Source organism: Leptosomus discolor, chromosome 6 (assembly GCF_034619465.1).
Source record: "Leptosomus discolor isolate bLepDis1 chromosome 6, bLepDis1.hap2, whole genome shotgun sequence".
In the NCBI taxonomy this organism is placed as follows: domain Eukaryota; kingdom Metazoa; phylum Chordata; class Aves; order Leptosomiformes; family Leptosomidae; genus Leptosomus; species Leptosomus discolor.
Window position 1 is genome coordinate 23,500,997 of NC_141396.1, and position 144,179 is coordinate 23,645,175.

The window sequence follows — 144,179 nt, forward strand, 5'->3', positions numbered from 1 at the left end:
CTCACACAGCATCAAGGCCATCTCTCCAACATTTCCCCAGTAGGCTGGGGGTGGGCAAAAAACTTGGGAGGGGATATAGCCAGGACAGCTGACCCAAACTGACCAAAGGGATATTCCATACCATAAGATGTCTGCTCAGCAATATAAGCTAGAGGAAAAGAGGAGGAATGGGGGGGCATTCGTTTTACATTTGTCATCCGGAGCAATCTCTACGTGGCTGGACATCGCCTGCTGATGGGAAGCAGAGAATAAAATCTTTTGTTTTCCTTTGCTTCTGTGCACAGCCTTTGCTTTTGCTTTATTAAACTGTCCTTACCTTGACCCATGTGCCTGTTGTTATATTTTCTCTCCCCTGTCCAGCTGGGGTGGGGGGCAGTGATAGAGTGGCTTTGGGGGGCACCTGGCATCCAGCCACGGTCAACCCACCACACACACTAAGACCAAATTCGCATTTCTTAGCTGTGTCAAGGATTCTTGCATAACTCCATCTTGTAGTTTTGTATGTTTCCTTCTTCACAGATTCATCTTCTTGCTGTTAAAACATTCCCAACAGCAATGGAAACTGGATCTTGCTATTCATCCAGAATCTGACACAAGCAATCTTGGTTACAAGTTTTCATCTCTTTTCTTACTCTTTTGCTTTTTGCTCAGCACCTGGATCTCCACTGAAACCAATAAGAAAGCTTTCTCACTAGATATATTCAGATCTTTCACAGACAAATCCCCAGAATACTCCATTTTGATGTTTTTAACACTAGCACCACCACTGCTACCTCAGTTATCCATTAGACTGGACACACATCTTCCAGTTCCTGGCTTACTCCTAGCCCCCAGCTCTCCAGGAAGGCCTTTTGTCCTTTCTCCATCCTAAGGAGACAAATGGCCTTCTTGGAAGCAAAATTACAGTACACATCTTCAAATCAATGGCATTGTACATACAAAGTTCACAGACTGCAACATCCTACCTTTCTACTGTCATAGCTGTGTTCTCTGCTGTACATGCCCTCATGTATTGATTGATGATTTTTATTAGTATCAAATACTGTCTCAAAAAAACTGAGGCCCACTGAGCTGACTGTTGGTCTCAAACATCTAGTGATGCTTTGAAGATCTCTCTAAATATTTCTAACACTGCCAGCTCTAGATAAAAACAAGCCCCACAAAATGTGGATAAACAGCTTAGCCTTACACACATAAAGCACAACTTACAAGGTTCTTCATGTGCTGCAGATAGAATTTCCCAGTGCCTCTGGCTCATTATTACACCTGCCAGCTCTGACTTGCTACTGTTTGCTGCAAGTATCCCTTCTTGTGGGACCTTAACAGTGCCACACACTATGATGTTCCACAGTGCTTTGCAGAAGAGATTAGAAGCCACTCCCATTGCCCTTCCTGACATGTAAAGAAGGCAGCCAGAGTTCATCAAAGTGGAGGCAAAAAGTTGTGCCTCTTTAGGGAGTTGAAAACATTAAGACCACCTATTGGAAATGCTTTGAATGCCTGCATGCTCGGGTTGCATAACAGATTGGGGATTGTGCTCCTGGAATTGGTTCCTTCCCTCTGAGCACAGGAGAACCACCCAGAGATGTTTGGACTGAGGGTGGATCTATCAATTTTTCAGATGTTCACGGAGCCAGTCCTCAAGCTGCATCCCTCAGTTTGAAAAGGCAACAGATGACATACCGAGGAACTTGTTATTTCCTGTTAGGTTTGCTGCTTTAGATAGTATTTTTTTAATTCCTTTGGGAAGACAGCTTCATGGTGCAGAATATCTTCCCATTCCTTGCAATAGCCAAGAAGGAATTGCAAGTATGTATTACGGGAGACAAGAGTGCTGGTCTGTAAACCCAAACCAACCAAACGTGGTGGTTCCTATTCACTTCCTTGCTCTGCATACAGTTGTCACATTCAAGCATCCCAACAAAGCAGGTCACTTGCCCAAATAAAGTTCTCAAAATTACTATAATACAAAGTCATCAAGTTTCATCTAATCGAGTCACATGGACAGACAGTTAGTTAGAAAGCTGATATATAACCCTCATTATTTTCCTGCTACAACTAATAGTGACTGAAAGTCCCACCACGTGAGGCTATTTAGTTACAACATACAGGAAAGCAAACTCCTTAACTGATCCCTGTAGGACAGGAAATGTCAGCTAAAACAGGGGATGCAACCCAAATAATGCCATTTAAAAAAAAAAGTGACAAAACCATCAAGATAAGTTCCTGCTAAGTAAGAAACCGCTTTTTTTATTCAATGCAATGGCACCAGCTGACTTACCCTGATGTATTCACATAGCCAGGTGGAGGTATGACAGCTTTTCATGGAAACACATTTGCAATTTTACATAAACACTTAGACAACACTTTGGCTAAGCTATTGCTCAAGGAATGTGTTGAAGAGCCTGACCAACGCTTTAGAAGATTCAGCTAAGTAAACCCAGGCCTTCAAAAATCCTTATACTGAAACAGGATACTTCAGCAGTAAGGTTTTGGAGACTTCCAAGCACATCAGTTTTCATACAAGGGCCAAGTCTTAGATTAACCAAAAGCACTTGAAACTCTCTTACTGGTTGGACTAAGATCAGCTAGTAGTGCACTAAGGACTTCACCATCCTAAAACACGTTGTCCTATTCACAACACAATAGCTAACCTTATGTAGGTATCTCCCACTTATAGCCATAAATTGCATGAAAATAAGCAGCAAAAGCACATTTGTTATTAGCTTCTTTTTAACTGAGAAACAAATTGGTCTAATTTGTGTCATACTAGACTTTGTAAGCACACCCTGCCTTGCTAAGAGCTGAAGTAGCAAAGCAACCCTTGTATTTGTTTATGCATCAGTGTCCTCACCTTCCTCATTCCCAACCCACACACCAAAAACAGGGAGTAGAACAGGATTGCATATCCTCGATACAAGCATGCATCCCACATCGGGGCATTGCTGTATTTAATTCTTCTCTAGTTGCCAGTGCACTTGTCTGTGCTAAATTTCAACCCAATCTCAGGACTGAGAAACCCAAGCAGCTCAAGCAAAAACACATACAGGATATAGAAAGCATCAGTAGAGCTGAAGTACAGATTTTATTTTATTTAAAAAAGGAGCCTCAAATGGCTGAAATCCCCAAATTTGGCAGGAAAAAAAAAAAAAAAAACACAGCAGATTTTTGTTACCTTTTCAGACAACACAAAGCGTCCTGTTACAGTTCTATATACACACAATACTTCTGTTTTGCTAGTTGCTAGAGGACCATGCAGCAGGTAGGACCTCACTGGTAGATCTGGTCAAAAATTAAAAAGAAATCAAATTTGTTCAAGCCCTATCTACTCTGATTTCTAATCTAGTCTAACTAGTTTAGTAATCTAGTGCACTAACCAGGACTACAGACAGTAAGAGCTTTTAGGCTTCTTTTCCAAGGTAACCTAGAACCTAAAGAACTCAAGGCAAAGCACATGCTTTCTGGGCTTCCAGTACTTCTTCTCCCAACACAGAAGCTCTGGGCTGGAAATGCCAAAGCTTCCAGATTCTAATCAGCTGTTCTGCCTTGCTCAACAGTTCATTGTGTAATAAAGCCAACAGGTGATTTTAATCAGCAACTGCCATGCCCAATGGGGTATGTAAAAATTTCCGATTTGCAGATTACTGCAAGCACTGTTTTTATTCTGAGTTGGGATAAACTGGAGCTAAGATTTCCTATGAACCAGAAATACTGCAAGTTAATGATGCTTAAGAAAAAACACTGCTTGTAATTTCACTTTGTAGAGCATCAGTGAGTGTTTGGGGCATCACAAATGGCTTCTTAAGGGTGGCACTCAAAAACCCCACAAACACACCAAAGAAGTTAACCTCAGCAATTTAAGTTTTGTTGAAGTGTTTCACAAGGTCAGAAATGAACTGGAGAGGAAAACTGTGATAAATGATACAGGCATCATTTAAAAGACGGTGTGCTGGGCTTACAGATCACCAATTCTTATAGCAGAATGAACAATATAATCTGAGGTCAAACCAGACTGGAAAAAAAAAAAAAAATTCCTCCCATTTCAGAGAATAACATGTCTGCTCCTTGAGCCACCAAATTTTTTCATGACATTTTCTAGCCAATGCTCAGCATGTCTTTCTTGCTGTGACTTTTTTTATGCTTATAGAGAGACAACTTGTTCCAGATTATGCTTAGTCCCTCTGTGAAGATACAGCTCCTTAGAGTTACATTAAAGCAAGCACATCTAGCTTCTGCTAGATGGAACCTGAATAGCTTATTTATGTCCTAGACCCCTCAATGTTAAATGCAGAGTCTTGGCCAAACTTGTAGGAGTTCTTTAAAATCAGGTATTGGAGGTTTATTCCCACTTTCACAGAGACTGAACAATTCTTGATATATAGCCTGTCAACTGCTGCATCCCACAGCATGTTGCTATGGTTTCATTAACTTGAAGCTGAAGCCAATACCCCAGTTCTTTAGAGCAACCCACTAAGGCTTATTTAAATATAGGATGGAGAAAGCATCTTCTTCTACCAGACCTCACAAGGTCTGAACCAGTGAGCAAATCAAAGCTCAAATGTCCTGCAAATCAGCTCTAGCCAAGCCATACAAGCCGAGCAGCTTGCAGTGCAGCCATCTTGCTCAAGATGTGGCCAAACTGACTCCTAGGAAATACTGGGAAAGAGATTTTTCTGGCAATGCCCTTTCCTGTGATGCACTCTTGGTAACACGGTGCTGCCACATATTTAGTACAAAGACTTCTGGGAGACTCAGATGCTGTTAGTCAAGTTGAGATTTTCAGTGGCTTCCCCTGGGTGCTAACTTCCCAAGAGCTTTGCCTGCTATCACCATGTTCATACCACCTCATTAGAGTAATATCAGGATAATAATTTACCAGGATTGTGACAAGCCTGTCAGTGCTTTTGGAATCCCCTTTGTCCAATAAAAGATATTGAAATCAGTGTGAAACAACATCTTCCAAAGGACATCTCCTGTTCGTGCTGAGTATTTTTTGGCCGCTAATGTTATCTTTGTTTGTTATATATCACAGCACAGCATGTTTCTGAGAAAGCATATGCTGGCTATATTAGGGTTTTTTTAAGCAATCTATCTCTCCCACCACTATTCTCCACTATTATCCTGGATTTCAGATGTTAGGAGTTACAGTTATGTATCAGATTACCTGTTCCTTGGATTCAGCCATACTGAAGTTTATGCAAAGACACATCAGTCATATTGTGTTACTTCATAGAATAGAATCCTAGAATCATTAGGTTGGAAAAGACCTTTAAGATCATCAAGTCCAACCGTTAACGTAGCACTGCCAAGTCCACCACTAAACCATGCCCCTAACTGCCACATCTACGCATCTTTTAAATACCTTCAGGGACGGTGACTCCACCACTTCCCTGGGCAGCCTATTCCAATGCTTAACAGCCCTTTTGGTGAAGAAATTTTTCCTAATATCCAACCTAAATCTCCCCTGGTGCAACTTGGGGCCATTTTCTCTTGTCCTATTGCTTGTTGCTTGGGAAAAGAGACCAACCCCCACCTCACTACAACCTCCTTTGTTCTTCTCTGGACACGCTCCAGCACCTCAATGTCTTTCTTGTAGTGAGGAGCCCAAAACTGCACATAGTATTCGAGGTGCAGCCTCACCAGTGCCAAGTACAGGGGCATGATCACCTCCCTGCTCCTGCTGGCCACACTATTTCTGATACAGGCCAGGATGCTGTTGGCCTTCTTGGCCACCTGGGCACACTGCTGGCTCATGTTCAGCCAGCTGCTGACCAACACCCCCAGGTCCTTTTCCGCTGGGCACTTTTCCAGCCACTCACCCCCAAGCCTATAGCGCTGCATGGGGTTGCTGTGACCCAAGTGCAGGACCCGGCACTTGGCCTTGCTGAACCTCATACAACTGGCCTCGGCCCATCGATCCAGCCTGTCCAGAACCCTCTGCAGAGCCTCTCTACCCTCAAGCAGACTAACACTCCTGCCCAGCATGGTGATGTCTGCAAACTTACTGAGGGTGCACTCAATACCCTCATCCAGATCACTGATAAACAAACAGAACTGGACCAAATACTGAGCCCTGGGGAACAGCACTTGTGACTGGCCACCAACTGGACTGAACTCCATTCACCACCAGTCTTCAGGCTCAGCCATCCAGACGGGCTTTTACCCAGTGGAGATTACACCTGTCCAAGCCATGAGCAGCCAGTTTCTCCAGGAGAATGCTGTGGGAAACAGTGTCAAAGGCTTTACTAAAGTCTAGGAAGAAATCATCCACAGCTTTTCCCTCATTTCCATGGGCACAGGTTTCACAGGAGCAGTTAAGACAAAGCTCCTTCTGAATTTTGCCTAGGGAAGAAAGCTAGTGACAAATCCAGTCTAAATAAAGCCATGTAAACAAACACCTGCTTCTTTGAATTTAGAGGTTTATGAACAGGGTTGGTATCCTTGCCACTTGCTCTCCTCTCCACCTCAAGCTCTAGAAAATTTTAATTTCACAAAAGTCCCTGGTATCAATTACACCAGATAGAAGGCCTACTCCAGGCATGTATCAAAGTCAATGAGGTAAGAATCTGTCCTAACCTCTACTGCAGCACAATCAGCATTTATTTAGCTTTTCCCTTGAGCACTGATGCTCAGTATTTCTTAACTTGAACAAAGCCATCTAAACTGACTGACTGTTTCCAGAAGAGCAGCAATTAGCTGCTTATATCCTTGTGATGTCTGTGACTACAGTCTGACTTAAGAACCCAGGACTTCATTCTGGTTATGGATCAGGCATCTCTGTACCCCAGGAAAGCTGTTCAGTTTGTTTGTTCTCACCTCCTCTCACTGCCAGGATCTGGAGAATGACCAAGTACTGTGAACCGCAGTTTCACAGAAACTGTCATAGGACAGCATCATCAGGCTATACTTTTACAACAACCTGAACCAATCCGACAGCTGGCCCCCACAGTTCTGCTCTGTCCTTGCCTCAGAGCCCCACATCCCTTCTTTGCATTAATAGAAAAGACACCAAGAAAGTTATTAACCTTCTCACCAGATCTGAGAGCAAAGGCAGCATTATATGAGGACAAATAAAGGCCAGAACCAGCAAATGGGAAGGAAAGAAGGACTATGTGGCCAATTAGATCAACTTCAGTCATCATACAAGCACAGCTTTTGCAATTCTCAAATCTCACTAGGGTATGAAACTTTTGTTTTTGCAAGCTCAAGCGTTAGATGCGGTATGAAAAGTGTGAACGGAAGGCCACAGTAGAGCCTCCTGATCCAAAGAGTTTTTGCTATTCAAGCTAAACAGAGTCCATTAGCAAAGGACAAGATTAGACTCCTCAGCTATTACGAACAGACTGCAGCAGCACTCACAGCAAGAAATGGATTAAGCCCCAGAAGCTGAAGTGAGGTGGCAGACAGATGAGACAGGTCCTTTAGTTGGCAGAGTGCTAGGACAGAAGGGATGCAGCTTGCCCACACAGCAAGTCAGAAGCAGAACTAGCTAGCTGCCCTTCCCTTTTCCTGTATGCTCTTTCAACAATTTTAGCCATTCAGTCTAGTGCTTTCTAGGCTAAGCATCTGTTAGAGCTTATTTTGGCTCAGCTTCAGGTCTCAGTCTTGTTCACAGGAAGGTATTTTGCCAAATGAAATAGCAACCTTTTGGCTCCAGTGCTTGTGAGCAGATATTTAAAATATTCTTTTTGTCAAGGACAACTTCTTTTGATGGGCTGCAAAAGAGCCAAATTAAACTTGAGACATTATTACAATCCCTGGAAGCTCTGGTTTGCATTCGATTAAAGTGCAATGGAAACCAAAGATTTCATTTTAATGGAGCAGTCCTGAGCCTTTGCAAAAGTTCTACCCAAAACCCAGAAGAACTTCTGTGGTGACACAGACTGGATATATCACTTAAAACATTAAGTACCATGTTCTATTTGTATAGCATGTGTCCAGTAATTTAACTTCAGCTGATAAAACAAATGCATTTAGCAACAATTAAGCTACGTTAAAATCAGTACTGTTATGAACTCGTGGTCAGAATTAGGTCTTAGGAAAGGCTTGCTATTACAGAGGAAATACAATTCTAATTTCCATGCTGAAGAAAGATAATAAAAGACTGAACACTACCTTATGTAAGCCCTGATAAATACTGGACTATGCTACAAGTCACTATCTATGCAGGCAGTTGTATTTGCTTTGAGTACCTCAGTTGCAACAGAAAACTGAACTGCAGCTTTCGGTTGAAGGGATACTCTTCCAATGCTATTGGCATGCAACACAACAGCATAGAGAGCGTCCATGAGAAAGCAGACTGAAAAAAACATACAAAAGTTTTCAAGGAAAAGGAATAAAGAGAGAAGCAGAAAGTGTTCCAGCCTAAAAAAGGCTACCATGCAGTCTCATCACCTTTGGAGAGTTCTGTTACAAGATTCACAGTCACCCAAGGGTAACAAGCACATCAAGATGAAGCTTTGCTAGCTTGCTGTAGCCAACCATCAGCAGCTCTACAATTCTTAACCAACAACTTACATATTTCTGTGAGCCTTTGTATACCTGTAAAAAAGTACAAGGCTACCACAGAAATGAGAAGTTCCCCACATTACCTTTTTCCCCATAGCCCTCAGACTTGCTGTAGATGGTGGCATGACTGATCATTTGACTACCATCTGTCCAACATCTGCTTTTTAGGGAAATCACCCTGCAAATATAATTAGCTGGCTCTAGGCTACCATTATTCATAATGAATACTCTGTTGTATATTGAAGCTATCACTAATACTATTCCCTTAAAAAGATTTAGCATACTGACTCAGAGCCTGGGATCTCTGCTGGGGACGCTGTTTGTTCCCATGTGCTTGTCCTGTGAAGTTATATGCCTGCATTACAAACAGCATAGCCATACAGTGATAGCTGTGGTACCTGAGCAAGTTAGCTTGGGTATGGGAAATAATACAGCTGACTGAGCACAGAAAATAAGTAGCCCCACTGTGAAGGGTGTATTAGTCCAGGGAGGCTGCTGTACTAACATGGCCTCAGAGCTTCTTGTACCTAAACTATTTTGAGTGTGTCTGCATTGCAATGTATTTGCCAATGTATTTGTTCTAACATATATAACACAAACATATGTACGTTTGTGTTTTAATTATTATTTTCTTCTTGACAGTGATGCTATATTGCCATCAGCTTTCAACACTCAAATATTCTATCTAATGATCCCCAAAACTGGGAAAGTGTGTGAAAGTTTTTGCATCTTGACAAAACAATAGATTTCTATAGTCATAATTTTCTTCTGTAACACTGAGAATTAAAAACATAATACAAAACTCTAAAAGCTGATATTATCACTTACTTTAGGAATACAGTAGCTTGTCTTAAAAAAAAAAAAAAAAAAAAAGAAAGAAAGAAACAGAACTCAAAGCCAAAACCAGCAATTATTCAATTATTGCAGAACTTGCAACTAAACGATGTGTTTGGTGTCACACTTCTGGTGGCAATACAGTAGTATGACACCTTACACAAGAAAAAGAGTTCAGGGCTCAGAACAGCCATGGACAGAACTGCAGGTGCTTCAGTCATTTTAATGCCCAGAAGTTGCTACAAACTACATTTAGGATTCCCCTCCTGTCCCCTAAAGGCATAAGTAAGCTCAGCCAAACCGCTCCTGATTTCTATCTGAATGGCAAACTTTTTGGAGCTATATATCCTTTTATGCCTGTATAGCTCCATCTGAACAGAAAGAATAATCCAGGCTGCCACAAATCCAGATCCCAGACTCAAGAAAGCTACTGAAGCTTTAAGGTGTCATGACCCAAATTCTGCTTGCAAAGAGAATTTCTGGCAAACTCCCTCTAGGCTCATAAATATAGTTCTGTTTCCAATAACATGTTTCTATTTAAACATGTTTTCTGCATTTAAAACCATAATCCTCTGATAACTTTGGGAATATTTGGAAGCTATTTAAAAAAATATTTTAAAATCCCAGAAAGCAGTTGGGCATCCCTTAAGTTGATTGTCTATATAAATAAGCCATAGAACAAATAAAAGGCCAGACTGACCACAGTAGTAACTCCCAATGCTGATTTGAAGAAATTAAAAGCAGGCCAGGAAGCTTAAATCTAAATGTGTTTTCAATTGATCTTTGTTCCTGACTGTGTTTAATGGTCAGCTGTTTGAGAAACCCTCTGGGGTTCTACTAGTTGATTTCAAACTGGGAAACAGCAAAGAGAACCACAGAGAGCGAGATGCTTTTCTTTTCAGTAGAGTGAATTTAAGCAGTGCTGAAAAGTTGCAGACTGCAAGTCTCAGAAATGTTTTACAGAAGAAATACAGTGAAGCTTTTTTCACCCCTGTTTATCTACAGTATTTGTACGTTTCCCAGGATAGACTATCCAAGCTTCTAACAAACTAAAATAATTGTCTCCATAAAGTTCTCCTTTATGGAGGTGGTGTTATTATCCATATCTTACTCTGATGCAGAAAGACTCTAGGCTGTATTCAGACAACCAATATTTCATCCATACCTGTAAGTTTAGTGTTTCCTACAGACTAGGTATCTTTGAAGGCCACATCAGCCAATACAGGACTCAATGCAGGGACTGAGGTAAAATTTGACTCAGTTCCACTGGGCACAATGTACATCTACCCCCTACCACTCTGAAAGCATAAGTCTCCAAGTCCAATGCTCTAGACTTTCATTTTGCTGGAGAGATGCTCTGCTACCCCCAAAATGGACATTTAGCTTCTGTTCTTCTGTTTTTAATCACTTCAGTTCTTAAAGATAAAAAAATATTTTTAAAAGTAAAAAAAATACAGAAACAAATAAAACTCTTCTCTAAAAATTAGATCCTTGACAGAGATAAAACTTTTTTTCTTTGAGCTATACAGACAAGAGATGTTTGAAGCCATAGAGGCAGGCATGCTCAGAATGAGATAGAATGCATTAATGAACTAGAGTACGGTGATTAGAGTGCAGAAGCAAGAACAGAAAAGCAAGCTGCTAGCCCAGCCTCCCTTTCATTCCCAAATACTCAGAATTCAGTTACCCCACTGCTGGCCAGCACTATCACAAGCTTGATGCCACCTCAGTTCTTTGTTTCATGCTGTCATTCTGTTTTCACAGGTTAGGGCTGTGTTCAGACGGTTTGCATTAAGCAGGTAAATTAGATGCTTACATTAGACATCTAGGCTCTGTAGACTCCCTGTACAATCAATACTCAGAATGACAATTGTCTTAAGAGGGCAACTACAAGCATCTATGTTACACTTTAGCAAGGTGACTGAATTGCCTCCTGGAGGTACTTCTCTCACTATTAACCACAGAGAGAACATACAGAATCCAGGCTCCAAAACATGGGCAATCACCCAAGACAGAAGATAGACTACGGAAATACTATCCATGCTTCTGTCCCTTGGCCAGAAGTTATCAGAAAAGTATCATACAGTAATTTTTTTGTTTCCTAGTTTTTAAAACACCAAATGAGGTATAAGAGGAATGAAAACTGAACAGTAAGGCTGCAATACCTACATATTCTTATCTTTTAAAGCCATTGGGCAACTTCTTACTAGGAAATCAAATCAATGTCTTTTTCTGGGTAGGTTTCTCCTACCATTCAAAAATCTTTTCCTTCAGTAATGAGGAAGTGATTTGCTTCTCATATTTGCTAAACTGGGACAAGACATAAAAATGCAAAAGGTCGTAACTTCCGCTGTCTTTAAGATAATATGTACTTACTGAACCTGACCATTCTGTTAATGAACTCTACAGAATATCCCAAGGTGTATACAGATGAAGTGTAAGATCCTGGCACATTTAAAAATGAGGCAATTTATTCGTATTTGGCAAGGAAAATGCCTAATAAGAAAAGGACCTGGGAGAGAAGTTTTACAGTATTTTCAGAGAGACACAGAACTCACTGTAGACTTTACAGGGCAGAGAATGAAAAAGTAAGATTTCTAGACAGTACTAGCTAAGGGAAGATGACTGGGCATGGTGAGGGAAATCTCCCATACATTTTGCCAGCGGCAGAAGGCAGCCTTGCTGGCAGCTATGGAAACAAATGACTGGGATGATATTTCAATGATGGATCAGCACTTGCTATTTATTCTAATGCGAAAAAAAGACATGCAAAGGGATGTCATTCATAGTCAGTGGCAAATCCCAAATGTTCATGAGAATTAGAACAGAAAACCCCCAGAATATCTAAAAACAACTCTGGAAATTCTGAACTTTTCCAGTCAAATTACACTGGGTAAAAGAAATTAGCTGTGAAGTTGTACTTATGTGCTATCAGTGACATTACACATCATTTTATTTGGATGTCAGTAGGCATTCAAGGACACAGCACTGCTCTATAACAAATGCTTTTAAGTCAAGCACAGTAGCAGCAAATTACCAGACAAAGGGACACTGTGTTAAAGGCTGCCTGCGAGAGATTACTTATTCAAGTTGATGACACGGAAAGGACAGTAGCGCTGCCACACTTCTGCCCCATACTCCTGAGAAAAAAGGAAAAAAAAAAAAAAAAAAAAGCCAGGAGTCATATCTGTGTTTTCTTCAGTTCTAACTGCATGGGGTAGGCAGGAAGAATGGAATATAGTATAATGACACAAGGCTTGATCTTGCAAGGTAGCGCACCTAACTGCTTTGCTAGGTCAGTGCAAGCACATTCTACCTTAGTTTGAAGCAGAAGTAGTATATAAAATGACTCTCACTTGAAAGCTCACTCTGAACATTATTTGAGGCAAAAGCAGAAAACAATCACAATCATAGATCATCAAGAAGCAGGAACATTGAGGTTGGAGAGTTCATGCTTTCATCAAAGACCCAAACCACCTTTGATTACCATATATTTCAGTAAAATTTGGGGTTGTACAGCACATCTTAGGATTGCACCACCATAACATCCATAAGTAAATCTCTCTGTGACATTCTTACATGAAATGGCACAGAAGAATTAAGGTAGAATTAAGGTAAAATTAATGAATTCCACCTCATTGATTCTACCTTAACTTGATTAACTGAAGAAACTGGCAAGTCAAATACATATAATAAACATTGGTGGAAAAAGTACTATGCACAAATTCTCACTTACACTACTTACTTCAAAGCAGACAGTGTTACATCACTAATTAATTAGCATTAAGTGATTACAAAGGATGTGGTTTGTATTTATTACTGTGTAATTGCTTTAGTACCAGAGGAAAATAAAGTCGCACCTCTTGGCAATAACCAGTAAATCCAATTAATCACGAAACTCACGCAAAGGCCATGATCTCAGACGGCGGGACAGAGGGCTGGAACCCACGATCCGGTCCGGGGCGGCGCTGGCGGGTGCCTGCCGCCCTCTCGCGGGGAGCCGCCCGCTGCGGGCCCGGCACGCGCGGGGCCAGGCCCTCCGCAAGGCGGCCCGCGGCGGCGGCGGGAGCCCCGCACAGCGCGGCCCCGCCTGCGAACGCCCGCGCAAACAGGGGGCCGGGGAGAGACTCCCGCCCCTGGAGGGCCGGGCCGACAAGACCCTTCACCACGCACCCGGAGGAGTTACCTTCCCTCCGGCTGGCGGGAGAGGCGGTACCTTTTATTGGATCGGTCGAGCTTGCTGGAGAGAAAAGCAGGCTGCCTTCCAGCCACGGAGCACTTACTGCGGGTCTGCCTTTGGGAGTTGCCCCATCTCCTGCAATTCATTGGCCAGAAATCTCACATGCCAAGGAGTTTCACATTTCCCAAACAATCCTATTTCTAGTTATCCAGTTTCTTCTTCTCCATAGCCTATATACATACATTATTCATATTGCATCCTTTTATTTCCTTTCTTGCATTTTTGTTACATTTTCAAAGCCAAAACATAGACAACAGCACACTTCGGGTAAGGTTCTGTTTCTCACGTCTTTCTAGCCATGTGCCTGAAGCACTCATGATGATCTGCACATTGTAAGTGGTTTTTCATTAAATGTATAAAATGACAAACATGCCTCATACACAATTAGTGCAAAAAGCAGGAGTCTGCTCCAGTACTGCCTGGCAACATCTCTCTTTACACAAATGTTTGCAATGTGTGTGTGTAAGCTGGGGCACACTATCAAATACTTCTGATTTGTGGTATGGCAGTTGTACTAGGCAGCAATGCCTGCACAGGGATTACGCTTTGTAGGCTTTTCCACTATTATTTGAGCAACCTTAGTCCCTGCCCTGGCATGAACATCCTACAGCCAGTACAAAGAAATAGGTAATACTGGATGTGGTACTATCTTTTTACACACCTTGACTTAATAATCAAAGAATTGTATGATCTTGACCCGGCCCTGAGAACAGCTGAAACTAACTGTTACAAAAATAATCTAGCCAAGGGTGCATCCTCACAGCATAAATTCCGTAAGGGCTTTTACGAGGTCAGTCACCGTTTTCTATATACAAATGTGATCTAGATCTTCGTAATAAAATACACTTGCTTTTATATAGAACACTAGCATTTTCAGTCAGTTAAACTCATCTGGGAAAAGGGGGTGAACACATGATTGTACGTACTGGCAGAGAGGCATTGTATGAGGCAACAGAAGACCAAATAGCCTGTCAGCATTTGGAATAAAAGCAGTTAGCCATTGATCCCAACAGTATGAATCAAATTAAAAAAAAAAAAAAAAGGCACAAACCCCACTTTATCTTCGGGAAAAGCCATTTCAAGTTCTTACCGATACCTTCCCACTGAAGACTGAGGGGTTACCGGTATTACAACAGAAATCTGCCTTTCATGGCAGCTTTTAAATGTAGTTCATCTTCTCTCTTTTTTGACAGATCTCCCACTGGTCATTGGAAGCGATGGAACTGGTATATACAAGAACCATGAACAGCTAAATAAATAGTTTTGGGACATATTTTGAGAATTTAAAATTTTCAACACTTGTCCGAGTCAATTACTTTGTACCATTTGGGGTTTGCCTGGGTTTGGGAGTATGTTTTTATTTCCATCAGTGCATGTCTCTTTTTCCCTTCTTCAGTGAGTGTAAAACTCTGACCATGTACCTGCTGCCCTAAGTATGCCAGCCTGCGTACATTTCTCTGTTACTCTTCACTGCAAGTTATTCTGTGAAGTTACTTTTCCTTTATCTTGGATCTCTATATTTCCACACAGTGACATTTCCAAAAAGCACATAGCAGTCCCCAATGTGCTATTTTTGAACACCTAATGACAACTTCCATTGCCACTCTAACTTTAGAGAAGGTATATTCTTTTATCAGTGTGGTATACAATATAACACTACGCCTCGTTATTTTTAGGTAGTATTTGCATTTTCACTCCAAGCATTACCTCAGTAGTTCCATGTGTCAGTGTTATTTCTGTGATAATTAAGGTAGCCCCATAAAACATCATACAAAAGCAGGGAAGGGCTTGAATCCCTCTTGTTGAAGGGATTAAGCTGAATCAGCTGACATTACATTGGGAACTGGCTGCTGCCAATAACTGTCTTTCATCTACTGGCAATGCTAAATGCACAAGAAGCAGATGAGTATCTAAGACATTCTATTAAGACTAAATAAGGTAACTATTACTTTTTTAATAGGTAGAGAAGAGAAAAAAAAGCAAACAACAAAACAACTGAAATCATTGCCCATGACTACATCATATAAAAGCCCTGGATAGAAGGCAGAATATATGGATCCTGAAAAACACAGATAACCAGTAGACAACAAAGGTGCCAATAACTCAACAGTGAGAGAAGGTGAAGGGGAAGCTCTGTGAGCACAATGAAGGCTGGAGACAAAGACTTGAAATTCCAGGCAGGGAAACGGGCTTCTGTCCTTTGATCTCAAAATTATTTGGAAAATGAGACCTGATACTAATTTTTTCCAAAATAAGCATGATTATATAAAATAAACATTAAGTTCAGTGACAGATATTTCTCTTGGCAGAAACAACTGAAAGACTCTACTAACTTCTTAAGAGAGAATGCACAATAGAAAATTATTCTTATAATAATGGAATAAAAATGACAGATTTGTCCTCATTTGGCTGGGACAGAGTCACAGCTCAGCCATGCCAGGCAGGCCGTTAGCAGGTTTGAGTCAGCCAGGGCAGCTGACCTGAGTTAGCTGCAGGAGTAGCCCACACCACAATGTCATGGTCATTGTAAAGGGGGGAGGTTTGCTGAGGAAGGGGAGCTGCTGTGGGGTTCCGCCTGCTTCTCCTAAGCACTGCTCTCCTGTTGATTGTGACCACTGCACATTCATTTGGCCGAGTATAACTTTGAATACCTTTGTTGGTATTGGTGCTGTTTCATTAAATCTGGTTTTATTTCAACCCATGAGTCTTCTCTTCTTTTCCTGATTCCCCTTCCTGGCTGGTGAGGGGTTGTCGGGTGAAAGAGCAACTGTTACAGTTTAGCCCGATGTATGCGCTGAACATATTCAATCCCATGGAACTAACCAGACAAAGCTACATCCTGAAATGATGAATTCAATACAGGGTAAATATTTTATTTTACCTGTAATGCAATGTAAGAAATATTTTTCCTTGGAGCAAGAGATGATGTTGCTTCTAGTAATACAAGCAGGATGAGAAGATACCTACTGATAAAGAAATTATACGTCATCTGTGAAAACGCAGCTGATGTGACGGCAAATGCAATAATGACTCGGGACTATAAAGAGAAACTGTACAAGAACAGAGCTAGAAGGTTAATCATATTCACCACTAAAATCAGATGCAGGGAAACAAAGCAAGGAAAAATGCAAAATCAGAAGGTCCTGAGTTACTTCACTGATCCATGTTCATGTACAAATGTGTCTTCTGTTTCTCCTCTAGGCAGATAGATTTTGCTGTAATGTGGCAATATCTAAACATCTTAATCATCTCACTAGGTGGACACTTAAGTTTTCAACAACAGGCACCATTAATACATGTCACTAGTAACTACCTCACTCTAAAGGTAAACTGATACTTTGGGAAACAATATTAATTACGAAGGCCTCTAATTTTCAGTAATTCAAAGAAAGTTTTGTAGCTTGGACACACCTGCTCCAAGCACTATCACATGATTGATTTTCTTATCATTAGGTTTATACAATCTTTATATTAAGTGGGCTTTGTGTGAGCCAACCACTGATCTTTGACTTTTGAGATATAGGCTATCCATCTTTACTCACTACACATACTCTCTGGCATTCTGTCCAGCAGCTTGATATCAACATATTAAGAGAAGGTTATCACAGTTGTCAGTTTTGAGGCACAACTGCAGCTCCATATTAAGCTGCCCAGGTTTTAAGGTGGCAACATAGAAGCGTAATGGGCAGGTCTTAAAGAGCCTTGCTTGCTTCACCTGAGCTTGCAGCTGGCTATGTCAAATTAAACACGAAGGACAGCTTGAAGCAACCAAGAATGAGATCAAACAGTTGCTCTCTAACAAGAACACCTCACACTATTAGACTTCTCAATGACACATCAAAGCTCCAGGAACATTTTAAAGCTTTATGCAATTTGACCCAGGCACACCTACAAGAAATGAAGGATAAATGGTGAAAGAACAGGAGATCCAGTTTTTACTGGTACACAGACTAGGAAGTGCTTTTAGGAAGAGAAAATCTGTTCATGTTCCCATGCGCTAGTTCTCCTTTGTAGCTTTGACAGATGTTCTCCATTTACATAAGAGAAGCAAATTGCTAGCACATGGGCAGAATCTATTTTTTATTGAGCTGCTCCTTTTATACTCAGGAGCCTGTCTTCAATGACCAAGTTGAAACTGATCATCAATGGATTATGTTCACCCCTCAGCTAATGAATCAGAGAAAACTCCAAAAGCCACCAGTCATGATAACATTGGTTTTTATGTTAAAATTACTTTAACTAGTAACCCAAATATGGGAAAGAGTGTGTCAGGAGCCCAAAGTGAATCCATAAAAAGAGTAAAGATGGTTGTACCTGAGGTAGTAACCGCCACTGCACTTTTCTCTCTGCTATACCTGGGAAAAAACTACCTGGAAGCGTTCTCAGTTATTCAAACAGCTACCTGATAGACAAAAGTGGTGCCAGAGAACTGACGCAGTTTTTGACTGGCATAGTTTCTCTGGACTAAGCATTTTATCAGGTGGTGAGACTTCTGGATCTTACAGTGTTTATATATGTTTATACACACACATACAGTTTATTTGTGGGAGAAGAACAGCTTGAGACCAAAAAAATCCCAAACATTCCAATGATACCTGAAGTTCTCCTTATAAGTTTGTCAAACTAGTATTATAAAAATATGTTAAAAGTTTTGAACTAGGAGAATTAAATCTGTTACAATGTTGCTACAACTGTTAAGCTAACAGCTGCAAGCATATAGCCAAGAAAGCAAAAAGGAAGCTCTGAAAAAATCCAGTCTCCTTACCAGTTATCAAAGCTATCCATGCTTCATTCTACAGCCATACCTGCCCTACCCACACAGGTTTGTTGCTCGAGAGAGAACACACAGGGTGCTACAAGTAATAGGCAATTATATCCAGGAAGTCCATTTGTTTGATAACCATTAAACCTTGGATAGAAGTAACCAGCATTTGCTCTCTACACTACACTGAGCAACAACTTACACTTCTGTGCGCCATTGGCAAAGACCTGGAAAACAGGGCTAACAGCACTTCCCTGCCTCGTAGGGCCAACACCCTAAGGGCTGCAAAACCTGCACGTACAGTACTCCTGGTTAGCCTTCTCTGCTGCGGCAGCAGCTCGGTGCCGCGCCTGCAGGCTGCTGCGTTTGCTACATCACCATATGGCTGTTAAGGCAGCAGGAGCTGTTGCCTCTACCCGCACTGCAAGCAGGCCAAGGCAGCAGCAGCGGCCCTGCCACCACGACCGCAGCCACGCTGCCACCGCCCAAACACCTCGGCAGCCACCCGCAGCTGACGGCAACACGGGCCTGAGGCACGACCAAGAACGTGCCAAAGAAACAGCCAGCCGAGGCAGGCCCAGGGACACAGCAACAGCCTCAAGGCCACTGAGGCGGCGGGGCCCGGAAAGCCATGGGGAGCGCTGGGACAGCGGCCCTGCTCAGCCTACCTCCAGCAGCGCCCTCAGCCACCGCCAGGGCCCCGCCGCTGCCGGACCGGCCAGGAAAGCGCCGGGCACTGCGCTGGCAGACAACCAGCAAGCTGAACGACAGCGCCACAGCCAATAAATAGGCCTTCCCGCCCTGACAGGCAGCAGTTGAGGGCGGTACCAGCCAGTGAGAGAGCAGATAGGCACGGAGGCGGGGGGATGAGAGAATCCAATTGAGAAACAATCCGGCCCCGACAGGGTGGGAACAGGAGTAAGCTTCACTCACAGACGGTATGCTCTTCTTCCAATCAGAGCGTCGTCCCTCATCGCTCTCCCCAGATTGGTTAGCAGATGGCAGGAGGGTCTTAGCACACCACCTTCCCCAATAGAAAGGTAGCACTGCGTGACAGGCGTTCAGAGCAGCCAACTATTGCCGGCACGGATCCCCCCATCTCTCTCTGTCTTGCAAAATGGCGGCGACTGCTCCCGCTCCGACTCCTCCCGCGGCCACCCCGGTACAGAGCCCGACGGCAGCGCCCACCACACCGGCGGGAAACGCTCCCCCTACGGCCGCGCCGCCCCCGCCCACCGCCCCGGCACCACCGCCACCGGCCGCGCCGCTGTCGGCCGCGCTTTCGGGCCCCTTCCCCGGCGGCCGCGTGGTGCGGCTGCACCCGGTCGTGCTCGCCTCCATCGTGGACAGCTTCGAGCGGCGCAATGAGGGTGCGGCTCGGGTCATCGGGACGCTGCTGGGTAAGAGCTGCCGCCGTTCCCCTCCCTCCGCCAGCCGGCGGGCGAGCAGTCCGCCGCCCCCATGGCCTCCCCTAACCGCGCTGCCCTCCCGCAGGGACCGTGGACAAGCACTCGGTGGAGGTCACCAACTGCTTCTCCGTCCCTCACAACGAGTCCGAGGATGAGGTACGGAGCGCGGGAGCGCCTGCTGGCCCCCGGAGGCGGCCGGCCTCGCAGGGGCTTCGCGCCGGCTCCGGCCAAGCCCACCCGGGCTGTGCCGTAAAGCGGGGCCGTGGGTCCCTCGGCGGGGCGGCGACTGCCGAGGGGTGCGGCCCCGTGCTTCCCTGCGGCCCCTCTGATGGCGGCGCTAGCGCTTGTGCCCGTGTTGTCCTCCGCTAAGGGCCGAGCATCCCTGTAACCAGCTGAGTTGGTCCTGTCCCATTTCTCAGGTGGCAGTCGATATGGAATTTGCCAAAAACATGTATGAGTTGCACAAGAAGGTGTCTCCCAGCGAGATCATCTTGGGCTGGTAAGTCCTCATTCTGCAAGAACATGCAAGCAGTTGTGTTGGTCCCTTAAACGACTTGAGATACATAATTCTTGTCACAGGTTGAGTAGAGGAAGCACTAAGGCTCGTGACAGTAGGATCTTGCAGCTCTTATTATAGAGTCAGTTGTAAAGCTCCTGCAGTTCCTAATAGGAAGAGACAGTGTTGAAGATTTAGAGGGTTTGTTTTTGTTTATATCTAGCAAAGGTATCACAGAGGAGGGATGAGTTAGAGAATGCTTGCATGGCTTTGTCAGAAGACCTTGCCACCTGTAATACCACCTGCACCATGGAAGGTAACTGGATAGAAAGAAAGGAGAACACAAAAGAGTAGCTTCAAGTACCAAAAACCTTGGGAGGAATCAGTGATACCAGCTTGAGCATGCAGAAGTTCTCTGCTGAGAAAAGGTGGAGGTACTTGTGCGGGGGATGTCAAGCCAAATCAGTAGGGTGTCAGTGGGAACAGAGCCTGTGTCTGAGTGTGTGGATAGCTTTAGTAGTCTTTTCATGCTTCTCTGATCCTACAAAATAGCTTAGTTCTGTTTCTGTGGAGCAAGCTTCCTCAACGACCTTCTAATGGCACAGCAAAGTGCTGTTCTAATGACAGGAGTTTTCCTGCGTACATGAGAAGCTAATTGCAGAGCAGTTAAAGGAGCTAGATTAACGAGTTATACCTCCTGCAGAGAGATGTTTGATTTGTGGCAGATCTACTTGGTTGGTCCAAATTTGTTTGGCATGCTTTGACTTACACAGAAATAAAGAGTTGGTCCAGAACATGGTGATAGATAACAGTCTTCGGCATCTGATATCAACTGTGGCAACTCTTCATGGCTGGTACTACAGCACCGGCCCTGTGCATGTTTTGGGCATGGGTGTGCTCAGCCTGTGATTCCTACAATTCTAGGACAGCCGGCCATAAACCTACAAATTCCATAGTTAAAACACTTGTATTTAGTGTGCTTCTGCAGCTCAGCATTTGGAAATCAGTATTTTGGGATACAAACATGTTAAATACCAACAATACCAACCACTGGCCATTTGATGTTGGAAGAATGGCTCCTCAACCTGTGCTCTTTTGAAGGTATGCAACAGGTCATGACATCACGGAACACTCTGTCCTGATCCACGAGTATTACAGCCGGGAAGCGCACAATCCCATCCACCTCACTGTGGACACGAGTCTCCAGAATTCACGCATGAGCATTAAAGCCTATGTCAGGTACTCTGGGAGGCTGCCTTTCTGGGAGGGAAGCTATCTGAATTACTGCAGGAGACCACATCACAGTGACAAGAAATGTAGTCAGCTGGAGTGTCCCATTTTGGACAATATTGTGCAGTAGCTAAAACACAGCAGTGAGCCAGGGATCATGGCTTAATTCTCATTGGAATGTCTTGACCATTGTATGTAAGTTGAAAGACCTAACCTTTCATAAGCTGGTACCTTCTTGGGGTGGGGAATTGTGACATAATTCAGTGTCTTGAACATCTTTGTGACATTTCACAGAATTCATATAGCTAGCATTAATGTCACTAAATTCCACCACACTGTCTGAGTGCCAGCCTGTAGTCATTGGGATCTATTGCTCAGCAGTTTGTTTATTAGGATTAGTGCCATTAAAACATAATTGAAACAGCATCTTCTTGATGAATCTTTCTTTCCCTTACTCACTTCCATTTTTATCAATTAATAATGGAGATTAAATATTGAGAAATGAAACTATTCCACCTCACTGTTCTTCCCAGTACTGGCTGAAGGGCTCTCCTCTTTAAGGAAAAACCCCAGCCTTTCTTTGTAGCTTCTTGACTCTGCATCTTCAAAAAGGAAGCTGTTCCATGACATCTTACTTAAAGCATAAGCAGACATTGAATAATAGGAATAATAAAAGTGTTGAGAGTGCTTTGTACTTGAATTTCTGTCACATTTATGTTTGTTCCTTAAGTGATTTCGCAAAGTATAGAGTATTTCAGGATAGAACACCTGCTCTATAACGAAGAAGGAACTGTGGCTAAGAAGATAGTACTTAGCTCTTCATGCATTCACGGTGACAAATGACAGACCAGCTAGGAATAAACTTGGATGAAAATGAGCAATTAATAGTATGCCAGGATTGGTTTCCTGTCCTCAGTTATCCATGGTCTTAATACTGCTGATTTTGGTGAGAATGAGTGACCTACTCATGTTCACACTTCAGCGCTAACAGAGATCATTGAGATGGAAATCTATTACTTCCTACCTTAAATATGTCCATGCTGAAAACGTTTTGGTGTTGTTCTTTTTTTTTTTTTTTTTTTTTTTTTTTTAGTGCCCCAATGGGAGTCCCTGGTAAAACTATGGGCGTGATGTTCACACCTCTAACAGTGAAATATGTATATTATGATACAGAGCGGATAGGAGGTGAATGTTTTCTTCCTATTTTGGTTGTAACCATTGTTGTGACACTGTTCGATTGTTTTTTTTACCCTGGTAAAATTGCCGTTCTGGGAATTCTACTGGGAATTAGACTGCTTTGCTGAAGCTATCCTAAAATTCTTTAACAAGTTAAAGATTTAAACTGTTTGCTGTGGTAGTTGTTTTTTTTCACTGATCCTCCTTTTACTTTCAGTGGACCTTATCATGAAGACTTGTTTTAGCCCTAATCGAGTAATTGGCTTGTCCAGTGACTTACAGCAGGTGGGGTCAGCGTCAGCCAGGATTCAGGATACCCTGACGATGGTGCTGCAGTATGCAGAGGATGTATTGGTAAGGCCAGCTTTTTATGAGCCAGCAAATAAGTTTGATGTAAGCTTGTGCATCTTGTTTTTCTTTTTACATATTCTTTTTCTGGTCCATAAACTTACTGAGCTTTACTAATGATGAAGTGTGTTTCTTATGCTTAGTCTGGCAAAGTGGCTGCTGACAACACTGTCGGGCGTTTCCTGATGGATCTTATTAACCAGGTGCCAAAGATTTCACCAGAGGACTTTGAGACAATGTTGAACAGCAATATCAATGTAAGTTCATCATCTAATTTTTTCAGTGTATTGACAGCAATTTTGAAAATTTGTCATACAGACACAAATTTGTCTGTGATCAAAACAATCTATTTTCATACAAACATGTTACTAGAAAATACAGCCCTTTTTCATTAGTAAGTTGACATTTTAAGAGCTGAAGGTGGATAAAGGAGCTCACCATAATAATCTTGCAAGCAACTGCAAATGAGAGAATAAGTTTTAAAGTACTTAGGCATTATGCAAGTCATCTGAAAGCCAGCACCAATTCTTCCAGAGCGATTGGACAATGTGAATTACCATGCGTAAAGCAGTACGGATTTCAAGGATGACTGGTGACTTGCCAGCTTCCTTTGCCTGAGCTGAAGTTCTGTCTCCTTGCGTAACACTTAGCACATGAACAAGGTTTTAGTGTACTACCTTATTTCTGTAACAGATTTTTAGAAAGCGAAAGCGAAGTTACTGAATGTGGTGTTCACCCGCAGTCTGCAAGACCAGAACTAATTTTTAATTTTGCTTATACCCTTTGACATGCCTGGTTAACATGGGTGAACTCAGAGTTAAAATTTCACAAGCTGTGTTTCATATTCTGGGAATACCAAAACCTTCTTCCTGCAAGGGAAGCATTCCTCAGGGTAAGACTTTCAGGAATAACAACGTTTCTAGTAGCTGACTGTAAACTGCTTTATAGGTCTTAAAAAATTCAACTTCCTAATAGGCTACCATCTCTTAATATTTCTGATCACTGGGTTTTTCCCCCCTCTCAGGACCTACTGATGGTAACCTACTTGGCAAACCTCACACAGTCACAGATTGCTCTCAACGAAAAGCTTCTGAGTTTATAAAGAACCTTCTGCCACCCTACACTTCAAAGAGCCTGAAGAATGAGAAGATACATTTTTTTATGGTGTTGTAACAAATTTCCTTGGACCATAATTTAATTACTTAGATTATGTGGATTACATCTTTATTTCCATTGCCCTGAAAAATCCCTAACAGGGTTTAGGAAGTGAATGGGAACGGCTGCCGTTTAGCTGAGCCCAGTATTTTAAAGTGAATATGTGACACTTGTCTCCTGGGTTTATCTACTTGTGTAACAAAATACAGCTTTATTGTAAGAATGTATTTGAAATAAAAGTTCAGTGCTATGGCAAGAACGGCCTCTGTCCAGAAAAAAAACTGCTCTCATTTATTGTATAATGAATCCACTTTTGAAAGAAAGGGGGAATAACATGGCATCAGGAAAGAAAACTAGAGTGAATGCAAGTCAGCTCCAGTTCTGCAGACTTCTTTGCAGGTTTTTTTCTCCAGCTGTTAAAGCATGCTGAAAGTGTGGCTTCTTGTGTTGCACATAGTAGACTTTTCCATGGAAGACTCCAGAATGGTCACTGGTTTATTTGTGGTGTTGTGTATATGCCCTGCTTCAGTAGGGTACTGGCAGAGTATGAGACAGCAAATTCAGTTTACATTATGGTATCATTTCTACGCATATCTGATCCTTTGGGAAAGGAAACCAAGGCCAATAAGCATTATCCCCTCATAAAGTGGGGGTTCAGAGAATTAACTAGCAACTGAGTTCATGGTTAAAAGGGCTTGAAAAGCGCTTGTGGCTGAACAAGTGTGGCTACTGGAGTTTTCATCTTTGCAAAAGAGGAAAAGCACAGCAAAACTACACTTCATGAAGCTTTGAGTTTAAAAGTTCGGTGTCATCAAATAGGAATTCTGCTCCATGACCCTGTACTGCTGCTAAAATTACATGAATGGAGACTTCCCGTTTTCTCCACAAAACCTTGTTCCATGTTAAATGAGTTCTAGCTGAAAGACGGCCAATACCAATCCGAGCTGTAACTTTTTACAGTCTTGGCCAGTTACATTACCTTTAGAAGTCTCTTCAACTGTAATGAAGAGGGTTTGCCTGATAGAGTAAAAGTCCCTCTTCTACAGCAACTGTTTCCACCTAATGACTAGTTGTGATGCCTCGCACCTGTTTCAGTAAATGGATTTGAAATGTTAGAGAAGCCTGCAAAGCCAGTGCTCCCCAAAATAATTTTGTGCTCATTTGCCAGATAAATCCAAGAATGGGACTCAGCTTACAGATCTGTACATCCTGTACTGGTTGTTCCAATCTGGAGAATTCCCCCAGTGACTCAATGCTAAATTCTAATTGCAAGGACAAGGTACGTGAGACCGATTCCCATGTCTTTGAAAATGTTACTCGTGGGCATTAAGTGTTAAAACTTGGCTCGTATTTTTTATTAGGCTGAATCTGTGTTGTTTTCCCTTCTCTTCATAACCAGCCATTTACCATTTCACAAATTTTAAGGTCAAGGTGTATTTTAAAGTAAGCCTTGAAATAGGTGGAGGGAAAGAGCAAGCAGCAATGCTGGGCAAGTCTCTCAATTACTGCAAAAAAAGTTGCGGGGGGGTTGGGGAGCATAATATTCTTTCTCTGCAGTAAACTCTTGCCATTCCCTGTTAGGAAATCATAAAATGAAAGAAGAAAGATTGTAAACACTCTACAAGTTGAATAGTTACGCTGTTTAATAAGCTGCTGTGCACAAAATGCAAAGTTTTGAGAAGATCAATTGGTGATCATTGATACAGAAAAGGTATTGTGGAATTTGCCAGCCCTTGCAAGTACCTGAAGAGTAATGATGGTAGGTCATAAGGGACTGAGGTTATGTATTCCGAGGCAGAAAAAGTCACTGTAAAGTAGAGGTGTCAGAAGAGGCCACAATCCATAGGTTAGGTTGTGTCAGACAGCACAGTGACAAATGCTCAGAATTGGAAAAAATAAATAGTTGCCCTTTTAAAAACTCCCATTCATTCTGTCCCTTTTTACTGGGTGAATGGCACATTGTGAACCTTACTTTGACTCTGGAATTTTGCATGCCTGATTTCAAATTTCAGTGTCCACTCTTAGGAAGGACAATATTGCAAACAAATGTAATGCGTCCTTCTGCTTAATTGTAAAGCCTAGGCTGTATTATTGCCTAGGAGGCATTCTTTCTCTGCAGTTTGAACATGTAGACAGGAATTCCCTAAAGGTATTTTATTCAAACTGTTCCACTTTATGGAAATGTATCTAAAAACTTGAAGTTCAACAGAAAATCTGATAGGAAAAGCTTGGGAGTCAAGAAACATCACCAAGGATTTTAAGCTTTAACTTGCTATTGATTTGTAAACCACCTATTTCTCAGATTAATTAGGGGACTTTTTCCTTTTTGTTTGTTTGTATAGGATCCATTGCTCCAAATTACTTTGACAAAGTCTAGCTTTAAATAGTCAAGACAGTTCTCTGTGTATGCTTCTATCTACACCACATATTATATTTAGTTATATTAGTGCCCTCACTAATCTAATAAACTTTTCAATCCTCTGTGACATGTTCAGCCTTTTTCTTTCCTTACATGGCTTCTCTGAATGAGTACAACTTTACTGGACATTACTGTATTACATATTTATTTCTGGCAATGTGCATGTTTTTCTGGTAAGTATTAGGCTTTAAAATACCTTGCTTAAATATCTGATACCAGCTCTTAGCACTCAAGTATTTAATTGCTCAAATGATGCTAAGATCTTGTTTTGTATCCTGGCTTAGTTGAGTTGATCTTGGGTTTTTACCTCAGCATGAAGTTCTCATTGAAAAGTTACTTTCTTCAATATACATAATATTCAGAACAGAGTTTATTGTTACAGTTGATTCCCTTATTCCTGTTCAGTATACTGTGTACTTAGAAAAGTTCGAGGAATGTCTAAAATCAGTCCACCTTGCTGCCCTGGACACTTCTCAGACACATAACCTTAGTCAGCCTTAACAAAGGAATGGAGTTTCAGTAAAGCATCACTCAGCAGTACAAAGAGGCAACGAAACCTTGGGTTTTTATCAGTGAGCATGGTGACCTCTGTCAGCCTGCAGTTTAATTAGCATGCAGACATTATGCTTAGTTCTGACATCTTCCTAGCGTAGTAAGACTGTGCATCCTGGAGCAAATGCATGTAAAACCTATCAAAATCAATACTTGCAGGATGAACTATCTTTAACAGAAATGCCTTCCTAAAATTGCAGGAGGGAGCTGGTACTGCTCCAGTATTTCTTAACTGATGACAGTCTCAGCAGTAGAAGGAAAGTGGTGTACCACAATGGAAACTGCAGATACCTGATGGTAATTAGCTTCCCTGTGCTCCGTTGTGCTGTAAGGCTTTCAGATGACATTTAGATCATTCTTCCACAGATATTAGTGTATAGGCAGTATGCCAGAGTCAGGTTTCCCATGACTGCTAGCAGGATCGATGCTGCATAGGAGAGTTCTGGTGGTGACTAGGATTAGAGTAAGATCTAAAGTGAGTCCTTGCAGGCTGTATTGTGGTACTGTTAGTTTGCTGCTTAAGCTAAAAAGCAAATGAAATTTGACATTCTAAATTAATGTGACAGAAGAAAAGGGTTAATACCATGTGTTTCTCTGGGTAGGAAAAGAAGTTTGTGCTGCTAATTTGGTGCGTTTAACAGACACTTTACTGTTGCCATCTTCTCTGGTTCCCTGTGTCCACTAACTTTACCTTAAAAGGGGTTTCCTGAATCACAAATTCAGTTCTTTCCCATCTTGACTAACCGTATCTTAAATTCTATTTTAAATATACCTAAATATAACTCCTTTGTCCTCGCTGAAGTTCTTAGTTCATGCTCTTCCTGGTATTTATACATAATCTGTTATAGGTAGCCATCATACTGTAGCCTTCATTTTATGTAACATATTAAGCTTTATCTCCTTTCTTCTGATGCTTTGTCTATGCTTTGATCACTTAGCTGCCCACTTAAAACTTAGTTTCAGTCTTTCTTGAACTTCCATTGATAAAGACCATACCCCTATCGGCATATAAATCAATGAATGTTACAAAATTCCTTGTTTGCCTCTTGGTGCCTGTCACGTAGTGTGACTGAGCACCCCAAACTCTTGCCCCTGCTGTCATTTGCAGCTGAACTCCAATTTCCCAAGAAAATTATTAATGTAAATGCATGACCTGGCATCATGACACTTTTTTAGTCAAAAAAAAAAAATCTAGATCCACATATTTCTCCTGGTTTGGATTATTCTCTGTATCAGTGACACCTCACAGTTTTGTCAGCAGTATCATTAGCTTATTCCTAACTTTTGTGCAGCTAAGAAAAAACTTGGAATTGATCCCACACCAACTTCACAGAATTCTACAAATTCCCTTTTCAACACAGCCTTTGTTCTCTCTTACAAGTTCTTTATCCTTGCTTATGCTAATTCCTGTCTTCTGTAGTTTAACTACTTACAGCTTTTTGTCAAGCTTTCTGTGGACACCCAAGTGGTTTAAACTGAATTCCTCATTTAGAATGTACATTGTGTCAAGCTGACCCAATACATCCAGTGATTGACCTTTGATAAACCATGTGTTTGGGTGCAAGCCTTGGAAAGAGGAAATAAGAGTAATTGTTCTATATTGCTGAGAATAACAAACTTTCTGTTTTGCTATCTACAATTTGATACTTAAAAAATAATAAAAATCCTTGCCACCAGAAGTACAATTTCATTTGGTGATTATTTCCATATACTGGGATGAAGGTCACTAAGTTGGCCTTGTTAGTTGAGTCATTTTAAGTTTCTTGGCAGAATACTCAAGTCTGCTGCAAAGAGGAAGTAGTGTTTTGGTGTGTGACTTTGTGAACCTGTGGACATACACCATCTACATCTGAAATGCACGGTTTTAATCCTAAGGATTAAAGAGTTGATGGTGAAAGACACTGGACATGCTGCTCTTTTAAGTGTCTGACAGAACAACCTGCTGTTCTTCTGTGCTTCGAGGAAGGGTGAAGTTTCTATTTTTAGTGTGGTACCACACAACAGAACTAGAGACCCTGGTGGCAATTCAGTTGTAAGGTTTGTGTGAAATCTTGATGCTTGGTCTACAGTGGGTGGAGTCCTAACATGTCTCACTGGGTAGTGACTCACTTGAGCAGTTTCCAAACACACAGCTCTTCCTGAAGTGAGCTGAACGTGCTCTGCTCCCTGTGCACATGGAAGGTTAACTCAACAGCTAACTTTGACTATCTGCATTTTAATTACTGTGGTCACAAGGTAGTGTAACAGGAAAAGTATTTTTAGGACATAATTTAGACTTGGATCACTGCGGTATCCTGTTGGTTTGTTATACTTTGACCTATGGTTCAGAGCTGACCAGATCTTGTTCCTTACGACAAACTGTGGGAAAGTTTTTTTGCTTTTGGGGTTTTTTTTTCCAACTGTATTGGCTAAAACAGTAATGCTTCTTATTTAAGTGGGAAATAATGGTCCAACCAGGATACATAGCACAGAGAAGCAGCAATGCTTTAGTGACCTATGTCACCAACAATAAATTACTCTGGAAAAAAAAAAAGTTTGTTTTGTCTCTATTGATAGCACTCAGTCAGCACGGCTATGTGTTGACAGCCAAGTCCCTCCAGACCAGAATTCTGTCCCATATCATCTCTTAGCAAAGATGCAAGGATATTACAAAAATGAGGAGCAAGAGTTTGTCTCCCAACTTCACTAAAGCTGAATTTTCTGATAGTGAGAAGTTACCTTGACTCTGCATGGGGTTATAGAAGCTTTCCTAAATGTGCTGGCTCTAGCTCTAGTAACAGGCCAAGGGATTTCCTTAGAGGGAGTGAAATCAAGTGACCACGATGGTTCCATTCCATGCTTTAAAAAAGCCATTCCAGATATTGTTGTTAATATATAAACATGCAACACATTTAACAGATTCTTCAGACATATCCCATTTTGTTAAAATGTTTATTCTTGGTTTTTCCACTTGTTTGTGAAAACAGGTTGTTCCTGCCTGAATAGCTCGCATCCAAACAGTCCACCAAATGGAAGAGATAAAGAATTGTCTGTTTCATAAAAATACTTGGTTTCCATGGGAACAGGGATTTAAATATATACCTGTCTTGAAAGCAATGTACGTAACAGAGGTGAAAGAAAGACATACACTGGGAGTGTCAGCTGCAGAATACTGCTAGGATTATGTTCTCAAAGCCACTCCTGATATGTTCCAGGAGAACAAGGGACAACAAGCCCAATTTTGCTGAAGACAGATAGGTCATTTATTAGATTCTTTATGTGGCATTAGGTGCTTTTCATTCGAAGCTGGCAAGCATGGTAAATTATTACCCACCTGTTTTCTGCTGCCTGCACTTAATGCTGTTTTACAGACAAATAGAAGTGGCTGTTTCATCTAGATCAAGTGCTGCAACAGTTTACACAAAAAAAAGTTGTTTGCATTTTAATGGTTTCTGAACTGCTAATGTGTATAATAAAAAAGTAGGAAGTTATTTTCAATAATCTCAGGTAACTGGTGCATAATATCATAGGTGGATCCTTCAGAAATTGCACCTTGCTGGTCAGAATCTCTTATGAATAATTAACCACCAGGTAAAAGGAAGGACTATGTGTATGTAGTGTCTGTTCCAAGTACAATATGAATAAACATTACGATAGACAGAAACAAAACACTTAAGTGCGCTTCCCACAATTGCATACAAGTAACTATAATTAAGATTGCTTTCTAGAGAAAAGTATGTAGTAGTCAGGACAATCTTACCTTTATGCCCTCTTGCGGCCTAGATCCTGATCTTGAGTAACTACATAAAAAGGAGCAACTCCTCCAGCTCCACTTAACATCTTTTATATATTCTGCCTGTTACGGGATGTTCTGGTGGCCTAGATGACTACTTGCCAGCTATTGAATGATGATCTTGATCTAAAGATTCATGTGTTACTGGATAACAGGCTTGATTTAGAGCTACATGCATTAGGGCAGGACTCCACTGCAGTGGTGCTGTAGGGAAACGGCAGTGGGGACTTCTCCGTTTCCTAGGCGAGTGGCTAAGGACTCTCCTGGATGGCAGCTAAGGACTCCCATGGGATGGCATCGCCTGGCTTTTCCCCTGTTGAATGCTTCCTCTGACACAGTTCCACTGGCACGTCGCTCTGCATTTCTGCGGCACTTGCGTCTTTGAACTTACCTCTCAGCCGTTTTGAAGGAGAACTGGGCATACTGCAGCTTTCCCTCAGCAAGATGGGGCAAACCTGCACAGATAGGAAAGGGGTCCTGGGTTAACAGGTCGACCATCACCGCGAGCCGCTGCCGGCCCACCTCGGCCCTGCCGGGACGCGGCGCCCCTGCCCGCGGGGAGCGGGGCCCGTGGGCCGGGCCGGGGCGGGCTTGGTGCCGGGGGCGGGGCGGGTGCCGCCCGGCCCCACAGCCTCCATTTTGCGGTGTAGCTGCGGGAGAGAGCCCGGAGGCTCCGCAGGTTTCCCCTCAGGTGAGGCAGCTGCGGGGGGCGGGGAGGAGTCGGCCGGCCGTGACTCGGGCGCCCCTCGCCTCAGGCCCCCGGCCCGGCCCCGCTGCCTCCGGGGGGGGGAGCTCGGCCCCAACCCCTCTGCACCCTGCGGCACGGGCGTGCTGGGGCCCGGGGCGAGCCGAGCAGCAGCTCGGGGCAGGGCTCCTGCCCGCCCGCCCGGGGCTCGGCAGATGTCCGGCCGAAGGAGGCGCAGGCCCGGCCCAGAGCGCCGCACCCCCCTGGCCGGGGGCCTGCCCTCCCGGTGCGGAGCGGGGACGAGGTCCCGGTCACCTCGGGAGAAGTGAGTAGAGTAATACCTGCCTCCGCCTGCAGCCGTGCCTCGCCGGATGGCTCCCCGCGCCGGCCCGGGGCTGGCGGCTGAGGGAGCGGGGAGAGACCAGGGAGATACGTGACCGCCCTTCTCGCCCCGAAACAGAGCGGGGCGGTGGCTCGCCCGGCGGGCAGGGCCGGCGCCGGGCGGCGCGGTAGTGGCCCCACCGGGGCCCTTTAAAGGCTGCGGGGGCGGGTGTGGCGCTGGCGGGGGCGTCCTGGGTTGGGGGCGCAGGTGTGCGCGGGGCGGGGCCGGCCTGGGCCCGGGCGGTGCCTCCTGCTGCGCCCCGTCGTGTGCGGACCTCTGGTTTTACCTGCTGAACTCCTACCCGAACGCCGAGTTCAGCGTGTCCCCTGATGCTACACCGCCAGCGCTACCTCTGCCCCCCAGGCAAGAGACGCCCCCGCCTCAGGTGTCGCCCGCAGCCGGCAGAGGCGGGCCGGGGGATGGCGGCCGGCGCCGCCGCTGACTCACCCCGGGCGGGCGGTGACAGCGTCCGGCCGCGGCGTCGCCCGGCACCGGCCGGGCGAACCGGGGCGGGGGGAAATTAAACTCCGATGGGAAAATCATTTTGTTTGTAAAAGTAGTAATATCGGAGCCTCTGTTCCGCTTGAGATAAGTGAGTCCATGCGCTGTGGCAGCGGCAGCCCAGTGTTTACTTAACGTTGTGTAAGTGGCTTAATTTATCTCCTGGAAAACATATTTACGGACTGAAAGAGTTTTCGGTAAATATTGCTCTCCGGTCATAGTAACTTTTGAAGAGACTCTTGTTGGTGTCAGAGGGAAGTCTGAAATCCTAATCTAGCATCATGTCCATCTGGTTATAAAAGGCCTGAAGTAATTAATTGAAGCAGCAGTCCTTACTTGACCCTTTTATTACTCTGTAATTTTTTTTTCAAATGAAAAAGAAAAAAATCAGCTAGATTAAGCAAATACAAAGAAAACATTTTTATTTTGTTTTTGTAATTCAGAAGAATGACAAATAGGAACCAAGGTCCTGTTAAGAGGGGTATGATTACATGAAATGCCGCAATTCGCAGTACCTGGCACAAAAGAACTCGTATCACAAATTCAATCCTAGAAGAGGAATCAATGTAACAAAAGTAAGGAAAACGTTAAGCAATTTACTGGTGCACCGCAAGTCACAGGTTTACACGAGTGGTTAATTTGCTAATCAAAAATACTCGTAGAGGCTTGTTTGCTTGACAGTGACATGCTGCAAAGTCACGCCATAAAGAGCTTTTTGCTAGAGTGTGTCTGCTAGTAAATCAGAGACATAGCTGAACATGTAAATTAATTTTGAATTGAGTATCTTACCGATAAGTCTAAAATTTTGCATATTTTAATATGGATAAAAGATTGTTGGGTCCCATGTATTGTACAAATTAAACTTTTTACAGCTGTTGAAACAGCTGAGTGGCTGTCACCAGCTGTTGATTTTGCATCATGAAAAACATAGTAAGTTGCACAGTGGAAATGATACAGTGCACCTCAACAAGTTTTACAGGCTTTACAATCCTGGCTGCTTACTGGTGTAACTTTAGTTGAATTACATGAAGCTGAAAAGCTGAAGGTTTTGGTTGTTTTTTAATACTCAGTTTTGCTGACACAATATTTTCCTGTAAGCAGGAAGAGTGAAACTGAAATGAGAAGGAAGTGTTGCCGGTCATCTTGTTCCTGAAGGGAGTTACAATTAGTGTTCAAGTTAGAAATACCAAAAGAACTGTGCTGTTGAAAGCCACATTTAAAGTTCATTCAAGTAGCTGTCACTAGTAAATACTGTACAGGTACTGGCTTAAGGTGTTTCTTCTTAGGGCAATAAATAGGCTTTAGCAGTGTTTATGATTAAAGCATAGATTTACAAATACACCTCATGTTGTTCTTCTCCCTTTATTTATTTGGAAGTGATGATCCAAATCTATGCACATTTCAAATCAGGGTTTCTTTTTAGGCTTGTAATGTGTTGTACATCACATGTCGTGATGTCATTCTCGAGTTTCTTGAGGCAAGAAAGACAAGAAGAACAAGAGGAAATGGCCTCAGGTTGCACCAGGGGAGGTTTAGATTGGGCATTAGGAAAAATTTCTTCACTGAAAGGGTTGTCAAGCATTGGAACAGGCTGCCCAGGGAAATGGTGCAGTCACCAGCCCTGGAGGTATCTAAAAGACATGTAGATGTGGTGCTTAGGGCCATGGTTTAGTGGTGGACTTGGCAGTGCTGCGTTAATGGTTCGATTCAATGATCTTAAAGGTTTTTTCCAACCTAAATTATCAGTGTGGGACTGCATAGCTGTGCTTCTCTGCAAGTTGGTTTTGTCTCTTAGTTGAACTAACCTACACAAAGTTTTAATGTTTTCCACATTAAGTCTCAGGTGTTTAATTCTATGACCACCTATTGCCTTAATGGTCCAATGCAGTAAGAATTCTGCTTTCAAATCCATTTGGTTTGGCCAGTGAATACCTAGAAATGTGACTAATCATTCGCTGTATTGCATCCATTTTTGTATTTCCCATGTCCTTTGATTTGTGCTGCTAAGGTGCATGCTGTCTTAGAAACATGCCGTGAGTAACTCCCAGGCCCTGATCAGGGAATCTGGCTGGTCAGCATTCACATTATTTTTTTTTTTCCTGCCATTAAGTGTTTTGTAATCTGGCTAATGGCCAGGTTGGCAATGTCGGGGATGATCTCTGTCCTGTTCTGTTCCTACTCCCCAAGCCCCTCTATTAAAAATGGGACCAGAATAAACAGTTCCTGTTGGGGAAACAGACATCTTCTACACAAAGGGATTAATGCTGGGGGATGACCCGCTTCTATCACATGATCATTTTATGTGGGATAGATAGGGTACTGCTCTTCTCACAGGAATTACCCCTGTGAGCAGAGGACTGCAGGTCGATGGGAGACAGGTGCTTGGTGCAGTGCAGGACTGGGGCCCTGCTCTGGCCTGTGGCCCTGCTCTAGCCTGACCCTTCTGTTTCTGTTTTGGCAATGGGCTCAGCCCCCTCCTGCTGGCACCTCTAAGTGTATTCTGTATTTCAGAGTTCTTTTTGGAGGCAAGCCTCCTGCCATGCTTCAGTGTCTATCTGACCCTCAATAACAGTGGTAGTTAATTACAAAGTTGAAGATGCTTCTCTTCTGAATCCTGCTTGCTGTGGTCATGAGTATGAAAAAAAAGGAAAGGTTTTGTGGGTTTAACAGCTGCCAAGTACTCCTGAGCAATTCTAAACCTTCTAAAGATACTGTTCAAGTGATTTAACAGGTAATTAGCAAGCAAATAACTACTACAAACTCCTGTATAGTGCCTTGACAATGAAATTTTTTTTTTTTTTCCCAGAATGTCGTACCCGGGTTATCCCCCCTCTGGCGGTTACCCTGCTTTCCCTGGTTACCCTGTAAGTATGGCTCTTGAATGTGTTGTATTCCTAACGTATTTATATTCTGTAAATACCCCTTCTTACTGTGCTCTGTGTGTGTAAACGGTAGTACAGTATTCTCTAGAGATTATGGTCTTTGTTTTCATCTGTGTATCCCTGAGGTGACTTTACAGTTGTCTTATAAGAATTCCAAAAAGGAGGTTTAAGTTTTTTTTTTTTAATGTTGCCTCTTGTTCCAGAAAGGTTTTTGATTGTTTGGCCTTGTTTTAGTTTATCTTTGCCTTGTGAGTTTGTGGGGTTTTTTTTGTATAGCTAACTATCTCAGCAAATTGGTTTTTTAAAGTATCAGTAGTTCTTACATAAATATGAGGGTCTTTACGTACAGGGTCAGAGGTAATCTCTGAATCAGTCTCTACCAAATATTCCGTGTACCTGTATCCCAGCATTTACAGAGATGCTGAACAAACTTCAGTGGCTGTGACCCTCAGGAAGAGCCGGGAATGCTTTACTGAAGTAGCCCAGCTTTCGTATGACACTAAGTAAATATTTTTCTGAGGATAAAGGACACCGTATCTTGACTTTGACCCCCTATCCTTCAGCTGCAGGACTTTGTTCCACCTTCAGCTCATGACTGAATGAACTAAAAATTCCAATGAAACGTAGTGGAAGGCTGGAATGTATCAGGTGTGGCTCATATGCCTGCATCATTTTTCAAAGCTAGGCACAACCGTGCGCTTTTATTAGTATGGCACTGATCGTACTGTAATTGTGGGAATTTTATATGGTCTGTGTCTTACGTGGTACAGAACTAGACTTAAGCATGGAGCTTAGCTTGGATCCCATTAAGATACGTCCCATATATATAAACATATGCATATAACCAAATGCAATAAATTCTCAGATTATTTTGCTTTACTATTTACCCTTCCTCCCTCTGAAACACCAAATTCAGTCAAACCGAAGACAAACGTGTTAGAAACCAGACTTTTCCTAACTCCCAGGATTTATTTTCCCCTGCTCAAGGTTCTGCTGAACCCTCATGATTGTAGTTATAATTTATTTTTAACTACATCTGCAAATATTTGTTTTCTTAGCTAGCATCTAAAATATAGCCAGCTTCAATGGATTAATGTAAAAGACCCCTTAGATTTGATATCAATGATTCTAGGTTTCCTAGTCTCATTGATGATGCCCAAAGAGATAACCAGTGCAAAAAAAGAAGTGTGAAATTGTTTTCTTTTGCAATGGTGATAGTTATCTTAGCAGGGCTTTGGAGGATCCTGATTTTGGATTTGTGAATCTAAATTCCATTAAAATGTTTTTGTTAGATCTGGCAGAGAAAGTTTAGACTGCACCGCTGGGGAAGAGAATATTACATAGCCTGGGCACAGTAATCTGGGGGTAGAAATCTTGAGGCAGTCAAACCTGAGGAGAACGTTTGAGCTAGACTTTACTGCTTTGCAGTTTATTTCTGTTTTCTGGGCTCAAGAATGAGTGTGTACTCTACGTCATGTGTGACCCATATTTCTAAGGCTAGTCAGTAAAGATGATTCCCAGCAAGTAAGGAGTCCATACATTATGCTTTGTTACAAAGATGATTTTAAACACCTGATTTTTAAGATCAAGTATGTGACTTCTAACTTACAGGTTTTCCCTGAAGACATCTTGGTCATTCAAGTAAATATTTCTAATGTATGTTAATGCTAACAACAGCAACCTTTGTGGTATGACTGGTGAGTCATACACATAGCAAAACAAAGGCATATAGACGTTTGACTTGTTCTTCTTATTTAAAACCTGTAGCAGGTGTTGAGTCTGACTCAGTGGTCCAAATTTAGTCACTGAATGTCCGTGCTTTATAACCTGGATTTTACAGGAAATGGGAAAAAAAACCCCAAACACCTCCTCTAAGTTCTCACCATGTAACATTTGAAAATACTGGTTGTGCGAGAGAGGCAGAAGTTGCAAAGATACTAAGCTCTTAACAGTCCTATAAAAACAGGAGGTGAGCTCCTAATGATTCAGAGAGCAAGCCTAGCTGAGCTCACCCGTTACTTATGCAGGACAGAAGTAGCAGCTTTCCAGTGAAGGACCAGGGGTCCTGGTGGTTGACAAGTCGAATGTAGCTCAGGGAGGAAGGCTAAGGGCAAACCAGGCTTTAGCAGGAGTGAAGCCAGCAGGTCAAAGGAAATGATTGCTCCTCTCTGCTCAGTGCTCGTGAGGCCACATCTGGAATGCCATGTCTAGTTGCGGCCTCCCAGTACGACAAACAGGAGTGTGTCCAGGGAGGGCTGCTCGCCTGGAGAAAAGAAAGCTGAGCAGAGACCTATACAGTCTTCCACTATGGAAGAAGGAGCAATAGAGACATTGGAGCCAGACTCTTGTCAGAGGTACACAGTGAAAGGGCAGCTGGCAACAACCACAGGTTGTAATTGTAATTTGAGTTGAGGAAAACATTTTTCACATGGGAGTAGTCAAACACTGGAACAGGGGCCCAGAGAGGCTCCAGATTCGCTGTTCCTTGGAGGTCACGAAAACTTGACAAGGCCTTGCATGACCTCATCTAACTCTGAAGCTGGCCCTGCTTTGAAGGTGGATGGGATCAGAGGCTGTCTAGAGGTGCCTGCCACCCTGCAGCACTCTCTGATTCTGTGTCAACATGGGAGACGCATCAGAATACCCAACCAGGAGGCCCCCTTCCAGTCTTCAGGGATTCTGCTGCTGCCACGTCAAGTGCTGAATCTAATTACAGAATTCACATTATTAAACATGGATGTCTCGGTAGCTTAGAACTTTTTCTCTAATGTCCTGTTAGCAGGTGTACAGACATCCCGGTTTTGTGTTTCAGCCAACAGGACAAGAGACTGTTTATCCACCAGCTGGTCAGTACTCCTACCCCGCTGTTCCTGGAGGATACCCTCTGGCAGGAGGGACCTATCCTGCAGCACCACCAAGTGCTGGGTATCCAGGGGCAGCAGGATATCCTGCCCCAGGGGGCTACCCTGCCCCAGGGGGCTACGCCAGAGCTCCCCAGGCTGGAGGAATGCCACCTTATCCCGGAGGTAAGATCCTTTGTCAGCGTGCCCCTCGGGAGTGATTTCTGGTGTAACCAGTCCCTGGGCTTGGCAGAGCAGTAATAAAGAAAAGCAGCTTTGTTCAGCGATCGATTTAGGCAGCAGCAGGTAGGCAGCCAGCCAGCTGCCAGCCAGCAGTGAACACCTACGTGCTCATGGCAGCGCCTGGGGGGTTCTGGGCCACTGTGCAGACACAGAGAAGTTAGTCTCTCGCATAGCTCTGCTCAATAACCTGGCTCACGTTGTCTCAGAAATCAAATACAAAACTTCAGGTGTGCTTAATCTTTCTTCTTCTCCTAGCTCCTGCAGGCCCTGGGTTTGGTGTGCCTCCCGCTGGCCCTGGCTTTGGTGGCTATCAGCAGCCTCCTGCCCAAAACTATGCTGGAAGTGGACCAGCACAAATTCCAGGTATGTCATAGATATGAGACTTCAGGCATCCAAGATTAAACCAAGAGATCCCAGGATAGGTAGTAACAAACGAGGCCTTTTCCTTTGTTACTTTTAGCTGCTGAGGTTTGTATGCTGTACATCTCCTATCACCTTTCTTGACAAGACCACTGAAGGGCTGCTGAGAACCCTCTCTATAGGTACTACATCCAAAAGGGATGGCTGTCACTGATTAATGGTCATCAGGTAGTGGCTTAGGTACTTATCCTTCTTCAAACTGCAGGTACCTCATCTGGGAAATCCAGAGTCCTTGTTCAATGAGTATCTGTCTGTTCTGTTAATCTCAAAGAAATGGACGCATTTTTCAGATCTGTGTGTTCACGGTGATCCCTGGCATAGTGGGGGAAGTGGAAAGGAGAGTGCACACTGCTTAAAAACAGTGCAGTGTTTTTAATTTTTTGAGTGGTCACTTACCATCACAATGATTTTTGTCCTGGAATGTGTCAGTTGTGTTTGCAAGAAATTCAGAGCAGCAGAACCTTTTTAATAATGATTGCTTTGTTGACTCTAATAATAACTAAGCTACTGTTAAAATGGTAACAATAGTACATACGTATTACAGATAAAAATAAAATTCCAGTACTAAAAAACGTAGCTTTTGTATTCACAGTGCTTTTGATCACAAAATGAGATTCCTTCAATTTCTTTTGCACTCATGAATTCTTAATGTTTATTGTTTACATGCTAGACATTTTAAAGCGTACAGTATGGCTTTAAAAGAGAGCTCGGGACAGACTTCTCCATTTGCATGGGTTATCTTGGCTTTTGTCAAAGATAACGATATTTAATAAGGAGAGATCCTTCCATTTCCCACAGCACCAGTAAATTTCATATTTTTAGAATTGCCTTGCTAGTGTATGTACCAGAATGTGTCTGTGATTGCTTCTTCCCATCATTCCCAAGGGCAAGAAGTTCAGTTACTGATCACAAAAGGCACCATTACTTAAGAAAGAGGTTTTGTGCAGTGGTAGGTCTGTAAATGAATTAATTTTCATATTAGATAGCATTTACATAATAAGAGGAGACGTAATTAATTCCTTTTATCTTGTTCTTCAATTTCTTTTCAGTAGGATATCCTAGTGGACAAGCACCATCACCAATGCCTGGTCCGGTATGTGCTGTGTTCCTATTCTATAACCAATCCTATGTGGCTTCTGTAGTTTTAATGTCTGTACAACTGGTTTCCAACAATTTATAGAGTTCCCAGCTACAGTCAGAGTACAACCTGAACAAAATCATAACCCTGTATCCGTGTATGCTCAATGAGCTTGTCGAGTAGATCTTCATCCATACAATGGGTAAAAGCATCGCTTTGGCACTGGTGGGCCAAAGCTGTTCAGCACAACTAAATGTTGCCCTGATTCTGTGTTAGAGAAAAAATTGGGAACTAATGGACAATTCCTCCTGAAGTACTGGTTCTAAAGTTGTGATTTTAATTCTAATTTATATCGTGCGGGACAGCTAGTTACACGTGACTCTCATTTTCAGCCTGCAGCAATGGTTCAGTGTACTCAGGGCACAATTCAATCTGCTCCAAACTTTGATGCTGGAAGGGATGCAGAAATTCTACGCAAAGCTATGAAGGGGTTTGGTGAGTAACCAACAGAAGCTTAAACTCCTGTTGAGCTAACTTCTTAATGCCATTTTGTCCTTTTCTTCAATTTTTATTTAACCACCCATTTTTTCTCCCCAAGCTTTTTCAAAAGTCACACTTTCAAAATGACTTTGGCAATTTAGTAAGACAAAGTTACACAGAAAATTTGGTAGACTGCAGTGGTAGTCATTTATTATGTAACTCTGCCCAAATGCAAGATTATAAAATGCATAGTCTCGGAGGGATTACTGTGAGTTCTTACACGAAATTGTCCTTCTGTTTCCAAGGAACCGATGAGCAGGCTATCATAAATGTTGTTGCGAACCGCTCCAATGATCAAAGGCAAAAAATCAAGGCAGCTTTCAAGACTATGTACGGCAAGGTATGCTCACTAGCTCTTTGAGTCAGTAAGCAAAACCAGAGTTTCAGCTTCTGCTTTAACTGCCTGATTGCGTTTTAGTCCTGGGGAGTGGTTTGGGCATTTTTTAAATGCACTTCTTTTGGTTATATTCCTTGGGTACCGGGGGACATCTGGCATTTAACACGGTGTTGTCCTGACACCTGGCAGAAGCAGAGATGGGGGAAGGTTGGGGGCTGGCTCTGTCCTTGACCAAACAAGAAGCTTCTCTGTAATGCCCAAGACAGAAAATAATCAAGCTTAAACTGTCCTTGTATTAGCATCTGAAACAACTGAGGTTTTTTTGCACACAAACCAGCACAAAAATCCGGGATTTTTGTAAGAAACTGGTTAAGGATTGGTTAGTCAATAAAAGGCTGAGATAACTTAATTTCTTCCCTCTGTCATTTTTGCAACTTAAAAGTGAAATCCTACAGTTGTGGCATTTTTCAGGACCTGACTAGGTCCTAATTAGTGAGGAGATAATGGAGGAGAGCTGAGCTGTCAAAGTTTTGGACAGAGGGAAGTTCTTTATAAGAAATAAAACAAAGTTTTACAGGAAAAGCAGCACAAAGGTAGGAATCAGTCACCAAAGTTCTGGTTTGATCTTTTTTCAGTATATAATCTACATGGCTTACACTCTCCAAAGCCCTTTTTGTGTTTATAATTGAACAGGATTTAATTAAAGACCTGAAGTCTGAGTTAAGTGGAAATGTGGAAGAATTGATTCTAGCACTCTTCATGCCTAGCACCTACTACGATGCCTGGAGTTTACGTCATGCAATGAAGGTATGGTTCTCCTGTGAACAAAATAGTTTAAAACCATCTTAAAATGCTCATCTAAGAAAAGAGACTTTCTGATCCCTGCATTGTTGAAAAATCCTGTACTGGCAAACTAATTTCAGGACTGTGGGGCTTAAAATTCTTTTCTGTTGCATCCCAGTTCCAGCCAATTTCTGCAGGATTAGCCAATTCAGAGCAGCTGCCCATCCAGCAGAGGACGAAACGCTGCAGGACAGAACTTTGTTCTCTGCCACTTGGTCATAATTTTTGCTAGAACCTAGAAAAGGCCAGGGTGCTGTTAAAACCGTAACCACTGTTTAAATTGAAGGTACATACCTCTCCTTACTAGGAACAAAGGAGTAACAAATTGTTACTGAAAGATATTTTTGGATTATCCCATTTTTTTTCCAAAAGGACAACAATGAAAAAATATTTTCTTAAGGTCAGATGATGGATGTATCTGTTCAAGTATTACGACTGCATCAGAGATTAGGTGAGCTAGTTGGTTTAAACTTCCAACTCAGGTAAACTGGCACTTTCCCATAAAGTGGTACCATTTTCCACTTAACTTTGGCTGATGTCTCTGTTGTGGGTGTATAGTTTTGGGGTTTTTTTTGAACTGGTGCAGAATTGAATGTTTGAAGAATCTTCATTCCATTTTAAGCATACAGAAGACTTGGTGTGTTCACGCTGCAAGGATACTGTTCTTACAATGTAAAAGGCATGAAGTTTTGAAACGACAGATGACTGCTTAATTTCACAGTTGAAGAAAAGCGAATAGGTAGTGCGTTGTGGTTATGCCCTCTTTTCCTCTGCCTACAGGGACCAGGCACTCAGGAGAGAGTGCTGATTGAGATCCTTTGCACACGGACAAACCAGGAAATACGAGAAATAGTGAACTGCTATAAATCAGAATTTGGAAGGGACATCGAACAAGACATCAGAGCAGACACTTCAGGACACTTTGAACGATTACTTATATCTATGTGCCAAGTGAGCTTTAATTTATTTTTTTTGGGTAAGATAACGGTGTACAGTCTGACTTTGATGCACATAGTCATAATGGCTCCATAAATAGCCTGTGTGTGCTTAGCAAGAGTGAGGTTTTTAAGAAATTAGCCCTGGGCCATTAATGTCCCTCATGACAAGATACACTACTTCAGTCCCTCCCCAAGGAAGACATACTTCCCGTCTACACATCTATGATGAATTGCATGACCTAATTTAGCACCCTGTGTTCATCTCTGAGAACTTACATGTAAATAGTTGATCATGCAGATGCGATCAACTGGTACTAAAGCAGTGCTCCACACTGCTGTTAAAGCAAGATGCTTTTTTTTTTTTTTCATACGTTAACAAAATAATTTAGGTGACACTGATAGAGTAACCTTTATGGTATGTAGGTTACCTGGGAGAATCCCCACGAACAAGGTAAGAGGTACCACAGGGCAAAACTTACCTCCCAAGTCACACCACAGCTTTCCTTCACTTCATATCACCCCAACTGTGGAGGTGCTACTATTGAACTCCAGTGACCACTGGAGTTTGCTTATCCTGTATCATTTACTAGGGCTCTTTTTGTGTTCGAGAACAGTAACCTGCAGTTACCCATGTTTAGGAAGCAGTACGTACTGATGCAGCTTCCCATGTTTCGCTGATCAATTAGAATTTCTATGACACTTCACTATCTTGTTTGCCTCTACCTTTGTGAGAGTTCAGCTACCACTTAGGTATTTGGATTAAAAAATCAAAATCCACAAGAAAGAAAACCTTGAGAAGCTCATGCTGCTAACTTTTATTTTGTTAAATCCAGTAGTTTACAATAACTGACAACTACATCATTTAAATATTATTTTAACCACTACAGATACAACAGTATTTGGGAGCATGTATTCAGCCTACACAGCCCATATATTCAGCAGTATCCATCCATGCACAGGGCAGCAAAAATAACCCCCAAGCAACAAAGCACATAAAATGCCATATAAGCCCTACCGACATATTACAACTATAGTAAAGTGCTTTTTGGAGACATTCTTACTTGAAATTAGCAAAGTCTAAACAAAATAGAAGACCTGAGATATTTCAGGTGTGCATATTCAGTAAGGTAATTCATTAATTCGTTTGGGAAGATTCTTTGCAACTTGAAGCCTAGGAACAAATCAAGAAAAAGCTTACGTTATTAAGTAAAATCGATAATTAAGTACAGTACTTCATTAGAACTATGAGATGGTATGTAGGGGTGAAATTATCTGAGGCAGTGTATCTACAGTTCAAAGCATGCCCTACAGATAGGGTTCTGGGCCACTTTTGTATTGGTTGCCTATAGGAAACCCTAAACCAAAGAGCAATTTTAAAGCAGTGTAACGCGTTTCAAACTGGTATTTCTGTTTCTGCTTCACGCTTTGAAGATATGTGCTTGGGTCTGCACTGCAAGCAGCTACAGCATAGCCTTCTCTGTGTCATTTCATTTGACATCTGTTGTCTTTGCTTTTAGGGTAATCGGGATGAGAATCAAACTGTGGATTATCAAAAAGCTCAAGAAGATGCTCAGCGTCTGTACCAAGCAGGTGAAGGAAAACTTGGGACTGATGAATCTTGCTTTAACATGGTTCTGGCAAGCAGAAGTTTTCCCCAGCTGAAAGCAACAGTTGAGGCATACTCCAGGGTAGGAGTTCTTCACTGATTTCAAATGAGCTTGGTCACTGTGTTTTAAATTACGGTTCCAGTTGTTACTGCATTTCATTATCCACACATTAATCTCATTTATTTGTAGATTGCTAATCGTGATCTATTAAGCAGCATTGACCGAGAATTTTCTGGAAATGTGGAACGTGGTTTGAAGACTATTTGTAAGTGATGTGTTCTTCCCTTCCCTTATCCCTCAGGAATTAAAACCTTCTGAACATAACTGAAGAAGAATCCAGTTCAACACTGGCCATATGGCAGATGAACACACAATCCGAGACTCTGCTAGCACAAAAGTAACTTCAATTATTCACTTTACACTTAATTGGAGAAAATAAGCATCCGTATCAAGAAGTCAGGCAGCTACCCAGAAACAAGGGTCACGGCTTAGTGCTGGTAGCTGTATTTTGCAGAACTCTGCAAAAGGATGCAAGTACCAGGGTAACAGACCCGTGACTCTGGTTTTGTGGCAGCTCAGCAGAGATAGCTGAGCCACTCACACACAATCTCAGAACCAACGTGAACCTACTTGAGGCACGGTTCCCTTTCCACTCCTCTTCCTCACCACCACCTACCCCCAAAAGCTCAGCATTTGCTAACCAAAACTTCAGCAAAATAGAAGACCTGTTTTGAGTTGACTTTTTCCTGCTGGCTTATTGTAGTAAAGCAGTTCAAATTTAGCACAACTTGCTGATAGTGAGAATCAGTATGACGTACTAGTAATGGTAAATCTGCAGACACCAGTCCTACCAGTGCTTACCAAAATGACAGCATTTCTGTAGCCATAATGGATAAGCAAAAACTTCCCAGGTGGTATTCTGCTAAAGGGTTTTATGGGAAAAATTCAGCTCTCAGGATCATGTAACAGAATAAAGGCTCTTCTCTGAGAGTGAACAATCTAACTGAAACAAGATCCATTCTGTAGCTCCAGAGTGAGAACTCCTCACAGTTGTATTCTTGTTAGTGAGATTCTAGCAATGGAACATGAGTAAAATACCTTGTATCATTGTACCAGCTACCCAAGGAGAAGAACGGTTTTTAAATGACCTATGTGAAAATTCAGGTTTCAGCCAGCTTTGAAGAGCACTTCCAGAGAAGTTTAACTGTTAATAATCGTTAACTTTCCTTGGGAAGGAATAACTCATTTAGTTAAACTCAGCTCTATAAAACAGTTCCTGTAATCCACAGGAAGTGGATCTTCACCAATACCTACCTCTAGCTGTCTACAGCAAAAACCCTGAATTGATCCTGTCAGGGACCTCTATACAGCTTACAATACTGCAGCTAATCCTAAAAATATACTTTATTGCAGTGCAATGTGCTTTAAATCGCCCAGCCTTTTTTGCAGAAAGACTTTATTATTCTATGAAAGGAGCTGGCACAGATGATTCTACCCTCATCAGAATTATAGTCACTCGCAGTGAGGTAAGAAACTTTCTCCTCTGTAAATGTCGCATGTAGCGGAATGCTGTCTACCCTGACCAGCTTTCCATCACGGACCACAGAATGGTTGGGGTTGGAAGGGACCTTAAGGATCACCTAGTTCCAACCCCCTGCCATGGGCAGGGACACCTTCCACTAGAAGGTGGAAGAAGTTTCACTTAGTCCTTCTCCCATAGCTGTAGAAATCACGTATCACAGTGAAGCTTTTATGGGGTTCAGATTTAGATGAACCTGTTTGTTTGTTTTAAAGCCAGCTTTGGTATAGTAACTTAATTATCTCTGGCTAGATAGTGAGACTGCTTGGCTTCCTTCTTAACTGTGGCTGCCTGTCCATGTAGCAGATAAGCACCTCAAGTTCAAAGGTTCAGCTGTTAAGAGTTAGGATAGTACAGTCCTAACAAGCAAGGACCAGCCGCTAGACTCTGCTTTGGGAGCTGCTCCTCTGTCCTTCGAGGGACCACCTGGCTTTAAGACACGCAGACTTTATCAGCTGCACGTTTCACCCCCAGCACGTGTTCTGTAGTCTGTGAGGGAGGAGATGCGGGGTGAATGCCTAGGAGTTAAAATTATATGCTGTGTTTAAGTTTCATGCCTTTTTCTTTTCTTTGCATAGATTGACCTTGTGCAAATTAAACAGATGTTCACACAAATGTATCAGAAGACTTTGCCTACAATGATAGCAAGTGATACAAGCGGTGATTACCGGCGTTTGCTGCTGGCAATTGTTGGTCAATAGAAGAGGATTATCTGGTTTTTTTTTTGTTTTCTTTTTTAAAAGAAACTGAAGGACATGTAACATCCCTTACGCAGGCATGACTATCCTTGTGTGTAAAAGAGTAATTTTAAACTTTGTGTAATCAAATATGCCTTCTTGACGATTCAATAAGCTTGTTGCACTTACAACTGCCTTAATTTACAGCACATAATATTCTTTATTGTATAATAAAGATATATCTTGTCTATTAGCTCCAAGCCTTAGTCCTTTTGACACAGACAAAACCACCTCCCCTCTGCCAGACTCCTCCATGATTAATCTGTTTGTCTCTGCCAATTCTCCAGCACTCAGCAACTTTCTTGAACTACATAAACTTAACTGCTGTGATGTAAAGCATTTTACACCCCCCCTCCCTTTAATGTCTTTCCATCGTAATGTTGAAAAACATGCCAGTGCTCTGTTGAAGTCACGTTACACTGACAGTTTAAGGACCTTGGCAGAACCTAACTGTACCCCCCTTTTTAATGTCTTAAATTGGTTAGTTACCATTACATTTAAGGCAGCAAAGGAAAGGAGAAATCTTCCTGGATCCAATTCTGAAGTATCTCCTTTGGGTTATACAGGAAATGGCTGAGCAATGAAAAAAGCCAGTACCTAAACGCTAACACTACAGAACGTGTGTAAATCCCGACTGAAAGCGATTGTGACCTAGACAATATAAATGATTATGTGGATGTTTTCAAAGGATTTAAAAAGAACAGCTGTGAATAGCACATTTGTTTTTTTAGAAAGCCACAGTGAATCTGCCCCCAGCCATAAATGTAACAGAAGCTTCAAGTCCAGCAGCTAGCAATGGGTTTCTGAGCAACGCTGTATCAGATAATGCCTGCGGTAAAGGACACCCTCACACAAACAGCAAACCCCTATTTCTAGCGTATCTCACACAAAAATAGCTAGGGCTGGTAGAATTGATTTCGATACAGCAAACCTTTCACTCTTGCACAGCATGTACATAAAGGTTTGCAAAATAATACCAAGTTTGCCATACCAAAAATGCTTAAGTATTTCACTTACATCAATGTCCTGCAGCCTAAATCTTACTTTAGACTATAAATGTTTTCCGACATTAAACTCGGAAATACAGATCCGTGTAAAATTCCTGGGTGAGATTAAAACTAAACATTCCAAATGCAAACAGTAGACGGAATTTGTTTTGGGGAGACTAAAAGACATTCCACCCTGCATTACTTTGGTCATCCCTGGTGCAAGTATCACTGTGACATGTACAGCTGTCAACAGCACTCCAAGCTTGACCAAGATTCTCGTAAGCTTTGGTTCTCGTTTCTTTGCTCTTCAGCAAACCTCCTTACAAGTGAAGCAGCTTAGCATTTAATAATTAAAGCATATTAGTGCATCTGCATCTTTTCACGTGACCATAAAATCCCTACCATGACACTTGTAATTCAAAGCAGAATGTTGTTTAAGTCTGGCTCTACAGCCTACTACTATGAGAAAATGACAGATGAAGGGGGTTCTATGTCCTAATGATATTCACCTGTTTTATGGCAACAGGTTATTTCATTACATGCTGGTAACAAAGAACTGGGGTAACAAGAATTGAATAATGAATTGTAGCAAAAAGTAGGTAAGGAAAGAATGAACGGATACTGTCCTGTGCCTGAAAAAGCCTAGTTTTTATATGTAACTAACAAGATTAAATGTTAGAAAAAAGAAAACTGTTTACGAGACTGTTCCTCTCAAAAAGTGTTCAGACTCAAACCAGAAAAGACCTACTTCTTTCTAAGAGAAAACAGCCCCAATCCCAACCACTTGTCTTTTTGCTAAAGAAGCCGATCTTCTTCTTCACAATTCAATAGATACAACTACAGCAAATTTTCCATTTCATAACTGGACCTGAATAACCTTCGAAAGGAAAGCTGCTGTTTAGCAGTGGAAATAATTGTGGGTGAAGCTGTGTGCCATTAAACTAAACGGAGGTAGGCTCTGTGAACGAGGCTGGTCTTCCCTGTTTGGTTCACCAGGTGGCAGCAAGTTTCTCAACACAAGTCCCTGCTTTAAAATACCGCCCCCCACCCCTTCCTCAAGCACACGTTCTGTACTTCTGCTTCTCAGTTTCACCAAAATGCATCTGCACTTCCCAAAACAGCCAGAAACCCCAGCCCACCCCCGAGTACTCCCCCTCCCTGCCGGCGCACCACAGGCGGTGGTTTCATCCAGCAGCTCAAGGGAGGAAGCGGCCTGTTCCCTGCGACAGCCGAGCCCAGGGCAGGGCAGCGCTGACAGCTCCAGCCCAAAGCAGGAACCACCGCGCCTCTCACGGCTTTTGCTACCGGTGCCCTTTGGCTGACAGCTATTTCCAAGCCTTTTCCCTTCCCTGACCAAGAACACACCAAAGACACATGGGCTTTTTTCCCCCCTTAGAACACCGAAAGCAGAAAAGGAGCAATGCGAACTACTTACAATTTTCTGGGAGGGAGGATATAATTTCTTCTCCCCAACAATACAAGAATTAGAGGCAGCTCCAGACTCCACCTTTCAGAAACACAGTAGCAAAAAATGAGTACCTGCTTTCCAGAGAAAACCCACAGACATAACTCTGTTACCTGGCCACTTGCTTAAAGGGTGACAGGAGACACATAGCACGAGAAGAGAAATCAGGTCAACATCTGCCTGAGAAATTTTCTTTTACTGCAGACCTGCCTTTCTATCTGCCAAAAGCTACTACAGGCAAGGGAATTCTCAAGGCAGCAGGCATCACTGCAGCCAGGCACGTAGCGCCATACAAGTATCGGAAGCAGTCCTCTCCAGTTACAAGGAGGTCCTTCCAGACAAAGACCGAATCTGTTTTATTTTCTAGTCAGCTAGTCACAATACTAATCACAACTAAGACCTGAGTATCAAATCATGAAAAACACCGTCTTGGGAGGTTGACAAATTTTCCACTAGTGCTTACAAGGAGGAAGGTACCATCATAATGTTCATCATGTAAAATTTTAGTTGTACTTAGTAACATGCGTCTATTCTGCTCTAATACAACATCATATGCAGAGAGTTCGCACGTATGGGGGCTGCTTCATAGAACAACCCAAACACTTACCATTTTTTAACTCTATCTTCTGCACTCAAACTTTGAGAAGAATTTCCAATTAGAATGCATCTGCAATAAATTAAAATCAATCATTAAAACTCCATTAGCACAGTGTGTCATTTACTACTTTTACCTTTTATCTTAATTCTCATCCTGTTCAGCAGCTTGTCCTTACTTTAAAAAATAATACACCAAAAAGATTAAATCACGCGTGTGTATTGACTGTCAAAACAGCCTCTGCCCAACACACTTCACCAGCCTGGAATATTCAGTTCAAATCAACACACAAAACGAAGCTTTATATACTTAACAGACTTTCTAGAATCAACTAAAGCTGCTCTTACAAGCTTGTACAAACCAACAACGGGTGTCCAGTTTAGCAGACAGAAAATATCAAGGTATTTTATTTACGAGAGAGAACTCAAAAGCAAAAAAAAAAGCAGCAGAAATAACATTTAAATTAAATAGCATTTACATTAAACTAGTTCTCTGCAAGCTAAATCTGACCTTTTAGGCTATTTCATCAATAGCTTAAATTTTGAAGACTATTTCTAAACAATTTTCAAGGTCAGATTAGATCTACGTATGCCAAATAAAACCAATACACAATGATAGGAGCCGCAGCCCATGCACAAAATTTATTGTGTGCTACTGTTTATAAAATACTTGAATAGTTCAGAACATGCATAAAATTTCCAACTTAGGGGTATGCACAGATTGTACTTGATGGCAAAAAAAAAAAAAAAAAAAAGAAAAAAAAAGAAAAAAAAAAGGAGATGAACTCTAGTGACGTAAGTTTCAAGTTGTGTTCCAGGGGATGAGCAGGACAGGTAGCAAATGTCAAAATATATAACAAAGTACAGTGGCAACCAGTACAGTCCATTATTTGTGAACAAATTAGCACAGGGCTTCAATTTTTATTTTAACCAAGCAGTCCTGTAGATACCAAAATACATGCAGTCTCAAGTTTACACTTTCACTAATGCCTTAGCAGTTGAGCAGAGCAATTGCTTACGCGTTGCTTTGCCTAAACAAAAAGTATGTTTGATACAGTTTCAGTTTCCTTTACAGATTTAAAAATAATAAAAAGCTTGCAGCTATTCAGCCCAGTGATTATTAACTATTTATGCAACCGTAATACAATAAACTAAAAGTACCCATAACATCTAGGTAACCTATAGATACACATCATAGGTCTATATATTAAATATCTGCAAAATGAAAACATGCATACACAAAATACAATGCCAAGCTTTACAGACTTGATATGAATCAAAATTTACTTAAACAATGTACAAAGTTCAATTAAAAGTACCTTAAAATTAACACTTCCATATTTTTATTACTTTTAAAATTCGTATATATAATAATTTTTTTTTAAAATTCAAGGTGGGGAAGAGTCTTGAAAAAGCTGGACAAAAAAGTTTCTAAATTAAATATTTTTTTAAAATCTGTGTTCAAGTAATAAACATTCCTACATAGAAATCTTCTGATAAGCTGTAACTAAAAAATACAGTGAATACAATATAGAATTAGCAACATCTAAGGAGTAAACCTGAGGTCAGCATTTTACAGAATGACCAACTTAGATTTTTTTTTGGGGCATTTTTTCTGTCCATTTAAAATACATTTTTTGCAGCCTCAGATATTTTAAGACCATTCTAACCTATCATTTTAAAGACATTTCATGAAACCGATGTCCATTAATAAATAGTTAGCTCTTAGGGTTGTATTTGAAAGTCTGATTTAAAACAAACAAACAAACAAAAAAAACCCAAAAAACCCCCAAACTACCTCTATTGAAAGAAAAATTCCCATTTGTAAACTTAAAAAGTGTTGACAACGATAAGCGTTAAGATGCTAGTCTAGATGTGCTTTAGTGATAACAGCCCGATTCTTTCCCCAGATCTCTTCTGAAGCTTCAGCAGCCAGTGATGGACTTTGTGTAAATAGGTGAGGCACGGTCCCAGGAGGTCGGGCCACCACGTACAGAGTGGGGCTGTTGTCTCAAAAGCATGATGGTCCTTCTTCAGCGGGATCATGCCAGGCGGTTTTCCACCTCATATTAAGTAGTCACTTCAAGCGATCCCCCTGGCTATTTCATCTGTTGTCACATCAAAAAGCAGTAATCTAGGAATTCTCAGGCAAGACATGAGTGAGTAAACCAGAAGCTGTCGTGGTCACTGTGCATTGTTGTTGCCAGTTCCATTGTTTCCATTGGCATTTGTTGTGTTTATAGTATTAATACCATCTTGCTGAAGAGCATCTTTTCTTGGTGGCATTCTCTCATTGATCCTATCCAAACCTTTTGCTTCTTCAAAACTGCAGATTTTATGTTGCGGAGAGAATCCTCGTATTGCTTAACAAAATGCAAATTTGATATGTCAGTAATGGAAAAGTAAGTTGAAAGTATATATTTTTTCTAACAAATGATGTTTAAAAACAGGTATGAAATCAGCCAAAGAAACTTATGGCTCTGCATCTGTATTAGTAAAAGCTTCTCTAACCTGCTTTCCTGAAACGTTCAACGGCAATCACGATTTCGGTTTGTAACAAAAAGAACAAAGTATGGCAAATATTCTGCAAGTAGGAATCAAGGGGTTTAAGCCCACTTGATTGCTTCTGCGTGTCCCTGGCGTGGCCAGCTATCACACCAACTGCTTTTGCTGCCCAGTGTGTCAGGCTTATCTTAACATCCCCCTTCTCTCCAGTGGAATGTCAGTAAGATCGAAGTAGCACAGCAAGTGCAGTGGAGGCAAAGCAGCAAAGGGCTACAAAAGTAACAGCAGATTTATGCCCTGCATACGCGCACCCATGGCCTGATCCTGCAGTTTTCATGCAGGCAAAACTGCGGGATGTGGTTCACATTCTGTGCTAATCATGTGAATGATGGAAATGGACACAACCACAATCACTGAGTCAGCACTGTGGTTAAACAATGGTATCACTTAAATACAAATGTATTTAAAATAAGATAGAAAATAGGTATTATTTTGCTACTGATTATTTTAATGAATGAGGTCTGTAGTTGAATTTACACCTGGAAATAGCTGACCACATAGTAAGACTGAAGTCTTTGGGATGAAATAATTCTTTGCAGATTTAAGTACAGCTTTCCACTCACAACAACGGGACCTCTTGCACGTGTTTGTGAGAACAGAATATGGCACCTGTTTATATTTTTGGAGATCTGACTTCCTTAATTAAAAAACAAAGAATACAGTCATTAAATGGTGCTTTGTGACCAAATCTGAAAAACCCCAAAGGCAGCTCTCTCAACTGCTGTGCTGTTTGTCATTCACTTCATTGAATATTGAGCAAGAGGAAATTAAAGTCTTTCTGAAAAGACAACAATCTGAAGTTGAATACTCTGAACACCAAATACGTTGATGGCATTTTGCTCAATACTAGTAACAAAGGACATATATACATTTAGCACAGAAGCACTGATAATCCATGGAATTTAATATGCCTTATATTGGCAGGCTGATGTATATACTGGAAATAAACGGGGTCAACGAATTACATTCAAAATCTGTAAGAAAAAACATTATATTTATACGTCCTACACTACCAGATGTTTTACAGAAAGTTTTCAAAAAGTATGTTCAAAGCCATTAAAATAGATTTTACGAGAAAAAGCATGCATACCCCCCCAATCAAACAAAACCTTGCAGTTGAATGCAGAAAAAAACCCCACTAAACGCTACCATTTTTAAGGACTTCAAGACAACATCACATATCACAACATGCTATTATACAAAAACCTAGTCCGTATTTTCTAAAACAAACAAAAAAGATCAACCCCCCCCCCCAAGAACTTCCCTAAAACATTAAGGATAATCAATAATCATCCTAAAGCCAGAAATGAATGTTACATGTAAAAGGGATGAATCAGTGCAGTTGATTCATCCCTGCTTGTGCAAGTTGAAAGTAAAACACACCCACACAGAGTACTTTTGAATTCCCTCCCAGACACCACAGATCTCTGCCAATGGCAAAGACTCTGATCATACCTTTTTCAGCCTCAATTGCCTCTACAGTGGCTGTACAGAAGTGAGCAGATGCATGCAAAATGAATGAGAAAGATGAAGAGTGTAATATCGCATAGCAGAAAAGGCAATGATCAATTTAATATAGTATGCTACGCCAGATTAGATTACAATTAATTAAAATGATAAAATTAAGGTTTTGGGGGGTTGTTTTTAAGTTTAAGTGGAACTTCTCCTGAATTTTAACTAATACAACTTATCATCTAAAAGTATATCAAAGCAACACTAATTAACTGATGTTACTAACTGCACATTTCTGTAAGTTTGGGGTTTTTAAGACAGCAACAGAAAATTTCAACTAATGTTAAAATTGCGGTATGGTTTAAAAAAATCTGGTTTGAGACTACTATTTCTGAAGATTAAAATGCATTAGTGAGCATCATTAAATTAGCAGGAAGGACGCTAAAAATAACACTAGCAGTGTCCTAATAATAAGAAATAATTTTTCTCTTTATGTTTAGCTCCCTGAAGTTTAACTAGTACTTTATTTCTCACCATATTCTAAGCTAAAACAGGTATCTCTGAGAACTGAACCATGAAATTTAAACCCTAAAAGACAAATCTAGCAAGTCATATTTACAAAGTCTCATAAATTGTTTAGTTGAATCAACAACAAAGTCTACAGCAGGAAGAGGTCTGGATTTAACATAGTCTTGGTGGGTGAATTAATGTGAACATGAAAAAAAGTCTAGCTTACTAGTTGTTTTTTGAGCTAAATAACCACGACATCAGCTGTAATTTCTAGGTGTAATATCTTTCCCAGTTGTTTTAGCTCTAGAAGTCAAAGCTTTAACCTGAGGTTATTAGGATATGAAAATCAAAAGAACTTTTTATTAGGGCAGACTTGCTAAAGAAACCACTTTGTAACTACAACCTAAACTGTAGCTAAGTCTCAATAATGTAACAACTTTTTACCTCCCCTACTATGTACCATAATTTAAGAAAAATTAACAAAAAATAGCACACATAGTGGTAAACTTACTTGTGTAGTGCTCGATACATATTGTTAACAACAAAAATCGTAACAGAGTTGAATATTCAAGCAAACGTTGGGGAAAGTAGCTATATAAGAAAATATGGCTTTAGATCAGAATAGAATTCTTTAAAGCGAGTAAGTTTGTAACTTCTCATTTCCTGCCCCAGAAAAAAGACACAACATTTTAGTTGCCTACACTATGCCAACACTATGTTGTTATGTATCAATTGCCTACACTATGCCTTAACCTCAGTGTTGCACAAAATTATAATTTCCACTAAGATACTCTAAAAAAAAAAAAAAAAAAAAAAAAAAAAATCAATAAAATCAGATACTTGTATTAAGTTATTAAATGCTACTAAAATACTTAAGGGTAATGCAGCATTTTAACATTTATGTGCTGCATATTCGATAGTACCAAAAGAAGAATAAAGATCTCCTGCACTTAAATCTACAGACAAGGGCAGTCCCAGAATTAAATCAAAAAGCCACTTGAATGGATGGTTATTTATGTTTACATTAAGGGAAAGAAACCTTCTTGAAGTGTAAAAATAAATTATTTTAAGAATTATTTTAGAAAGTCACCAAATACATACTTTCATACTATAATCAATTTGCCATACAAATACAAAACTATGTAAAAAAACCACCTCTTTCCACCATCTCCTGTTACCTGTGCAGTCTTTGTTTTCAATCTTTTCCTGAAAAGATCACGAATACTGATTTATCTCTGTAAATTATGTAGCTTGGTCATAAATACAAATTTCAAAATTTACTCCTAGTTCATTCTACTTGTAGTACTATTATTCCAAAAAGATCTTGGAATATACATCACAGTTAAGAAAAACACAATTTTCAACTTGATATAAAAGAACAAACTGACTGGAAAATACAAACACTTTAAAAAACCCACACTGTAAAGACTCAATTTGGAAAATAAATTTGTTGGATTCTCTTTTGCAGGTACATCTGAATTAAAACTATATTCTTTGTAAACCCTGATAAACCTAAAATAAATACTGTATCATACTAACGTAACAGGTAATCCTGAAGTCTTTGCCTAGAAAATCCTCGACTTGAGAGCAAATGTTAAGCAACAAGGTCCAATGGCATTTCCATCCTCAATTCCAGCTCTCCCCCTGCTCTACTTAGGGGACAGACCTGAGACAAAATCCTTGCCAACTTTCTTGCCAACTTTCAACATAAAACCAAAAGACTATCTTACTGCCCCTCTGACTAACAGCAAGGGCAGCAATGAAAGATTAGCAGTAGGTGGCACTGATTTCCATGAAGTACGTACAATTTTTAATTTAGGCTTGTGTTTAGTATGATGCTGAATAAGGCTTTAGGTATTTTGGTATTTTTTAACAGACGTTGACTCAATTTGGAAAATAATTTTGTTGGATTCAGTTCACAGAGTAAGTCACTGGGAAATGCTACTTTAAAGAACAGTAGCTATTTCAGCTACTATAATGCAAGTAACATAAATAATAAAACTGAAAAAATCTACGTTAAAAAAAATTTAGAAACACATATAGGTCATGATTTCCCAAAGTCTGTTTTTATTCTAGTACATTAAAGCTATCTAAAAATAACCTATGACTCGTTTCTCAAAAATATAATAACGTATTTCTGGGGAAAAAAAATCATGTATTGACTTCTTCCATAAGATTTAGTTTTGCACTTTTTTCCAAAATGATCTTTATTAACTGACTTGCATTTGTTTAACCCTTTCACTACAGTTAGAATTTGTGTATCACCCTCAGATTGCTGTTTTGCAGTAAGAATCTATTCAAGCATGGCCCATGAAGGAGTTGCATTAGACTGAATAACATGTTTGGTGCCCTACTCTGCATTATGTCAATGCCAACAAGCTTCTCTCCTCTGAGAACACCCAGTATCGATATCACAGAAGATAGTAGGTGTGGCCGAGCAAATTCCCGAGACGGCAGTGGCATTTGCTAAGACCTAGTACAGAATATGTGACTGACATTAAGAATTATAATAGGCATATATGCAAAAATTGCATATGCATTGTGTTAATGGTGACTTGCACATATATATTTGTGGTGTGTATATCTGCCCTGATAAAAAACTCTCTAAAGAAATGTAGACAGACACATTTCTTACAGCTTTCAAAGCTTCTTATAGATCTAACAGCAATAAGCACAACTAGACCTTTTCTCAATGTGCCATCGAAAAATGAGCACTTGTAAGACTGAAACCTGGAAAACCCAGGACACACCGGTCAATTTTCTGAATTTTCAAGCAAATAAAAGAATAGAATAAAACATTATTACAATTAATATTATGTTATTTTATTTTCTCAAATCTAGACTAGTTTAAATTATTGACAGTACACTGACCAACATAGTACAATATACTTCAAAAAGTAATTGAATATTTGCAGTAAGAAATCCTACTATACTATCAGTGACCATATTATCATCAAGAATAGAATTCACTGATACTATGATGGTTTAGAAAAGTGTCAATTAATGAAGTTTTATTTTTTTTTTGGTTTACTTCTAGGCTTTGCAGTTGAGAATAATTTGAAAACTTCTTTTTGAAGACTGAATAAAATTCTTATCAGTAAAAGAAGTTACTGCAACTTAAGGAGAACTAACAGTTGGCATGAGTTATTCTGAACAATCAACATGACTAAATCAAATGAGGTACATTCATGTAGTGCATCAAGGAATATTGCCATCAAAAGTTCTAGTCAAGAAAAAAAACACACCCACAAAAATCCAAAATGCATTTTGCATACTTTCCAAATGTCCCACATGATAGAAAGTCATATGTCTTACGTTAAAAAAATTTTCTAGTCAGTTTGATCCTCTCTGATATTTGTAATGCAACATGGATAAAAAAATCTGTTAAATGAGTGAGAGGAATGCAGACTCATTTTTTTAAGCATAATAAAGTATCTTACTAGACAATAAAAATTAAAACTAGAACATATGCTTTTGGAATAGTCAGATGGATTAGGAAACATACACCATTTCTTGCTATAGACATTCACAAAACAATCACATACATACACCAGACATATAAACTTACTCGTAGACATTATATGTCCACTAGAAAAATTACTTAAAATGTGACATTCATGTTTCAAAGCTATTAAAAACCAGCTTTGATCATTTAATAGAAAATACAGTGAATGGCTTTAAAAAAACCTACATCTAAAATTTACAAAATTCTAAAACTGCCTAAATCATAAAATGAGAAAAGCAGCTACTCTCAGAAAACAGACTGTGTAAAAAGTGGTATTCAAACATTACAATCTTTCAATAGTTACAAAATTCAGTGGTCCCATACAACAGTTTTATACTTTCTAGTAAAGCCTGAAGACGGCCAACAAAAAGTCTTTGAATAATTTATGTTAAGAGTGCTGCTGATATGAAGTCTAGTTTCAGACTAGTATATTTCAGTTATCCACCACTGTGAACAGAAACCTGGACTTCATTCTTTTAATATATTTGGTACAGTCTCACAGCATTCTCCCTAAGCTTAGTTAATAATTTATGGGCCTTGTGAAAAATATGATCCAATGATTCAACAAACTAAAAAAAGGAGAAAAAACTTTTACAAAATATTCAATGAGCCAGATTACAGGTATATTTTGTATAGAGTTCTTTTTATTTTCATGCAAAAAAAAAAAATGCACACTTAATAACACCCTTTTATTTATTTACAAGTTTTAAATTCAATCCCTTTATTCTCAACTGATTTTATAACAATTACTGAGTATTTTTCAAGTACATTATTGTTCAAAATGCACAGACAATGTGCAGCAGCAAATGCAGCAAACCTCAAAAACAAGGTGCTACAACATTGCTTCTACATCAAGAGACAGACAAGTGTCTGGGATAGTGGTTTAATTTTAACACTTATACAGACATACATCTATACCTAGAGAGAGACAGACAGATCTAAGAAAGCAGCTACATCTGCAGAGGAAGGAAACAGCATGTTACAAGGACAATTCAGGGAGGTCAATTATACATAGAACATCTGACAAACAACATAGAGAACAAACTTTGGCATTAATTACCAGGGTACAAAACGTAGCACATTTCAATCTGTCAATGGAGTGTAATACGGAACTCTGCAGCCTGCAGCTGTTTGTTAATATTAATATCAACAAGTATTTGACATTGTCAATGAAAATACTAACACATCTATAATAAAACCATTTTAATGGAAAGCAGACAAGTAATGATGCAAAATTACATTGCCATCTGTAATGATCAAATGCCTCAATATCAGATCTATAAGGTCATCCCACTTCAGGCATGTGCGCCACCTGAAAAACTGTAAACTATGGAAGCTCTAAGTCTGAAAAATGTGGCCTGACACCGCTGAACTAATTTGCTTTTAGTTTTATACCCTGGTTAAGTATCCATTTCACATTGCCTGATTAACACGTAACACTGTACTTGTATCAGCCGCTAAGACAAGAACTGAAAAGCATAAGAAATTCCCTGCATGCATTATGTGTAGTGTTAGCAAAAGAGCGAGATGTGCCCCAGTCCATCTGAGGCACAGCAAGTTGCATATCATTACCACTTTGCAGGGTCTGTCGTCCTCCAGCCAACACTCCACTAGGTAACATTCCAGTGGGAGTCAAACCCTTGAGTGTCAGCACACTTTCACTCTCCTCCCTGGTGTGAGAAAAAACAGTAACAAAACCTTCAATCTCTGCTCATGAGAACTTTAATAAGGGATGGGGAGAGGGAGAGCCTATTTTTGCTGTGCTTCGTGCATGTCAAGACTGAATGTAAATTCAAATTCAAACAACCAGAAAGGGAAAAATATTTCTATTCCATACCAGTCTTTCCTCTGCCTAGGAGTTATACATACTGATTACTTCTGAACCAAATTCTGAGCAATTATTCACATGCAGACTCATTAGCTTTGAAATTAGCACTGAATGCCTCATGAGCTACTGAATGCACCTTGGTGCCATAAAACAATCCACAGTCTTGTTCAAAGTGTCTATGCTTCAGGAAATACCAACTGTAAAAAATTACCCCTATTTCAACAATTATGATGAGTGGAAAATGATATATTTTGGGTAAATGTGATCATGAACTCAGTCTTCACTGGCAACCTCTCTTCCCACACCTCTTGAGTGGATGGGCCGCAAGACAGGGACTAGAGGAGCAAAGTCCCTCCCACTGTAAGAGAAGATGAGGTTCGTGACCACCTGAGGAACCCGAACATACAGAAGTCTATGGGATCTGACAAGATGCATCTGAGTCCTGAGGCAACTGGCTGATGTAGCTGCCAAACCACTCTCCATGGAATTTGAAGTCATGGCAGTCAGGTGAAGTCCCTGGTGACTGGAAAAAGGGAAACATTGCACCCATTTTTAAAAAGAGTAGAAAGGAGAACCCTGGGAACTACTGACCTGACCTGTCAGCCTCACCTCTGTGCCTGGGAAGATCATGGAACAGCTCCTCCTAGAAGCTATGCTAAGGTTCATGGAGAACAAGGAGGTGATTCCTGACAGCCAGCATGGCTTCACCAAGGGCAAGTCTTGTCTGACCAACCTAGCGGCCTTCTACGATGGAGTGACTGCATCAGTGGACAAGGGAAGAGCTACGGATGTCATCTATCTGCACTTCTGTAAGGCCTTTGACACAGTCCCCCACAACATCCTTCTCTCTAAATTGGAGAAACATGGTTTTGATGGGTGGACTGTTTGGCAGGTGAGGAATTAGTTGGATGGTCACATCCAGAGGGTAGTGGTCAACAGCTCAATGTCCAGATGGAGATGGGTGACAAGCAGCATTCCTCAGGGGTCCATACTGGCACCAGTGCTGTTTAACATCTTCATCAATGACAGACTGTGGGATCGAGTGCACCCTCAGCAAGTTTGCAGACAACACCAAGCTGAGTGATGCAGTCGACACACCTGAAGGGCAGGATGCCATCCAGAGGGACCTGGACAAGCTTGAGAAGAGGGGCCTGTGTGAACCTCATGAGGTTCAACAAGGCCAAGTGCAAGGTCTTGCACCTGGGTCAGGGCAACCCTCGACATCAATACAGGCTGGGGGATGAAGGGATTGAGAGCAGCCCTGCCAACAAGGACCTCGGGGTACTGGTGGACAAAAAGCTGGACAGGAGCCAGCAATGTGCGCTCGCAGCCCAGTAAGCCAACTGTATCCTGGGCTTCATCAAGAGATGGCCAGCAGGTCAAGGGAGGCTATTCTTCCCCTCTGCTCCACTCTTGGTGAGACCCCACCTGCAGTACTGCCTCCAGCTCTGGAGTCCTCATCACAGGAAGGACATGGACCTGTTGGAGCGGGTCCAGAGGAGGGACACAAAAATGATCAGGGGGCTGGAGCACCTCCCCTATGAAGACAGGTTGAGAGAGTTGGGGTTGTTCAGTCTGGAGAAGAGAAGGCTCCAAAGAGACTTTACAGAGGCTTTCGGTACTTAAAGGGGGACTGTAAGAAAGACAGGGGCAATCTTTTTAGCAGGGCCTTTTGCAATAGGACAAGAAGAGATGGTTTTAAACTAAAAGAGGGCAGATTTAGACTAGATACAAGGAAGAAATTGTTTATAATGAGTGTGGTGAAACACTGGAACAGGCTGCCCAGAGAGGTGGCAGAAGTTCTGTCCCTGGAAACATTCCAGGTCAGGTTGGACAGGGCTCTGAGCAACCTGATCTAACTAAAGATGTCCCTGCTCATTGCACAGGGGTTGGACTAGATGACCTTTAAAGGTCCCTTCCAGCCCATACTATTCTGTGATTCTATGAAATCTCTAGAGCTAAACAGGTACAAGAAAATGGTATCTTTTAAAAGCTGAAAAAAACAGAAACCTGAAACAAAAAGCCCCTAGTCCTCAACTTTCTGGTATGCCACAAATTTTCTGAGCCAGTCCTAACCTCCTCTGTTACACCCTTTATTTTAATCTCTATAGTTTGGTATTGTCTTTCCAACACTCATAGTTAACAGCTGGACAAATAATTTGTAAACTAAAGATCATGTTCTCTAATTTCTTGAAACATGTCTCAAAAATAACTTAAAAACATTCTTTAACCAAAAATACCTACATCAATCAGGTGCATCAATATGCCAAACAAGATTCTGATGCATGAGTACCTCCCTGAAAAATGTTTGGCATCCACTATCCTGGAACACAGAAGTCTTCCTAATATACATGTGGATTTTAGGAATGTGGAAGTCACACAAGTACCTGAGAACAGAGAAGACTCTTGCCATCTTGCCAATTGCACGAATTTTGTTTCTGATTATTTCTTTCCGTGCGGCAGCTGTACCTACTTTCAATGGAATAAGAGAGAGTCTCAAGCTCATGAGTATTTACAAGGTCATAAAGTGCATCAAATTCAACACAACTGTTTAAGTTCAGTACTCTTCACAGGAAGCCAGTACTCAAACACTTAAAGGCAGAAAATTATAAAATCAGGGCTTCAGAATGCCATCAGAACCACCATCACCTCTGTGTCCACAAAACACACACACAAAAAGTTTAAGATGTTCAGTGATTACCTAAAGCTAGCAAGCATCTAAATTACTGCCACTACAGTGTACTAACTATCGTAACTCATTTGCCTAAATTTCACACTTGAAATTCTTCACTGACATCTGTGTATATCACGATATAGACATGCAGCCCAATATAGAAGCCAAAAAGATATTAAAGCCACAAAAAATAAAATTTGTTGCTAATTCTTACACAGCTGTCCGAGTAGTTTGTTTGCTTGTTTTTATGTCAGCTCCTCAAAACACACCCCCAAAAAAAAACCCCCACAAAATAAAATGCCAAAAAATTGCAGTGTTACCTCCCTTACCAACTGTCTATGTTCTGTATCATCTTAGGTTTGCATCATTCGCAGAAATAACTACCACCAAAGATCTGGAGTAAACACTGCATATTCCACAGAGCAGAGAGACACCAATTGTGACAGATAAAAGTGAAGGCAAAACTCTGAAAGGAGGCTTGTGATTGGGAAGGAGAGCCACCTTTGCCTGCCTTGACATTACAAATACAGAATCTCCTTTCTCCAACATTAGGTGTGGCTGTTTTGTTTCAACATATAAAGCAAATGTTATCCTTCCCCTAATCCTCCTTTCCTTTTGCTGACTCCTCAATTCCACTAAGACAGTAAAGGCAGACGAGGAGATATCAAAACTTCTCCTCAGCCATTGGGGAAGGAAGGTATTAATCACATCAAGATAAGAGTAACTCAGTCATACTTTGAATTCAACCACAGGGGACCAAGTGAACAAACTCAAGACAGCTCTGTTAGGTATTCCAGATCTTCCATAAATCACTGTTCTTCAACTCTGGGAGAAACGTACTCATTAAAAAGCTGCCAAACTAATTTGCAAGAATGTGGAAGAGAGGATCACAGAAGTGGGCAGAAGAAAACTGCATATCCACAAATTTGTCTACTTGCATTCAAAAAAGGCAGCTGTGGAAGAAGCCTTTTTTCATCCCTGCTCACTAGTATTTAGCTTCCACATTGAGAGTACATACACTCCAAGCACAACAGAATCACCCTTCTCAGACCACAGCTGCAAGAACAGAAGGCCTTCTGTTGCACAAGAGTGGGTAGACTTCCCAACCTGAACACCAAAATGAGTAAAATACAAAAGATAAGGCAAGTAAGAGCAAACAACAACAACAACATCACACAAGAAGGAAAATAGTAGTGACAAACAAAAAAAAGAGCAGGAGACAACCTTTGTATGAAGAGAATAAAGAATCTCAGGGTATGACAAATATCTGTCAATCCATTTAAACAAAATGAAAAAGCCAGGAATTACTGAGTAAAGCTTTTTAGACAAAGGAACAACATTAATGAAATGCAGACACCAAACTAAAAAAAACCCGAAACAACAAAAAAACAAACCTCAGGAAAAACTTTGAATAGGATAGGCGGAAATACTCAATTTTTGCTGAAAATAATGTATTTTAAATTTTAATTTTAATTTTTAAAAGTTCTAGAAATTTTTACTTTCTGTCTTTGAACACTATTAAATAACAGCTTGAGGATCTGGAATGAGAAGGGGACTCTTTCAGAGCTTTTGAAAAGGCTAGGGCTAAATGAGGGACCATCAATCTGTCCCTACAAGCCCCTCAATTTTCCTCCTACCTACACCTTTTTGAGGGCTACACTGATGCAGGGCTGTAACATGCAGGCTGAAAAGATTTCAGGCAGCACTAGTTCCCGTATCTAGCTCTGGAAGGTCCCTGTGCCTTAAGAGGAGAAAGGCTGGGTTTGGGTAGTTTTGGTGTTTGGTTGAGGTTTTGGGTTTTTTTGGGGGGGTTGTTTAGTTTTGGGGTTTTTTTAACATGATCTTTCATTGCCCCAGCCCTCCAGAAGCAACACAGCTGAGCCTAAAGGCCAGAACCATTACTCCAGGCTGCAGCACTGCTCTAATGTGGCCACTGAATTCTGGTTAGTTCAGAGAAGACAGTAAGGTTGCACCTGCTTACAGAAAAACCTCTTGATTACACCCTAAATTAGACGAGATATGACAAAGAACTCTCCTGTTCCCAGTTCCTGCACAAGAAACAAATTGTGAAACGCTCATACTATTATGCTCCAAAGAATTCACATAACCTTTGGAAACATCTCTATAATCTAAGGTATTCCCAAGTGTTAAAAATATTCTCTGGAAATGACAAATTCGTACAGAGAGTAAATTCATTATTGGGTAAGTAATTGTCAGAATTTTTCCGCACAGAATTATCTACCCTGGGATTTCCAAAAGACAGGTGATAGACTAAGTTAGTAGGCTTCTTTTTACATTTTGTATGCAGCCATCTTCAAAATTGCACATACAATCAAAAAGTACCTTTTCGACATCTCAGTTGAAGGAAACTAAAAGTACTATACAAACCAGGTTTTGTAACACTGTATAAACACATTTCATGCACAACCTTAAAAAAAGTTCACAATAAAAGTATTAAAGAGCAAGACAGACAACTGAACGCTCCCTACACATGCAGGACCAAAGATAAAATTTTAGAAACAGGTAAAAGAATGAAATTCTACAAAAAAAAAAAAGAATGGAAGAAAGGAGGAAAAAGATTCATGCACAGAAAGACAGATGTCTTGGAATATGACTTCCGATAACAAAATACACAAGCCTTTATAAACATCCCACTAAAAGGGCTAGTAATAATAATAAAATGCTATGTATGTGCCTCAAGAGAAAGATTATTTTCTGCATTAATACTTATACTACCAGGTTCTATGAAGTCATATTTCAAAACATTCCTACTCTGTCTGGTCTGTACCTTTTTTATTGCCATATATGAGTCGCTCTTCAGATGGAGAGTCCAGAAAAAAAGGAAGTGAACGATGGAGAAAAAGGTGAGTGAGACAAATAAAATAAAGATCTTTAACTTGGCAGTGGTAATAAAGAAGGAATGGAGAAGAAATGTGAAAAAATAAAATGGAAAATTGCAACACTTAAAATGCATTCATCAAACAAGAAATGGAATTGTTGAGTATATTTTAAAATTTGACGATAAACAAGTGAAAGCTTGAAAGTCAACAGTTAAAAAAAAAAAAAATCCATTCACATAGAAAGATAAAGCGTAGACAGTACCTAGGAGGCATTAAGAGATGCATCAAACAAAGAAATTGTTAAAGGAGACAGAAGAATAAAATAATTCAAATTAGGAAACTACAACTACTGTACTAAAGACAGGGCATACGCAATCAACTGATGAGTGCACTTAATGCTGGACAACGTAAATCCTAATGTCTCGGAATACCATCTAACCCTACCTGTAAATGCATGATGTAATTGATTTATGCTCAATTTAGTAGGATTACTTGAAAGAAAAACATATGTTAACTGTTTGCAGGATCACATTTGAGACTATTTCTAATTTTTCACATTTCTGACAACAATCTAAATGGCAGCAAAGTTCAAGTGGCTCATAACCAATGGACTCCAATATAAAACACATAGTGGCTTAGCACAACACTATTCTGCTACCGAATTTGAACACAGTAGTTATCGAACATTAAGAACGGGTCATGTCTCTAATATCTTTATAAATGATCCTTCAGTGTCCCCCAAAGGCTGCTGAAACCTTCCTCCTTCCACCCTCATCATCTAATAATCCACCAAATCAGGTCTGTTATTGGATAAAACAAAGCAAGTCTGAAAAACATTTACGTGCGACATTAAGCACTATGTAAAAAACCAGAACAAAGTGCGATATGCTAGGTCTTCATCTTAATGTTGCTTCTTAATCATCATGCTACAAACATCTCCTTAACTATCTACTGTATCATAGTTTAAAAGATATAAAGATGTTATAATTCATTACATAAATACGTATCATACAATGTACATATACAAGTTCTCCAACTTTCACGCTTTAAATTCAAACACCAAGAGTTAAACTCGTATTTCATACTTTATGTACAGTACTCTGCCATAAGAAATATGACTTTCACCTACCACTCTTTAGTGAAGAGCAATCATTAAGAAATTTAAGATAAGAAATTTATTCTAAATATTAGCAAAGTTTAGTATGCTTCAAATATCAAGCGCCAAGAAGTTCTGAGAATTTTCCACAAAAATTTTATTTTAAATAGAAATCAGGTATGAATATTTGCAAAGGATACCATTATTGCTTCTTGATCACAAACACAAAACCACAATTTCCTTCTCTGCTCCCCACAAAGTGTCATTATAACGAAAAATTTGAGGGTAATTTTCTTCAAATTCCAGGTAATATTGCACTAGTCTAAGTTAACTACTGTTTTATAAGTTATTACCATTAAAAAGCTTTATGTATCTTAAAGTAACCCCTACCGTCAAATTGATCTTCTCCCTCTGTCATCAGTTCATCATCGGAACAAATGCTCAAAACGTTCACCAACATTTCTGTTACTGTATAGAAAAAAATATATCTTAATTAATTCCCTGTAGAATTTTAAATATTTCCATGCACACAAGATATAACTAGTCACCAGCAACTACAGTGAATGAACTTCCCACATCATAGCCATTGCTCAGTAATGTAGTTTCAAAAATACGCGTGTGTCTTGATGTGTGCTGTCATGGAATTTAAAAAACTCAGAAAAATAATCAGGTAAAAAAATTATAACAGTCAAACAATACAGCAGAGCTTTCTCTCCTATCTTACAAGGAGTTCTTTTAAGTAAGATTTCTCCACTTTTGTTACGTTAGAATAAGTATTTGAAGTATTTTATGCAAAATTTACTTAACTTTGCTCAAATTTAGGCTCAAAACGAGAACGCTATTCCATTCTTGGCACCTGCAAGCATGTAGCAAAAGCACTGAAGCAGAAAAATACTACGACATAAATATGGTGCAAACTACATGTCTTTTCAAACTCCCCTTTAAAACATCAACATAGTGGACACACAAAATGTCTCAAAAAGCTTATATTTTCTTTCTTCAGGAATCTTCCTATTCTGCCACTCAATCTTTCCTATGTATATCAGACTCTTTCTTAAAACAGTCAAACTTCTCCTCCCCCCAGAGTGTTCAGAAACCTATTCCAGAAGTTCAGTCAGATGATTAAACATCCTGTAAATTGCTGTGTACATTTATTCATTACTAATTCATACAATCCCTGTGTTATTTGGTATTCTTCTCCGTTCTTGAGAGAGAGTTACTCTCTGCTTTAACGAAAAAAAAATAACTCTGATTTTGATCTGTTCAATGCAGACCAGAAAATACTGACACTGTATGTTTCATCAAAAGTGAAAGCATATATTTATATATGCCATGATTCCAGCAGTCTTAAGCATACAGTGGGTCAATGAGCAACTTATTCAATAGTACTCGGGTGTCTTATTACCAGCATAATAACAAGAGCAAAATAAACAACATTTTCAACAGCAAAGGTTTGATATTATTTTCAGGTAAGAGATTAAAACAAAAAACTCCTTTCAAATGTCAGGCCCCACCATTTAAAAATTAAAAAAAAAAAAAAACGTGGAGTGGGTTAACCACACGAAAAAGCATCCACAATATTTGCATTTAACTTCTCACTAAAGACAATATAAACAAATCTAGAACCCTAGGTTTATATGACTGTAAATATATCATCTCAAGGATACTTTTTCAAGAAATTTAAAGAGCTTTCCAGATCTCTATTATAAAAAGAGCAGTTTCTGTCATGGAAGGATTTTAAACAGACCCAAATAGCCTCTAACCTCATTGCTTTTTAACTGAAGACTACTTGGAGCCTCAGTGACCTAGATTCAGAGTTATCAACTCTAGAGGGGAAAGGAGGGGGGGAAGCTGTGCTAAATTATCTTTTTTAGAAGAAAAATGATAACTGAAAAAGTTATCTTTAATGAAGGTCAATCTGCTCTAACTATATAGAAAAGTCACAATTTTACATGAACATCTCAACATAGTTTATACCTGTAACTATACAAGATTAACGACATAGATAACCTAGCATTTTGTAGAATATGAACAATTTTCATATTGACTTCAAATGCAGTTCAAAGATACTTCTTAACAATGCAGGTATACACCCTCAATGGAAATTATAACTTCTGTTAACACCTCTGCTTTATTAGATGCAGTTTTAACTATCTTGACTGAAATGGGTGAAGAAAACAACCAAAACCCATAGAACAATTCGTATTTCAGTCTATCCTTTCTCAGAAAGGGCATTTTCACATGCCTTAAACTCCCTCCAAATCAGTTTAACAACTTCACCAAATCTTCTACCTGATAAAGACAAATGCAGATACCCATTTGCACAAAAATGATGCAATTAGTCTCTCATTGGTAAGTATTTTTATTAAAAGTTTAAAAATTTAACTACTTTTTTTTTTTTTTTTTTTAATAAAAAGCTTCCCAGCATCAATCTGGGAGAAATGGGAAAGTTATTCACTGATGTGTAACTTTTGCCTACCTTTTTCTCCAACAAATGGCAAAGACCACGTGAAAACATCCATAAAATTTGGTAGCCAGTAAGGATGAGGAGAACAATTGAACTGACGAATATTCATCACATTGTTTTCATATTTTAATACAGCAGCTAAAATAAAATTCAGACATTTTAAAAAGAACGTTTAAAACTCGCAAGTACCACAAATGTAAAGTCACAGGCTTGTTTTAGCTCTATTCTACACTATAGACAAAATAACCCCAGAGCTACTCCATTCCCTTTCTTTCACATTATTTACAGGACAGATTTCTAACAGAGAACTTTGGATTTTTATTGCAGGTTATGGTACTGTTATATGTCAATGTAGTTCTGCACTAACCTATTATAGGTCTGTAATGAACAAAGATTTTAAAAGGCCCTGAAAAGGTGTAATTTCAGCAACTTCAACAAAATCCTAACTCAGAACAGCAGCATATCCAATATATCCAGATTCAGGTTTTATTCTTCATATGTGTATTTTCTCACATTGTAAGCCTGGAGTAAAACCATAGAAATCCAGAAGATCAGGGAGGAGGGGAAGAACAGAGAAACAAAACCAGAAAAACAGAAGCATTCTAAAGCTAAATAAGCGTTGATTGCATTTTTCCATACTTAGATTCGCATCACACTGGGAATAGCTGATGTGAAAAAGTGTTCTTAGAACACTTCATCACAGAGATGATGAAAAAATGTAATAAGCCATTTGAAGCTATTTTTATTTCTCCTTTTCTTTACGATCAGTGCAAATACAACAGCTCATCTTTTCCTCTATGCAGCTCTATACTTTTCCTCACATAAGTGGTACGGGACAGGGGGGGCCGGTTCTTTGGAGGTGGGTCGGAGAAAATGCAATGTATTTCATAGAAAAGAAGTCTTGGTTTCAAAGGAACACTATCTGAACATTTGGGGATTATTCACTCATCACATACTTGAAATGCCATACTTTAATGTCATACTTGAATTTCGTCAGGCTTTATTTTTAATTATTTCTGTTGTTAAACTTTGTTCTCACTATGAATAATATTAATTCACAGCTAAGCTCTTCTCTAATTCTGACTTGTAAATCTTTCTCTGCACTATTAAGTATGCTTCTGCTGTGCAATTTTATCTTAAGCAGACGATGGACAAAAATTAATTCCTTTTATTTTACACATCCCTAATAACATTTCCAATGGCGATCAGTATTTAGACCAGTACTTGCTCTTTCTTGATTTCCTATACATGGCCATTATGGCCCTCTACCATCATAATGAGATGCTCACATGCCATGATACACAACACAATCTACCTTAGGCATAGGCTGCTGATAATGCTTCCTCCCTTCCTTACTTAGTTCACAAATTAAAGACAACCAGGAGTGAAAATCACAGCACAGGAAAGCGTTGCCTGACTGGCAAACACCAGGTGATACATTCATAAGTACTAAGCAGCAACAACTTTTACAAAGGAAACATTTGCGCACACTTGTGCTTCAAGGTACTGTTATAGGAGATTGTCATTTATGTCACATGCTCTTCTTCATAATACAGCTTTTATTAATGGATTTTTTTTGGTCCTTTAATTCCTTACCTGGCAAAAAATCATTGATATTAGATGACTTATCTAGTAAGACATTTTTATTTTATTATTACATACAGTTACTAATAACAAGTTCTTACCTTTATTATTGTAGACATCCAGGTAGTTAGGTGCTGAAAAAATTGTTATTAATGACGGGAACCCTGTAGTTTGACTTTTCCTGTACATTCTGTAACTGCAAAACCAAACAGATTATTGTACATCTTACAGTAATAAGCAATTAATTTTTATTTTACATTGTGAATAATTTCTTGAATGACACAAAGTACTTACCCTGCATCTTGTGCTTCATGTGCTCTAATGATTGACAACAAATTATTATTCTGCAAAAATTCACAAACTGCTGGATAGCTGTGAAATAAAAATAACTATGAGTTGAAACAACTAAGAGAAATCCTCTCAAAATATGCAGGAGTCAGCATTAAAACATCAAATAGATCATAGCATACTCTCACCTATAAAAGTATGAGCATCCTCTGACCGTATTGTGACTGAAATGCTCTTGTGAATTTTCATTTCCAAAATCTTCTGAAGGATCTGACCACAGTAAGTCACACATTGGTCCAAATGCTGGAGGCTCTTTGAATCTATCTAACTGTTTGAGAAAAGGCAACAGCACAAAGACTCTTTGAATATTAAATCAGTAAGTGTTACACATTTGTTAAGCTACATATCCATCAATACCAAGCATTTTTAGAACAAATCCCAACCATATCAAAGAGAAGTAGTTTCTGTATATTTTTTTCCTCTCCTCCTCATGAAATAAGGCAGAGGCATGCCAAAAGAACCAAACCTGTTAAAAGCAATAAGATTTATTAGTTGTAAAAAGAAGGGAGATAAATTCCAGACTGATGGATATGTGTATACAAGGCCAAGTTACAGACAAGGAACAAAATGGTCCTTTTCATGCACATGCCATATCTACCAATCTGGAGACACTATCAGGAATTAGCAAAGAGAAACAGTTAAGAAAACAGGAATTATAAAAGAAAAGCACGAATAATTAGCACTGACTAGAAGAGACTAAATATATCATTAAAAAAAATCCCAAACAAAAAAAACCCTGAAACACCCGTCTCCATAATGGATTATTTAACAATGCAATGAAGACCTGACTAGCTTTGCTGTTTTAGACTTCTTTCATACAGGCTTTATTTCTCAGCTATAGCCCTGGTGTAATGGGCCATAAGCATTTTGGGAGATGTCTTCGTTTTCTTTTCTCTAGCTGCTTCTTTACAGATTTCTACTTGGAAACACCTGCTTTAGCAGCCTGCAACTTCCCTAGTAATCACAGTGAAAAGGGGCAGAGGTAAGGACAGCGCATTTGTTAACGTAAAAGGAAAATAACCCTGCTTAAGTAAGTAACAGTCAATCAATCTCTGATGTCCCAGAAATGAAATTAAGATAGCCCAGATTCAATGTAAAGTTTATTTGATCTTTATGTAGCTGGAGTTTGTTCACAAGATGATTTTATCCAAGAAATGTAGGAACAGTTCTTTGATGGACAGTGCATTTATCTCACTTTACCTCCCATACCAAAGAAGATGACTTTGATGGTACTAGAGAACACTTAACTCTTCATGACAGGTTCGAAGGGAGGTTTGGTGAACACCTGGTGAATTTGAGTCTAACGGTCCATAGGAATCCATTCAAATATGGAACCAGCAGTAGTGCCAAGCTCTCTCATGCCCTGGAAAATCAGAGCTCCCGAGGCTGCCACCTGTAACATAAGTGGAGAGGTCCAGATCTTTACAAATTCCTGCCAGACAATGGCAAGGCAGGTATTAACTGAAGTTGTTGTTGGGATTTATTATTAAAAATCCAGTGGTTTAACATTTCCCACACTGGATGATAAACCTGGTATGGAATATTTCTTCCAGATTGAAGAAGTCAGTCCATCAACTTCTGCAAGTACCTGAATTTCTGTAGATTAAACCATCAAGTTTCTAAACCTCCAGCAAGAAATTTGGGTCCAGAAGCTAACAGAAGCATTCGCATAAGGAAGATTCAACTGTTTGCCGATTGATGTTTCCTGCAATACAGAAGGCTGAAAGTCTAGAAAGCGTATCTAAAAAATTTTCTTGAGCTATTCTTCAAGGATTTTCCTTATGACTTTGGCCAAATGGACAGAGACATTATAAATAAAAAGTTTTGGTTGCTGCAAGCAATGCACCTCTCTCCCAAACTACTTTCTCATAGCACTGGAACAATGATGTACCCATTTCTTGAAGCAAGGAGGTCAGTTTGTAAAAAATAAATATACTTACACACACCCCCCCCCAAATTAGTGTCTCCTTCACTAGACAGTCTACCAACTGGCATGGTTCTCAAGACATCTCAAAATATAAGGAAATGTCACTGCAAACTACTCAACCGAGGTTCTAAATTTAAAATCAGAATAATCAATTTAAGGGTTTCTCTACATTGGAACAGCAAGAAAGTTAACAAAGGATGCAAGTCAATTCAAAACACTTGTTACCGATTAAATATTTCTGAATATGTCGCGATTATGGCAAAACGGAATCTCAATACAAACTAGCTTAACATGTTTCTAAATATCACAGAATCACAGCGTGGTAGGGCTTGGAAGGACCTCTGGAGATCATCTAGTCCAACCCCTCTGCTAAAGCACATTCACCTAGAGCAGGTCACACAGGAACATGTCCAGGTGGGTTTTCAGTATCTCCAGGGAAGGAGACTCCACAGCCTCCCTGGGCAGCCTGTTCCAGTGCTCTGCCATCCTTAATGTAAAGAAGTTTTTCCTCATGTTGAGGCAGAACTTCCTGTGCTCCAGCTTGTGCCCGTTGCCCCTTGTCCTGTCACTGGGCACCACGGAAAAGACTCTGGCCCCATCCTCTTGACACCTGCCCTTTAGATATTTCTAAGTGTTGACAAGGTCCCCTCTCAGTTTTCTCTTCTCCAGGCTAAAGAGCCCCAGCTCTCTCATCCTTCCCTTGTAAGAGAGATGCTTCAGTTCCCTGATCATCTTCATAGCCCTCTGCTGGACTCTCTTCAGTAGCTCCTTGTCTCTCGAACTGGGGAGCCCAGAACTGGACACAGTACCACAGATGTGGCCTCACCAGGGCAGAGTAGAGGGGGAGGATAACTTCCCTCGACCTGCTGGCCACACTCTCCTCAATGCACCCCAGGATGCCATTGGCCTTCTTGGCCACAAGGGCACATCACTGGCTAATGGTTAACTTGCTGTCCACCAGGACTCCCAGGTCCTTCTCCAAAGAACTGCTCTCCAGCAGGTCAACCCCCAATCTGTACTGGTGCATGGGGTTATTCCTCCCAAGGTGCAGGACCCTACACTTGCCCTTGCTGAACTTCATTAGGTTCCTCTCTGCCCAGCTCTCCAGCCTGTCCAGGTCTCACTGAATGGCAGCACAGCCTTCTGGTGGATCAGCTGCTCCTCCCAGTTTTGTATCATCAGCAAACCTGATGAGGGTGCAGTTTGTCCCTACGATTAAGGTAACTGAGAAAGACAATTTTATTCAAAAATAAGAATCACTGCAACTGGTGCTAAAACAGAAACAGGTAATGTATTTTTTAACACATACCGTAAGATATTTAAATTCAAACTAATTCCTAGGATTATGCAGTCAGGGCTACTAAACTGAAGTGCATCACACCCCCACATGGATGTTCAAATTCAGGAGCTGCAAAACCCTGGAGGTAGATCAGGGTACAGCAAATTAAAACTATTTTACTTTTGAGGTGAAAGACCTTCACAGAAGTTTCACATACTTGAAGATACAGACATCAGTTTTAATTAATCTGTCCTAATTTTCCTGAGAACTATCGCATAGTAAAGCCTTAAAAACAATGTGAAGTCCACTGAAGAGTGGCAGTCATCTTATACATTACTGAAGTAAAGGAAATTTCAGTAGACCACAAAGGATGCAAGGTATTACAAAGACAGATTTCCAGTAGTGCTCCCATATATTTCAAGTCACTTGGCTGATCAAGCCTTATCACCAAGAACTAAATGAAAGAATGACTGTCTGTTGTAAATGAGGAAGAAAATTTCATTTCTCTTCTTTAAATTAAAACTCACCATAATCTTATCTGGACACCTCCCTCCTTATCAATCACTAGGCCTAAAATCACAATTCCTGGCATTTTGTTTCAGTAGAAGTCTTGCCAGTGTAAATGAAATCAACTAAATAGCATCTCTAAGTTGGTGCACATGTGTCTGAAAAAGACACTCTTACCAACACAATCAGAACATTTGTGTAAACGAATGGAGAATAAAAATCAGACTACTGCAAGTTTCACAAACTTCCATTTTCCCAGAAATAAGAAGCACTTGCAGCAATCTGTCTGGTTAGGCTTTACTGTCATAGCTGCTATGATAGCTGTCATCTACTGGCAATAAGTTTATGCCAATAAAAATAATAATTTATGTAATCACCTTCCTGAACATCAAAAATACTGACAACAGTCTTCAGCCAGAAGAAATTGCATCTGCACAGGATTTTTCTTTTTTTCTTAAGTGATTCCTACACTGTTTATAGAGCTGTGATTTCCCTTCTTATGCTAGATGATTATGCCTACACATTTGCAGAGAAAACCCCTCCTTAATAAGAACATCTGATAATAAACAAGAAGGCTTGTAATATTATACAATTGTCTCCACTGTTTACAGAAGTCATTTCACATACCACACTTGTACCACAAGTATATTTTCCTAGATATAGAAGAACATTTCACATCACCCATTTAATTTAAATAGATTTACAGTATCAGTGGATGCCAAGATCTAATGCAGCTATTGAAGTTGCTGCCAACCCATGAATAGTGCCTTTTCCAAGCTACCAGATGATTCCCGAAAAAAACCCAAACAAAAAAGGTGCAAAGAACAGTTCTAATAACACTGCCTTACATTTATAAACGTGGCTTCCATCAGAAGCAATACACAATGCAGATTTTCATACATACACACACGTATATAAACACACAAGTTTATAAACTTATTTCATCCTAATGTAGCCTTGAGCATTACAGAAACACATATGAAAGTACAGGCCAAGATGACAGAATTACCTTTTAATTAAATTTACTTGACACTTTGAAACCTGATTAGCTGCAAGACTGAGAATAAAAGAAAAATGAATCACAATCCTATTATGACAGTGGCTTTCCAAAGTGTTTTTCCAGACTATGCTTCCTTTACACTATTTTCCAACAAGCTTTGACCATGTTTCTTTTCATCTGTAACGTGAGAAGTGTTAAGGCCTCGTCAGAATGGCACCATTTACTCACTTTGCTTTCTTACTTCTCTTTCTCTGCACAATGCATATAGATTTCTGTACACGTCAGTATTTGCTCCAAAAAAGCAACGTGCCTCAGTACATTTTCCCACTTACACCACTGAGCTTGCAAATATGCTTCCTCTCTATTTCTACCATTTTCTTCTCTTCTCACATCATTCTGCTTGGCAGTGTAAAATCTGTAAGTGAAATAAGCTGACATTCCAGCCTCTGAAATAGTCCAGTCAGTACAAAAAAAAATGTGGTGAATTCAGAAATGAGATACAACTGGACAGCAGCTTATAAATCTGAGGAGAGGGAGAAGTAAAAAAGAAAAATGGAGCACAAGTAAAGGAGAAAATGCTAAGAAAATGAGAAACACAATAAATGAAGACAAAAGACAAAATGGGCCATCAATATTTTTATACTATAAAACCAAATTAGGAACATAGCTTTTCCTTCTCTCTGATATCTAGATCTTTTTTTAATAGGTCCCCACATACCTTTCTCCACATGTGGATAAACAACTTTTTTCTTCCATCCTTACCTATAATCGCAAAGCTTTCTTCGAACCACCTATTTATATTTTAAGTTGAAATCAACTACACTTGAACTGTTACTAATCATAACAGAAATGGTTTTGATTTCCTAATACAGCACTCAAGATGTCAGCTAAGTTAACTAAAATAAGTCAAAAAGCTGTATGTAAAAAGGAAAACAACTGAGTTTGAAAATTCCCATCTGATACAATCTTCACCTGATATCAGCAGTCCATACAAGTTGAAACCAAATTATTAGAACAGACACCTCGTCATCAGTCTCCTTCCCTTTAAATTGCACACCACTATTTAGTGTTTCCATTGTATATTTTTAAAAACTTTTTTCATTCTTATCAATATACTGAGCACATTTACCACAGTGTGAAGCACTCCATAGCTGTTACGCAAATGCCTACCAAATTTGGCATTTTAAATAGCAATCTGAATCTGAATTTCTATTAAATACTGCAATTGCACATTCTTTCAAAACCAAAATCCACCTGATGAAGAGGTAAAAAAAACAAAACCGTTTTCAAAGAAATATAAGAATAACTGAAATACGACGTTTGACATACCAAACAATTTTAAGACTACAATTAACTTCTATGAGTTTTGTCCTGAAAGCCATGAGAACGCTAGCTCTTACCTAGAAAGAAATACAAAGCATCACTTCGATTGGATATGAAGCTCTTTACAGGTACTACCTGTCTCAGGAAACTATGTGGAGTTTCGAGGGGTTTTGTTCGTGTGTGTTTTGTAACAGTCCCAGCTGTCCCAATGAGATCTACTAATGGAAAATGCACTAGATAATCCAAGAGTTTTTAATTATGATACTGCTTAGCTTACATTTCAGTTCCTGATTTACACCTCCAAAAGAGACAAGAACAGAAAACAATATAATGACAATTTCACAAACATGCCTCTGTATAGTGTAACATAAATATTTCTATTTCCACTTATTTTCAAATACACAAAATACTCACTCTCCTAATGTCATCTAGTGTATTAATTTCTGGTGAAAGTCCACCATGAACACAAAGAAACTGTTGATTTAAGAGAGCAGCAAGAGGGAGACAATCAAAGGCTTCCATACAAGCATCATAGACTCTTTCTGAGTACTTTATTTTACCTGCAGGAAAGAAAATATAAAACATTACGAAATCCATATTAGACAGAAGTAATCTAATAGATCATAATTATAAGAGCAAACCTCAAAGTGAATGCTTAAAAAAACCCCAAAGCAATGAATATTTTGGGGTTTAAATGAGCTTTTCCAAACACCACAACAGCAAGCACATTTCTAAGACACATTATCTTCCAGACCTATAAACTTTTTAAAATTTCTTCTTCTGTTATCTCAAGTGTGGAGAAACTACTTTTGTTGTCAAAAAAGAAAAATCACACACAAAACACTTTTGTGTTATACAATTATACAGCATACTTCAGTGTAAAATACTACTGAGAAGTCTGTGATTTCTCATTTACAGTGAACAGCTAAGAACTGCTTATAGATTATATCACTTTTACCTATATCAAAGAGCGTTTTATCAGGGCAAATGACCCACTTATCACTGGATCAATACTTACACAAGTCTCCAAATGGAGGAGCAGCTTAAATCACCAAAGAGTATAGGTGAAATCAGTTCCCCAAATGGAAAAAATTACTCAGTGTTTTTTGGGTTTTCTTGCTAGCTTCACAACGCTGCTCGGCAAGTTACTTTGCACTCCTGATTATAACCAAGGCAACAACATAACCTTTTTCTCCAAGATTTTAAAATCAGGATTGATACATCAAAATTTACTCCCTAACTTATCTTTACAGACAGCAGTCTTCTACATAACTTGCACTCCAATACCACACTTAACTGCAAGCAAATCTACAGAAGTCAATGGGGCCCCCAAATGTTTGCAAGACAAACATCTCTCAAGCAAAATGACAGGCTGTAGATCAGCAGGTTGGAAGTAAGCTAATTTTACATTCTTAGACAGTACTTACATTCTTGCTTAAAGGTAAAATACTCTGTTAGGTGTCTGCATTCATGGTTGCCTCTCAAAAGAAATAACGTACTTGGGTAGAGAATTTTCAGGACCCATAAGTACAGCACACACTGTTGAAAAACAAAGATATCCAGCAAAATACACCAGTTTATAAGAACTTTAAAAATTACGACTGAGAAACATTGAGTAAGAATATTAACAGCTTCAAAAGCAAGTATAGCTTGACGTGCCATTTTAAAATACAGCACTACTTCCCCAAGTCCAGTTCTGAACACGAGTTACGCAAATCGCTTATTACTTTTCTTAAGAACAGCCACACAGAATGCTGAAAAAAATATTTATATTTACGGGACACCCAATAATAAAATTAACTGAGCAGAATTATACTGCAGAACATTTTCATCTAGACAAATAATGTATGTGTTTGTGCCTAAAATCTGACTTTATGATATGATTCTAAACACTGGCATAAGAAAGAAAGTAGATATTTATTAATAGAGAGTGAAGAAAAAAATTCCACAAAACTATTTACATCAAAGCAAGTCAGCTATATCATTTGGAGATGCTTTTTAAACGAAGAATGGATGAAGTACACTTTTTTTTTTCCCCCCTAAACTGGGAAAGCTGATTGTTTATTCAGTGTTCAAGCAGCAAATTCAAGGAATTACAGTAAGTTTCCACATATCATTATTGCAACATTGGCAGCAAACAGACTTGAGGACAGAGCTACAGAACATGCACAATTTTTTCAGTTTAGAGTCTGTTACCAGTCTTGAATACCCAAAATGCATTTCTTAAATTTCAAATCTGATTCTTGTATTTTTAACTGAGCACAGGAATCTCAAAGTCACTTGCAAGTTGTTATTACTATTGTTAATCAATATGAGTCCCTGAAGCTATCATTCTTCAAAGTTATTTTGCACAGAATACTAAGCGCATTCAAGGCCAGGTTGGGTGGGGCTTTGAGCAACCTGGTCTAGTGGAAAGTGTTTCTGCCCATTCCAGTACAGAAAAGAAGAATTTGCACACACTTATGTGAATGACATCATCTTGATCCCAGCAGGTTTTGTTATATGCAATATAGCAGCATTAATTATTTTTCCTATTAGAAGTGATGACTTTTTTTTATTGGAGATGGATTACTACTAAAATACTAATGCAATTAAAGATGTTTCAAGACAGACTGATTAAAAATTTATTAGTGAAAAAAATTTCATTGTTTGTACATTTTTAGAAAATTTCACCTTCACTTTTCTGTGAAAAGTCAAATATTTCACCAAAAGCATACTACATTTCCAATCACTAAGAAAGAATCTGAAGTAACCATATAGGAAAACTCCTGGAGGTCAACTTAAACTTCCTAAATGTTAATCAAGGCAAAAGCTTTGGTAGGAAAAATTTTAAGGTTAAAATGGAGAACAAATGGCTGATTTTCACGTACCACTTTTTTCTTTCTCATTAGGACCACAAAGCATAACCCCACCTTCATACACTTGCAGCAATTCGACTTCATTCAGATAATCTGCCATGTACTTCACTGATGTTCCAACAGCCACTCAGAGCCAAAAAGAGCAGATTATCTCAATGAGGAAAGACAAGTCTTAAGAACACTGGAGTGGTTTTCAAGAGTATATTTAGCATATACTTACAGATACTTAGCATGCCAAATATTATATTAAAAATTAAATTAAAATCATATAAAGAAAAAAATTGAGTCTGTTCTTATTAATATATTCAAGAAGATCTATTGTTCAGAATTTTTTGTAAGGGTAATCGTTGAAAAGCTTTTATATCATGTTTTGATATATTAACACCTAGTGTTGCTACGTACATGTCCTTTTCAAGGACAACTACATTATTTGTAATCATCAAGAACAGCATAGGGGGATCAAATTAATAAATAAGGTATGCCTGTTGAAAGTTTTCCTTATAAATTACTTTGAGGTAATCACTCTTTCTGCATCTCCTGTTTGTCTACCACCCCTAACAACCCCAAAAGGCCCTGCGCATGCCCTTCACATGTTAACTGAACAGCATAATTTTAATACAGAAATGAAGCATCGTACATCATGACTTGCAAAATACTATTTCAAATGGTATGCCACTCCATTAGATTTGGTACCTATGAAGAGATCTCAAGCTGAGGCATTTCCCAAGCTGGCTCCAGAAGAACATTTAACTTAAAAATCATAGCTCTGAAACTAATTGATACGAGTAAGTGAATATCACTGGAATGTAGCATACTTAATAAACATGCTGAAAATTAAAAAATTATTTTAATTCAAAATACCTGAAAAATTAATGGCAGAAATACAGGTCATCCATAGGGAACATCTGTAATTGCCCTCAGAATTTTAGTAAAGAAAAATATTAATAATTATTAAAAAACATTTGATAAGTAAAATGAATCTACTTTATACAGATAAACAGCTATAATAAATTAAAAGACCTTGCAGTCATGACTCACCTGTTCTCCAAAAACATACAAACACACCTTCCTACATATTACCAGAGAAGCAGGATTATGTATAACAATGCTATAGAACACAACTTTTAAAAAACTAACTAAAGAAAGAGGCGGAAAAAAGGAGTAAGTCTGGAGACTTCAACAGGACAGTCCAAACGGCTAGTCAATATCCTCCTGGAAACAGGCCTTTGTCACAGGAGAAAGCACAGCAAGGAAGAACACATTCACATGTTAAAGCAGACCTAAAATTTAACTTTAAAACCTCTGTGAAAGTGTGCTTATAGAAAAATTTAGGACAAAACAGATTAATATATTCCGTTACCTCTATACTAAAATAACCTCTGTCTACATAGTCACCGAGGAAGAGGTATCTTGTGTTAGCAGGTGATCCTCCCACTTCAAACAGCTTCATTAGATCAAAGAACTGGCCATGAATATCACCACACACTGCAAGCAAAAATTTTGTTCAAATTAATTTAAAAAAAATCTAACAGAATAGTCACTAAGTTATACTTAAGTAAACAGACACAAAGTACTTCTAAATAAGAGGAAAGGCAGGTATAAAGCAGGAATAACAGAAATTTTCGCAGCTTCCCTCTTTGCTTTTCATTAAGATGCTGTCCTCGCTACCTGTGACAATGCTGATGATAGCCCTATTGGAGTCTAGCAGATTGTAGAATGTTTTTCAAACACAGTTAATGCACTGAGCATTAAGGTCTTTGCTGTGTCCACCTGGGGTTGAAAAAAGCGGGGAGTATGCTTTTTTCCCTACCATTATATCTTCTCTTTGCTCAGTTACTTTTCTCCTTCAAATACCACGTTCACTATTTCAACAGTGAATTTTTCTTTTGTTTTTAGCACACGAGACAGGACAAGACCAGTGGTCAGCAACCCAAGGCAGAAGTGCCAAAGCTAGCAGATAGGAAGACTCTGAAGAGCATACAGCAAAGCCAGGTTATCTCACATTAAAAAAAAAATAGAAAAATAAAAAAATGCATGGAAGAGATAACTGCTCCTAACTATTCCCACAGGAGTTCCCAGCTCCACAGAAGTCAGGAGCTGCCTTCTCGTTTCTGCACAAGGTATTGCTGATAACAATTAACAGGAATTTGAGAGTCTACGCCTTCCGTTGATGCAAAACGTCACTGATCAACTGATGAATAGCATCTTCCGACTTCTCAGAGTTTATCAGTAATTTTTTTTGGGGGAAAAAAGTTGTTCTAATTTTGGAAAGAAATATTGGACATGGCACACCACACTTTAAAGGTTGTTACTCCCTTGGAGCAGACCATTTGTCATCATGACCTACAAATATTAAACTAAATAGAATGTGTCCTCTTTTATGTCACTTTTCTTAAGATTTCTACTCAAATACTGCAAGAACTTTCCTTCTTTTTCAGATGCCAATATACTAGTAGCTCTGGGTAACTACCTGAATAAACAGAAATCTAGAAATTCTACACATATGGACAACACTGCAGTTTTGAGCTTTATCTGGAGCTTCAAAAGACTCCGAGTTCAGACAGTCACTTAGTTTCATTCTTTTTTTTAAAAAAAAAAGTCAATAATAACGATGTACTGTTTAAATGTTTTCATTTACCCGATAGTAACAAATTAAAGCAAGCTGATGCCCTAAAAGAAGCTTTTCAGACACTAATTTTATATAGGTCTATTTAGAAGAAAACACATTCAAATGAAAGAAAATCTGATTTGAAGACAAAAACCAAATCTTTCATTATCATAAATAACACATACGCAACATGAACTATTTTCTGTGAGTCAGGATTTTTTATAAGTAAAATTACTAAAGGACACCAAATCTACCTTTCACCAGGTCAATCAGAAATAGAACTAGTCAAATGATAAAAATACTCCAAAAAACTTTAAGAGTCAGTTTTGTATCCCAGTGGATCTGGTCCAAACACGTTAAAGACGCTAAAACAATTTTTCAACACTTTCCAGTGCTACTATGCTTACAAGAACATGGTTTTACACGCAGTTGTCAGTCTCAAGTACAGAGGAACTATAAAGGTGTATTTTTCACTCAGAACTACAGTTCACAGTATTTGCTTCAAACCACAGCAATTAGCTTCTCTTCACGTATTTAGATTTCAGGATAATTCTTAGTTCATTTTTCTATTCCAGGTAGATGTCTTTATTCCGACTTACAACACTGGAGAAATTAGAAATCCATAACTCATCACCATTTAACTACTTTCTATTTTGTCATTTTAATACCAATCATACTATCTTTTCCCAATAGGTTTAATGCCTTCATTTTGCAAAATAATGTGCAGCCTATTTTTTCAGACCATTTGAGTACTCTTAAGCAAATTCAGTAGAGGGATAATTCAATAAGACTACACAGAAATTTTATTTTAGCAATTTTAAGACAAACTACTACTGAAAAATTCATCCGGCTTTTTTCAAATTTAATTATGAGTGAAATTATCTAGAAATATTACCTGTAATTGGAGCTTCAACTTCTATCATAGTTTTTTCCCTGCGTAATATTGCAGCACCCTCATTGATGATTCTAAGTGCAATTTCTTCATCTACTCGACCTTCTTTTATCAAGTGGTTCTTCAAAATATCAACCCTTGGTCTTCCATCTGTGTCAAACACTTCTTCAGACGTCAAGCGATGTGTTGGTGGAAAAGGGACAGCTAAAATTTAAAAAGAATAAACAGTAGTTGCAACAATGCTAATTTAAAAACATTCTCCATCTAGGATTGGATCTATCATGGCATAGCTGCTATCTAAAAAGCAAATTTGTCTTTCAATCAACTTGGTGACATCATTAAAAGATTGATGGAATAGTGCTATCTCTGTATGTATTTTAACAAACTAACATCTATAATGTGCACAACAATATGTATATCATTTGGAAGAGTCAAAAGTGCCATTCTCTGAAGGACTCAATAAGTATTGGGAACGCAGGAGATCCATTTAATATCCACTCAGACTTGCATAATCAAATCCTTAAAAAGGAAAAAACCCACCAACAACCCCAAAAAACCCACCAAACCAAATCCAAAGTTAGCAAGGAAAGGATACAATACTGTTTAAAGGACTACAAATAAAAGGAGGTAATAGCCAGCACCTGGAAAGGAAGGTCACCAAAGAAGCCTCACTAGGATCTGTGCTATGTAATACATTCATAAATTACACTGAAAAGAAGGTAACTCATGGAGTGATGCAGCCTTCGGGTGATAGTAAGTGTTCCAGACAACCACGAACAGGGCAGGCTATGAAGAGCTACAGAAGTTGTCCATGGTACTGAGTGGCCCAGCAAAATATGACACATTAAATATTAATAAATGCAAAATAATAAGGAAATAAATCCTAACTTTACATATAAAAATCACAGATTATAAAACTACTATTACTATTCAGAAGTGAGGTCTTTCCTATAGTTCTAGGAAAATACCCAATGCTGACAAGCCAAAGAAACCCAGAAAACTGAATGTTAAGAACTATTAGCAAATAGAAAACAAAAGAAGATGTAATTATGCCACTAATAAATCTAGCATGCAACTCTGGTTTGCCCACCATATAAAAAAGAAAGAATAATTTAAAAAAGATTCAAGGAACAATAACAGAAATCAGTCAGTCAGAATGATTTCTGCTACAGGAGTAACTAAGTAGACTACCATTCTTCAGCCTAAATCCATGCAAACTAAGAGGGATTCTAACAAAGTTCTATGATAGCATTAATGGAGAAGGTGAAGGCCCCTGAATGGCAGGAAGGGGCAGGATGGACACTGCCAGTTTGAAGTTCCGTCAAACCACTGACTAAGCAGCAGAGTAAGTCCAACTATCAGAAAAGTTGGGAGTCTACAACATTGCTATTGTAGGTTGAAATTCCTTCTTTGAGCTTGTTTTCCTTATTTTACTGTTGCGCTGTCTCTAAAAAGATTAAACTGAGTAGAGGCTGTCCATATACTAGACACAACTGCAGAAATTACTGGAAGTATCAGAAGTCCTCGGATCCTGGCTCACGGATCAAAAGCACCCATTTGTGATCTGGTATCTCAAAGAAGTGGAGCAGATGAGAGGTCTGAGGCTGGGGACCAAATCAGGCTCAGCAACTGCCCAGACGGCACATTTGATGGCCAGCAGCTTACATGAATCCAAACAACGGCAGTTCAGTTACTGCACAAATGAAATATAGATGTGGACACGGAAGAAGAAGATACATTAAAACTGACACTAAGCAGTGCATCAGAATGTCATTGCACTCATGTAGGATTACAGGAAATAAAATCAATCTGGAAAAAAAAAAAACCCCAAACAACACAAAAGCCCAATATTGAAAGAATTAAATCAAAGAGAAAAGGAGCAAATCCAATCAATTTCTCTCCGTTCAAATATTATTTCAAATACGTTTAAAAAGAAAAACTGGAGAAACACATCTATTCAAAGATAAGAACAACTAGCAGTATGAATACACTTGTAAATAGATTATTCATACTTTATTTTCTTACTCTCCAAAGTTACTTTACATTCCAAAAAACAATGCTTAAATACTAAAACATTCACTGACTTAATTTAAATACATATATTCTCTGAAATTAAATTATACTAGAAAATCAACTGGAGAATTGTCTATTCTTCCTCTTATAAAAGTTCCTAAGTAGGAAGAAGCTGAAAAATGTGCCTTTACATTACACAGTGTAGAACAAACCTGGCACTTTATGTTTGGAGATAAAGTATTTTGTTAACAGAAAACATGCCTTTCCTTCCAGTCTCCCTAGTAATGATTCAATTTTCATTTGGAAGTGTTAAAATTCCATGTAGTCCACATGTTGGTAAACTTAATGCACTTAAGAAATGAAAATACAACAACTTGTGTTCCATGTACAACAATTGTTTAAAAACGTAAATCTGTCTCTGTAAAGAGAAATCCATTGTTCCATCAAGATAAATTTAACTGGTTTTTAAAAGCACTTAATTATAACGATGCAAGCACAAATTCTAGCATTTACTGGTTTTCTGAACTTGACTTTCGAACCTCTGTATTCTTTTAATGTTATTTCAGCATTCTTTGGAAGTTTATATTAATCTGTACATAAATTAGTTTCAGGCTATTTCTTTCCCCACTTTTTTTTAACACGTTATTTGTGGGCCCATAGCTGCCTTCAGCAATGCAAAGTTGAGCTCATCCTTTTATGAGACACAGACAACTCACAAAGCAGATGACTCCCACTTTACTGCTTTATTTGTTGCAAAAGCATTAGAGACCACACCTTCCCAGAACCAAAGTCAATCACCTCCAAAACACAGTTTCATAGGAACTGTGCTTCATTAGTTCTAGTATTATTCCTAGATAACGATCTACTTGGGTGAAACGTGACCTTTTGTCTTTTTTGAGCTTTTTTGGGTAAATGCAGGGTGTGGTAGTGAATGGTCTGTTGAGGTGACCAGTTGTTCTTCATTCTCAGTGCAAATCACTACTGACTTACTATGACTTACTACTGACTTACAGAATTCAGAAAGACGGTGTTGATGTCTTCCTTATGACAGTTCAGAAATATTTCAGTGGTTCTAAGCATGCAGCAGATGAAATTTTCTTAACAACGTTCTTATGTCCGAGTAATATATTTCAGATCAGATTTGCATGAAAACTAATTCTGTCTAATTTTAAAAAATATAGTTTTGAGTTTGTCTAGCAAGTTACATTTTCTGGGAGGCTATAAAAACAGATGTTTCTGTCCAGTGTCTGGAAAGAACTGTCTCAAATTATTTGAATTAATACACTTACGAAGATTCAAATCAAAAACTCTGTATATCCAAGGGTCATCCATGATGTCCAAAAACCATGAGTGTAGTATCAGAGAAGTAGTTAAGCATCTGTAAAGTTTTATTTGCCTCATGAAAAAATACAGTCTTAAAATTAGCTCCTCAAAGTTTAACAAAATCCTTTTCACACAATACAGGTATCTTCCTATTGCTCAAGAAGGATTCTTTTTAGAATAATCTTCAGAGAAGGAAGAATAAAGAATGGCTAAAGATTTTATCTACATCACCCAGCTGAATAAAACTGTAACACTACGAAAACTGTTTCTTTCCATTTTATACTTTAATTTTTCTCTCAACAATAGTTAACACTATGTTAAAGCTCATACCTTCGAAAAATATTACAAATAATATCTTTCAATAGGATAAGGATGATAACATTTGAAGCATGTACACAATTTCTGCAAACTAATGGGGGTTTAATTAAACCTTTGATGAAGTAGTAATAGAATGTTACAGCCTAAGGAAAAAGAACTGCAGCATGATGGTTTCCAAGACAGAAATATAATCCATGGTTCAAAGTCTTTGTGCATAACCTATGCTCTCGGGACTGTAATGGAATGGTAATTAAGAGGAATTACCCTAAGGAAATAACATGGTGTTGGTCATTAAAGGATTCCCTTCCTTCATTCCCAGCAAAGCTAAGCAATAGAAAAGCATTTAGAGATGAATCTCTAAAGCAATACACACTGCAGTACAGAATAACTGACTATATCCTACTAGAAGAAGTATAGATGTTAATAACAAAGATAACAGATTGCAATTTACAACAATATACAAGACTTCCTAAAAGTGTTGCTCACTAGTCAAAATTAACCAATTTCACTTTTAAAATACTTATGGATGTTATAATTTTAACTACATTGAATCAAAATTTTAAACAGTAATGCTGGGAGAAAAAAAACAGTGAGTAGCTTTTGGGATTCGTTACCAAAAAGGTTTTGATGGGTTTTATTACTATTTGTATACACATTTACAAAGAAGAAAAAAAAAACATCTTTCCTTTGTACTGCAGCACTACTTTAAACAGAGATCAAAACCAAAACCTCTAAACCTAGCTCTACACTGACTTTCTACAAGCCTCTGGGTACATTTATACCTTACAATAAAGCATGCTACAGAGATCCAAAAGCTAGCACCAATTTGAATGGATAAATTCACAGTACATTGTAAAAAGGTTCAAAAGTAGAAAAACTACCTTAGCATGGCATTTTACCCAATATAATAATCCCTGCTGAGAGGTGCAGTATGGCAACTAATACAAACACGCTCCTTCCAGAACCAAAGCAGATCTCACATTGCCTAGTAACTGAGTACAACAGTAGCTGCTAATAAAATCTTACATGTAGACACTGTAAATTTAAACCACGCTGATATATATATGCCCATTTTTATAACCTTGGTTAAATCTTGCTTGTATCAGAAACACCCTGTTGGAACCGCTCATGAAATAACATGAGATCAAAGCCTCTAGACTAATGGTAGGAAAAAGTATCAGGGATCAACTGTACAAGGTACTGTACCTCCACAAGCAAAGTATCTTATGCTCTTAAGGCCTTAAAACTTACACAATTATTCTTCTCTGGCAGTGAAAGAAAATTAGCCATTTTTCCTCTATAATCAGGAGCCCATGACACGTTCCATGAACTCAGCTTTGGCTATAAAAGCATGCTCAACGTCCCAGGATTTCATCTTCTGTTTTAAGCATCTTTTTGATTTCACAGATAAAGAAAGTCTCAGCTCCTATTACTAAGGTTACTAAACACAGACATCATGCTTGTAAAGAATTTGTTGCTTTAGTGGTAGGTATATATCGAACAGTATATAATGTTTGTCTCCACTAAGTGATATATATCAATACAATCATGGTGTTCTGTGAAAACATAGGCCAGTATCCTTCATTTTGTCAGCAGGTTTATGACCACAACAGCATAATTGTCTGTGGTTTTTCTGTCATTTGGTCAGGTTTTGTGGGGTTTTGGTTATATAAATGCATTGCTGTCTATATATTTTTGCTCAGAAGAATCATAAAGCCTAACACCTAGCACATCTTTCAGACTGTCCCTGGAGTTTTCATGCCTCTGCCAACATCTATACAGAAGAAAGAGATGTAGCACCCACGACTGCTATGAGGACAGAATATATTCAATCATCCTTCTGCATTTGGCAGAACAGATTTGAAAAGAAATAGCATAAAGACATCACAGATGGTCTATGGACCAGCAACCTTGAAAATATTAGTTAAGCACAAATACACAGCAGCATCTACTTGAATCAGAAAGCTAGAATCAATAGCTGTCAAAAGACAGGAGTTACCCTATCCATCCCAAACAAGAAAACACAGATTCAGCAAAGTTATTTTCTTGCAAATTATGGTATTTTTCCTAAATGCCACAAAAACTATTCCTTTAGTCAAGTTTCTTGGAACGTATGCCACCTGCTATACTAATAAGCATTCTAAAAGCAAGGAAAAATGACCCTGTAAACCTTGAAACCCTACAAACGCACTGCAGGCAGTATATATTTGATCCTTACTTACCATGTACTTGCCATCTTGAAAGTTTCACAGAATTTTAAATCTCAGATGAAACTATTGATACACCTAATACGCCATGGTACATTCATCTTTTATACTGTCTGTGTAACTTTTCAATTAACTTGTTTGATGCTTTTGGAAGTGTCTCTCAAGGAAAATATAATTATTTGCCTAAAAAGTATTTAAAGATGCTCCCCCCATTAAAATGGCCATAGTGTGCCATTAAATACCATTCATTATGTAAGCTGTATCTAACTCTACCCCCTAAGTCATAGATTTCTCATCTTTGTTGCTCCACCTTGTATGAAAGCCACTCTGTGTCTCTGAACGTATTTTTAGATAAAGAAGAAAATCAGGAAGGGGGACCAAAACTACATGCTGCTGTTCAAGATGCACATACAAAACAAGATGCACACAAGGGCATGATGGTGCATTCTCTTTTTTCTAAAATGATCTTCTAATAATCTCTAAATTCCTACCAGCCTGTTTGACTGCCACTGCACTAACCTTTTCAGAATATTATCCATACAGACCCTAATGTTTCTTTCCCCAGTTCACCACCCTCTATGTTTAAGCAAGAGTTGTTCTTTCCCTTGTACAGTCTACTCTGTCTTTATCAGAACAGCATATCCTGCAACCTCTTTGCCCAGGCACTCAGTCTAGCAAGAGCTTTCTGAAACATCTCTGGAAGTTTACCATCCTGAATGTGTTACTATCTGTCATTCACTATTTTCTAAATAACTTATCAATACATTTAAAGAGCACAGATGACAGATGTTAACCTTCCCCAACCATGTAAGTGTATTACCTATTAACATCCTTTCTTCCCTCATTAATTTTGATCCAAAAGAGGATATTTCCTCTTTTGCTTTCTTTAAAGGCTCCGATGAAGGAACCTCATGAATAGTTTTGCCTGGATCAACCAGCTCACTGGCTCCTCCAAAATATTCTAACGATTCCTCTTGATTTCCATCTATAAAAACTGTACCAACTCCTCTTTAATACCATATCTCTCCAGGAACATAGTCCACTCTTTCTTACAAGTGCTATGACTCTGCTTGAATTAAACTTACTGATCTACAGTTCTCCAGTTCAATCCAGAGATTTTAAAAAAATGCTGCTGTGCTCCATTTCTCAGATTCAGAAGATGAGTTATGCCATAGGCTATGGAAAAATAAATCTGCAATTTTGCACCCAGAAACCCCAAAGAATTCATTTAGAGCCACTAGACAAATATCTTCTGGTCCTGGTATTATTTTTTTTTTTAACATTTGTTCTGTTGATATGTTCTGAAACCACTTACACTTCAATGAGATAATTCTTTGGTCCCATTCAGCAATTGTGTGTGAAAGAGTCCTTAGTTCCTTATGCAATAAACACACATGTAAGCAATTGCCAGATTTTTCTGCTCCAGTCTCACCTTCCCAAGCCTCAACTGCCAATTGGCCCTATTGAAATTAAGGAAGGCTTCCATTCTTGGGTGTGTTTTGGGGGGTTTTCTTGTTGCTATTTTAAGATTCATTTGCTCTAACCATCCTCTCTCGCTCTCTCTCAAAAAAAGAAGTATTATAAGGCCAGTCAAACACTAACCTGTCAGAAATCAGTTCCACTCCATCATCTCTCCCAAAACAAAACTGTTGGTTTTTTTTATCTTAAGTATGACCATTTAATACTCTCTTTACTCTGCTGCTTTTCTGGATTATTTTACGATCATTTCTGACCAGCAGCATAAAGGCATTCCAAGTGCCTTATAACATTTTTAAAACAGCCTTCATGCTGCCTGTAAGCATTTATCCTATTTTGTTGTGGGTTTTTGTTTTGTTTTGTGGTGTTTTTTTTTCCTCAGACTCTGAATTTTAAAGTTAAATACTGCAATGATTTCTTTTTCTCCTACATGGAAATCATTGTTAAAAAACAGCTATTAGCATCTTAATTTAGGACCCTGCTCAAGGCTATGAGTTACTTCTCTTTGGGATTCTCTGAAGAGCTGTTTCAATGAGCCATCATTTAATGTCCAAAATTACTCTGCCAGTCAGACTGTATCATGACTTTCATCCAAAACAAAGGAATACTGAAGCCTCTCGTTTCCAGAAGAACAAACATCATCTCCAAATTCAGCAAAAAAATACCCACTAGCTCAGCAAGACAAGGTCCTGTAGATTGCTTCCCAAAGCCCAGTAGTGGGCAAAGCACAATGCCAGGGAGGACACAACTTTTGAGTACAACTTTGCAGTGTAGCTACTCACAGGTGGGTCAGAGAAGCTCTGGTGCTTTGCCCTCAAAGGAAAGCCAAGGAAGGCTCATCCTTGCCATGTCCAGGACCACTCCATCAAACTAAATGATAAGCGTTTCCTCCTGTCTATCAGTGAAAAACACTTTACTACAAGGTAGCGAAACAATTGTTTCAGTGGAAAAGATACAATACATTGACAAATGTAAAGTATGAAAATCACATGCACTGAAAGGTCAAGTGCGCTGACTGAAGTCAGTCAATTATCACCCAAAAAGAAAGGCAAACTCAAACTCAAAAGAACTAGATACAGGAGCTAAATACCAACAGCAGTTTAAAGAAAAAGATTCACAGACACACACACCACATCACTCCCGTGATTTTGACAGAACATAATAGAGGAAAATGCTATCTTCCACGAGACAGTAAACCACTAAGCATCATTCTTCAAAGATTAAGAGGGTGCCTTAGAAAACAGGGAATCAAAATGACAGGTACATTTTCTCATCTCTATTAAAAAAAGCAGTTACAAAAGCCTCACCACAAGACACCTTTTGGGAACCAAATGCCAAAACCTGACTTTAGACATTTCAATTCCATAGCTAACCATTAATTTGTAGGAAACTCTGTAAATACAAATTACTTACACAATTTAACTAAGCCATGAGAAAAGAAAATTTCAGCTTCCTATACACTTTAAAAGCAAACAACGATCTTTGATGATACAATTCATACTTGGGAAGGTATGCCAGACCAACACAACTAGGCTGTATACACTGCGTATTTAAAGCCTTTATTATATATATGTCTCATATGAACATTATACTTGATAACCTTTCAGATATTTTTCTAGATATATGCACTTTCCACTAATTGCTAAATATACAGGTCAAAATATAAAGGGGGACACAACCCAATTATCACCCTAGCTTATTAGAAAAGATTAGTTACCGATGATACAATAATTTAACCATGTTTTCTTGGGTGAGCATCTCTTGCCCATTTCTGCCAACATATATTATTAGTGGTAAAGGATTTAATTTCTCATGGCTTCTGAAATTTCATGGTTTCCGCTATTTTTTCTCCCTCTTTCAGTAATACAGAGGAAGAATATAAAGCTAAAATAAAAGCAAAAGATGAAACAACGCAAATACCAGCAAACATTAAGTCCTGAATTTGTATTTCTTCCCAAAAAAACCATAGTGTACGGAGAGCATAAAAGCTGAAATGAACCAATACACAGATACACCAGATAATATTACTACATTTTTCTCTGAGGTTGTTCTCAAGGACCTGAGACATTATAAATAAAATATCTCAGCAAGGAAAGACAAAGCCTGGGTGTCCCAAGGATGTGTTTCTTTTTCTCAGGAACAGAGCTAGCACACACAAAAAAAGTAACGTTTTCAAACACTTTTACAATTTTTTTTTCTCCTATAGTAAATCACATTGAACAAAATAAACACGAAAAAGTATTGCCTTAAAAAGAATCCCCAAACCTTATTCCGGTAAATAAATTCACTAACAATTATCAATAAGTCAATACTTATGAAAAAGGAGGAAATTTCTACAGTGATTCATAAAGATTACAGCAGTTAAAAGTGTAAGTCATTATGCAACCATCTGAACTGTTCTCTTAACAGTTTCACCAGCACACCCGGTCTACACATTTCCAGTATAAAAAAATTAACACTTTTGGGTTCCCTAGTATGCAGTGTTGTCTTGACAAAAGCAGAAGGCCCACCTTAAGAGACTATCGCCATACCTGCAATCTATTCATCATACAATAGGTAAGAGTATGGCAAAGATTTCTTGGTATGTGAAAGGCAACACATCTGTTTGTAAACAAGGATGCGATATAGTTGTCACGTTTTAACATGGTTTCAACAAGCATCTTTATGTTGCATAGGTACTCCCACTTAGCACTGACATAACCTGCAGTCTTGCACCTCTGGGGTTACTGCCTAAAAAAAAAAATTTCGAACTGCACTGCACCTAATGGGGGAGGGGGGAACCAAACCACCCTGCCCTTCATATCAAGAACACAGACAGCTTGGCACAGCTGTCCAGGCTTTCTCCAGAAGCCAGTGATTCAGCATGATATGTATGGACAGGATAGGTCAACAGGAGGAATAGGAAAATGCTGATTTTGTCAGATGAAGCTATCAAAGCCTGATTACCTTTACAAGAGGTCTGTATTCTACACACCCAGGTTCAAAGAAATACTGTAAACCCAGGCTGTAATCCTGTTAGAATGAAGCAAGTCTCAACTATGATTTTAAACAACCAGACGCATAGGTCACATTTAACAAGCTGAATTATTAAGCGATTGGAAATCAGCAGGTTTTCCAGCACACTCTAAAGTATCTAATCACTCACCATTAGTTCTCCGGCATTGTTTGAAGAACTTCATTTGTTACAACAAATTGCGGTAAAGGTACAAAAATTCACAAGTCTAAACACTATACACATAGTATAAGTATTATAACATTAAAGCAGCACTAACGAGTAAAAGTTTCCAATAGACTAGTTTCAACATTTTCCAGTTTTACTCTTGCAATTTGTTCAAACAAATCAACAGGTTAAGCAATCCAAAATGAGTAACAACTTACTGCGAGCAAAGCTTTCCATCTTACTGGAAAACATGCAGATTTCCAAAACATACTATGGGATTCCAAGGCTTTAATTAAGACCTGCCGAAGACAAAGACATCCTTTTCATTTCTCAAGATCCCGTTATAAAGTTAAACGAACAGATCTCCACCCCTTTGAACTCATCAGACCCTGTGTTAGCAGGATCACTGGTCTTAAAAGCAGATTGCTTTGTGTACAACCATGAATACCCACAGCCCAGGTCTGCTATCACAAACATCCATGCTGCCACTGTCAAACACAGCTCAATATCAAAACCTTTGAGATTAAATAAAATTATTAATGTGAGTAAATAAAACCTAGAAGCATTACCTACGCTATCCTTTAAACTACAATTTAGATCTAACAAATATGGTTTAGGATACGTTTGCTGTGAAGGATTATTCTCCCCACAAGTACTAAAATGACACACTCTATGTGCTCCGGAGTAAGAATCTTAATATTTTACAGCATTTTGGTCAGTAGTCCACCTTATTCTTATGCAGTTTACTCTTTAAAACGTTCTACTTTCTCTTCTGACACGTGTAACGTTCGACTTTTAAAGGCTTTCCATGAGACTGTGCTACTACGAAAGGCCACGAAGAAATAGATCCAAGGTGATTTTTTTCCACCAGAACTGGGAACCCGAGACCAGCAGCACCTTCCCACTCCCTCTTCCTCGGCGCTGTCACCTTCTGCAATTACAAGGATGTCCTCTGAGCAGATAGAGAAAAACCCCCGCAGAGAAGGAGGCTGACAAGGCAGACCCCGGCCGGGGAAGCCGGTGTCCCCCGGCCAGCAGGGCACAGGCACACTCGTGCCAGCAACGCCCCAGCAGCGCACCTGGGCGGGACGCGCCAGGGCCGCAGGCCTCGGGCACCGCTTCCACCCGCGGCACGCAGACCCTCGACCCCACGGGCAGCTCCCAGGAGACGACCTGCCACGGGGCTCACCGCAGGCCAGGCCAGCCCAGCCCACTGCCTTCCCGGGCAGCGTCCGCGCCCAGCTCGGCCTCCCCGCCTACAAGCCGAGTCGACCCCGGGTATTTCCACGCCTCCGCACGGAGCCGGGCAGCCCTCCCGCGGACACGCCGCTCCCGTCCCCGCCGGTGGGCAGGCCGGCGAGCACACGCGAGGGCACCTCTCCCCACGCCCGGGCGGGCCGCCTCTCCGAGCCGGGGCACCCCCCGGCCACCCGGGCGGCCTCCGCTCCGCCGGCGCCCCCAGCAGCTATGTTCCCCCACCCCCGCCGGGCCCGGGCGGCACCAGGCCGCGGGTCAGGCGGATGCTCACCCTTGACGGCGCGCTCGCTGGTGGCGTGGGGCGGCAGCAGCAGCACCTTGCTCCCCTCCTTGGCGGACATCGCTGGGCGCTGCCGCGCTCCGGCGGCGACTGCTGGGCGCGGCGGCGCCTTCGTCCGCCTCCTCCGCCGGCGGGCTGGCGGGGCGAGGGGCGCGCGGCGGCCAGCGGCGAGGCGGGACGGGGGCGACTAGAGGCCCCAGGCGGCGGCGGCCCGGCGGAACATGGCGGCAGGCGCGGCTCCCAGCTCCTCGAGCAGCGAAGGGACAGTCCGCCTCGGGCCCGGCATGCACCGCGCCGCCACCCCACGAGGGGACTACGGGAGCGTGGCGAAACTCCTGGCTGCGCCACGCCGCCAGCGCGGCCGTTAGGGAGCGTGGCGAAATTCCGCTCTCCCCGGGGCGGCGCCTCCGGCGCGGGGCGCGGGGAGGGGCGGAGGCTGCGGCCCGGCAACTCCGGGCTCTCGGCCGGCGGAGGCGGGCGAGGAGCGGGGAGCGCCCCGCCGCGGCGCACCCCCGCCCCCGGGACGGGCGGGCGTCAGGGCGAGAGCGCGGGGCGGTGCGAGGGGGGGGGGAGAAGGGCGGCGCGGCGGGCGGCCCGGCCCCCGGCGGCCCCTCAGCGGGAGAGGGCCGCGGCCACCATGGAGAGCTCCGCGGGGCCGCCCGGGCCACACCCCGCCCTCCGAGCCGGAGCAGGGGAAGGCCCCGCCGGCGGCATCTCGGCGGGGGGAGCCATTTTGTCAGGCGGCCAAGCCCCTGCGCCGACCGGGATGAACGGGGGCGGGCCTCGGTCCTCCCCTGGCACGCAGCTGCATCTGCGCCCTCACTAGAGCGCCCCTCGCCTGCAACACCGTCCGTCGGAAGAGGCCCCACAACCTCACCTCTGGGGTGAGGCCTTAGGTGCGGGGCCAGCCTAGGACAGGAGGTGGAGGAGGAGGAGGAAAAAGAAGTTCCCCCCAAGCAAAAACCTGGGCACTGCTTACTGCAAGCTCCCACCGCCAGATACTTCAGCCAAACTTCTCTCCTCCACGCCTGGATCTGAACAACAGTAGGCAAAGGAGGCAGCCACAAACATTAGCTGACCCCTTCCACTCCCTAACACACCTCAAAGCTGCATTGGGAGGCAGCTGCACCTGTGACAGCCCTGGCCTCACCTTTACAAATGCAGCAGGCACAGCCCTTCCCTTACATACAAACCGTGCAATTTTTGCGTGGAGCAATAGGTCCAGCAAGATGCAGGGCATAAGACAGGGCTTCACCTTGGCAGAAAAGTTGGTACAACTGTACTGTATCCAAGCTAATCTGGTCATTCTTTAACTATTCTGTATTAAATTAACTTTGCTGATGAAAAAAACCTAAGTAGTTTCTGCTCTCCTTTGTACCAGCTGTTAATTTCATCCTCTCTCCTTTGACTTAGTGCATCCTGAGTTTTACCAGTGCAGGTTAGCTGTAGGACTGCACCGTAGTTGAGATCACAGAAATTAGCTAGGTTTAAAAAAAAAAAAAACCAAACAAAAAACACCCCAAAAAACCCCAAACCAAAAAATCTCTGAATTTGGCATCACTTAAATATCTGCCAACAAACCCAGTCAGATCTACCAAACATCTAAACATATACATGCAACCATATTTAATCAAATGTGGTATATCTAAAGAGTTGCTGCTTTGCATCTCAGCTAATAATAAGCTCTTATGCATTATTTGCACTGAGCTGTGTAAATTATTTCACGTGATAAATCAGGAATTTAAGAGAGAAAAGCCATCCAGTGGTAACAGTTTCCAGCAAGGTCTGGGTTCTTGCCCCATTCAGGTCACTTCATGATGACATCTGAGGTAAGTACCTGCCCTCTTGAGCATGAAAAGCTGTTTAGCTCAAGCAAAAATACATTAAAATTGATGGGTAACAAAAGCTTGGGTTGACCTTGTTTTTTATTATGTAGCCAAGGCAGTCCAAGCAAGAAACTTTGAATGAAACATCACCGTAAAGATATTCAAAGAAGCAACTGAAAATTTCCAGGGAATCAGAATTATAAACCCTTGGGTTGTTTATTAATGACACCTGTAAGACTCCAAAGTTTTGGAAAACCAGAATTCTGTTAATTCCATGTCCGCAAGTAAAATGGATGCATGTGCACAAAAAGTGACCTGGGATACATTACAGTATCGTGGAATAAATCCTGGATGACTGTTTTGGATTTCATTGTTAAGCTTTCCAGTAGCAGGAATTACTACTTTATAGCACATGTTCTGCAAATGTCTGTCATTGTACAACCAATATAAAGGGCCTGTTTTTTTAAATAGAACAAAAGCTCATTTGCTTCAATAGCATGAATGTGTAACCATTCAGAATATGCAGTGAGAGCATGGGATAGGAAGGGCAGTAAGTGAATGTTGTCCCTATTGACTTAGCATTAGCTTAAACCAGATCTGCTGGAACAAGGAGCAGGGGGAATGAATTCAGTCTCTTATTTAGAATCAAGAGAAGCTCAGTAGTAAATTCAGTTTGAATGTCTGACACCATGAAACAGCAGAGAGATTCTCATATTATACAGAAATTCATTTGTCCGTACATTTTCAAACACACAGGGAGCCTGAGACCTTGCTGAGTGTTGTCATGAATCACCTCTTCACCTCACCTGAAGTGCAGTTGCAAGAGATGCCTCTTACTTCTTTCAACTGCTCTCTTCTCTTATGACCCTGCAACCAACCTCCATCTTGTCTCCTGGGGTATGAAGCAAAAGGGGGCTGACACAGTCAGAACTCTGGTTGAGGAAAAAGCATAGCATAATTTTGTTATGTTATGATGCTGTGCCAGAAGACGACGTTATCAGCTCCTAGGCAGCATGTCTAGTGCCCTGCATGCCGATACGCTTCCAGCCACATCCACGCATCACCTGAAGAAAAGGCTCATCCAGATGAAGTCTTGCTGGGTTCCACCCCACCAGCCCATCAGTACATTAGGTTGATGTGCTAAATGGTGCTATGTCTCCTTGCAAACCACACCTCCTTGAAATATTAAAAATAATGATTTCAGTAACTTTTTTTTTTAACCAACAGCTAGAAAGAGAAGTTAGCTAATGCAGTTACCTTGGGGTTTTATTGTTGTATTTTTCCTAACATACTCCATCTTGTCTCAATAAAATACAGAGTATGTGCCTTTGCCATCAGGACAATACCAAAACCTACATTTGGGAGAGACCTACCTGAGCCCTTTAGCTTGTCATTGAAGTTTTTTTGTGTAGTATTGTCTCTCAATCTGCTAGAGATTCTGGAAGAGGCATTCACATTGCCCCAACTCACCCCATGGTGAAAGTAAAGCTGATTGATTCAGTATATCTTGTGCTCAAGGAATCAAACAACTTCTACTAGCACCACAAGTAGCATTATGATTGGTGGAACTTAGGAACACAATTACAAACATAAACGTGGCCTTGTAGGTAGAAGTCAGTGTGCCCTTATAAACCCGACATTTTCCCACAAATTTCCCACAAATGCCAGACAAATGAAAGTATTTCTGAAAAGCAGAGTCAATGTTTTACTTCCTGTTCAGCTTTGCCACCAAGTGGTCATTTCCATTCCCCACATTTTAATACCAAATTAAAAAAAAAAAAAAAAAAAAAAAAGAAGAAAGCCTGATTCCTATCCTGACTGGATACTCCAACCCATTAGCTAGCAGCTAGCACTGCACTGCTTTCTGAACAACTGCTTTTATAATGAAGAAACAATTCAGCAAAAGCAGCACATGGAATAATCAAGCCAATCCATCTTATTCTGTATCATGAGGAACGGAGCCATTTGGGATGCAGATGATCCCCGACTTCCTCCTGCTCCATCTCAAAGCAGTACAGACTGAAGCTGCATGCAAAAGATGTTTAAACAAAAAGGTGTTAAAACCTAAACTTTTCTGATGCCTCCCCTGACTTGAGTACTGCAAGGTAGCAGCTGCAAAGTAGCAACTATATTTTAGTAAATCGTTGCCTCAGACAACAAGTGCTGTTTATTGAAGTTCAGACAGAAGTTAGACATAAAAATGGCTACGTGAAATTCTGTAACCATCTCATACAGGAGGTCAGATGATCGGAACAGTCCCTTCTGACTCTAACAGCGACATACCTTTAAAACTGGCACAATGCAATGTCCCAGAATCATCTAATTACCCAACAAGAACTTTTTGAAAACTCTAAGAAGGAAATTGAATCACAGGAGAGAGAGATATATTCCAGATCCCAAGAGAAAGATGCATAGAGCAAATCTTGCAGAGATAAACCAGGTCTGAGAGGGGAAGACGTGCTATAAGCAGAATAAGATGAGGAAGAAAAAACTTTTAAGAGGTTGTTCCATTTCATTGACTCTCACTAGTGACTGCTTGAAACTGTCCTTTCTGAATCGCCAGAAATGGTATTGCAGTTGGTATAAACTATGAGACTGCCTCAGAACAAGCCACATTTTAAATACACTTTGACATATTGCTGTACTGCATTTCAAAATGAATATTTGAGAACTTTCTTTCAAGAGGACACAAGATTTCCCTGCTGTCCCAAGCCAGTATTTTTTATGGCAAACCTCATTAACCGTAACACGAGGGCATCGGTCAGAAAGGTTGAAAGCATAGTCTTAAGCCATTTTCTCCAGCATCACAAAATCACTATCACTGCAATACCCTAGCTGCCAATGTCATCCAGTACTGAGAAGCTGCACTGACTTAAAAAGGAAAAAAACCTCAAACCCACAAAACCAAATTATCAGGTAGTTGCTGGTATAAATTACTACTTTACTATTACAGTCTATCCTGTTACATCCCCTTCCTGCACATATTTCCTTCATTCCCCGATAACCTCTATGAACAGGCTGTGGAAGTACAGACTACATTTAAAAAGCCAGTCAAGGCCACAGCCATTCCTTGCATCATATCACAACTGCAAAAAAAAGAGCCTAAGACAACCCAGCCTCTGCCGCTTAGCCTAGCTCTAGAATTTTACGTGACCAAAAACTATCAGCCACATCTCTAATTTAAATCTCGCACCTCTGGAGTGATGGTACCTCAAACTCTTCCTTAGGTTCCTCAAAACATCACTCACTTGCTCTGCTTAAAGCATTCCTTCCCCTGCCCTTATTATCTAGTTCAAACTTCCTTCCTTAGCCTTAAGCGATTGCTCTTTCTCCTACCATCTGAGACCAAGCAATTCCCTCTCTTCATTTATCTTACTACCTTGATGATATTAATAGACCATGATCCAGTCACCTCTACTCACTCTAAAAATTGAGTTCACTCTGCTTTTTGCTGCCCTCCTTTGTGTTCTCTCTAGTTTTCTCAGAGCCTCCATAAGCAAGAGACTTAATTGACAAAGTATTTAAGGTAAGCACCTCTACATATAGGACCTTATCAAAAACCAATCTTGTTGCTCTATAACAGGAACTATGAGGTAAAACAGTGTGATTTTTTTTTTAAAACTTTGATGAAGCATGTTGATCCATGAACATGATGTCCTACAGATCAGAAAAATCCAATTAAGCATTTTGAAAGGAAACTGGGCCTGGGGTGGAATCCACAAAAGGCAGAGATATGATGACACAGTTGCTGAAGACTGCATGCACTCATTTTTCACAAACACACCTGGCCACCGTTACCAGATGGCAAAAGTGCAACTATGCCTTCAACCTACCCCTCTGCATCCTTTTCCCACGCTACTGAGACCAACCAACACTAAGTATTAGTAAGAATTAACTGTTCCATTGGGACCAGGTAGCTTAAGAAAGGGTTGAACAAAAAATGACCCTCATAACAGGGTAAACCTGAGGTCATGACAAATAGTTAAATGAATGCAGAAAAAGATATCCCAAAATAATCCCACATAAGATTTTAAAAGCTTTTCTACTATGTATTTTGTCCCAGTAACTTTATATGCAAGTAGAAAATTACGAATTTATTTTCTGATCTGTATCACTCAGCTCTTCATATGAATTATATCCTTGTGTTCAAGTCAGTAGTTTATTGTGAAAAATCAGTTAAGACTCCCACACACATACCTTCCTCTCCCTCTTCAGATGAGTAAGGTGTCATAAACACCTGTTATATCTGCTATATTGAATATCTTCTAATGGCAGGAAACCAAAACCAGTCTACAGCGCTGATATGGTTCTTTAACATCAACTGAGTTTCTTCACTTATCTGAAGAAACTAACTGAACTACCAAAGCAAATGGAAAATTTATTTATGCACTATTTCATCCTGTTCGGAACAATTAATACATAGGGTCATGAACAATCACTTATTTTATCTTAAGAGTACTTAAAAATACATGCCTGATTTCCAAAAACTTGTAGCTGTCTTAATGGTAGTATGATGTTAACTTGCATTTGATTGACATGTTTTATATCTAAAAAAAAAAAAGTCAGTCTGAACCTTTACAAAAAGTTGAAGTTTAGCATGCTGCATTGGAACTACAGGAATTTAAAAGCAAATTATTTTCAAGCAACAAAACACGTAGCTCCATAGCAAACAGAATCCAGAGATTTTTCAAGTAGTATATAAGCTACGATGGTAGGTTATACAATTATATCTATGTATCTATATACTTCACAACCAACACCTTGTCAAACAAGAAGTAGAAACATGCATTCATTAATGAAATTAGCCTTACGTGCAGCATTCCAGCCAAGTAATTCAAGGTTAGCAAGTCAAGATTTGTAAATCAAAGCAAGTTACTTGTGTTCAGCCACGTTTACTCTTCACGTAAATACTGCACATTAACATGCTCATGCTTTAATGTGCTTTAAGCTACTCAAGACAATCTCAAACAGTTTGATTTTTAATTTTGTTTTGTAATTAGCAGGAGTTCTATGCTCAGAACTTCCTCAATTGACAGTCACATAACAATTAACTGGTATAAATTTTGAGTAAAACACCTGGAATACAGATAACCCTAGACTGCCATCAAAATCACTTTGCCTGAGTAGTTAAAAAGTTTAGCTAAAATTGAAATTATTCTTAGATTTATTACTAAAGTGCAGCTTTATTGTGCTCACTTTTCTCACGTATTCATATTTTAAATTGTTATGGTTAGTGATATATACACACATAAATCTTCTCAAGCCTATGATTCATTGGTGAATCATCTGGGACCAGACTCAAGACAACCCTCCTTCGAGAAACCTAATGTAAGTTAGTTTACAAATAGCCAGTTGATCATCTTATTGATGAGTATATTCAGTGCTTACTCACTTAAGAATGAATACTAAAACAATTCTATCGATGCCAATAAAGAAGTTTAGGTTTCTTCAGCTGAACTCATCCATTTGCATCTGCTTCCATAAATATGCTAGCAAACATATCCAGTGTTCTGAAGTGACAGTCTGGTCTTAGCTGTTACTCGTTTTTAAGACTGCAGTTTGAATGGACACTTCCAAATTATGTTTTTTGGTTTTAAAGGACAAAAAAAATTCCTTCAATGAACTAGAAGAATGATGGAGATAGAAAATAATTTCAGCAGTAGTGTGAGAGGATAAAAAACAAACCATGCTTTTTCTAAAACATTTTCTGAAACTTTAAAGGTAACTCCATCAGTGACAGTTAGTAATGATGCAAAAACCAGCATAAGAGCATTATAAATGTCTAACTAGGCTTGAAAATGTTTTGGACTATGCACTGATAAAATGCTAGAGGCAGGAAGCACAGATGGATGAAGATCTCATACTCTTGCTTTTTGCCACCTATAGCGCTGAACAGGAGACACCACAGTGGTAGAAGACTCCAGAACACATCTAAGTGAGGTATTTGTAAAACCCAAGCACGTTTTTATCTTTGACCCAGCTGGCACAAACACTAACTGAACCTACACCGTTTACCCAGCGTCTGTCTATTTATACATACAGCAGTGGTACGTGTTTCTGCAGTTTCATTTACCATGGCATGAACATTATTAAAGACTCCTATAAAGAACACTGCCTACTGTCTGAATCAGTCAATCTCCCCTTCTCAAAAGCTTCACTGGCAGACTGAGGCCAAGAACTCTGCACAGGAATCTATCCATTAAAAGAAGAAAATTTGGACAGACCAATTACTGCATGTTCTTCGGAAAGATGGACAAGTTTGAGTGATGTAATGCACACATTTTCTTTCAATTTGCTTTCTTCACCTATCCATTTGTTCTTTCCTAGTCCAACGCACCCTCTTGCTTTTGTCTTTTGCTTTCCTCCTCCTCTTCTCCCCACATCCCTACCCTGGCCCTCTCCCCAAATGACATTAGATGCAAAACCTGCATGACTGCCAGTTAACTGGAATCCTGCTTACACTTTATACATCCTACCCGAGCCATCACTGGTAAGCCAGCAATATTAGCAATCATGGAAAACAACAGTAACAGTTCCCTCCCTCTTCCCAATTTCCCTGCATTTTAATGTGGCTGCACTTTTGCAGATCTTGGTGGTAGTAGCAAATATTCAAACGAGAGCTTTGAAGGCCAAAGTGGAGCAGGGTTCCATGTGAACAGCAGTTCACTTGCACTTTTGTAGCTCACTTCTCTAAAGCAGAGTGCATTTTGGTAACTCACTAGCACTGTACACTCCAGCACATACTCCATTTGAACAAACCTGAGGCTCAGCAGGTCAGTTTGTCCACGCTGTTCATGGCAATCATATTCTGCTGCCTCCAAGAGAAGGAACTGCACTAGGTAGTTCCTTTTCCATATACAGAAAGATTATCTTTACACAAATTTGCTACTGCTAGAACATCAAGTTACTCTTCATTTTATTATTGCTCTTTTTTTGCCCCTGTGGCGGTACAATTCCCCCATGAGGAACACCGATGCATTGTATGTACTCCAAAACTCAAAAACGGAAATTCTAACTATAAACTAGCCTTGTATCTCCACCTCTCTACCTATCTATGTGTTTGTCTATGTTTTATATATATAAATTTTTATATATAACTATATATATAAAAATTTATATCTTCATCTTTAAATCTGTTAATGATTAAGTGCTGCTAAAATTCAACCTTTTGATCTATTTCACACCATTAATAAATTTTGAATTACTGCTAAATCATAAGGGCGTCAAAATATTCCACCTGCAACAGCCTCCTACACAGCCAGGTCTAAACACATATTACTAACAGAATTACAGATCATACAAATATAGGCAATAGGAATTTTATTTTTAAAGTGAAAGTAGATTATTTTAAAATGTAAATTTGAGTGCATGTGGGTTTAATTTCACTTAACCCCATGCATTAACCTGCTCTGCAGCCAGTGACAGATATGTTATGAAGAAAGCCCTGGTTATGTTGCATCAAAGCTTACAAACTTTGTAAACTCCAAGACTGTTCCAAAATAGCTGCTGAACTCCTTGTGGAAGCTACCTCCCCACACTTCTTAGAGGCAGTGAACTTTAATGAGCTATTAGACTAATACACAATTGATTCTTTTAGGGTTTAAATAGCCAGTAAACATCACCAAAGAGACTTACAAGTTAGCAGTTAGTCAAATGAATTCAACACATCTGTAGCTTGTGCCTGCAAGAAGTATAGCTATTTTTCCAGCTTCACATCTTCTCCCATGTTAAATATATTGCCGAATTTACTTCAGTTTGGTTTTTGTTCTGATATACTAACATACTGCTTGGTATGGAGATATTTCAGAGGTCCCAACTTTTTATTTTCAGGCCTCTGGTTGAGTTAATTTCACAGTAAGTAATTGATATACACAGGACATTTACAAAAGAGTTTTGAAACCTGGCAGCTAAAACTATGATGATGGAATAAAAATAGCAGTTCCCTTTAAAAGAAAAACTGGATACCAGTGAGGATTAAAATGAGTTGCATCAACTCACAATTATTTTGCAGAGCTTTGTGGAAGTGTACTTCCTCCTTTCTGGTAGCTAGAATTAAAAGAAATAAAAAATAAATCTAAGCATGCACATTTTCTCTAATTGCAAATGTTTCATACTCCATATTGTTTCTTGAAGACGTGACTTTGTACTTTATTTTAGCAATTATTTTTTTAGATAACCGTGTTCAAGACTACTTAAGCCTTGCCCCGCAACCTGAGCACTTTAAAGCTGTAGTCAGGCAAAGTGTCAAATACTTATCCATGTCCCTGTTTGCATCCTGGGGCTACTGTAACTTTTTCCAACTGCTGAAGGTAACAAAAAACTGAACACAAACAGGGGCTGCTTCTGCCCAGATTCTCTTTACTTCAACAGTATTGTTATACCAGAGACAGAGAAAGAATGAACAGCAGTAAGAATGTTTCTGCCCAAATAGCCATCTCTGCATTGCAGTCACTTTCTAAAATTGTAACTTCTACAGTAGAAACTTAGCACGTGGCTACGGTGTGTCCATGGGCAGCCAGAGAGACTGACAATTCTATATCTGTAGGGAAACCTTAATCAAATAGTTGTTTCCAGTAAAGTAATACTCCATTGTTTTATATTTAGCAAATTAGTAAAAACTCAGTACTGTTGAAAGTTTCATGTTCTCAAATTGGCAAAACCATTATATGAAAAAGTCAAAAGTCGGTAAGGCTTTTTTGGAAAGGAGGGGTGGAAGAAGAGAGTACTTTGTTCTGGTAACCACTGCTAGCGGGGGCAGTCAAGTACAAAGAAGTGTGCAACATAATCCCAAATGTAAAACACAATTTAGCACAATGTAGTTACATGAGATTGTAACAATAACAGACATAATAGCAGTTGTTTAGAAACAAGAAACTGAGAAATGGCATTTATTAAAATGAATGAGACTCAATCTCAGACTAAACAGCAAAAACTGATGAAATTCCATCAAGTGCTGAGGTGCAAAACACGAAACAAAATGAAGAACCTCACCTAGAGCAACTGCGAGGGCAGGTTACCACCAGTACCGTGCACTAGAGGGCAGCCTAGACCTTCCACCGGCTGGCTGGGCTAGAACCACCGCAGCTGCAGTCCCACTCTCAATACAAGCAGTTAACAGAACTCTCCACAGTTTTAAATAACTCGTAACCACCACGCCTGAAAACATTTGCAAGAGCAGGAGTGCAACTCTTATTAAAATGACACTTCTAACTACACCAACTATTTCTAATACCTTTTTTTTTTTTACAAGTCCTATCTGCATACACAACTATCTTGCACAGGTTCTGTAGTTTTCCCTCCAACAAAGACTCAAAATACTTTTCAAAGTACACTGTTAATTACTGTTCATCATGAGGGGAAAGTTAGGCACAGAGTAGGGATGAAACACATCAAATCCTGGCTCAAAATTAGACATGTCCTACATCTAACTAAATACTTACTACATAAACTTTGTTAATGAACTAGAATAAACAATTTACTGATGTTTGTTGTAAGTGCATAAGAAAATAAATCAGCAGTTTCAGGCCAACTGATGAGTAAAGCCAAATAGCAAAGAAAGCTCATATACAGACAGGCAAATAGAACTATTTTCATAGATTTATTTGAAAAATACTTACAAAAGCAAGTATGTTTGACACTAAAATAGTTAAAACTTATTCTTGTTTACATTGGTGTAATTAATCGAGCAGCATTAACAGTCTTCTCTGTTTGAAGCATTGTTAGTTTGCCTTAAGGAAGTGGGGAAAATTCTGGTTTACTGATGAACAATGTCTCCCTGCCACTTCCTCAGCAGCAACTACAGCTGTGATCTCTGCCCAAGATCTCAGCACACTGAAAACTGGGTTTGCTTTACTGACTGCCAGCCTGCCAAGTGCAGATTTACTAGAACCTGGAAGGCAGGTCACGTTTTTTTTCCCCTAGGAAGAAACAGGAGAGCAGAAGGAGAGGAAAACAAAAGGATTTTTTTTTTATGTGAAGAATCTACCAAAGCTACATTTCATGAAAAAGAGTCCTTAAAAATGTCCTTTTGTTAGTGGCCATCTTCCTTAAAACATATGCATACTTCTGAACTTACCCGTAAACCAATGGCCCTGAAGTTTACCACTCCTATAGCACTTTTTTGCTAGGAGAGGCCAGGACTACAATAGCTAAGATCCCCCATCCAGATGGCAGTTCAGTAGTGTCAGAAATGAAATACAGTGCAATTAGTTTCCACATACTGTATAGCTACATTTTAAGACAAAACTGGCACAGATACTGATTGAAAGAGTTTGCTTGTCTCCATGTAATCCATGCTCTGGCAACAGCTACAGTCTGTTCACAGGGCGGTTTATTAGGGCACATGGAGTGGATGGGATCTCACCAGCCATTATTCTGCATGGTGCCAGTAGCTGCTGCTGCTCGAGCCAGCATATTTCTGCATGCCTCTGAAGCAGAAGAAAAAGTCCCATCCATCACATGCACTGGCAGCATTCGCCGTCTGCCAGGCTGAGGGGTGTAGCTGTTCTGTCGCCAGTCTTCTTCTGGAGGCATATCAACTCTCCTTGGACCCGGGGCCTTAACGCAAGAAGGGGGCACAGGACAACCTTGAGAGGCACCGGGATCCCAAGAAGGCTCATGTGGTATTCTTAAAGTGCTGTAGTCCGTGCTGGCTGGTAGCCTGGAACTGATGGCATAAGAATCATGCATTTGATGTTGTGAAGGCTGCTGGAGGAAGCCTTCCTGCAAACTGTTGCCTGGCTGGCCAGCATGTTTCCCCCACAGCGTCATTCGTTTATCTGGTAACGTGGCTGTTTGCCTGGCAGGGTAGCTTGTGTTCTGCCAATGGCCAGAGACACTTGATGCTCCACCTCCTAAACGCGGATTAACATGAGGCTTTTGCCTCTGGGAGAGGGTGCCTTTGGGTGCACAAGGGAGACTTCCATAGCTCAGTGCCACACCTGGGTAGTCTTCACCTTGCAAAGCTTCACCCCTGTCAGGCACAACCAAAAGTTTCTGGATGAAGTCGTTCTGATCTCCTAGGGGGATGGAGGGGAGGAGAAAAAAAATAAGACTTTCTTAGTTATATTTTTTGTTTCATCCTCTCAGATCTTTCAGCTGTGGCCAACAGGTAACAGAAGAAAAATGAAGTCACTAGTACATCCAGTTACTGGTTGACATGCAATTCTGAATAAAAGCTAGCTGTACTCTTTCTAGTATTTACTTTCTTCACTGCATTTCCTCCTTATCCTACCATGGCTGCTGCCACAGATTTCAGATTTCTTTAACAGCCCTTGAGTCATCAAGGAGGAGCCCAACAAATTATTACAAGGCTGGTTTTGATGGCTGTCACAGGGAAAATAATTCTCATGCAGGAAAATTAGTTATTTCTATTGGCACAATTACATGTGTGAATTGCTGGAATGAGTACTCTCATATATGTCAACAAGGTGGTGGGGTCTTACTGCTACTTTTACACTAAAGAAAACAGCTCACAAAAATGTGAATGTGATTTTATATAAAGTCACCATAATGTTTCCATAAAGATTATTCCCTTTTGTTATGTCCACTCAGCACAGAATCACAGAACAACTCAAAAGGGCAGAAAAGAAGAAAAAGAACATGATTCATCCTTCCAGATTTCTGGAGGAATTCACGCAGATGGTGAAACATCATTATGAAAGACAAGATCTGAAAAGCTGTATTTCAGCAATATTTCTGATCACAAAGAAGGATGAAAAGTCCTGTGATTACCTGACAGTTTACGTGCCTTGCCCACCATGCTGGGCATCAGTACATCATGGGGTATGTGCTGCACCTGGTTTGGGTTGTGCTGGGGATCAAAGGGAAACACAGGAGGATCATGGGGGAAAGGAAGGGAAGTGGAGCTGGAAGAACGGTGTCTGGTGTCCACTGGCATTTTCCTCGTATTTGGTGCTTCCTTTTATAAAATGAGAAGGGAGAAGAAAAGAACATAAAATGATGAGTAAACACAGAGTTGGGTTGAATCAAGCAAAGATGGTGTTGATCCAAGGAAAGTGATGAGTCACCAGAACGAAAACATGCATCTGTATGTGAAAAAGAAATACAAATAAAAACTGCATCAATCCAGTAAGGCTCTTACTGCAGTGATGGGCTACTCAGGAAGATCATTTGACTGGAAATATAGCAAGGAGAAAAAGCCAAAATAACCACAAACCACTCACGGAGGTTTGGTTCACAAACTGAATCCACAGAACAATGGCAGGCCAGTCAGCATTGGAACTGTCATACTACACAAGCCATGAAATAAAGAAGGGTACGGCTGATCCTCCCTTCCTATCTTCTAGCAGGCTTTACCAAAAGCTCTGATTCCAGACTACGAATAGATTCACCTGTTGCAGCTGAAGTATTTACCAGTGCTGTGCCATATCCCTCTATTAGGAGGTACTTAGCCCAAAGCAGGGATGGCCGAATGGCACAATAACAAACCATCACAGACTCGAGCCCAGTAACTAACTTGAAGAGTGGTGACAGGCAGCCATCCTATTGGCTACTTCTGTTGTGGAGGTAAAAATAAGCAGAGAGGGGAATCTTGGACAGCTAGAGGTTTTCAATTGCTCCTGCCAGTACCTCCAGGTATACGTTAAAGCCCTCAACTAAAGCACGATGAGGAGCAAACATTCAGAAGTTGACATATTCTTAGCTTATGGTACATAGCAGAAAGAGAGACTCAGAGCAACCAGTCTAAATACTGATTTTGAAACTGAGACTCTTCTGCACTTATCACACAGTTGGTTTCAAATCAAAACTTAAGCACAGTTCACAGAAAAGTCAATCCAAGCCAAACATTCCCATTATATCTGGCTATGTTGCTAAACACCAACAATAACCTGTTACTGTTTTCCTCACTGGCAGTTTTAACTTGCACCTAAAACTATTTAATGGAGACAACCAAGGGAGGGAATCAATCTCCCTAATTTTAGTTACTTCCTGTATGTAACTGGCTGCATGTTATATACCAAGTCTTGAATTTTCTCCCCTTTACGCTTACTTTTACTTTCTAAAAATGCTACTTAAGGTACTCAAAACAGAGCAAAGACTTTGACATGGTTAGTGGCGTCTTTTTAAAATTGTAGGTGCATTAGAAGCTTTTTTGAAAACACCCTTAAGTCAACTGAAAAAAAATATTTATACTGGATGTCTTTGTATACTGGCAAGAATGTTAGCTCACAGGCTTACACCAGCTGCAGCAGGTACTACTCTGCAATGACTCCAGAAGATGATAGCTTTGTTACTTAAATAAAAGCTCATTCTTCTTCCAAAAAGAACAAAAATTCACAAAGACAAGCTTTCATCACGGCTTATTATTCAGCTGTCTGCTGTCTTGTTTGTTAACTACTAAACACAGAGAAAACAGCAACCCTACACATAGACGATGGCTCTTTGGAAAGCTGCACATCTTTCTACTTACAAAACTGTGAGAAGAGACCAAGGTCTCTTCTCTGTTTGAGACAACTGTCCCACTGAGACTGCGAGCAATACGACGGAAATTCTCTGCACTGTACATTTCCTCCTCTTCTGGTTCCCTACTATGTTCTCTGGTATACGTGACCTGCAGACAATATCACAGATTTTAGAAAAGGTTCTCCATAATATCAATTTTCTATAATAATTATAAGGAAGAGATCAATATAAATCTAACAGACTATATATACTTCAATGAAAATCCATGACCTTTTCTTTCTTGAAATCCTTCATTCAGGTACTACCTTGAAAACTTAAAGCAAATGGGTCTGTTTGGATCTGGTGATTAAAAATATTATTCCTTATAATCTTCCTTTCTTTAGTAAATAAACACTGATTGATTTGTCTAAGTGAAACTCATTCTTTTATAAATATCTAAAGCCAAGATAAAAGAGTCTCTACTGAGATGAATCTACCTAAAGGACTGACTGCTGCTACAGGCATCACTGCCTCTGTAGAGACAATCTTGGTTGCAGCTGACAGCCATCCCATCATAAAGTACTACAGTCTTCTCAAAAAAAAAAAAAAGAAATCTAGGATTATCTGATGAGTGCTTGGAGCTTGTTAATCTTAAGTTAGCAAGGGAAATGTTTATTCCTTCTTTCTTTTCCTCTGTTCTATATAAGCAAGACCATTTATGCTCCCTTTAATGAGTATGGAAGTACTATAGGAAATGTTATTTCCCCTTGAAAATACTTGTATGTGTTCATGTACAAGCACCAATATGTAACTGCCAGGTTTTTTAAACAGTTTCTCCCCAGAAAAAAAAGAAGAAAAAGCATCTTCTACTCTGAGGTGACCAACTACAAACTGCAAATACCAGCAAATACCAAATTATCCCCTAGTTCAATATATGTAGTGACATAGTAAAAAAAAAAGTCTGTGCCCCTGCAAGTGGTAACATCAAGACGCAGTTATCACAAGTTGTGATGTTATGCAAGGCAGTTCATGTTAATGTGTTCAAAGAGGCTAGATCTTAAAGCTTTCAGGGATATGTTCCTCAAACTCAGAATTTAGATAAATCGATTGCATGCAAGCTGCATGTAGCATGACTCACTCATTTTTTAGCTAATCCTGAGCTAGACTGCACTTAAAATTCTCTCTAACATTAGTATCAATGACCCCAGTCCCTTTTTCATAATATATTCCACTTCTCCCATTGTAAATTCTTTCACTTGCCCAGGCCAAACCCTTCCCCCTCTAGCACATCTTAAGTAACAACATGTCACCTTGGAGGCAGAAGAGACAGCGGATCCACACAGACTGCGCTCGATCTCTGCTGTTGGGGTTTTCGAGAGACCCATGCCAGCTGTAGCATGCAGCTTCTTCATATTCAGGTTCGCAGAGACTGAGAAGGAAAATGCTATGGTTAAATTCAATGCTTGATTGCACATTATGGCACATTTCTGACTATCTAAGGTCTGACTCCAGCAAAGACAGACAGACTGTACACACAGAATGAGAAGTCAGCAGAGATCCTTTAAACATTAACACATAAGCTAATTCCCAACATTTCAAGGGGAGACAGTCTATCAGGATACTCATGCCTGCTTCACATGTCCTTTTGCAGGCTTCTAGGGAGCAGTTAACTATTTAAGAGTTAAGTGATTTAACTGCACACCAGCACTTGTTTGATACAGAGGTGAGACAGTTTAGGGGGCCTAAAGGGGCAGAAAATCAGCTACCAGAAGCAAGTTACCTAAAGTTACTTGGGATAAACAAGAATCATCAGCTTTCAGTTCCCCATACATTCACCTGCTTGTTCCCACCCAATGCCACAGTTTGTCAGCCATTTGTTGTGCTGGTTAAATAGCTGGAAGTGTTATTTTTAACTAGGATTCCTACAGTTACTTCACTTCAGTGCAAACCCCACCAACCAGTTATAAACCTAAAATTTCTCAGGGAATAAACAGGCAGATCAATAAGCTAATAAAAATGGTCACAGGGAATCTCTCCATAAAGGAAGAAAGATGACGTGCTGGTAACGACACATTTTCTGCACTGAGGTGGCATTTGGAAGATCAGGTTTTTGCTTTAATCTCTGTTGTAAAGCTCCAGTAATGAAACAGAGGCATTTTCACCATGATTCTGAATGCAAAGATCTGACAAAACCAGTTGATATGGGGCAGAAAGCTTAAACAGCATTTGCAAATTAATAGGTAATCCAAGGTAAAAGTGAGAAAGAGCTGTCCTAGACCTACTAAGGGGATTTTCATTCAGTTCATCACAATAGATGCACTGGTTCAAACCTTTTGTTTTTATACAGAATTTCAGATGATTCTTCCTAGGTTCTGCAAAGTCACAGCAAACCAGAAGTAAAGATCTCAATCACAAACTTCACTGTAGAAGGATAACTGTATCCCATATCCCTCATATATGTAGTGGTAAAACAGGCAAGAAAAGCATCAGCATAAGAAACAGGGCATTTGATGACAGAACTCTGAAGCTCCAGCTAACACTAAACTGGGCTTTAACCCATTAGATTTCCAGAACAAGCTTCCAAAAATCAGTATGCTAAGTAGGAACACATAAGACCTTGTGATTCAAGCCCATGCAAGAGAGTATCTGCAAGGTTATGGGGTCAGATCTTGCCTAACTCTGAAAGAAAACCAAAAGGACAAGTGGGAAATGGTCACCTTCAGATGTGTCACCTGGTCTGCCAGTGGACTGCAAGAAAAGAGAGTTTCATAGAAAACTCGAGCTGTTGAATAAAAACCTGTTCAAGAGTTTACTGCAGTATTCACCCTGGTCACAGCCAGGCTTGATTTGTCAGGAATGACGGAGGCTCCACCTCCAGAGGTACAGGGCAGAGGAAAACCTGTCCTATGTATGTATTGCAATATATATCACATATATCTTTGATACTCATCAAGTTTCAGGCTGCTTTATATTTAGCCAGGAAATTCGTAGCTCTAATCCTATGACATGGAGTCTAAAGAAATTTGCTTTACTTGTGCTGAGCAAAGAATCAAGGTTGCCCCATCTCAGGCAGGAAACCAGATCAGTTATTCCCCTCAGCCAGGTACAGAGTAAACTCTCAAATACAACCAGTTATAATTCACAAGTGTGGAGAACATTAACTTCAGGCATAGAAATAGTTTAATACATTCCAGAGGTGATGCAGGACTTTCAAACAGCAAATTTCAGCAGCTTGACCTAAGCAGCTAGCTCACCACTTGAAAACAGGACCAATTATTTCTGTTACTCTCAACAGATGTTGCTCTCCATTTGCCAAGAACAACAGCCACTCTGCAGACTTCCCAGGCAGTGCTATCATACTGCTTCTCTACCTGTACAGTCAGAATGTTTTCAGAGTCCATAAGCTAAATCTTTCTGCATCTGTGCACAAATTCACGCCCATTTAACTAAATTGACTCAAAAAACATACCTTCAGCTACATTGGAGTACATAGGCAGGTCAACCAAGAAAAACAGCTGCATCATTCTTACCTGATTGGTCAAATGGATACCTAGCACTGTCCTGTCTTCCCAAGAAAGGCCTAGTGGCCTGAGATGCCTGCAGACTAGTCTGATAGAGGGATTCCAGTTCTGAGAGCTCCTGTTCTGTGTCTTGATTCCACTGTGGATGCAGATGTACTGGTATCCTATTCAAGTCATCTCCAACTGCTCTCTGATCAGAAAAGGGTGGACTCCTCCCAGGTACAGGAAGCCATTCAGTATTCTTATTAGCCTTCTGAGAACTGTAATACCTAGTAACATTATCCACCCAACGGTCCACAGGCATAGAGGCAACCATGCTACTAGTAGCTCCATCATCCACCTGTTTCATTCCTCCATCATGACAGTGCCTTTCCAGGTAGGGTGCAGGGTCTGCTATAGTCTGTCCACCTCTTCTACACAGCTCTTCACTGTGAGAACAAATACTCTTAGAAGCAACATGTTGGGCACTAAAACCCTCCAAAGAAACTACCCCATCCCTAATATCCACAGTTGAGTGTAATTTTTCAGAAGACTGGGTTTTGTTCTCTTGGTTTTGATGGATTAGCTGTCTGTAACCAGAGGATGAAGAGTTGATGAAAGAATTTTGTGTTAACTTTGGAGACTTCTCATCCTGACACACTGCAGCAATCCAGCCTTTTTCATGAGTACCTTTTCTCTGGGAGATTGCATGCATTTTCTGAAACTGCTCTGCCAGGGACCGAACATGTCCCTTTGTACTAAAAGCCTCAGGTTTGCAACCTTCTGTTGTGCCATATTCATCCTGTGAGAGTAATAAAATCTCATGGCTGTTTGCTCTGGAGTACTTATTTTTTTTCTGCAAAGGATCCAAGGAGCACTGCTGGGTAGGAGATGAAGTTGCAGGGGTCCTTGCATGATAGGCCCCTAAATGATCAATGCTGGGCTGCACTGGAGAGCTTGCAAGTTTGGAACAAGGACTGTGCTGGCTGTCCTTTTCAGGAGATGCTGCTTGTGGTGGATGTGGACAGGGAAATAGTGTAGGCAAAGACCCGGAGTTTACTGTGTTAGCCTTGGATTTGTACTGAGGTGTGAGAATAGGCATTATGTTATGAACCTCTTCTAACTTGCTGCTACTGCAGCATTCCCTATAGTCTTTTGGCCCTGTGGCTGTGGTGCCAGCAAATTCCACACTATAGTGGGCATCATTCTCAGTTCTTGCAGACCTCTCTGCCAACCCTTGCCTATAGGGAAAAGAGGGAACTTGGTCATGAAAATCAGCAGAAGCAGACTGGAAGTTTGGAGAGATCCTGTTGGATGGATTGCTTTCAGAAGGGGGCAAGGAGGAAGACTCTGGATATAATGATGAGTGCAATTCATGGCAGGAAGCAGGTGGGTGGAAGAAAGAACTGGACCCAAATTCCACTTCTTTGTTGGGTTCCAGTGGTACCTCCTGGCTCAGCAGTACTTGGAGCGGGCCAGTCTGTTCACTAAAACACACAGAAGGGTAAATGATTAGCAGTAGTCATTGCTTATGTTTATCCCCAGTGTACAGAACCTGCACTAGGTGACGTATACCTCAACGCACTTTGCTAACTGTATTCTGATGAAGACTTCGCATTAATTCAGTAGATACATACATGTTAGTCCTTTGCTTCTAACCCTGATTTCCTACTATAACTGAATCCATTTCATATTTTTAAGAGTATTGTGCTACAGTTAGGCTCTATATAAAATATTCTTGTACAGCACCCTAGGCACTTTAACCAGCAGACTGAGCGTGTGGGTAGGAATAACTGTAAGAATAGTAAAAATAGCATTTATATAAAATAAAACAACTGTTTCCAATACTAACAGCTTAGATATTTTTTAAAATACTTTGGACACGTTCATGATCTGAACGTGGACTGACAGTATTCCCGTAAGGCCCCCTCTCTCCAGGCAACTTCATGAAGAATGATTTGAAAAACAGAAGGAAGGAACACGTTGAAATTTCTGTCATATCATCTTTGTATTCTGACCTTTGAGATATTTATCCAACACATTAAATAAAGTTCAAGCTAAATATTTAACTATTATTTTGTAATAATTTGTATTCTAAGTATACTTCTAAAAAACATTTCATATTCTTTTATGTACCAACACAAGACAGTTATATCCGTGAGTCATACATGTCCTTGGCATTTTTCTGCAATTAGTTAGCATTTTAATATACAGACAGAAAAAACAGCACCAAGTTCATGTGCCTGTGAGAAAACAACAGGCTACAAACAGTACCAACAGAGAAATTAAGGCAACTGTAACATCACTACTTTGTTTCCTTCTTGAGATGAAAGCTATCATGAAGACCTAGTTGGTATGTGTAGCAGAATGACCTTGCCTGTGAGCAATTGCAAACTTTGCACTGTCTACAATGTTATTTATATCAAAGCAAGAGTACAGAACTCTGGCTATGAATAGATTCTTTTCATTCACGGCAATGTTAACATTTGGTTGGATATAACTTTTTGCAAAAGTAATGTTCTTTTCACAGAGCAGCAGTGAGCAAGTTCAGTATTAACAAAATTAGTTTAGAAAGTTCCTTTTGTTTTCTTAGAATCTGCCAAAATGCATAATTGGGGCTCTGCATTTCTCCTGAAAAAGAGGATATAATGGACCCCTGATTGGCAAAAAGATCAGCCCTCATTATATGTAATTCAGCTACTGCAGGAAAAGAAAAGAACATTATGAACTATAGCCTAGTAGGTGTGCAAATTAACTGAGTTTTGGTATATAGCTGTATTTTTTAAAAAAAAAGAAAAGAAAAAGGATTCTCATCTGAGATTTCATCTAAGCTCCTGATAATACAACATGTTCTAAGCTTCTGATAATACAACATGTAAGAAAAGGGAGAGGGAAGATAAGTAACAGTTCAAGAAACAGCCTAAAAACCGAATAGAGATGGTCTAGTGCTAGGAAGGAATGACATGGGAAGAAAGAAGGATTAAGATGCATGCTAAACAGGGCAGGAAGAAAGGATCAGTTACAGCAGAGAGTTAATTATGCTATAGTTAAAATCAGTATGGAGAAAGGATCATGGAGAAACACCGAAGAGGCTGCTAAGCCGGGCTACAGGATGCTGGAAAGCACAGAAAGAAAATGAAGAATGATACAGCATCAGGGAGAGTAGTCAAGGTGACAGGATCAGGATCTGGACCTAAGAGTTGTACCAGTGCACCACTAGAGAAGTAGACTAGAAAGAAAAGATCAGTGTACTTGACACTTTTCCAACTACAGAGCACTAAAACATGCTGGTTGCTGTTCCCAATATAAATGCAATTATAGCAAGATTTTTTAACTGTAGTACACTCTTTTACTGAACGAGTCCTGGAACTGCTCCTGATTATAAACGGTTGCACATTTCATCCTAAACAGACACCCCCTTTTTAACCAGGTTATTGTCTATTGTATTCTTTCCCTTGGCGCATAAAACACCAATGCTGCTAGGCACTGACTGCTACAATTCTCTGTCACAGATCACATTTTGAACACATACACATTGAACTATTCTGTAAAGACCGGGGGGGGGGGGGGGGGGCGGGGGAAGGGAGCTGACCATCTTATAATAGGATTTAACCTAAAGAAGAAAGGAATAGGGACCAACAGTGTAGGATTTGGACTACCCAGGGGAATATATATAGTTTGCTATTTCTTTCCAGACTGCACTGCTCATAGATGCAGCTCAGATCTGGGTCTAGGTGATATACTTGGACTACCTTGTAGACTGGGCCATGGTGCCGCCCTGTGGTGGGTGGCAGGTTGGCGGCGGCAGCGGCTGCGATGGCTGTTGGTGCTGCATGCGATCCTGGAGGCTCCGGGCTTTTCGGATACTGATTTGCAGCTTCTTATCGACTAGGGCTCTGCTGTGAGTGCTAGCGCTGGCATCATGCATGGCAAGTCTTAGTTTAGCTAAAATGCAAAAGAAAACATAGCAGAAAACAAACAGAAAAAAGGAATAAAATTGAAAAAGAAAAAAAAAGAAAAAAGATGCAGCAAGAACATAAAACATGGACCATGCAAATACTGCCACAAAAGAGTTCACAAGGATGCTATTATTTCCATTAATGCACATTCAGCTTAGCCAGGTGTCCAAACATGTTAACTGAAACTAAACCAAAATAAAGTAAAAGAAAATTATCCATGTTTTAGCACAACTTCTCATCCTCTTCACATAGGCTCTTTCCAATCCTACCACATCGATGCTTCATTCTGTCACCTACCTGCTCTTCTCTTGTATCCTCCATACCTGGGACTCCCTTTATGTGCAGGAATACCCAGCTGGGATTTGAGATTCAGCATACGCTTTGCTGGAATGGAAGCTAACAGAGCTATCGCAACAGCTGTATGTTGCGCCCCTTATTCTGCAGTCTGTAAGAGCCAATCTCTAAATGCAAATGCACAGGAGCTACCCACTCTGTCTGCAGCCATTCTATACAGACAGAGGGGAGCATGGGGTGAGACAGCCAGCCAGTCATAATGGAAAAAGACTGAAAACAAAATGAAGTCACATAGCACACATTCTCCAAGGTCACAATGCATTTAAGCACCTCAATGTTCTAATGCTTTTTTTCTTCATGAGTGTCAGGTAGAGCGTGGCTCATATCTGTTAATCCAGAGGACTCAAGAGTGGGCTACCATTTTCTTCCTATGCTACACCCTCCATGAGAAACAGGGGAGCTTAAAGCCCTTTGTAATTTGGCCTGAGGGTGGTGAAAAATTGTTAAGTCAGGACCGAGTGGCAGGGGGAGCTACCTACTAGGTGCTTGCTGAAACGCATCATTTAGCACCAAAAAGGGCACATCAGCACCCCAGTGCTATTACTGCCACAGCGCTGGAGAGAACAACAAAAATGGATGCAAACATAAAAAAAACAGAGATGAAGAGGAATAGCACTAAAACCCCCAAAAGGGAATGCTTGTGAAAATGAAAGATTCTGTCTCCCTGCACGTTCCTAAAGACCAGCTGGATCCCCACATTACTACCTGAACATTTAACGTGATTCAATGTTTCAGACTTTTTTTTTTCTATGATATTAGTAAAGTGACAAAAGCGCAATAGCTCAGGCAGTTAGAGTTACTTACATATAGCTTCGTTACAGAGAGCCAAAGCTGCAGCACAATCCCCCTTCTGCTCCTGATTCAGTGACTCTTCAAAGATTGAGTCTGCCTCCTGCATCGACTTCTCAAAGCCATCACTCCTCCCTGCAATGGGCAGCACCCTTCATTTTGGTTTCATTCATTGCAGAACCCCCACTTACCCTCATCCCATTTGTGATTGCCAAGTTCTTCCACATACTGACTCTTGCAGAGGCTGCACATATCCCAGACCGCATCACCTAACCTTCCCTAAGCAGAAGCACAACTTGAGCACCTCGATATGCTTGAGATCCACACAGTAGAACAATGTAAACCAGATTTTTTCCCCCTCAAATTTTGTTTACTTGAGAGACTTGTACTGGCTTATTACATTATTTTCAACAATCTAAATCAGTACAAAAGAGTCAGTTTAGATGACTTCTGTTAAGTAGGAATTAATCTAAATTTATAATTAAATCTAAACCAAAATATATTAGTAAAAGAAATACAGCTGGTCAGGGCTTTCCTCGCATGTTAAGTCCCCCGCCAAAAATTGTCTGTCTTCTTCAGATACCCAATTACTTCCACGCAAAATGGAAACAAACCAAAACAACCAAGATGTCTAGATAATAAAACTCAGACTTGAGTGCCAGTGTAAATGCCTGCACGAAATACTTCTACAAACATGTGTTCAGTGCACACACTTAACTGCTGAAAGAGACATATGGAATATGAAAACCCAACGGTCTTGCATCTTTAGGAGGAGAAACACAGATGTGAAGCTGAGAAGAAACGGACAATTGTCAAGAATTTTTTTGCAACAATTTAGAAAACAGCATTGAAGAAGAGAAGAATAAGTCAACCTTGGACACAAACAGCAAGATGAAACACTGAGTCCTGGCATCAGAACATCCAGTTCTAAGAGAAGGAAATGTCCAAACAATCTGGTGTCATCTATTAGGCATGATGCACGCAATTCACTACAGTGTACACATTCAAATGAGGCAGGGAAAAACAGTAAATAAAACTTGACTTTCTGTTTTGTTCAGGGGTGGGGTGTTTTTTTATGGAGCTTCTCTGTCAGTGTGGTAGAGAACGTGAGTTCTTTATCAGTCGACAATAAATTATGCTTTCTCAACTTGTATAACACATGCTATAGCCTGGCCTGCTCCCCAACACTCTCATGCACAGATGCAAACACAAACTCTCTCATACCATAAACCTCAAAGAACTCGCATGAAAAGCAAGTACTGCAGAGAGAAATAAGAGCTGTTAGAGCAGTGAGTTAATCAAGCAGCACATTCAGTTTCAAAATCAAGGCTATTGAGGCTTGTAATCAAGGCCAGGATACCAAAGTTTGCTTTCTTTGCGTGAATTTAGCAGTTTACTTGAGGGGAAAATGCATCACAAGTGTTCTGGAGTTCTGCATACAAGTAAGCCTTCCAGGCAGTCAAGCAGTCTGTTAATGTTAAGCTATAACATCTCTGACTGGGGTGGGGAAAGACATAAAAGGAACAAACAAAAGCTTTCCCAGATCTAAAGTCAATGCCTGTGAACTCCTCAAACATTCTACTGAAGTCTTTTTTGATTAAGCATTATTCTAGTTTACTTTCTTTTTCACAAGGAAAAGCTAAGCAATTTTTGCTTCTACCAACTAATACAACAAGAGATCAAAGGGGTAATGTCTTAGAGCATATGCTATTTTCTTTCGGGCAGAAGAAGCAGAGAAGACAATATCCTCATGCTTAACAACAGAGGTTTACACTTCAAGTTTTACTTCATTAGCATTTATGTCACAGAAGTAAACACTAATACTAATAAAAAAGATACCTGCCTACTCTGGTACATCAGAATTTTTTACCTGGTCACTGGCAGGTCACAGCAGGACTGTACAGGTTAACCAAGTGGCTCACTCATGGTTAGCAAAAATTATAAAAACATTCCCACAGTCAGACATTCTCATAGAGATCATATTTTCCAGCTGCCATTGGCACAGTGACATTCTGGCTGCTGAGCAGCTAACATGGCTGTAGGCTGCAGAGCACTAGCTGCATCGTGCCCAGAGCTGTCATTGCTGTGGGGTGCCCCTCTCCTTCCTCTCTGTCCTGTAGCAGCAAACCAACACCTCAACTCTTACCTACAAGTTTGAGCAAGCAGCATGGGGATGTCAGGAGGTCTGGTAATACAGGTGGCCACAGTGGGTTTGCCCTGACCATACAAGGCATTTCTAGGAGCAGAGCCTAGGTGTTCACTACACCTTCCTCGGGTCTGCTGACCCACCAACCACCCACCACCCCCTAACCCCCCACCCTGTTAAATGCTCTACCAGGCTTCAGGGTTCACTCTCGAACTGGGTCAGTACACTTCATCCCACCTTCTCTCTGACTCCCCTTACTGGCTGATGCAGATTTAGGACTAAAGCAAAAGGTGCTACATGTGAATCCTTTCACCAAGTTCCCTCTGCTGCAGCTCCATCCTTCCAATCAAACCTCTTCTGCTGCCATTCCCTGCCAGAAACATCAGGAGTCATGGAAAAGACAATCAGTATTTGGCTTCTTAATTTTTTTTCCAATTCTTTTCCTTAGAAAAGATATGTAAGCTAAACCCAGCTCAGATTTTCAATTAGATCCAGCTTAAGTCTACCAGAGTACTTGTTCCTACACCTGTGATTTGACCACATAGCTGGGCAGGGAGGAAGAGTGGAAAGTACAAGGGCAGGAACAAGCAGAATTGCTTAGGGCAGTGATGCTACCAGAAACAATCAGTAACAAAACAATGGCCTAAATGAACAAGCTATGCTGCAGGTGGACCCAAGGCATCTGAAAGGTACAAACAGCCCTGCTCATTCCAAGAAGTTGGTTGAAGCCTAATAGCTAAATCTAGATACCAATACCAGTAATGGTGCAAATTACCATAAAAATGGAAAGGTGCAAATATATTAAAAACACCTCTGCATTACTTTGTTGTCTCCTTTAAGAAGGAATTTGGTCAAAATATCAAACACAGTTGCTTTGCATCCTACAGATTTGAAATTTATGGTCTTTCACTTTTGTACTGTAGGTACAAAATTGGCACGGAGCGGGAGAGAAGGAGAGGGAGAGACACTTACAATAGGAAATTAAGTTCAAAGGTTCAAAAAACTTCAGCACTACAACCTCACAAAATATACCGCATTCAAAAAGTTACCCTGATTCTGCAGTTCATCTAGATCCATGAACCTGCTGGGACGGGGATTAAAGCCCATTGCTGCCTCCATTTCCTTTTCTCTTTTTCTGCGTAGTTCTTGTTCATGTGCTCTCCTTGCCACCTCCTCTTGCAATTCATCCAGTTCACTCTTTAAAGGGACAAACATCTCTCCACCTTCCAAAAACAAACAAACAAAAAAACCCAAAACTTTTTTGATAGTAAAATCTCTCAAACCATCCCTTAAAAGACAAAGAAATACTAATGGAGAATATTTCTAATTAACATTAGAAAAAAACAGGCTGACCAAGCAAAGACCACAGAATTCCATATCACAAATTTTGCTTTGTTAAAGCTGTTTGGTTTCCAATTGCCTTCTCTGTCAGTGACTGGCAGAAATGCTGTTGTAGTCTTCAAGCTCCTCTGCAGCACAGCCCATCCCTGGATTCACTGACCCAAGAAACAGTAAATGGAACAGAGAGAATCACTGGAAGAGATAACTCTAAGCTGATGCTGAAATCTTGAGGCTTCTTACTGTGCTCATAATTTGTAAATAATGCTATGTCAAATTAGCCGGATTGTTAGCTTTAGTAAGTAAAATGATTCCAACTGAGATCCTTTTCATCTAACCACATAAGCAGGAAGAAAATAAAAGCGTATCAATATCCTTCTCAACACAGTAGAACTCAATCAGTCATCATTCTCACTTCAACTATGACCTGTATTCCTTTCCCCAGACATCCTCTGGAATAAAGTATTTGCTCAGAACGATACATAATCAGAATGCACATCTGCAGAAAATCTCAGCCTTAGCCCAAAAATCTTTTAAATGTCCATTCTCATTTCTAACAATTTTGAATTTTGTATAGCATTATGAGCATGTTTTCAGAACCTATCAATCTTACTAAGTTATTGTAAGTTATGCTTGGAAAAGTACTTTCCACTGTTGGCAGAATACTGAGTTATGGGAAAGAACAGGAAAAATAGCTTTACTTTTTCAGTTAAGTCAATACTCAAAAAAGATGCCAGAGCAACATGATCAAAGGAGTATTTCAACAAAGTTTTTTGCAACGCCCTTTGGTAGAACTTATATTATGTAAAACTGGGCTATGTTCCTCAATGTTTCTTTTACCTTTCCTCATAATTTCACTCTGAAGATAAACATCCAGAAAGTAAAGAACGTCTCCCATACAATTTGCCTCGCAAAACCACTGCTACTGAGGAACTGTATCTTACCATTTCCAATGGTGTGTGGGCTGTTTGCCCAGCTCCCAATTGATGAAGTAGATTCCACTTCCAAGATGCTGCTACTGTGAGACTTTGGGATGTTACGCCAGGCAGGAACCAATCCACCTGCTCGCTTCATATGAACATCCCTCCAAGAAGAGAGTAATTATTGTTTACCATTTCACTAATCTCTCCAGAAGAAATTATATCTACCTTGTTTTTTTAATAATCACATAAATATTTACTTGCATTTTAATTTCATTTGAAAAAAAAAACCTACTATAAGAAAATCTTAGAAGAAACAGGGCGAGAGAAAGTTAAGAGGGAGGACAATAATTCTATTCTCCTCCATAACAGTATGCAATGCATAGTAAAACTGTGGTCTGATAGCTGTTCTCAACATGTTCTTACAGCTGAAAGGCTACTATTCTGGCCATAAACAGTCTCAGTTTGTGATTCCCTGAAGCTTCCTAAGCCCAGGAGAGAAACACATTGTACTGCCTATTTATTTCTGCATATAAATGTTGCAAGTGTTCTATGAACCTCTCAAACTGAAAATGCCAAAAGATTTCTCGACAAGACTAATGATTGACCATTTTGTATAAGGCTTCTATCAAGCAATGCTTTAACTGAAACAAAAAGGTCTATGAGCTGTTCAAAGGACAAGCACAAAACTTGGTATTTTAGCTGAGTTTTTAAATTACAGACTAAGGGTAAGACTACTTCAGATGCATCATTTTAGTCAACATTTCTCATTCAACTAACCCCCTTTTCCTTCTCACTAGCAGTAAGCTATCAATATACTGACAAGGAAACTTACTCAGATTGCTATTTCTCCTCTATTTCTCCCCTACCCCAATAAACCTGTATTACAAGCTAGGAGCACCATTTTGCATTTTTTAAGAAGTGTTCTACACAATTATGTAACTACAAAAAAGAAATCAAGACTTCAAACACTCCGAAAATTAAGTTTGTTGAAATCTACCTGTGGGTGGTTGAGCTTTCAGACAAGGGCATGTCCAGACTAACTGGGCTGTTGCTGTTGCGTTCACTGCTTTCATAGCCAGACTCCATCCTCTGTATTAGACGAGGATGTTGATCCACCATATGACACTGCGTGCCCCAGCCTAGCATACCATGCTTGTATCTGACATTTGACTGGCTTGATCTTGTGTCTTGAACAGCACGTTCCTTCACCTCATTCTCAATAAGGTCTTTACCTGTCACGACAAAAGAATATAGCTTGGTAGAAGATCCAAGATTCAATAACAGCAAATCATCTATATATGTTAGCTTTTCAACCGTGTTTAAACCAGAAGTGCTGCCTTTAATTTAGTGCACAACTAGCAATGTTAAGCAGAAAAAACCCAATACTTTTACAGCATTCCTAGTAATAGTAAGCAATAACCTGTTCAACACATTTTTTTTTTAATCCCTCCGCTTTAGTATAACTTACCATATTCCCCCCCAGGTAACAATCAAGTCTGGAAAGAAAATCCCTTCCTCCTCATAACAATTTGTATTTGTACAAGATCATTTTACAGTATACCCAACTGCATTTCCAGTTTGTACTCGTTATTGTACTCAGTTGCATCTACTTCAGACACTGTATTTTTTACATTGTTTATTTTGCCATTTACAATATGATGAAGCTTATCTAACAGTAGTTCACAGAAGACAGGAAAAATTTTTCTTCTTTTTTTAATTCTTCCTTACTGATTTCACTATGTCTTCCCACTTGCCTCTTGTTTGCTCTCCTTGCTTCCTTCCCTGGAGCTATGTTCTCTTCTCCCTTCACCTTCACCTTACACGTATTTCTTTATGCTTTCCAATTCTTTTCAACCTTTAGCTCCTTCTAGCTGGCATCATCTGTGTCTCCCTCTCCCCTCAGGCCCCCAAATTTCTGCAACAGTATCTTCACTAACCACAACTCTACTGCCACGCACACAAACCTCGTCCTTCTCATCCACACACTGGCCTTCAAGTACTCAAAGACAGGAGTGCAGCAGCTCCAGTAGCATAACAGCATAAAACCTACGAACTGGTAAACATCTGCTCTCCACACGTTTTACAGTTTCAGGAGAACCCTCCTCTTAACAGGGAACAAACTAACTGTTACATTCATTTGCAGACTGGGAAAACGGAAGTCGGGGGCTGGGGCAGGGGCAACAAAAGATACTCCAAGTTGTTTCACAATGGATTTTATTACCTTCAGAACCTGCAAAGCTAAGGACAAAGTCACTTTGTTCAAGTTGCACAGCTGCTATGGTGTAGAATGGTCCCAGATAAATCATCACTGGCCATCAGGCTCTTATTCTCACAATACTCGAGATACTCACTATACTATAGTCTGAGCCATCATGTAAAAATACCATAAGCCGCCCGAGAAAAAAAAAACAGACCAATACAAAAGGCCATTCCAAAGGATGAACTTCCAGATTCTTAGCAGTCTAGCCCTGCGTCCATTTAAGCAGCACAGATGGTGATTTATTTCCTTACATGGGAAATTCAGCACACAGAAAGCAAACGAAAGTATCACACAGGCAACACGAATACCCACACCGAAACTAGCGTTCAAGGTCACAACTCACCACTGACCTAAATGCCACGTTCAAAATGTCACTTCCCTACTTTACTTAAACAAAAATGGATAATGGAGTATCATAAATTCCACACATTCTGAAATAAACGTTTCTTCTCAAACTCTTACCTGCTTCTTCAGAGAAAGGGCTAAGTTGAGTGTAGCCACAATGTTTCCTCTTGTCTTTACTGAAGATGCTGTCTATATTCAGAGACTCTCTCTTGGGTCTCCAGGTTGGCCGGTACTTGCTAGATGAACTGGATTTAGACTCACTACTGGTACTCTCCACTTCCCAGTCTCGAGAGTGTGTAGACAAGCTTTTTGAGGGTTGTGTTTCTGCCTGATCCACACTACTCCCTCCACGAGGGGAATTCTGGATAGTTTGAGAAATCTGCTGTGGTCTGCTGTGGATCATATTGCTTACTGTCTCTTTAAATTCCCTCAGCCTGCTGGTGCTGCTGGATGGTTTGGGGGCAGTTCTGGGGGCTTGTTTCTCCTTCAAAGTTTCTCCTGCAGTTTATAGAGACAGCAAAAGCCACAAAAATAACTCCAGATTAAACTAGCAGCCCTACTTGCAGCATCTTCATGCAGATTTTGAAGTGCAAAAATCAAAACCAAAAAAACTCCAAAAAAATCAACCAACACCCTCCAAACAAACAAACAAACAAAAGACAGGACAAAATACGGACAAAGATAAAAGGAACAAGGAGGGAAATGCATGTACACACCAAGGATCTTGAAAACATGCAGAAAGAGATATTGATAATTAAAATAAAGTAACATCTCTTGCCTTCACTATGGTATCCTGATAACTGAGCCTCATCTCCTTTTCGCCGAGACCGGCTAGAACTCCTCTTGCGGTCTGCCAGCGAGCCCTTTTTCGAAACATGCCTCTGATTGCACTCGCTGTCAGTCAGGTGCCCTGGAAGGACAGAAGAACACAGCAGAGATGACAAGAGCCTTTGGACTGAGTGTTCTGTGCGTTAAGAGCAGCAGGGCTCTCCTGCTCCTTAGGAGCTGCAGACACTCCAATGCTAACTGGCAGGTTTGGGTAAGTTTTTGTATCAAGAAGTTTTTGGGTTTGTCTTGGGGAGGGTGTTCTGTTTTCAAGGTCATAAAAGAGTAATATGGCCTCTCCAAGAACTCTGGTTAATGAGAGCTCATATACAGGGAGAGGAAAAGTTGACTCTGCCTCGTCTTCTAACAGTCTAAGGACATCACTTTCTTGCTGTCTGAATACTTTTTCAGTTTTAACTGCCATGAACACGAAACTCCTGAGGACAGCTTGCTTGACATTACTCTTGAATGATGACTCAAACACATGAACGAGATAACCATGTAATAATAAATTACTGCACATCATCAGCTGCTCTGCAGTAAATATCCATCTGCACTCTCTCTGCCTGTAGCAAATACTAAGTAATCGGAGTTAGCTTAGTCTACAGTGAAGAAGCCTCAGTTGGCTCTCAAGGCTAAGCCATCCAATTCACATCTGCCACAAGCTTAGAGCATACACACAAACCATCAACATGGATCAGCTGACACACAACAATGTTCCCTTACTACAGCTCAAGTGCCCAAGTGCTAATCATTTTCTTGCACACAATTCATTCCCCATTTCCTCACATCAAATGTGAATTAAGAGTATTTGACATCACAAGTTTTCTGTATTGCCTTTTCTTAATTTTATGGTTCTCACACACTCACAGTCCTAAACCTGCAAGCACAAACACACACAAGGCTTTACTCACGTGAGTAGTCCCAAGCAGAGATGCAGGATAAGAAGGGAATTTATGAATAAGCTACAAAGACTTTTCTCTAGCCTTTATATCACCAACTTCCACCTGGCACAGGATGACAGGAAAGGAAAATCCCTACTACCCAATAGTGGATTAACAGCCCCCCAACTACATAGCTGCCTGTTCTGAGCTTTCCTCCTTTTCTAGAAATTAACATAAAAATCAACAACATTTAAAGCAGATTCTACACATAAAAATTGTACCTTCAACAGCTGAAAAAAATAATTCACTTCAACTACAGCTGTTAAAAAGACACTACAATAAGTGAGTGGGAAGGAATCCAAACAACAAAAAAGCAAGCTACACAAGACTCACATTTCTATTCATTTGCAAAGTGGAGAGTGATTTTGTAGCCAAATTCTTTAGAAACAAGCAAATTAAATAAAAGAAATTGAGGAAGTAAAAAGAGAAACGTTGGCAGTGAAGATAGAAGATGTGCACCATTTGGGTGACTGAGCATGAGGCAGTGTTTTGGGAGATATTTTTTTTCTTCACAGCATGGACTGTCACACATGGGACAGTCTTTCTTTTAGGGACAGAAAGAACAGTATCTTGTACCTTGTAGTGGTTCCCCTCAAGATAAGAGAGGCTTATGTTTGACTTCGGAGTGTACAACTTCTCTAGTTAAACTTTTTTCCCAAAATAATTCTTTCAACCTGATAGGGAGCACTTGGTTAGCATCCTTCAAGCACTGTAACAGAAACTGTTTGAAGATATTTAGTGGTACTGGAGCTAGCTTAGGGTCTGGATAGACTAATCAGAGCCCAACTTAGCCTTGTAGAATGAAGGCTGCTAGCTTTGCATGTGTATTTTCTCCTTTCATAAATCGCAAATTTTGTCCTGTTGTCACTGGATATTTAATAGCCACAAAGGGGATGCCAAGAATCAAAGGTTTACAGGATACAGGCTTTGTTGTCTTTACTTGGACCCTCTGGAACAAAGACGAAATCTGACATAATGCATTAATATAGGAATTAAAATCCCAAGGATATTAGCTAACACTTTACACTTTTTTTTTTTTTTTAATTCACTAAAGTAACAAGCCAGGATTTCTGAGTGCCCAATCATATGCTTAAAAGGTCTCACTTGCTGAATGTATCGCTTAAAATACCTCATCTTCCAGAAGTGGGATGGCTTCATAAGCAAACAGTGATATTCAAAGGAAACATTTGGTTTTGCAGGGGTTGTGTGCATGTCTACGAATATGTTGGAAAAGAGAATGAAATCAAACAGGTTACGACAGAATGCCCCCTACTCCCTCCCACTGAAATCTCAGTTGCACGAACAGGGCAGCCAGAATACGCACATTTTTCTCAGCAGCACAGGTTGGTATGAGCAAGAGGGGGCTTATGCAGCCACCTTTCATGCTCCCATTCCGAAGTACCCAGGTGCCTGAGGTCATACGACCCAATGGTGGTCTTTCCCTGAAGGACGATGTGGGATAGGGTCCATAATTTTCTAGGCCGGAGTAGTGGGTAAATGGCCATTAAATGAAGAATCCTGCTCTTGCCCAGAACGATTCAGTTGACAGGTCAATGTGGATGGCTTCTTTATAGCCCCACGGATCAGCATTTGATGATTGAGTAGTTGTATGAGTTGGCCGACTTTTTTGGAAAGGTTTTGGGTAGGTAAAAAAAAAGGGGAAATGCCTAGACAGGTGGTTACCTAAGAGGACAGATTGACTATAGCTAAGGCTGAATTTGGGAAGATGAGGACAACTGAATTTAGGTGAAGAGATGGGCTAAGCTGAAGGGAATAACATAGGATAGAGTCAGTAGGAGAAGAAAGAAAAAGAAAAGGACAAAGTCACCAAAAATGACAGAACAAAAGGTTACATGCTGAACTTCATGCTTACATGTTTGAAACCATCCCCCTACCCTCCTTTTTCTGTGGACTTCTGCATGGCAAGTTAGGGAGGAACCTAATCCAATAAACTCTATGCCACTTTTGCAACTATATAAACAATATTCAACTAGTATTTTCAATTCTGTCCTCTTCATACCCTGAAGATCAACATCAACTTTATTTCCTCATCACTCAAACTCTGCTTCAACTTTCTCTTCTTACACTCTACCCAGGACTATGACTGGCAGCTACAGTGTTAAGTATTCGCTAAAACATTAAAAGTACTGTTGGGCCACCTAAAACCATGTATTACAATTACTTGGACCTCTGATGAAGAATCAAAGAGTACTAAAGAAAACCAACTTGAAATATTTTTTCAAGATTTTGATGTGAAACGTATTTGTACCATAGATTGTTTCAAATGAAACATATGCACCTATCGCCACAATACAAGAGAGCAACCATTTTGCAACTAAAAGGAAAAAGCTGTACGATAGCTGTTCATGCTGTGGCGCAACAAACAGTTGCTGATTCAACCCTTATGTCATCTTAGAAAGTCTATTTAAGGCACAATAACGTAGCTTTCAAACAGACTTAGCAGATCGTATTTCTGATGCTCAAGAAGTCTGACTTTAACTTGGGCACTACTTTTTCAGAAGTGACGTTAGAAGTTACTGTATGCAGAAACAGGCTGACTAGGGTCACTGGGCATGAATAATTGAGCAGATCTAAGCCTTCAGACTTCCAGTTAACCTCTTTTCAACTAAAGAGTGTTCAGGCAGACTGTTCAGCTGACTGAAGGAACACATATACAGTTGTCTTATTGCAGATTCTCACTTAACTTGCTTCCAGGGCACAGGCAGGAAATCATCTTATGTTCCTCCCAGGTGCAGTAAATACTACCAACCCCCACTTACATAGAAAGTCCTTAGTGCCCAAGTATGACAGATACTGCTGATGAAAGTGCCTTTCCCAGCTGCAATGCCTGCAATGAAGTAACTGCCTGTAGATGAGCAAGTAGCACACACAACACTTACCAAACTGTACAATGGCACTGTACAGACTACAACTTACAGAATTACGTTAACAAAGAAAGCAGGTAGGATTGCGAATAACAGAAAACACGTCAGTAAATGTTTGTATGGCTAGATAAACGTATACAAAAGCCAACAAGACATGTAAAATTACGCTTTTTTTGTGAATGCCAATGGTTCATTACAAACCAAAAACATTTAGGATACTAAACACTGTTTGCTATTCAGTTATAGGTTGTAAATGGAGAGATTTTTCACTGGAATCCACTGCAGTCATTATATTTAATGACAATGATCACACAGATATAATGGTATCTGCTACCTGTGTCCCTGCTGCTTTGTGAAGCTGCATCATTCTCCACATTGTAGATGACTGTCCCCTGCGAGTCAGATGAGAAGTGACTGACCACAGATTCATGGTGTGCCTGTTTATAAGGATAGCTGTCTGTAGAGGAATCTGTCCTGGTATCACTTGAGATGGAAGGTTCTCTCCCTAGGAAGAAAGCAATGTCAAATTTCAGTCTTTTGGGGCTACTATAAGTCAGGAGAGGCTAAAAAAAAGAAAACAGAGGAGACTACACAGAAGTTAACAGAAAAACAGAGTACCATACAAACTCAGAATCAAGGATGCCAGAGCTTATGGGAAACATCCTCTCCTTTACAAGGCAGGGAGAGTGTCATTCCTTCTGCAAACCTTTATTTCTTTCTCTTTGATAACTCCCAATTTATCAAATCCTTTTATTATGCAAAATTAAACTACATCCATTGGACTTGAAGTACACATTAGTACCACACAAATTATTTTTCATTAATTTTTGACCCTGTCAAGTGTAATTAAAATATGAAATACACTGCTTCAGGGGACATCAAAGTTAAAAAATTATTCAAGTGCAAAATATTAATAAGGGTAACAAGAACACCAGAAGTTATAATAAACAACACATTTCATCTATTATGAAGCAAAAGCTTGTCTAGCAAAACTTTATACTGAAACTGTATTATCTAAAGCAAAGCAACTTGTTCCTTCTCAAGAAGCTAGCATTGATCCCCTGCATAAACAGGATACCAAATAGGCTGAAGAACCATGATTCAACTTCAGTACAGTAATTCTTAAACTCATTCAAAGAGGAGAAAGAGACAGCCTCCTACCACCACTTTCCATACATAAAAGTAAAAATCTGAACAGTTTGAAGACTCTTGGCCATTTTTTATATGTCTTGAATATCCTGTATATTCAGGAGTGTATACATTTCATACTCTTTCCTCAGTGGAGAAATTAAAAAAGAAAAAAGAAATTAAAGAACAAAGTCGTTCTTATGTTTAATCGCAAACACTCAGTCTGAGGGCACTTCACTTTTTCAGTGACAGCAAGTCCTGTAGTTGATGTCCTATTTAAGGATGCCTAACAACTTTTGAAGTCAGAAAATTCCCCCTACCTCCTTAATGGTTAAAAATCTTACTGATCCAAAGAAATACAGAATACAGCTGTTAACAGAGACGACAGTCACAGCAAGAAAGGTGAATGTAGGCAACAGAAATCAGTGCTGTGGAACTAGGTACGAGAAAACAATTTGTAAACTCAAGTCTCTATTCAATAGAAAATCAAAACCATGAAGAGGCGTTGTTTGCACTTAGCTTCACAACATTTCACACTAGCATCTTTGACAATTTCTCCTCCATAATTTCTAGTATCAGATGGTGATGTGATAAGATGCATTTATCAGATTCCCTTGACAAAAGTCCAGGTACAATATTGTGATTAACATCCTAAGAATAAGCAAGCTCTCTCCATTTCTGAATTCTGGGCTGTGGATATCTGGTAACACTGAGGAATCCAGAAGAAGCTGTAGTCACACTTCGTAAGAGACAAAAAGACCATTCTCAAAAAGGTGTATTAGGGTAGAAAACTCTGGGTATCAACAAGCCTAGAAAATAATTCACTTGTATTTGAAAGGATACAGTGTAGGCTAAGATTTCTCCTGGCACTTCAACCTACAGTATCTCACTAATTCTCAAGAGCTTGGTATCAGTGTTGAACACCACTGACTACAGGAATAAGCCTTGAGGACTCGCCAAGTGTTTTTGAAATGAAAGAGCAGGTTACTCACTACAGCCTTCTGAATTTTATCTGAAAGGAAATGCCTTTTTATAAACATATTTTTGTATTCAGCTTCCTGAAGTCATTTTAGAACACAATAATGTTGGATACTGCAGAGACAATAAGCAGAAGGGTTATCTATGTATTTCCTGGAGATCAACCAGCAGAATAGCAAGGCAAATTTACAGGATATATTGACCTGTAGCTTGTAGAAGTGCTCACAACTGATATATAGCAGTGAAGACCTTCCTCTCCCTCCTCCAGACTTCCTACTTTTTTCGGAACAGGAAGACAGGTTTATAAATTGCAAAGCATCTTGTCAACAGAGAAATTAAGGTCATCTTACCAGTGTTTTTATTTGCATTTATTTTTAAGAGGAGTTGGAGATTTATTTCATTACTGATAGATTGTCAACACAAATAAGGACATAGCAGATGTTCTCCACAGATACATTGACCAGGAAGCATAAAGTTAGCTACTGGCTAGGAAAACCATAAAATATTCTTGGAATTACAGTTGTATAAATAGGCTTAAATCCTGGAAGAAAGGTTTTATTTCTGGATTTAGTCTTGCTTTGCTGTTCTTGGCAACTTATAAACCCATCTCTACCTCAGGATATTCTCTGCAAACATCCAAAAATAGAAGCAATCTTCTCTTGCAAGCCCATTACAATATAAACTTCGACACAGTTTTTATTTTCACCCTATCTGCATTGCAAGTGCCTATTTTTCTCAGAATTTATCTATGCCTCTCTAAATGAGGCCTCAACCCCCAATGGTGTGACTAAATGTCTGAAATTATCCAGAACTTCAGTAAATCATCAGCCTGATCAGATCATTACTGGTATCTCAAGCCAACCAAGTTCTAACCTCTGAAGCACCTTATTTGGACATACTTTTTTAATCCAACAGAATACCGTTAATACAAAGAATTCAGGAAGCAGCAAGATGTTGAAGGCCTCTGAGATGTTAAGTGCTACATATCTGTACCTGTAGATCTTTTTTGATGCAAAACAGACCATGAAAAATGAAGTAAGCATGATCTATGGGCATAAGCCTTTGCCAATCCCTTCCTCTTCAGTCTCCCACAAACCAGTTCATGTCTCTTGTGCTGCTTTATCTGACTAAAAGACAAGCCAAAGCGTGAAGAACTGCACTGATTCTGTCTCTCTTTTCAAATTTTCAATAAAATGGTGTTTCTTCCCCTTCCCCCCACATCCCTTCACCATCCTAGCAAAGGACTTATATATGATGTTTCCTTAATAGTTCATTTTCCCTAACTTCCCTCCTGAGTTTAGTTCTGCAGCTTCCTTTAATTTTACATGTTTGTGCATCTCTGGTCTTGTTCCCTTCCTGTTAAACTGCTGATGGATTTATGAACTCAGTCATTAAAGTCATCAGTTATTGTTCCTCTCTATGTCCACACCATAACAGGTCCTTCACCTTTTTTCTTTTCAGTTTCTTTCTCCAAACCTTTTTAGAAAAGTTTACTACCCAAACAATCACCAGAGTCTTGGACCGAGAGAGAGGTTCAAAGGTGAAAACACTGGAAGTCCTCTTCGGAATTCTAGATCGGTTTTGACAAGCAGCAAGGACTCCTGCTAACAAAAACTCACCAAAAAAAAGAAGAAAAAACTTTTCACATGCAGCATTACAACAAAAGGCACAAAGCATATAGCCCAGTCTGCTTACCCGAGTCTTCGCTATCATAGCAAGTTCTGCTATATTGCTGTAAATCCACCTGAGGGGGCAGGTCTTGTGTTGACACTGGAGTTCCTCTTGGATCTGCATACAGCAGCAGCAAAGGCTGATAGTGACCCTTAATGCACTTTGTCACAACATCTTTCCATTTCGGACCAATCTGAATTAGCAACCACCATAAAAAAATGCACAAGAAAGATTTTTCTCTCATCATTTTCTACAATAAGCTCTCTTTTTTTTCCCCTTTTACTACTTTCAGAGTTCGATTTTCCATTGACATTCTTTAACTCCTTTTATATCCAGCACTGAACTGGGCTCACCAAGAAAGCTCTGGGACCAATCCAACCAAAATCAAGGTATTCACCATCCTATGGCTAAACAAATTACAATTCCTACTAAAAATACAACCACAAAAATAATCCTTCCCTTTCAGATTTTTTTTTTCCATGAAAAGCCTTTCATCCTCTGAAATGTTCTAAATTTGCATCAATCAAAAAAAAAAATTTGTTAACAAAATTTCTTCATCTATCCATCAGCGTAAACAAAATGAACAATAAAAGACATCAACAGCATAACAGCAAATTCAAGTCAAAGCTAACTGCTTTGGTATGTGAATATTTCTGCTGTTACAGAACCTTTACAACCATTTTGATAAGCCAGGCAATAATTCATATAGTTAGATTAATCTCAAAAATCTTCCCCATGTACTAATAAATGTTTCTCCTAACATACTGAATAACTATTCCAACAAATTTGCTCCATATACAAGTATTCTACTAAAGCACTGCAGCACCTATCCTTGGTAAAGTATTGCCGCAGAGAAATGTGACTGTGAACAAATGCAAGGATTATAGTTTTCCCTTTAAGACTTTGCTTGGCGTGACTACAGGAGAAAATTCTCCTCTCATCTTTGTGCTTCCACAACTAGAAGGAATAAAAAGGAGAACAGTGTGAAATAATGCCAAACAAACTAATGGGATGTAATAACGGTGTGCCAAGATCCCAGCACTGGTATCTTTAATGTCAAGGACCTCACGCTTGGTCAAAATGGGAAAAAAAGCACTAACAGGAAAAGTGGAAACTTTGTTGTTGGCAGCAACCGCCAGGGAAGACTGGCATCTAGGGCACCTAGATATTTCTACAAAGAACCTAAAAAGCAGGCACGAAATAGCTACATTGCTTGGCAGCAAGGGAAAGACATGTATGTTAGCTGTGTGCACAAGCAAACTGTAGGTTTTCAAACAATAGCATAAAAGCAAGACTGGCAGCCAACATAACAGGACTACTGAGATTTCTGGTATGATTTTTTTGAGAAGGTTTTACTCATCTTAGAAAAAGGAGCAACAGAGTTACGGATCTTGAGTGGAAAAATTGTCAAAATTTCTCAAAATCCATAGATACCAGTATGGATCTATGCGCAAGTAGCTAATAAATTTCTAACAGATTATTTTTCTAAACATTATTTTCTCACCTCTTTGACATGAGCATCATCAAAGTACATCCACTTGCGGATTTTAGTTTGGAAGAAGAAGGTAGAATAATGTTTTCCATAGTAACAGATCATTCCCACCAAATACAGCTCTGAGTGTTTTGCTTTGTCATCAGTTACTCTGAAAAAGAGCTTCAAGAAGGGAGGTAAGAAAAATGAAAGGAGAAATTATCAAGATGCCCAGAATTTTACATACTGACTTATGTTTGAAGACCTCCAACTACTACAGAGAGGTGTCGGGTTTTTACTTCAAAAGACAGAGAAAACAAGGCAATAAATATTTAAGTAATTAACCACTGTTTAAGCAAACCCAGTGACACAGCCCAGGAACAGACTCCTACCAACTCACCAGATGCTCAAGGACTGAGTCAATCTTGGAGACTGTGGCTGTACTTTAAGGAAGACACTCACAATGATACAATACCTTTTCAGACTTTCAAGTGTGGTTCTATTCTGAAAATCTGTATTCTGTGTCATGCTTGCTGATTGTATCAAATACTGTTTAAAACATTAATTCCTCTTTGCTTTGTAGAAACAAAGCAGTTCTGACAGTGAAAAGTGGGCATTTATTCTGACAAAGATAAATTTATGACAACACCACATAAAAGATGAATTGAAGACATTAGTAGGTCAAAAGAATTCAGCACACAGAAAAAATTGTTTTCTGACTATTTAATTGACCATGTTTTATTTTAAAATGCACAGAACTAATTTTTTAGTGCATTACTGCTTTACTATGCAAGGACCACACTGTTTCATAACCACTTTTCTATCAGCTCGCACTAATTTTGGTACACTGTGCAATGAATTTTTTTTTAGTGTGTGTATAAAAGTTATTTTAATGTAATAGCTTGATGCTACAATAAGACATAGTTGCAATTCAGTATACCAATAATTCAGCTCTAAAGCATCAGCTAATATAGAATAAGTGAATCCTCTAGGGGACAAATCTCCAGACCCCAAACCCTACTTAATTTAATCTATCATTCAGTCACACAGTGCCAGCCACCATCTCTCAGAAACTGCTCAGTTATTTATAACTCTTAAGTGTTACAACCATACACTTCAATGAAAAGTGGATTTAAAGAAGTTTAAAAAAACCACCCAAACTACATTTTGTCTTCAAAAGAAACAGAAATAAACTTCTGTTCTTCAAAATGAAAGAGTACAAATGAAGAGTATGTATATTCATAGAAATAGCACAAACCCCAATCCAAAGTTTCCATGCACTTGACAATATTTTTTGATTCAGACAAGCTTTGTTTTCTGGAGTAATTTTTAATTTTCAGTCATTTCAAAAATAGGAGAGTATGTAATTATGCTAGTACTTGCACAGGTTTTGTGAAGCATTCAAAAGCAGATCAGATCCTTGGATCTGCCCTCTTTTCCTCTATTTATGGACACTGAAAAGGTAAAGGTGGACACTTTTTATTTTTCTCAATCCGCTACTATAGACTACCACAAGGAAGACTGTAAGTAGTGTCAAAATACAAAAACTCACATCTCCCAGTTTAAGGCAAGTGCCCAGACTGTGAATCACATCCTCAGCCAGATCAGAGTGGTCCGAATCCCAAACCAAGCCAATGGTGATGATTTGCGGAGAGTTCATCAGTACACGACGAATACGGATCTTTTCCCCACAGTTACTCTGAGGATTTAAATAAAACAAAACATTGAATGCAATCCTCCTATTATCATCATGTTAGGGCAAGGCACTAACACACAGAAGTTTCAAAAGGACTGCTTCCAAAAAAGTGGTGGTGAAACACAGTAGATATATGCTCAATGTCAAGATACGAACTTCTTATGTCACAGGTGAGGAGCATTATCAAGACTATCTGGTATTCACTGGTAAACACTGCTGATTCTTCCTCGTACTACTGATAATGATTAAAAGTTATAGCGCAAAAGTAGGCTTATTTAAAAAAAGATAAGCAAGCATACATGAAAGATCCCAAAAACATTCTTACAAATTGGAGGGAAAGCTCACTTTCTTTTGATCAGAATTTCAGATTAAAAATTATATTTACAGAGACTGATGTTTTATATGATAGTGTCAGAAAAACCTTCAAGGTGCTGCTGTTAAAATTGTGTGGTTGTTCTACAAGGTACCTCAAGTATCTCATCTTACACAGTACTGTTAGGTCAGTATTAATATAAAAATGAAAGTCCCTTTGCAACACTCATTTCCCCCTGTGGTAGGTCACAAAAGTACCTCTGCAAGATTCCAGGAAAAAAAAAACATTTTCATACTGAGAATAGTTTCTTGTCTCTACAGAGACCAGTTTCACAATTGGATATAATCATTCCTGACACTACAATCAGGGAAGATATCATAAAGTATTTCTTCCCCACAGCAATCTAGAAAATTAACCAAAATTTTAGTCCCAATTATCAATGAGACACAAAAATGAAAAATTAAAAAAAAAAAACCAACCCCACAACAGAAAGAAATGAGCTTAACAACAAAGCAATGAAGACAGCTTTTTTTTTTTTAACAGGTAGAGGGACTGTGAGCTTTAAATGTAGATATGAGGTTTTAATATTAAGTTGGCTACATTCATACATATTTTGCAAAGGTCATTCAAAGTACAAGCATTCCTGCTAATGATCCCATGAGAAACCTATCTTACTCTCAAAACTGTTGTCTTTGCTCCAGCTAACTAACATCAGTGTTTTCTGCAAAACAGGAGGAATATGGCCATCTTGATAGAAAGCTTCCCTTGCATGACTTTCAGGCCACCCTTAGCTAAGCCTCAATAGAAAAATTGCCCAAACAGAAAAAGAAAGGGGCAGCAAGTACTGGTAAGCAATTTTATCCAATCAATTATTTCACAATTAAATAGCAGATCACCCTGACAAAGAATGTCTTTCTATTAAATTTCCCACGCTTTGGTTACTAAGTAGCTGGATTCACATGAATCTTTTAAACAACAATACAGTATCTTAGTTTCTTTTACTCAGATAAGTGAGCTACTATTTGCCAATATTCAAAAAAAAGAAAATTATGTTTCATTGGAGACTAAAAGTGAATGTTTCAGAGTTACAAGTCGCAGAAAGTGGGGGGGGTGGGTAAAACAGAAATACTTACACTGCCCCCAGGGAAAATGCACACAAGCCATTCCTGTTAGAGCCTGTATTGCTTCTCTGAGGACTGGTGAGGCATCTAACAGTAGCATTAAATGAAGCAGCAATTATGCAGCTGTTTCCTGCCCTACCTGTTAATCAATACGTAAAAAGGTTTGATGATACTCTTCTTGCATACTTATCTAAAGCCCTTGATCTGGACATACTCAAATTAAAAGGTATCAACCTCCTGCTTTAGAAACGCAGCCCTTACGATTAAAAAAAAAAATAATTTCATATTTACATGACAAATTTTTATTTTTCTTAACCTAACTGAATTTTGTCAGACTTTTACTGCATAGCAGAACGGAACATTTTAAGAATGGCGGCCTGTGACTATCAACTGGACATATGCAGTAATTGTTTTTAAGTCATTTAGCACCAGTCCTCACAACAACTACAGCCTGCACTTTCTGGTCAGTATCTCCCACACTCTGAACATCAAACCTCAATCAGAACAACAAACCAATGCTCCCTCAAGTTTTCTGTGACGATTCCTGCCTTTGGCATAGCTCTTGCAGATACACTGTGTAGCCTATAGGCCCTTCACTGACGGGATATTCTCTGGCAGTGGGAAGCGGAAGTCTTTTTCTCTTTCCCTCTGACCAACATTTTGGCTGGTTGCTGCAGGTACAGCAGTTTGGTCAACAGTCCAATTTATTCCAACTGAAAGGTAGTAATGAAGTTGAATGGAAGTTTATCTAGGCAAAACAAGCAATCTTGTACACACTATTATTGTGACTAGTACAAAAGTTCTGCTATCTGTGCCATAGCATGGTACTGCTCAGAAGATTTTACAAGAAATAAGTACTTTTCTCATGCTATTATTACAGATGAAGCACACCACCCTCAACAGAAATAATCACCAGAGAAACTGGATGAACTGTGGGAATACTGTTCTAAAGCCTAGCTAATCAAAGCTTCTGTCAACATACAGAAATCTCCTATAAAAAGACACAACCTCCAAATTAATTGTAATTTCTGTTTCTTTAGGTAAAAGCCCAGAACTTTCATCACAAGATGAAAGCAGTATGATTGCAGTTTCATGTAATGCTAGTGTTGGAGGCCTCACCAACTCTCAGTGAAGTTGAACAGCAAACTTATGATAGGTACCTCTAGCAGCAACACAGGCTTGAACGGGAATGGATATGTGGCCATTCCGTGGGAGCAACGTAAGCACTTCCAGTTAATTCCCACTCATTGCCTTTTTTCATGGTTTCTAACTCTGAAACATTAATTTTTAGTTTGCGTCCAAACACTATGTCTATTCCTGTTCTCACTACTTGTGTCTAGTCAAAGCAGCACTCAACATCAGTAGTTTTTCCCCTTCCTTCATTGAATAACTGAGAGGTCCTGAATTCAAACCCAAAGAAAACTCTTACCTATCCTTTTTATCATGATGAGCTAAACCTTGAAAATGCTCATGAGTTAAAGGTACACATCAGTGTAATCTACTAAACCTCTTCTGTCCTGTCTGACCCCCCACAAAAGAAAAATGAAGGATACTAACTGGACAGTTTCGCAGGTCTCCCATAGTGCTGGCATTCTGTAGTAGCTCTCCAAACATATCTGGAGTGGGTTTCTCTCGTCTCTCCAGCATACAAATAGCTTGATTGCTTCAGTATAGACAAAGCATGGAAAGCAAAAGTTTAATAATAAAATAAAAACACAAACCCACATTAAATAAGTATATGTCCCACTTAAATTTTGCAAGAAGTTAAGAACCCTAAAATACACAACACTTTTTATATTTAATATTGTAGTACAAAAAAATCACATAATTAAGTGTGAATTACTACAGCTTCCACAATAATACTGCATAAAGAAAAGAAGTAACACTTAAAATACAAACAGTTTGCAGTTTGGCTTAAAATTTACATCCTAAAAGCAAGCTTTAGCATTTTGATAAATATTTGATTTTAAAATGAACTATTTGCTTCAAATGTTTCCCTTCAGTAGCCACAACCCTAGTAAAGTAGCAAAGCACATCTGTAATAATAAAACTACAAAGAATAGCACGGTATCCAATTGATTTCACTGTCCAAGTTGAAAGAAAATGACAATAAGTACACATGAATACTAGTGCTCAAAGCGTGTTCAAGCTTAAAATGGTTTAACAGGTAAATATATCATTGTTTATTGGTGTTTTTAAAATAATGCATGACTTGAGATTTATTGAGATACTTCATATAAAATATTGAATACCATTTACATAACTATTTTCCTGGTTTTCTAATAAATAATATCCTGATACACAGTGTCTACTGGTAACCTGAAGAAAAATTACAGCTCGATGGAACAGCAGGTAGCAGCCACAAGGGGGAATGCTTTACAATACTCCTGATACACTGGTAAAGCGGTAGCTTTTAACAGAGATCTGCATAGAAGAGCAACTATCAGCGTTCAAGACAATTTTTTTGGGCTCTGTAATTACATCTCTTGCATGCAGGACAAAAAGCAAAGAGACGTTTTCATCCCAATCAAAATTTCAAAACAGAAGTGAGTAACAGACTCCTGCCTTGATCAGATTTAAGCAGCTTTTAACTGAGCAGCCACCTACTACTAAAAGAGAAGACTTGTCTCCTCTAGCATTCATTCAAACAAACTACTACAGAGCTAGAGCTATCGCTCTGTGCACCATCTCCTTTCACAAGAGGTCATGGCGACCAAGGGAGTTCCCCAATAACTAGACAAAGCAACAGCTACATCCATCCAAGAAACAGGATCTGAGGAACTACAGGCTGGTCAGTCTCGCTCCAGTAGCTCAGGCAATGACAGACCAAATCCCCTTGCAAATCATCTCCTAAATATGAAGGACAGGAAGGTGAGTCAAAGCAGCCAGCATGGATTTACCAAAGGCAAACTATGCCTGACCTACTTGATTACCTCCTATCATAAAATGATGGCTTCTGTTGAGGAGGCAAGAGCAGTGGATATCAATTGGTCTCTAGCAAGATTTCCAAGTCATCTACAGCATTCTTGTGGCCAAACTGGGAGGTATGGACTGCACAAGTAGAATATAAGGTGGACAAAAACCTAGCTGGACCTTCAGGCTCAGAGGATCAAAACACAACCAGCAGTCAGCTAAGAATTGTGTTCCTCAGGGGTTAATACTGGGGCTGATGCTATTTAACATTTTCATTAACAACCTGAATGATGAATTTGAGCACACCCACATCAAGTTTGCAAATGACAAAGTGGATAGAGCAGTCAATACACAGAAAGGAAGTGCTGCCATCCAGAAGGATCTTGATAGGCTGGAAAAAGGAGCTGCCAGGAACCTCACGAAATTCAGTAAAGGAAAATATAAAGTCTTGCACCTCAGACAGAGCACACTCAGTGCAGCAGTACTGGCTGGGCACTGAACAGCTGAGGAGCAACATGATAGAAAGCTCGTAGAGAAGCTGAACATAAGCCAGACTCTTTGCAGAAGCAGACAGAGAAAGGAGAAGATGCAAAAGATGCAGAAACAGAAATTCTGACTGGATATAAGGAAAAAAAAATCACACTGAGTGGTTAAGCCCTGGAACAGGCACCCCAGGGAAGTCATGGAAATTCTGTCCTTGAATGTTTGCAAAACTCAGCTGCACAAAACCCCAAGAAACCTGATCTAGCTTTGAAGTTAGCCCTACTTTGAACAGGAGGATGGAGTAAATGTCTAAAGGTCCTTTCCAGCATAAATTACTTTTTATTTTTCTTATCTTGCTTCTTAACTCACCTGCTCACATATTAAGGTCTTTCAAAATGTACACGAGTCCTTGCCACTACAGTTGTCAGGTTCAGAATCATAAACAAGTAGACACACTGATCCATGCCTAAACTGGTATCTTCTGCTCCACTAAATCCTCATGTTATTTATCACAGTTATCAAAGCTCCACCAACTCTGAACAAACCTTGTTCTGGACATTTAATCTTGTGAAGGTAAAGATCGAACTGCAATACCAGTATAAAAAAGAGAAGTTCTTTTCCCTGTAAAAATCTCAACTCACCAGAGTGAAGTTGTGGAAATATAATGTACCATCTGGATGAAAGGCAATGGGTCAGAGGTGGCACCACAGCTGGTACAAACACACTAAAGAGAAAGAAAATGTAATACATTGACAATATTAAACAGGTATTTCCACAGCAATACTTCTGCTTGTATCATTTTTACCATGGCAATGCATGTTTTAGGAATGAAAATTTGAAACTTGAGACCTGGTAATTTGCAAAAAAGCATATATTATTACCTCACCTGTTCAAACAAGGTCATTGCAAACTTCTGATGGGAAACACAATGTGGTGCAGTACAAATATCTTCCTTTGTCTCATCCGCAATGTGGAAGTGAATTCTCATTAACAGGTTTTCCTAGCCCAAGAGAGAAGAAAAAGCAAAAAAAGCATTACATCATTTCAAATGTAGACAAAAGTTAAAACATAAATCACAAAAGCATGTCAGATGCACTAATGTTATAAGAATTATTTATAGACAGAAGACCCCTGCAAATTTCTGAAAGCTGCTTAGAAAACTAGAAAAGAAGCTGGCATGTCTTTTATATCAAAGAAAATGGCTACCACTTCTGATTTGAAAAGCTATGTCAGGTAACCACTTATTTTATTTACTGGAACAGTTAGAGATTCTGTCACCGATTATTATGTACAGTTCTCAGGCATCTACGGATTTGACCAAATGTAACAGGCAGAGCAGATCTGCAGTTTTAAAATCACTGGCTTGTCACCAACTTCTCATCAACACACAGTAACCCAAATCAATTTCTATATTCCACAAGGGCTTTGAAATAGGCAAATAAGCTACATTTTATCAAAAAGGGAGAGAACTAATAGATGAAGAGGCAGACTAAATTCTGCATGAAATAAAAGCAGAGAACACTTTCTAGATATTATCTAGCATAACTCCATGTCTTTTCAAGTTCCCAGGAGTTCTTGCCCTAAGACCTCCTCTCATCTCACTGTTGCCAGCATTAATCTGGGTGTGCCAGAAGTCTACTGACACCTCTTCTAGCAGTACACTTTTCACTATCAGTATGAGCTGCCTGGATGGTTTATAGGCCTTCAATAAGCAGGTCAAGATTAATTATTAGGAAAAATAGCTCTGACCCTGTACAATTTCCCTTTAACTTTAGAATCTAAGCTCTTCTGCCATTTAAATTAAATCTCTGCCTTTAGGGCTGAAAAGGTTAACTAAGTGAAAAGCTATGGAATTATCTCTGCCTTAAAGCTTAACCTCAAATGGGAACTTGTACCTGTTTTAACTGTCCTTCTGCCAGCACGGTTAATGTAACAAACCTGCTTGTAGGAACTCCCGCAGCAATATTAGGTGAGGTATTTAGATGAGCTTTCTCAAGGAAGAAACTAAATCAAAAGTTCCTGTGTTCTACTACTACAGAACTCTGTTCA

The 144,179-nt window shown here is 39.8% G+C and overlaps 4 protein-coding genes across 13 annotated transcripts in view; 2 read left to right on the forward strand and 2 right to left on the reverse strand.

Annotated features, from left to right (window-relative positions):
• Positions 1–19,455: 19,455 nt before the first annotated feature.
• Positions 19,456–24,433, forward strand: EIF3F (eukaryotic translation initiation factor 3 subunit F). The gene is made up of 8 exons (XM_086466695.1): positions 19,456–19,744; positions 19,839–19,909; positions 20,173–20,252; positions 21,351–21,488; positions 22,573–22,664; positions 22,873–23,009; positions 23,147–23,260; positions 24,028–24,433. Exons 1-8 carry the CDS (start codon positions 19,462–19,464, stop codon positions 24,103–24,105), a joined length of 993 nt encoding a protein of 330 aa, XP_086322821.1. The 5' UTR covers positions 19,456–19,461; the 3' UTR covers positions 24,106–24,433.
• Positions 24,434–31,562: 7,129 nt separating this feature from the next.
• On the forward strand, positions 31,563–46,706 carry ANXA7 (annexin A7). Of its 3 annotated transcripts, none has more exons than XM_086466421.1 (13): positions 31,563–31,592; positions 35,276–35,333; positions 38,164–38,377; positions 38,690–38,797; positions 39,904–39,947; positions 40,298–40,427; positions 40,718–40,812; positions 41,503–41,616; positions 42,433–42,603; positions 44,108–44,278; positions 44,387–44,462; positions 45,611–45,723; positions 46,355–46,706. In XM_086466421.1, the coding sequence occupies exons 2-13, from the start codon at positions 35,277–35,279 to the stop codon at positions 46,475–46,477; spliced, it is 1,416 nt and encodes a 471-aa protein (XP_086322547.1). In that variant the 5' UTR covers positions 31,563–31,592; position 35,276; the 3' UTR covers positions 46,478–46,706. The 3 variants fall into 3 exon arrangements, with proteins under 3 accessions (XP_086322547.1, XP_086322548.1, XP_086322549.1); XM_086466422.1 differs by having other exon boundaries at positions 40,325–40,427; XM_086466423.1 differs by having other exon boundaries at positions 39,907–39,947; positions 40,325–40,427.
• Positions 43,390–94,919, reverse strand: PPP3CB (protein phosphatase 3 catalytic subunit beta). 8 transcript variants are annotated; one of them, XR_015183525.1, is made up of 15 exons: positions 93,540–93,592; positions 82,828–83,028; positions 80,685–80,809; positions 77,894–78,005; positions 76,881–77,026; positions 70,559–70,698; positions 70,377–70,454; positions 70,184–70,278; positions 68,511–68,636; positions 66,422–66,499; positions 61,809–61,893; positions 59,169–59,263; positions 49,575–49,634; positions 48,938–49,009; positions 43,390–43,761 (listed from the first exon to the last, which is right to left on the reverse strand). XR_015183525.1 is itself a non-coding variant. In XM_086466416.1 (14 exons), the coding sequence occupies exons 1-14, from the start codon at positions 94,917–94,919 to the stop codon at positions 51,746–51,748; spliced, it is 1,563 nt and encodes a 520-aa protein (XP_086322542.1). In that variant the 3' UTR covers positions 51,030–51,745. The 8 variants fall into 8 exon arrangements, 6 of the variants coding, with proteins under 6 accessions (XP_086322542.1, XP_009959410.2, XP_086322543.1 ...); XR_015183524.1 differs by having other exon boundaries at positions 59,166–59,263; XM_086466416.1 differs by lacking the exons at positions 43,390–43,761; positions 48,938–49,009; positions 49,575–49,634; positions 93,540–93,592 and adding exons at positions 51,030–51,924; positions 53,582–53,611; positions 94,850–94,919 and having other exon boundaries at positions 59,166–59,263.
• Positions 94,920–106,320: 11,401 nt separating this feature from the next.
• Positions 106,321–144,179, reverse strand: part of USP54 (ubiquitin specific peptidase 54) — a 53,065-nt gene continuing 15,206 nt past the window's right edge. Inside the window, exons 4-22 of the mRNA XM_086466349.1 lie at positions 143,017–143,130; positions 142,772–142,854; positions 140,292–140,397; positions 137,157–137,303; positions 135,638–135,787; positions 134,158–134,326; positions 130,691–130,861; positions 126,481–126,612; positions 125,820–126,200; positions 124,095–124,329; positions 123,119–123,258; positions 121,886–122,059; positions 118,706–118,825; positions 117,341–117,533; positions 113,619–115,075; positions 111,399–111,517; positions 110,117–110,257; positions 108,418–108,604; positions 106,321–107,702 (exon numbers count right to left, since the gene is read on the reverse strand). Coding sequence (XP_086322475.1) covers positions 107,044–107,702; positions 108,418–108,604; positions 110,117–110,257; positions 111,399–111,517; positions 113,619–115,075; positions 117,341–117,533; positions 118,706–118,825; positions 121,886–122,059; positions 123,119–123,258; positions 124,095–124,329; positions 125,820–126,200; positions 126,481–126,612; positions 130,691–130,861; positions 134,158–134,326; positions 135,638–135,787; positions 137,157–137,303; positions 140,292–140,397; positions 142,772–142,854; positions 143,017–143,130 — 4,878 coding nt within the window. The 3' untranslated portion in view covers positions 106,321–107,043. The remainder of the gene's footprint in view (positions 107,703–108,417; positions 108,605–110,116; positions 110,258–111,398; positions 111,518–113,618; positions 115,076–117,340; positions 117,534–118,705; positions 118,826–121,885; positions 122,060–123,118; positions 123,259–124,094; positions 124,330–125,819; positions 126,201–126,480; positions 126,613–130,690; positions 130,862–134,157; positions 134,327–135,637; positions 135,788–137,156; positions 137,304–140,291; positions 140,398–142,771; positions 142,855–143,016; positions 143,131–144,179) is intronic.

What these genes read in the sequence shown, in the direction of transcription:
- PPP3CB (XM_086466416.1), bottom strand. Translation starts at nt 94,919, where the DNA reads ATGTCCGCCAAGGAGGGGAGCAAGGTGCTGCTGCTGCCGCCCCACGCC. An exon ending in GAGGTTATTTTAGTATAGAG is followed by an intron (nt 78,006 to 80,684) that starts GTAACGGAATAT and finishes GTTTTTCAACAG; the next exon opens with TGTGTGCTGTACTTATGGGT. An exon ending in GGCAATTGAGGCTGAAAAAG is followed by an intron (nt 51,925 to 53,581) that starts GTATGATCAGAG and finishes CATTTTGTTAAG; the next exon opens with CAATACGAGGATTCTCTCCG.
- EIF3F (XM_086466695.1), top strand. Translation starts at nt 19,462, where the DNA reads ATGGCGGCGACTGCTCCCGCTCCGACTCCTCCCGCGGCCACCCCGGTA. An exon ending in GGTCATCGGGACGCTGCTGG is followed by an intron (nt 19,745 to 19,838) that starts GTAAGAGCTGCC and finishes GCCCTCCCGCAG; the next exon opens with GGACCGTGGACAAGCACTCG. An exon ending in AGTATGCAGAGGATGTATTG is followed by an intron (nt 23,010 to 23,146) that starts GTAAGGCCAGCT and finishes TCTTATGCTTAG; the next exon opens with TCTGGCAAAGTGGCTGCTGA.
- ANXA7 (XM_086466421.1), top strand. Translation starts at nt 35,277, where the DNA reads ATGTCGTACCCGGGTTATCCCCCCTCTGGCGGTTACCCTGCTTTCCCT. An exon ending in TACTTATATCTATGTGCCAA is followed by an intron (nt 42,604 to 44,107) that starts GTGAGCTTTAAT and finishes CTTTGCTTTTAG; the next exon opens with GGTAATCGGGATGAGAATCA. An exon ending in CAGTTGAGGCATACTCCAGG is followed by an intron (nt 44,279 to 44,386) that starts GTAGGAGTTCTT and finishes ATTTATTTGTAG; the next exon opens with ATTGCTAATCGTGATCTATT.